Raw genomic sequence first — 144,179 nt, forward strand, 5'->3', positions numbered from 1 at the left:
CCTGTACATTGCATCCATGCAGCAGCAGAGAATGCTGTAAATGTCTGTCCATTGAATCCCTGCAGCAGCAGAGCATGCTGTAAATGTCTGTCCATTGAATCCCTGCAGCAGCAGAGCATGCTGTAAATGTCTGTCCATTTCATCTTTGCAGCACCAGAGCATGCTGTAAATGTCTGTCCATTGAATCCCTGCAGCAGCAGAGCATGCTGTAAATGTTTGTCTATTGCATCCCTGCAGCACCAGAGCATGCTGTAAATGTCTGTCCATTGCATCCCTGCAGCACCAGAGCATGCTGTAAACGTCTGTCCATTGCATCTGTGCAGCAGCAGAGCATGCCGTAAATGTCTATCCATTGAATCCCTGCAGCACCAGAGCATGCTGCAAATGTCTATCAATTGCATCCATGCAGCACCAGAACATGCTCAATGTCTGTCCATTGCATCCATGCAGCACCAGAGCATGCCGTAAATGTCTGTCCATTGAATCCCTGCAGCACCAGAGCATGCTGCAAATGTCTATCAATTGCATCCATGCAGCACCAGAACATGCTCAATGTCTGTCCATTGCATCCATGCAGCACCAGAGCATGCCGTGAATGTCTGTCCATTTCATCCCTGCAGCACCAGAGCATGCTGTAAATGTCTGTCCATTGCATTCATGCAGCACCAGAGCATTCTGTAAATGTCTGTCCATTGAATCGCTGCAGCAGCAGAGCATGCTGTAAATGTTCGTCTATCGCATCCCTGCAGCACCAGAGCATGCTGTAAATGTCTGTCCATTGCATCCCTGCAGCACCAGAGTATGCTTTAAATGTCTGTCCATCGCATCCGTGCAGCAGCAGAGCATGCCGTAAATGTCTGTCCATTGAATCCTTGCAGCACCAGAGCATGCTGTAAATGTCTATCAATTCTATCTGTGCAGCACCAGAACATGCTCAATGCCTGTACATTGCATCCATGCAGCAGCAGAGAATGCTGTAAATGTCTGTCCATTGAATCCCTGCAGCAGCAGAGCATGCTGTAAATGTCTGTCCATTGAATCCCTGCAGCAGCAGAGCATGCTGTAAATGTCTGTCCATTGCATCTTTGCAGCACCAGAGCATGCTGTAAATGCCTGTCCATTGAATCCGTGCAGCAGCAGAGCATGCTGTAAATGTCTGTCCATTGCATCCCTGCAGCACCAGAGCATGCTGTAAATGTCTGTCCATTGCATCCGTGCAGCAGCAGAGCATGCCGTAAATGTCTGTCCATTGAATCCCTGCAGCACCAGAGCATGCTGCAAATGTCTATCAATTGCATCCATGCAGCACCAGAACATGCTCAATGTCTGTCCATTGCATCCATGCAGCACCAGAGCATGCTGTAAAGGTCTGTCCATTGAATCCCTGCAGCAGCAGAGCATGCTGTAAATGTCTGTCCATTGCATCCCTGCAGCACCAGAGCATGCCGTAAAAGTCTGTCCATTGCATCCCTGCAGCACCAGAGGATGCTGTAAATGTCTGCCCATTGCATCCCTGCAGCACCAGAGCATGCTGTAAATGTCTGTCCATTGCATCCATGCAGCAGCAGAGCATGCTGTAAATGTTTGTCGATTGCATCGCTGCAGCACCAGAGCATGCTGTAAATGTCTATCAATTGCATCCATGCAGCACCGGAGCATGCTGTAAATGTCTGTCCATTGAATCCCTGCAGCAGCAGAGCATGCTGTAAATGTTTGTCCATTGCATCCCTGCAGCACCAGAGCATGCTGTAAATGTCTGTCCATTGCATCCCTGCAGCACCAGAGCATGCTGTAAATGTCTGTCCATTGCATCCCTGCAGCACCAGAGTATGCTTTAAATGTCTATCCATTGCATCCGTGCAGCAGCAGAGCATGCCGTAAATGTCTGTCTATTGAATCCCTGCAGCACCAGAGCATGCTGTAAATGTCTATCAATTGCATCCGTGCAGCACCAGAACATGCTCAATGCCTGTACATTGCATCCATGCAGCAGCAGAGAATGCTGTAAATGTCTATCCATTGAATCCCTGCAGCAGCTGAGCATGCTGTAAATGTCTGTCCATTGAATCCCTGCAGCAGCAGAGCATGCTGTAAATGTCTGTCCATTGCATCTTTGCAGCACCAGAGCATGCTGTAAATGTCTGTCCATTGAATCCCTGCAGCAGCAGAGCATGCTGTAAATGTTTGTCTATTGCATCCCTGCAGCACCAGAGCATGCTGTAAATGTCTGTCCATTGCATCCCTGCAGCACCAAAGCATGCTGTAAACGTCTGTCCATTGCATCTGTGCAGCAGCAGAGCATGCCGTAAATGTCTTTCCATTGAATCCCTGCAGCACCAGAGCATGCTGCAAATGTCTATCAATTGCATCCATGCAGCACCAGAACATGCTCAATGTCTGTCCATTGCATCCATTCAGCACCAGAGCATGCTGTAAATGTCTGCCCATTGCATCCCTGCAGCACTAGAGCATGCTGTAAATGTCTGTCCATTGCATCCCTGCAGCACCAGAGCATGCTTTAAATGTCTGTCCATTGCATCCGTGCAGCAGCAGAGCATGCCGTAAATGTCTGTCCATTGAATCCCTGCATCAGCAGAGCATGCTGTAAATGTCTGTCCATTGCATCCCTGCAGCAGCAGAGCATGCTGCAAATGTCTGTCCATTGCATCGTTGCAGCACCAGAGCATGCTGTAAATGTCTGTCCATTGAATCCCTGCAGCAGCAGAGCATGCTGTAAATGTTTGTCTATTGCATCCCTGCAGCACCAGAGCATGCTGTAAATGTCTGTCCATTGCATCCCTGCAGCACCAGAGCATGCTGTAAATGTCTGTCCATTGCATCCCTGCAGCACCAGAGCATGCTGTAAATATCTGTCCATTGCATCCGTGCAGCAGCAGAGCATGCCGTAAATGTCTGTCCATTGAATCCCTGCAGCACCAGAGCATGCTGCAAATGTCTATCAATTGCATCCATGCAGCGCCAGAACATGCTCAATGTCTGTCCATTGCATCCATGCAGCACCAGAGCATGCTGTAAATGTCTGTCCATTGAATCCCTGCAGCAGCAGAGCATGTTGTAAATGTCTGTCCATTGCATCCCTGCAGCACCAGAGCATGCCGTAAAAGTCTGTCCATTGCATCCCTGCAGCACCAGAGGATGCTGTAAATGTCTGCCCATTGCATCCCTACAGCACCAGAGCATGCTGTAAATGTCTGTCCATTGCATCCATGCAGCAGCAGAGCATGCTGTAAATGTTTGTCGATTGCATCCCTGCAGCACCAGAGCATGCTGTAAATGTCTATCAATTGCATCCATGCAGCACCGGAGCATGCTGTAAATGTCTGTCCATTGAATCCCTGCAGCAGCAGAGCATGCTGTAAATGTTTGTCCATTGCATCCCTGCAGCACCAGAACATGCTGTAAATGTCTGTCCATTGCATCCCTGCAGCACCAGAGCATGCTGTAAATGTCTGTCCATTGCATCCATGCAGCACCAGAGCATTCTGTAAATGTCTGCCCATTGAATCGCTGCAGCAGCAGAGCATACTGTAAATGTTTGTCTATTGCATCCCTGCAGCACCAGAGCATGCTGTAAATGTCTGTCCATTGCATCCCTGCAGCACCAGAGCATGCTTTAAATGTCTGTCCATTGCATCCGTGCAGCAGCAGAGCATGCCGTAAATGTCTGTCCATTGAATACCTGCAGCACCAGAGCATGCTGTAAATGTCTATCAATTGCATCCCTGCAGCACCAGAACATGCTCAATGTCTGTCCATTGCATCCATGCAGAAGGGGAGAATGCTGTAAATGTCTGTCCATTGAATCCCTGCAGCAGCAGAGCATGCTGTAAATGTCTGTCCATTGAATACCTGCAGCAGCAGAGCATGCTGTAAATGTCTGTCCATTGCATCCCTGCAACACCAGAGCATGCTGTAAATGTCTGTCCATTGCATCCCTGCAGCACCAGAGCATGCTGTAAATGTCTGTCCATTGAATCCCTGCAGCAGCAGAGCATGCTGTAAATGTGTGTCTATTGCATCCCTGCAGCACCAGAGCATGCTGTAAATGTCTGTCCATTGCATCGCTGCAGCACCAGAGCATGCTGTAAATGTCTATCAATTGCATCCCTGCAGCACCAGAACCTGCTCAATGTCTGTCCATTGCATCCATGCAGCAGCAGAGCATGCTGTAAATGTCTGTCCATTGAATCCCTGCAGCAGCGGAGCATGCTGTAAATGTCTGTCCATTGCATCCCTGCAGCACCAGAGCATGCTGTAAATGTCTGTCCATTGCATCCCTGCAGCACCAGAGCATTCTGTAAATGTCTGTCCATTGAATCCCTGCAGCAGCAGAGCATGCTGTAAATGTTTGTCTATTGCATCCCTGCAGCACCAGAGCATGCTGTAAATGTCTGTCCATAGCATCCCCGCAGCACCAGAGCATGCTGTAAATGTCTGTCCATTGCATCCATGCAGCAGCAGAGCATGCCGTAAATGTCTGTCCATTGAATCCCTGCAGCACCATAGCATGCTGTCAATGTCTATCAATTGCATCCATGCAGCACCAGAACATGCTCAATGTCTGTCCATTGCATCCATGCAGCACCAGAGTATGCTGTCAATGTCTGTCCATTGAATCCCTGCAGCAGCAGAGCATGCTGTAAATGTTTGTCGATTGCATCCCTGCAGCACCAGAGCATGCTGTAAATGACTGTCCATTGCATCCCTGCAGCACCAGAGCATGCTGTAAATGTCTGTCAATTGAATCCCTGCAGCAGCAGAGCATGCTGTAAATGTTTGTCCATTGCATCCCTGCAGCACCAGAGCATGCTGTAAATGTCTGTCCATTGCATCCCTGCAGCACCAGAGCATTCTGTAAATGTCTGTCCATTGAATCCCTGCAGCAGCAGAGCATGCTGTAAATGTTTGTCCATTGCATCCCTGCAGCACCAGAGCATGCTGTAAATGTCTGTGCATTGCATCCCTGCAGCACCAGAGCATGCTGTAAATTTCTGTCCATTGCATCCCTGCAGCACCAGAGCATGCTTTAAATGTCTGTCCATTGCATCCGTGCAGCAGCAGAGCATGCCGTAAATGTCTGTCCATTGAATCCCTGCAGCACCAGAGCATGCTGTAAATGTCTATCAATTGCATCCGTGCAGCACCAGAACATGCTCAATGTCTGTCCATTGCATCCCTGCAGCACCAGAGCATGCTGTAAATGTCTGTCCATTGAATCCCTGCAGCAGCAGAGCATGCTGTAAATGTTTGTCTATTGCATCCCTGCAGCACCAGAGTATGCTGTAAATGTATGTCCATTGCATCCCTGCAGCACCAGAGCATGCTGTAAATGTCTGTCCATTGCATCCCTGCAGCAGCAGAGCATGCCGTAAATGTCTGTCCATTGAATCCCTGCAGCAGCAGAGCATGCTGTAAATGTCTGTCCATTGCATCCCTGCAACACCAGAGCATGCCGTAAATGCCTGTCCAGTGCATCCCTGTAGCACCAGAGCATGCTGTAAATGTCTGTCCATTGAATCCCTGCAGCAGCAGAGCATGCTGTAAATGTCTGTCCATTGCATCCCTGCAGCAGCAGAGCATGCTGTAAATGTTTGTCCATTGCATCCCTGCAGCACCAGAGCATGCTGTAAATGTCTGTCCATTGCATCCCTGCAGCACCAGAGCATTCTGTAAATGTCTGTCCATTGAATTGCTGCAGAGGCAGAGCATGGTGTAAATGTTTGTCTATCGTATCCATGCAGCACCAGAGCATGCTGTAAATGTCTGTCCATTGCATCCCTGCAGCACTATAGCATGCTGTAAATGTCTGTCCATTGCATCCCTGCAGCACCAGAGCATGCTTTAAATGTCTGTCCATTGCATCCGTGCAGCAGCAGAGCATGCCGTAAATGTCTGTCCATTGAATCCCTGCAGCACCAGAGCATGCTGTAAATGTCTATCAATTGCATCCGTGCAGCACCAGAACATGCTCAATGTCTGTCCATTGCATCCATGCAGCAGCGGAGAATGCTGTAAATGTCTGTCCATTGAATCCCTGCAGCAGCAGAGCATGCTGTAAATGTCTGTCCATTGAATCCCTGCAGCAGCAGAGCATGCTGTAAATGTCTGTCCATTGCATCTTTGCAGCACCAGAGCATGCTGTAAATGTCTGTCCATTGAATCCCTGCAGCAGCAGAGCATGCTGTAAATGTTTGTCTATTGCATCCCTGCAGCACCAGAGCATGCTGTAAATGTCTGTCCATTGCATCCATGCAGCACCAGAGCATGCTGTAAATGTCTGTCCATTGAATCCCTGCAGCAGCAGAGCATGTTGTAAATGTCTGTCCATTGCATCCCTGCAGCACCAGAGCATGCCGTAAAAGTCTGTCCATTGCATCCCTGCAGCACCAGAGGATGCTGTAAATGTCTGCCCATTGCATCCCTACAGCACCAGAGCATGCTGTAAATGTCTGTCCATTGCATCCATGCAGCAGCAGAGCATGCTGTAAATGTTTGTCGATTGCATCCCTGCAGCACCAGAGCATGCTGTAAATGTCTATCAATTGCATCCATGCAGCACCGGAGCATGCTGTAAATGTCTGTCCATTGAATCCCTGCAGCAGCAGAGCATGCTTTAAATGTCTGTCCATTGCATCCGTGCAGCAGCAGAGCATGCCGTAAATGTCTGTCCATTGAATCCCTGCAGCACCAGAGCATGCTGTAAATGTCTATCAATTGCATCCCTGCAGCACCAGAGCATGCTGTAAATTTCTGTCCATTGCATCCCTGCAGCACCAGAGCATGCTTTAAATGTCTGTCCATTGCATCCGTGCAGCAGCAGAGCATGCCGTAAATGTCTGTCCATTGAATCCCTGCAGCACCAGAGCATGCTGTAAATGTCTATCAATTGCATCCGTGCAGCACCAGAACATGCTCAATGTCTGTCCATTGCATCCCTGCAGCACCAGAGCATGCTGTAAATGTCTGTCCATTGAATCCCTGCAGCAGCAGAGCATGCTGTAAATGTTTGTCTATTGCATCCCTGCAGCACCAGAGTATGCTGTAAATGTATGTCCATTGCATCCCTGCAGCACCAGAGCATGCTGTAAATGTCTGTCCATTGCATCCCTGCAGCAGCAGAGCATGCCGTAAATGTCTGTCCATTGAATCCCTGCAGCAGCAGAGCATGCTGTAAATGTTTGTCCATTGCATCCCTGCAGCACCAGAGCATGCTGTAAATGTCTGTCCATTGCATCCCTGCAGCACCAGAGCATTCTGTAAATGTCTGTCCATTGAATTGCTGCAGAGGCAGAGCATGGTGTAAATGTTTGTCTATCGCATCCATGCAGCACCAGAGCATGCTGTAAATGTCTGTCCATTGCATCCCTGCAGCACTATAGCATGCTGTAAATGTCTGTCCATTGCATCCCTGCAGCACCAGAGCATGCTTTAAATGTCTGTCCATTGCATCCGTGCAGCAGCAGAGCATGCCGTAAATGTCTGTCCATTGAATCCCTGCAGCACCAGAGCATGCTGTAAATGTCTATCAATTGCATCCGTGCAGCACCAGAACATGCTCAATGTCTGTCCATTGCATCCATGCAGCAGCGGAGAATGCTGTAAATGTCTGTCCATTGAATCCCTGCAGCAGCAGAGCATGCTGTAAATGTCTGTCCATTGAATCCCTGCAGCAGCAGAGCATGCTGTAAATGTCTGTCCATTGCATCTTTGCAGCACCAGAGCATGCTGTAAATGTCTGTCCATTGAATCCCTGCAGCAGCAGAGCATGCTGTAAATGTTTGTCTATTGCATCCCTGCAGCACCAGAGCATGCTGTAAATGTCTGTCCATTGCATCCATGCAGCACCAGAGCATGCTGTAAATGTCTGTCCATTGAATCCCTGCAGCAGCAGAGCATGTTGTAAATGTCTGTCCATTGCATCCCTGCAGCACCAGAGCATGCCGTAAAAGTCTGTCCATTGCATCCCTGCAGCACCAGAGGATGCTGTAAATGTCTGCCCATTGCATCCCTACAGCACCAGAGCATGCTGTAAATGTCTGTCCATTGCATCCATGCAGCAGCAGAGCATGCTGTAAATGTTTGTCGATTGCATCCCTGCAGCACCAGAGCATGCTGTAAATGTCTATCAATTGCATCCATGCAGCACCGGAGCATGCTGTAAATGTCTGTCCATTGAATCCCTGCAGCAGCAGAGCATGCTGTAAATGTTTGTCCATTGCATCCCTGCAGCACCAGAGCATGCTGTAAATGTCTGTCCATTGCATCCCTGCAGCACCAGAGCATGCTGTAAATGTCTGTCTATTGCATCCATGCAGCACCAGAGCATTCTGTAAATGTCTGCCCATTGAATCGCTGCAGCAGCAGAGCATACTGTAAATGTTTGTCTATTGCATCCCTGCAGCACCAGAGCATGCTGTAAATGTCTGTCCATTGCATCCCTGCAGCACCAGAGCATGCTTTAAATGTCTGTCCATTGCATCCGTGCAGCAGCAGAGCATGCCGTAAATGTCTGTCCATTGAATACCTGCAGCACCAGAGCATGCTGTAAATGTCTATCAATTGCATCCCTGCAGCACCAGAACATGCTCAATGTCTGTCCATTGCATCCATGCAGAAGGGGAGAATGGTGTAAATGTCTGTCCATTGAATCCCTGCAGCAGCAGAGCATGCTGTAAATGTCTGTCCATTGAATCCCTGCAGCAGCAGAGCATGCTGTAAATGTCTGTCCATTGCATCCATGCAGCACCAGAGCATGCTGTAAATGTCTGTCCATTGCATCCCTGCAGCACCAGAGCATGCTGTAAATGTCTGTCCATTGAATCCCTGCAGCAGCAGAGCATGCTGTAAATGTGTGTCTATTGCATCCCTGCAGCACCAGAGCATGCTGTAAATGTCTGTCCATTGCATCGCTGCAGCACCAGAGCATGCTGTAAATGTCTATCAATTGCATCCCTGCAGCACCAGAACCTGCTCAATGTCTGTCCATTGCATCCATGCAGCAGCAGAGCATGCTGTAAATGTCTGTCCATTGAATCCATGCAGCAGCGGAGCATGCTGTAAATGTCTGTCCATTGCATCCCTGCAGCACCAGAGCATGCTGTAAATGTCTGTCCATTGAATCCCTGCAGCAGCAGAGCATGCTGTAAATGTTTGTCTATTGCATCCCTGCAGCACCAGAGCATGCTGTAAATGTCTGTCCATTGCATCCCTGCAGCACCAGAGCATGCTGTAAATGTCTGTCCATTGCATCCATGCAGCAGCAGAGCATGCCGTAAATGTCTGTCCATTGAATCCCTGCAGCACCATAGCATGCTGTCAATGTCTATCAATTGCATCCATGCAGCACCAGAACATGCTCAATGTCTGTCCATTGCATCCATGCAGCACCAGAGCATGCTGTCAATGTCTGTCCATTGAATCCCTGCAGCAGCAGAGCATGCTGTAAATGTTTGTCCATTGCATCCCTGCAGCACCAGAGCATGCTGTAAATGTCTGTGCATTGCATCCCTGCAGCACCAGAGCATGCTGTAAATGTCTGTCCATTGCATCCCTGCAGCACCAGAGCAGGCTTTAAATGTCTGTCCATTGCATCCGTGCAGCAGCAGAGCATGCCGTAAATGTCTGTCCATTGAATCCCTGCAGCACCAGAGCATGCTGTAAATGTCTATCAATTGCATCCGTGCAGCACCAGAACATGCTCAATGTCTGTCCATTGCATCCCTGCAGCACCTGAGCATGCTGTAAATGTCTGTCCATTGAATCCCTGCAGCAGCAGAGCATGCTGTAAATGTTTGTCTATTGCATCCCTGCAGCACCAGAGTATGCTGTAAATGTATGTCCATTGCATCCCTGCAGCACCAGAGCATGCTGTAAATGTCTGTCCATTGCATCCCTGCAGCAGCAGAGCATGCCGTAAATGTCTGTCCATTGAATCCCTGCAGCAGCAGAGCATGCTGTAAATGTCTGTCCATTGCATCCCTGCAACACCAGAGCATGCCGTAAATGCCTGTCCAGTGCATCCCTGTAGCACCAGAGCATGCTGTAAATGTCTGTCCATTGAATCCCTGCAGCAGCAGAGCATGCTGTAAATGTCTGTCCATTGCATCCCTGCAGCAGCAGAGCATGCTGTAAATGTTTGTCCATTGCATCCCTGCAGCACCAGAGCATGCTGTAAATGTCTGTCCATTGCATCCCTGCAGCACGAGAGCATTCTGTAAATGTCTGTCCATTGAATTGCTGCAGAGGCAGAGCATGGTGTAAATGTTTGTCTATCGCATCCATGCAGCACCAGAGCATGCTGTAAATGTCTGTCCATTGCATCCCTGCAGCACTATAGCATGCTGTAAATGTCTGTCCATTGCATCCCTGCAGCACCAGAGCATGCTTTAAATGTCTGTCCATTGCATCCGTGCAGCAGCAGAGCATGCCGTAAATGTCTGTCCATTGAATCCCTGCAGCACCAGAGCATGCTGTAAATGTCTATCAATTGCATCCGTGCAGCACCAGAACATGCTCAATGTCTGTCCATTGCATCCATGCAGCAGCGGAGAATGCTGTAAATGTCTGTCCATTGAATCCCTGCAGCAGCAGAGCATGCTGTAAATGTCTGTCCATTGAATCCCTGCAGCAGCAGAGCATGCTGTAAATGTCTGTCCATTGCATCTTTGCAGCACCAGAGCATGCTGTAAATGTCTGTCCATTGAATCCCTGCAGCAGCAGAGCATGCTGTAAATGTTTGTCTATTGCATCCCTGCAGCACCAGAGCATGCTGTAAATGTCTGTCCATTGCATCCATGCAGCACCAGAGCATGCTGTAAATGTCTGTCCATTGAATCCCTGCAGCAGCAGAGCATGTTGTAAATGTCTGTCCATTGCATCCCTGCAGCACCAGAGCATGCCGTAAAAGTCTGTCCATTGCATCCCTGCAGCACCAGAGGATGCTGTAAATGTCTGCCCATTGCATCCCTACAGCACCAGAGCATGCTGTAAATGTCTGTCCATTGCATCCATGCAGCAGCAGAGCATGGTGTAAATGTTTGTCGATTGCATCCCTGCAGCACCAGAGCATGCTGTAAATGTCTATCAATTGCATCCATGCAGCACCGGAGCATGCTGTAAATGTCTGTCCATTGAATCCCTGCAGCAGCAGAGCATGCTGTAAATGTTTGTCCATTGCATCCCTGCAGCACCAGAGCATGCTGTAAATGTCTGTCCATTGCATCCCTGCAGCACCAGAGCATGCTGTAAATGTCTGTCCATTGCATCCATGCAGCACCAGAGCATTCTGTAAATGTCTGCCCATTGAATCGCTGCAGCAGCAGAGCATACTGTAAATGTTTGTCTATTGCATCCCTGCAGCACCAGAGCATGCTGTAAATGTCTGTCCATTGCATCCCTGCAGCACCAGAGCATGCTTTAAATGTCTGTCCATTGCATCCGTGCAGCAGCAGAGCATGCCGTAAATGTCTGTCCATTGAATACCTGCAGCACCAGAGCATGCTGTAAATGTCTATCAATTGCATCCCTGCAGCACCAGAACATGCTCAATGTCTGTCCATTGCATCCATGCAGAAGGGGAGAATGGTGTAAATGTCTGTCCATTGAATCCCTGCAGCAGCAGAGCATGCTGTAAATGTCTGTCCATTGAATCCCTGCAGCAGCAGAGCATGCTGTAAATGTCTGTCCATTGCATCCCTGCAGCACCAGAGCATGCTGTAAATGTCTGTCCATTGCATCCCTGCAGCACCAGAGCATGCTGTAAATGTCTGTCCATTGAATCCCTGCAGCAGCAGAGCATGCTGTAAATGTGTGTCTATTGCATCCCTGCAGCACCAGAGCATGCTGTAAATGTCTGTCCATTGAATCGCTGCAGCACCAGAGCATGCTGTAAATGTCTATCAATTGCATCCCTGCAGCACCAGAACCTGCTCAATGTCTGTCCATTGCATCCATGCAGCAGCAGAGCATGCTGTAAATGTCTGTCCATTGAATCCCTGCAGCAGCGGAGCATGCTGTAAATGTCTGTCCATTGCATCCCTGCAGCACCAGAGCATGCTGTAAATGTCTGTCCATTGCATCCCTGCAGCACCAGAGCATGCTGTAAATGTCTGTCCATTGAATCCCTGCAGCAGCAGAGCATGCTGTAAATGTTTGTCTATTGCATCCCTGCAGCACCAGAGCATGCTGTAAATGTCTGTCCATTGCATCCCTGCAGCACCAGAGCATGCTGTAAATGTCTGTCCATTGCATCCATGCAGCAGCAGAGCATGCCGTAAATGTCTGTCCATTGAATCCCTGCAGCACCATAGCATGCTGTCAATGTCTATCAATTGCATCCATGCAGCACCAGAACATGCTCAATGTCTGTCCATTGCATCCATGCAGCACCAGAGCATGCTGTCAATGTCTGTCCATTGAATCCCTGCAGCAGCAGAGCATGCTGTAAATGTTTGTCGATTGCATCCCTGCAGCACCAGAGCATGCTGTAAATGACTGTCCATTGCATCCCTGCAGCACCAGAGCATGCTGTAAATGTCTGTCAATTGAATCCCTGCAGCAGCAGAGCATGCTGTAAATGTTTGTCCATTGCATCCCTGCAGCACCAGAGCATGCTGTAAATGTCTGTCCATTGCATCCCTGCAGCACCAGAGCATTCTGTAAATGTCTGTCCATTGAATCCCTGCAGCAGCAGAGCATGCTGTAAATGTTTGTCCATTGCATCCCTGCAGCACCAGAGCATGCTGTAAATGTCTGTGCATTGCATCCCTGCAGCACCAGAGCATGCTGTAAATGTCTGTCCATTGCATCCCTGCAGCACCAGAGCATGCTTTAAATGTCTGTCCATTGCATCCGTGCAGCAGCAGAGCATGCCGTAAATGTCTGTCCATTGAATCCCTGCAGCACCAGAGCATGCTGTAAATGTCTATCAATTGCATCCGTGCAGCACCAGAACATGCTCAATGTCTGTCCATTGCATCCCTGCAGCACCAGAGCATGCTGTAAATGTCTGTCCATTGAATCCCTGCAGCAGCAGAGCATGCTGTAAATGTTTGTCTATTGCATCCCTGCAGCACCAGAGTATGCTGTAAATGTATGTCCATTGCATCCCTGCAGCACCAGAGCATGCTGTAAATGTCTGTCCATTGCATCCCTGCAGCAGCAGAGCATGCCGTAAATGTCTGTCCATTGAATCCCTGCAGCAGCAGAGCATGCTGTAAATGTCTTTCCATTGCATCCCTGCAACACCAGAGCATGCCGTAAATGCCTGTCCAGTGCATCCCTGTAGCACCAGAGCATGCTGTAAATGTCTGTCCATTGAATCCCTGCAGCAGCAGAGCATGCTGTAAATGTCTGTCCATTGCATCCCTGCAGCAGCAGAGCATGCTGTAAATGTTTGTCCATTGCATCCCTGCAGCACCAGAGCATGCTGTAAATGTCTGTCCATTGCATCCCTGCAGCACCAGAGCATTCTGTAAATGTCTGTCCATTGAATTGCTGCAGAGGCAGAGCATGGTGTAAATGTTTGTCTATCGCATCCATGCAGCACCAGAGCATGCTGTAAATGTCTGTCCATTGCATCCCTGCAGCACTAGAGCATGCTGTAAATGTCTGTCCATTGCATCCCTGCAGCACCAGAGCATGCTTTAAATGTCTGTCCATTGCATCCGTGCAGCAGCAGAGCATGCCGTAAATGTCTGTCCATTGAATCCCTGCAACACCAGAGCATGCTGTAAATGTCTATCAATTGCATCCGTGCAGCACCAGAACATGCTCAATGTCTGTCCATTGCATCCATGCAGCAGCGGAGAATGCTGTAAATGTCTGTCCATTGAATCCCTGCAGCAGCAGAGCATGCTGTAAATGTCTGTCCATTGAATCCCTGCAGCAGCAGAGCATGCTGTAAATGTCTGTCCATTGCATCTTTGCAGCACCAGAGCATGCTGTAAATGTCTGTCCATTGAATCCCTGCAGCAGCAGAGCATGCTGTAAATGTTTGTCTATTGCATCCCTGCAGCACCAGAGCATGCTGTAAATGTCTGTCCATTGCATCCCTGCAGCAGCAGAGCATGCTGTAAATGTCTGTCCATTGCATCCGTGCAGCAGCAGAGCATGCCGTAAATGTCTGTCCATTGAATCCCTGCAGCACCAGAGCATGCTGCAAATGTCTATCAATTGCATCCATGCAGCACCAGAACATGCTCAATGTCTGTCCATTGCATCCATGCAGCACCAGAGCATGCTGTAAATGTCTGTCCATTGAATCCCTGCAGCAGCAGAGCATGCTGTAAATGTCTGTCCATTGCATCCCTGCAGCACCAGAGCATGCCGTAAAAGTCTGTCCATTGCATCCCTGCAGCACCAGAGGATGTTGTAAATGTCTGCCCATTGCATCCCTGCAGCACCAGAGCATGCTGTAAATGTCTGTCCATTGCATCCATGCAGCAGCAGAGCATGCTGTAAATGTTTGTCGATTGCATCCCTGCAGCACCAGAGCATGCTGTAAATGTCTATCAATTGCATCCATGCAGCACCGGAGCATGCTGTAAATGTCTGTCCATTGAATCCCTGAAGCAGCAGAGCATGCTGTAAATGTTTTTCCATTGCATCCCTGCAGCACCAGAGCATGCTGTAAATGTCTGTCCATTGCATCCCTGCAGCACCAGAGCATGCTGTAAATGTCTGTCCATTGCATCCCTGCAGCACCAGAGCATTCTGTAAATGTCTGCCCATTGAATCGCTGCAGCAGCAGAGCATACTGTAAATGTTTGTCTATTACATCCCTGCAGCACCAGAGCATGCTGTAAATGTCTGTCCATTGCATCCCTGCAGCACCAGAGCATGCTTTAAATGTCTGTCCATTTCATCCGTGCAGCAGCAGAGCATGCCGTAAATGTCTGTCCATTGAATACCTGCAGCACCAGAGCATGCTGTAAATGTCTATCAATTGCATCCGTGCAGCACCAGAACATGCTCAATGTCTTTCCATTGCATCCATTCAGAAGGAGAGAATGCTGTAAATGTCTGTCCATTGAATCCCTGCAGCAGCAGAGCATGCTGTAAATGTCTGTCCATTGAATCCCTGCAGCAGCAGAGCATGCTGTAAATGTCTGTCCATTGCATCCCTGCTGCACCAGAGCATGCTGTAAATGTCTGTCCATTGCATCCCTGCAGCACCAGAGCATGCTGTAAATGTCTGTCCATTGAATCCCTGCAGCAGCAGAGCATGCTGTAAGTGTGTGTCTATTGCATCCCTGCAGCACCAGAGCATGCTGTAAATGTCTGTCCATTGCATCGCTGCAGCACCAGAGCATGCTGTAAATGTCTATCAATTGCATCCCTGCAGCACCAGAACATGCTCAATGTCTGTCCATTGCATCCATGCAGCAGCAGAGCATGCTGTAAATGTCTGTCCATTGTATCCCTGCAGCAGCGGAGCATGCTGTAAATGTCTGTCCATTGCATCCCTGCAGCACCAGAGCATGCTGTAAATGTCTGTCCATTGCATCCATGCAGCACCAGAGCATGCTGTAAATGTCTGTCCATTGAATCCCTGCAGCAGCAGAGCATGCTGTAAATGTTTGTCTATTGCATCCCTGCAGCACCAGAGCATGCTGTAAATGTCTGTCCATTGAATCCCTGCAGCAGCAGAGCATGCTGTAAATGTCTGTCCATTGCATCCCTGCAGCACCAGAGCATGCCGTAAATGCCTGTCCATTGCATCCCTGTAGCACCAGAGCATGCTGTAAATGTCTGTCCATTGCATCCCTGCAGCACCAGAGCATTCTGTAATTATCTGTCCATTGAATCGCTGCAGCAGCAGAGCATGCTGTAAATGTTTGTCTATCGCATCCCTGCAGCACCAGAGCATGCTGTAAATGTCTGTCCATTGCATCCATGCAGCACCAGAACATGCTCAATGTCTGTCCATTGCATCCATTCAGCACCAGAGCATGCTGTAAATGTCTGTCCATTGAATCCCTGCAGCAGCAGAGCATGCTGTAAATGTCTGTCCGTTGCATCCCTGCAGCAGCAGAGCATGCTGTAAATGTTTGTCCATTGCATCCCTGCAGCACCAGAGCATGCTGTAAATGTCTGTCCATTGCATCCCTGCAGCACCAGAGCATTCTGTAAATGTCTGTCCATTGAATTGCTGCAGAGGCAGAGCATGGTGTAAATGTTTGTCTATCGCATCCCTGCAGCACCAGAGCATGCTGTAAATGTCTGTCCATTGCATCCCTGCAGCACTAGAGCATGCTGTAAATGTCTGTCCATTGCATCCCTGCAGCACCAGAGCATGCTTTAAATGTCTGTCCATTGCATCCGTGCAGCAGCAGAGCATGCCGTAAATGTCTGTCCATTGAATCCCTGCAGCACCAGAGCATGCTGTAAATGTCTATCAATTGCATCCGTGCAGCACCAGAACATGCTCAATGTCTGTCCATTGCATCCATGCAGCAGCGGAGAATGCTGTAAATGTCTGTCCATTGAATCCCTGCAGCAGCAGAGCATGCTGTAAATGTCTGTCCATTGAATCCCTGCAGCAGCAGAGCATGCTGTAAATGTCTGTCCATTGCATCTTTGCAGCACCAGAGCATGCTGTAAATGTCTGTCCATTGAATCCCTGCAGCAGCAGAGCATGCTGTAAATGTTTGTCTATTGCATCCCTGCAGCACCAGAGCATGCTGTAAATGTCTGTCCATTGCATCCATGCAGCACCAGAGCATGCTGTAAATGTCTGTCCATTGAATCCCTGCAGCAGCAGAGCATGTTGTAAATGTCTGTCCATTGCATCCCTGCAGCACCAGAGCATGCCGTAAAAGTCTGTCCATTGCATCCCTGCAGCACCAGAGGATGCTGTAAATGTCTGCCCATTGCATCCCTACAGCACCAGAGCATGCTGTAAATGTCTGTCCATTGCATCCATGCAGCAGCAGAGCATGCTGTAAATGTTCGTCGATTGCATCCCTGCAGCACCAGAGCATGCTGTAAATGTCTATCAATTGCATCCATGCAGCACCGGAGCATGCTGTAAATGTCTGTCCATTGAATCCCTGCAGCAGCAGAGCATGCTGTAAATGTTTGTCCATTGCATCCCTGCAGCACCAGAGCATGCTGTAAATGTCTGTCCATTGCATCCCTGCAGCACCAGAGCATGCTGTAAATGTCTGTCTATTGCATCCATGCAGCACCAGAGCATTCTGTAAATGTCTGCCCATTGAATCGCTGCAGCAGCAGAGCATACTGTAAATGTTTGTCTATTGCATCCCTGCAGCACCAGAGCATGCTGTAAATGTCTGTCCATTGCATCCCTGCAGCACCAGAGCATGCTTTAAATGTCTGTCCATTGCATCCGTGCATCAGCAGAGCATGCCGTAAATGTCTGTCCATTGAACACCTGCAGCACCAGAGCATGCTGTAAATGTCTATCAATTGCATCCCTGCAGCACCAGAACATGCTCAATGTCTGTCCATTGCATCCATGCAGAAGGGGAGAATGGTGTAAATGTCTGTCCATTGAATCCCTGCAGCAGCAGAGCATGCTGTAAATGTCTGTCCATTGAATCCCTGCAGCAGCAGAGCATGCTGTAAATGTCTGTCCATTGCATCCCTGCAGCACCAGAGCATGCTGTAAATGTCTGTCCATTGCATCCCTGCAGCACCAGAGCATGCTGTAAATGTCTGTCCATTGAATCCCTGCAGCAGCAGAGCATGCTGTAAATGTGTGTCTATTGCATCCCTGCAGCACCAGAGCATGCTGTAAATGTCTGTCCATTGCATCGCTGCAGCACCAGAGCATGCTGTAAATGTCTATCAATTGCATCCCTGCAGCACCAGAACCTGCTCAATGTCTGTCCATTGCATCCATGCAGCAGCAGAGCATGCTGTAAATGTCTGTCCATTGAATCCCTGCAGCAGCGGAGCATGCTGTAAATGTCTGTCCATTGCATCCCTGCAGCACCAGAGCATGCTGTAAATGTCTGTCCATTGAATCCCTGCAGCAGCAGAGCATGCTGTAAATGTTTGTCTATTGCATCCCTGCAGCACCAGAGCATGCTGTAAATGTCTGTCCATTGCATCCCTGCAGCACCAGAGCATGCTGTAAATGTCTGTCCATTGCATCCATGCAGCAGCAGAGCATGCCGTAAATGTCTGTCCATTGAATCCCTGCAGCACCATAGCATGCTGTCAATGTCTATCAATTGCATCCATGCAGCACCAGAACATGCTCAATGTCTGTCCATTGCATCCATGCAGCACCAGAGCATGCTGTCAATGTCTGTCCATTGAATCCCTGCAGCAGCAGAGCATGCTGTAAATGTTTGTCGATTGCATCCCTGCAGAACCAGAGCATGCTGTAAATGACTGTCCATTGCATCCCTGCAGCACCAGAGCATGCTGTAAATGTCTGTCAATTGAATCCCTGCAGCAGCAGAGCATGCTGTAAATGTTTGTCCATTGCATCCCTGCAGCACCAGAGCATGCTGTAAATGTCTGTCCATTGCATCCCTGCAGCACCAGAGCATTCTGTAAATGTCTGTCCATTGAAACCCTGCAGCAGCAGAGCATGCTGTAAATGTTTGTCCATTGCATCCCTGCAGCACCAGAGCATGCTGTAAATGTCTGTGCATTGCATCCCTGCAGCACCAGAGCATGCTGTAAATGTCTGTCCATTGCATCCCTGCAGCACCAGAGCAGGCTTTAAATGTCTGTCCATTGCATCCGTGCAGCAGCAGAGCATGCCGTAAATGTCTGTCCATTGAATCCCTGCAGCACCAGAGCATGCTGTAAATGTCTATCAATTGCATCCGTGCAGCACCAGAACATGCTCAATGTCTGTCCATTGCATCCCTGCAGCACCTGAGCATGCTGTAAATGTCTGTCCATTGAATCCCTGCAGCAGCAGAGCATGCTGTAAATGTTTGTCTATTGCATCCCTGCAGCACCAGAGTATGCTGTAAATGTATGTCCATTGCATCCCTGCAGCACCAGAGCATGCTGTAAATGTCTGTCCATTGCATCCCTGCAGCAGCAGAGCATGCCATAAATGTCTGTCCATTGAATCCCTGCAGCAGCAGAGCATGCTGTAAATGTCTGTCCATTGCATCCCTGCAACACCAGAGCATGCCGTAAATGCCTGTCCAGTGCATCCCTGTAGCACCAGAGCATGCTGTAAATGTCTGTCCATTGAATCCCTGCAGCAGCAGAGCATGCTGTAAATGTCTGTCCATTGCATCCCTGCAGCAGCAGAGCATGCTGTAAATGTTTGTCCATTGCATCCCTGCAGCACCAGAGCATGCTGTAAATGTCTGTCCATTGCATCCCTGCAGCACCAGAGCATTCTGTAAATGTCTGTCCATTGAATTGCTGCAGAGGCAGAGCATGGTGTAAATGTTTGTCTATCGCATCCATGCAGCACCAGAGCATGCTGTAAATGTCTGTCCATTGCATCCCTGCAGCACTATAGCATGCTGTAAATGTCTGTCCATTGCATCCCTGCAGCACCAGAGCATGCTTTAAATGTCTGTCCATTGCATCCGTGCAGCAGCAGAGCATGCCGTAAATGTCTGTCCATTGAATCCCTGCAGCACCAGAGCATGCTGTAAATGTCTATCAATTGCATCCGTGCAGCACCAGAACATGCTCAATGTCTGTCCATTGCATCCATGCAGCAGCGGAGAATGCTGTAAATGTCTGTCCATTGAATCCCTGCAGCAGCAGAGCATGCTGTAAATGTCTGTCCATTGAATCCCTGCAGCAGCAGAGCATGCTGTAAATGTCTGTCCATTGCATCTTTGCAGCACCAGAGCATGCTGTAAATGTCTGTCCATTGAATCCCTGCAGCAGCAGAGCATGCTGTAAATGTTTGTCTATTGCATCCCTGCAGCACCAGAGCATGCTGTAAATGTCTGTCCATTGCATCCATGCAGCACCAGAGCATGCTGTAAATGTCTGTCCATTGAATCCCTGCAGCAGCAGAGCATGTTGTAAATGTCTGTCCATTGCATCCCTGCAGCACCAGAGCATGCCGTAAAAGTCTGTCCATTGCATCCCTGCAGCACCAGAGGATGCTGTAAATGTCTGCCCATTGCATCCCTACAGCACCAGAGCATGCTGTAAATGTCTGTCCATTGCATCCATGCAGCAGCAGAGCATGCTGTAAATGTTTGTCGATTGCATCCCTGCAGCACCAGAGCATGCTGTAAATGTCTATCAATTGCATCCATGCAGCACCGGAGCATGCTGTAAATGTCTGTCCATTGAATCCCTGCAGCAGCAGAGCATGCTTTAAATGTCTGTCCATTGCATCCGTGCAGCAGCAGAGCATGCCGTAAATGTCTGTCCATTGAATCCCTGCAGCACCAGAGCATGCTGTAAATGTCTATCAATTGCATCCCTGCAGCACCAGAGCATGCTGTAAATTTCTGTCCATTGCATCCCTGCAGCACCAGAGCATGCTTTAAATGTCTGTCCATTGCATCCGTGCAGCAGCAGAGCATGCCGTAAATGTCTGTCCATTGAATCCCTGCAGCACCAGAGCATGCTGTAAATGTCTATCAATTGCATCCGTGCAGCACCAGAACATGCTCAATGTCTGTCCATTGCATCCCTGCAGCACCAGAGCATGCTGTAAATGTCTGTCCATTGAATCCCTGCAGCAGCAGAGCATGCTGTAAATGTTTGTCTATTGCATCCCTGCAGCACCAGAGTATGCTGTAAATGTATGTCCATTGCATCCCTGCAGCACCAGAGCATGCTGTAAATGTCTGTCCATTGCATCCCTGCAGCAGCAGAGCATGCCGTAAATGTCTGTCCATTGAATCCCTGCAGCAGCAGAGCATGCTGTAAATGTTTGTCCATTGCATCCCTGCAGCACCAGAGCATGCTGTAAATGTCTGTCCATTGCATCCCTGCAGCACCAGAGCATTCTGTAAATGTCTGTCCATTGAATTGCTGCAGAGGCAGAGCATGGTGTAAATGTTTGTCTATCGCATCCATGCAGCACCAGAGCATGCTGTAAATGTCTGTCCATTGCATCCCTGCAGCACTATAGCATGCTGTAAATGTCTGTCCATTGCATCCCTGCAGCACCAGAGCATGCTTTAAATGTCTGTCCATTGCATCCGTGCAGCAGCAGAGCATGCCGTAAATATCTGTCCATTGAATCCCTGCAGCACCAGAGCATGCTGTAAATGTCTATCAATTGCATCCGTGCAGCACCAGAACATGCTCAATGTCTGTCCATTGCATCCATGCAGCAGCGGAGAATGCTGTAAATGTCTGTCCATTGAATCCCTGCAGCAGCAGAGCATGCTGTAAATGTCTGTCCATTGAATCCCTGCAGCAGCAGAGCATGCTGTAAATGTCTGTCCATTGCATCTTTGCAGCACCAGAGCATGCTGTAAATGTCTGTCCATTGAATCCCTGCAGCAGCAGAGCATGCTGTAAATGTTTGTCTATTGCATCCCTGCAGCACCAGAGCATGCTGTAAATGTCTGTCCATTGCATCCATGCAGCACCAGAGCATGCTGTAAAAGTCTGTCCATTGCATCCCTGCAGCACCAGAGGATGCTGTAAATGTCTGCCCATTGCATCCCTACAGCACCAGAGCATGCTGTAAATGTCTGTCCATTGCATCCATGCAGCAGCAGAGCATGCTGTAAATGTTTGTCGATTGCATCCCTGCAGCACCAGAGCATGCTGTAAATGTCTATCAATTGCATCCATGCAGCACCGGAGCATGCTGTAAATGTCTGTCCATTGAATCCCTGCAGCAGCAGAGCATGCTGTAAATGTTTGTCCATTGCATCCCTGCAGCACCAGAGCATGCTGTAAATGTCTGTCCATTGCATCCCTGCAGCACCAGAGCATGCTGTAAATGTCTGTCTATTGCATCCATGCAGCACCAGAGCATTCTGTAAATGTCTGCCCATTGAATCGCTGCAGCAGCAGAGCATACTGTAAATGTTTGTCTATTGCATCCCTGCAGCACCAGAGCATGCTGTAAATGTCTGTCCATTGCATCCCTGCAGCACCAGAGCATGCTTTAAATGTCTGTCCATTGCATCCGTGCAGCAGCAGAGCATGCCGTAAATGTCTGTCCATTGAATACCTGCAGCACCAGAGCATGCTGTAAATGTCTATCAATTGCATCCCTGCAGCACCAGAACATGCTCAATGTCTGTCCATTGCATCCATGCAGAAGGGGAGAATGGTGTAAATGTCTGTCCATTGAATCCCTGCAGCAGCAGAGCATGCTGTAAATGTCTGTCCATTGAATCCCTGCAGCAGCAGAGCATGCTGTAAATGTCTGTCCATTGCATCCATGCAGCACCAGAGCATGCTGTAAATGTCTGTCCATTGCATCCCTGCAGCACCAGAGCATGCTGTAAATGTCTGTCCATTGAATCCCTGCAGCAGCAGAGCATGCTGTAAATGTGTGTCTATTGCATCCCTGCAGCACCAGAGCATGCTGTAAATGTCTGTCCATTGCATCGCTGCAGCACCAGAGCATGCTGTAAATGTCTATCAATTGCATCCCTGCAGCACCAGAACCTGCTCAATGTCTGTCCATTGCATCCATGCAGCAGCAGAGCATGCTGTAAATGTCTGTCCATTGAATCCATGCAGCAGCGGAGCATGCTGTAAATGTCTGTCCATTGCATCCCTGCAGCACCAGAGCATGCTGTAAATGTCTGTCCATTGAATCCCTGCAGCAGCAGAGCATGCTGTAAATGTTTGTCTATTGCATCCCTGCAGCACCAGAGCATGCTGTAAATGTCTGTCCATTGCATCCCTGCAGCACCAGAGCATGCTGTAAATGTCTGTCCATTGCATCCATGCAGCAGCAGAGCATGCCGTAAATGTCTGTCCATTGAATCCCTGCAGCACCATAGCATGCTGTCAATGTCTATCAATTGCATCCATGCAGCACCAGAACATGCTCAATGTCTGTCCATTGCATCCATGCAGCACCAGAGCATGCTGTCAATGTCTGTCCATTGAATCCCTGCAGCAGCAGAGCATGCTGTAAATGTTTGTCCATTGCATCCCTGCAGCACCAGAGCATGCTGTAAATGTCTGTGCATTGCATCCCTGCAGCACCAGAGCATGCTGTAAATGTCTGTCCATTGCATCCCTGCAGCACCAGAGCAGGCTTTAAATGTCTGTCCATTGCATCCGTGCAGCAGCAGAGCATGCCGTAAATGTCTGTCCATTGAATCCCTGCAGCACCAGAGCATGCTGTAAATGTCTATCAATTGCATCCGTGCAGCACCAGAACATGCTCAATGTCTGTCCATTGCATCCCTGCAGCACCTGAGCATGCTGTAAATGTCTGTCCATTGAATCCCTGCAGCAGCAGAGCATGCTGTAAATGTTTGTCTATTGCATCCCTGCAGCACCAGAGTATGCTGTAAATGTATGTCCATTGCATCCCTGCAGCACCAGAGCATGCTGTAAATGTCTGTCCATTGCATCCCTGCAGCAGCAGAGCATGCCGTAAATGTCTGTCCATTGAATCCCTGCAGCAGCAGAGCATGCTGTAAATGTCTGTCCATTGCATCCCTGCAACACCAGAGCATGCCGTAAATGCCTGTCCAGTGCATCCCTGTAGCACCAGAGCATGCTGTAAATGTCTGTCCATTGAATCCCTGCAGCAGCAGAGCATGCTGTAAATGTCTGTCCATTGCATCCCTGCAGCAGCAGAGCATGCTGTAAATGTTTGTCCATTGCATCCCTGCAGCACCAGAGCATGCTGTAAATGTCTGTCCATTGCATCCCTGCAGCACGAGAGCATTCTGTAAATGTCTGTCCATTGAATTGCTGCAGAGGCAGAGCATGGTGTAAATGTTTGTCTATCGCATCCATGCAGCACCAGAGCATGCTGTAAATGTCTGTCCATTGCATCCCTGCAGCACTATAGCATGCTGTAAATGTCTGTCCATTGCATCCCTGCAGCACCAGAGCATGCTTTAAATGTCTGTCCATTGCATCCGTGCAGCAGCAGAGCATGCCGTAAATGTCTGTCCATTGAATCCCTGCAGCACCAGAGCATGCTGTAAATGTCTATCAATTGCATCCGTGCAGCACCAGAACATGCTCAATGTCTGTCCATTGCATCCATGCAGCAGCGGAGAATGCTGTAAATGTCTGTCCATTGAATCCCTGCAGCAGCAGAGCATGCTGTAAATGTCTGTCCATTGAATCCCTGCAGCAGCAGAGCATGCTGTAAATGTCTGTCCATTGCATCTTTGCAGCACCAGAGCATGCTGTAAATGTCTGTCCATTGAATCCCTGCAGCAGCAGAGCATGCTGTAAATGTTTGTCTATTGCATCCCTGCAGCACCAGAGCATGCTGTAAATGTCTGTCCATTGCATCCATGCAGCACCAGAGCATGCTGTAAATGTCTGTCCATTGAATCCCTGCAGCAGCAGAGCATGTTGTAAATGTCTGTCCATTGCATCCCTGCAGCACCAGAGCATGCCGTAAAAGTCTGTCCATTGCATCCCTGCAGCACCAGAGGATGCTGTAAATGTCTGCCCATTGCATCCCTACAGCACCAGAGCATGCTGTAAATGTCTGTCCATTGCATCCATGCAGCAGCAGAGCATGGTGTAAATGTTTGTCGATTGCATCCCTGCAGCACCAGAGCATGCTGTAAATGTCTATCAATTGCATCCATGCAGCACCGGAGCATGCTGTAAATGTCTGTCCATTGAATCCCTGCAGCAGCAGAGCATGCTGTAAATGTTTGTCCATTGCATCCCTGCAGCACCAGAGCATGCTGTAAATGTCTGTCCATTGCATCCCTGCAGCACCAGAGCATGCTGTAAATGTCTGTCCATTGCATCCATGCAGCACCAGAGCATTCTGTAAATGTCTGCCCATTGAATCGCTGCAGCAGCAGAGCATACTGTAAATGTTTGTCTATTGCATCCCTGCAGCACCAGAGCATGCTGTAAATGTCTGTCCATTGCATCCCTGCAGCACCAGAGCATGCTTTAAATGTCTGTCCATTGCATCCGTGCAGCAGCAGAGCATGCCGTAAATGTCTGTCCATTGAATACCTGCAGCACCAGAGCATGCTGTAAATGTCTATCAATTGCATCCCTGCAGCACCAGAACATGCTCAATGTCTGTCCATTGCATCCATGCAGAAAGGGAGAATGGTGTAAATGTCTGTCCATTGAATCCCTGCAGCAGCAGAGCATGCTGTAAATGTCTGTCCATTGAATCCCTGCAGCAGCAGAGCATGCTGTAAATGTCTGTCCATTGCATCCCTGCAGCACCAGAGCATGCTGTAAATGTCTGTCCATTGCATCCCTGCAGCACCAGAGCATGCTGTAAATGTCTGTCCATTGAATCCCTGCAGCAGCAGAGCATGCTGTAAATGTGTGTCTATTGCATCCCTGCAGCACCAGAGCATGCTGTAAATGTCTGTCCATTGAATCGCTGCAGCACCAGAGCATGCTGTAAATGTCTATCAATTGCATCCCTGCAGCACCAGAACCTGCTCAATGTCTGTCCATTGCATCCATGCAGCAGCAGAGCATGCTGTAAATGTCTGTCCATTGAATCCCTGCAGCAGCGGAGCATGCTGTAAATGTCTGTCCATTGCATCCCTGCAGCACCAGAGCATGCTGTAAATGTCTGTCCATTGCATCCCTGCAGCACCAGAGCATGCTGTAAATGTCTGTCCATTGAATCCCTGCAGCAGCAGAGCATGCTGTAAATGTTTGTCTATTGCATCCCTGCAGCACCAGAGCATGCTGTAAATGTCTGTCCATTGCATCCCTGCAGCACCAGAGCATGCTGTAAATGTCTGTCCATTGCATCCATGCAGCAGCAGAGCATGCCGTAAATGTCTGTCCATTGAATCCCTGCAGCACCATAGCATGCTGTCAATGTCTATCAATTGCATCCATGCAGCACCAGAACATGCTCAATGTCTGTCCATTGCATCCATGCAGCACCAGAGCATGCTGTCAATGTCTGTCCATTGAATCCCTGCAGCAGCAGAGCATGCTGTAAATGTTTGTCGATTGCATCCCTGCAGCACCAGAGCATGCTGTAAATGACTGTCCATTGCATCCCTGCAGCACCAGAGCATGCTGTAAATGTCTGTCAATTGAATCCCTGCAGCAGCAGAGCATGCTGTAAATGTTTGTCCATTGCATCCCTGCAGCACCAGAGCATGCTGTAAATGTCTGTCCATTGCATCCCTGCAGCACCAGAGCATTCTGTAAATGTCTGTCCATTGAATCCCTGCAGCAGCAGAGCATGCTGTAAATGTTTGTCCATTGCATCCCTGCAGCACCAGAGCATGCTGTAAATGTCTGTGCATTGCATCCCTGCAGCACCAGAGCATGCTGTAAATGTCTGTCCATTGCATCCCTGCAGCACCAGAGCATGCTTTAAATGTCTGTCCATTGCATCCGTGCAGCAGCAGAGCATGCCGTAAATGTCTGTCCATTGAATCCCTGCAGCACCAGAGCATGCTGTAAATGTCTATCAATTGCATCCGTGCAGCACCAGAACATGCTCAATGTCTGTCCATTGCATCCCTGCAGCACCAGAGCATGCTGTAAATGTCTGTCCATTGAATCCCTGCAGCAGCAGAGCATGCTGTAAATGTTTGTCTATTGCATCCCTGCAGCACCAGAGTATGCTGTAAATGTATGTCCATTGCATCCCTGCAGCACCAGAGCATGCTGTAAATGTCTGTCCATTGCATCCCTGCAGCAGCAGAGCATGCCGTAAATGTCTGTCCATTGAATCCCTGCAGCAGCAGAGCATGCTGTAAATGTCTTTCCATTGCATCCCTGCAACACCAGAGCATGCCGTAAATGCCTGTCCAGTGCATCCCTGTAGCACCAGAGCATGCTGTAAATGTCTGTCCATTGAATCCCTGCAGCAGCAGAGCATGCTGTAAATGTCTGTCCATTGCATCCCTGCAGCAGCAGAGCATGCTGTAAATGTTTGTCCATTGCATCCCTGCAGCACCAGAGCATGCTGTAAATGTCTGTCCATTGCATCCCTGCAGCACCAGAGCATTCTGTAAATGTCTGTCCATTGAATTGCTGCAGAGGCAGAGCATGGTGTAAATGTTTGTCTATCGCATCCATGCAGCACCAGAGCATGCTGTAAATGTCTGTCCATTGCATCCCTGCAGCACTAGAGCATGCTGTAAATGTCTGTCCATTGCATCCCTGCAGCACCAGAGCATGCTTTAAATGTCTGTCCATTGCATCCGTGCAGCAGCAGAGCATGCCGTAAATGTCTGTCCATTGAATCCCTGCAACACCAGAGCATGCTGTAAATGTCTATCAATTGCATCCGTGCAGCACCAGAACATGCTCAATGTCTGTCCATTGCATCCATGCAGCAGCGGAGAATGCTGTAAATGTCTGTCCATTGAATCCCTGCAGCAGCAGAGCATGCTGTAAATGTCTGTCCATTGAATCCCTGCAGCAGCAGAGCATGCTGTAAATGTCTGTCCATTGCATCTTTGCAGCACCAGAGCATGCTGTAAATGTCTGTCCATTGAATCCCTGCAGCAGCAGAGCATGCTGTAAATGTTTGTCTATTGCATCCCTGCAGCACCAGAGCATGCTGTAAATGTCTGTCCATTGCATCCCTGCAGCAGCAGAGCATGCTGTAAATGTCTGTCCATTGCATCCGTGCAGCAGCAGAGCATGCCGTAAATGTCTGTCCATTGAATCCCTGCAGCACCAGAGCATGCTGCAAATGTCTATCAATTGCATCCATGCAGCACCAGAACATGCTCAATGTCTGTCCATTGCATCCATGCAGCACCAGAGCATGCTGTAAATGTCTGTCCATTGAATCCCTGCAGCAGCAGAGCATGCTGTAAATGTCTGTCCATTGCATCCCTGCAGCACCAGAGCATGCCGTAAAAGTCTGTCCATTGCATCCCTGCAGCACCAGAGGATGTTGTAAATGTCTGCCCATTGCATCCCTGCAGCACCAGAGCATGCTGTAAATGTCTGTCCATTGCATCCATGCAGCAGCAGAGCATGCTGTAAATGTTTGTCGATTGCATCCCTGCAGCACCAGAGCATGCTGTAAATGTCTATCAATTGCATCCATGCAGCACCGGAGCATGCTGTAAATGTCTGTCCATTGAATCCCTGAAGCAGCAGAGCATGCTGTAAATGTTTTTCCATTGCATCCCTGCAGCACCAGAGCATGCTGTAAATGTCTGTCCATTGCATCCCTGCAGCACCAGAGCATGCTGTAAATGTCTGTCCATTGCATCCCTGCAGCACCAGAGCATTCTGTAAATGTCTGCCCATTGAATCGCTGCAGCAGCAGAGCATACTGTAAATGTTTGTCTATTACATCCCTGCAGCACCAGAGCATGCTGTAAATGTCTGTCCATTGCATCCCTGCAGCACCAGAGCATGCTTTAAATGTCTGTCCATTTCATCCGTGCAGCAGCAGAGCATGCCGTAAATGTCTGTCCATTGAATACCTGCAGCACCAGAGCATGCTGTAAATGTCTATCAATTGCATCCGTGCAGCACCAGAACATGCTCAATGTCTTTCCATTGCATCCATTCAGAAGGAGAGAATGCTGTAAATGTCTGTCCATTGAATCCCTGCAGCAGCAGAGCATGCTGTAAATGTCTGTCCATTGAATCCCTGCAGCAGCAGAGCATGCTGTAAATGTCTGTCCATTGCATCCCTGCTGCACCAGAGCATGCTGTAAATGTCTGTCCATTGCATCCCTGCAGCACCAGAGCATGCTGTAAATGTCTGTCCATTGAATCCCTGCAGCAGCAGAGCATGCTGTAAGTGTGTGTCTATTGCATCCCTGCAGCACCAGAGCATGCTGTAAATGTCTGTCCATTGCATCGCTGCAGCACCAGAGCATGCTGTAAATGTCTATCAATTGCATCCCTGCAGCACCAGAACATGCTCAATGTCTGTCCATTGCATCCATGCAGCAGCAGAGCATGCTGTAAATGTCTGTCCATTGTATCCCTGCAGCAGCGGAGCATGCTGTAAATGTCTGTCCATTGCATCCCTGCAGCACCAGAGCATGCTGTAAATGTCTGTCCATTGCATCCATGCAGCACCAGAGCATGCTGTAAATGTCTGTCCATTGAATCCCTGCAGCAGCAGAGCATGCTGTAAATGTTTGTCTATTGCATCCCTGCAGCACCAGAGCATGCTGTAAATGTCTGTCCATTGAATCCCTGCAGCAGCAGAGCATGCTGTAAATGTCTGTCCATTGCATCCCTGCAGCACCAGAGCATGCCGTAAATGCCTGTCCATTGCATCCCTGTAGCACCAGAGCATGCTGTAAATGTCTGTCCATTGCATCCCTGCAGCACCAGAGCATTCTGTAATTATCTGTCCATTGAATCGCTGCAGCAGCAGAGCATGCTGTAAATGTTTGTCTATCGCATCCCTGCAGCACCAGAGCATGCTGTAAATGTCTGTCCATTGCATCCATGCAGCACCAGAACATGCTCAATGTCTGTCCATTGCATCCATTCAGCACCAGAGCATGCTGTAAATGTCTGTCCATTGAATCCCTGCAGCAGCAGAGCATGCTGTAAATGTCTGTCCGTTGCATCCCTGCAGCAGCAGAGCATGCTGTAAATGTTTGTCCATTGCATCCCTGCAGCACCAGAGCATGCTGTAAATGTCTGTCCATTGCATCCCTGCAGCACCAGAGCATTCTGTAAATGTCTGTCCATTGAATTGCTGCAGAGGCAGAGCATGGTGTAAATGTTTGTCTATCGCATCCCTGCAGCACCAGAGCATGCTGTAAATGTCTGTCCATTGCATCCCTGCAGCACTAGAGCATGCTGTAAATGTCTGTCCATTGCATCCCTGCAGCACCAGAGCATGCTTTAAATGTCTGTCCATTGCATCCGTGCAGCAGCAGAGCATGCCGTAAATGTCTGTCCATTGAATCCCTGCAGCACCAGAGCATGCTGTAAATGTCTATCAATTGCATCCGTGCAGCACCAGAACATGCTCAATGTCTGTCCATTGCATCCATGCAGCAGCGGAGAATGCTGTAAATGTCTGTCCATTGAATCCCTGCAGCAGCAGAGCATGCTGTAAATGTCTGTCCATTGAATCCCTGCAGCAGCAGAGCATGCTGTAAATGTCTGTCCATTGCATCTTTGCAGCACCAGAGCATGCTGTAAATGTCTGTCCATTGAATCCCTGCAGCAGCAGAGCATGCTGTAAATGTTTGTCTATTGCATCCCTGCAGCACCAGAGCATGCTGTAAATGTCTGTCCATTGCATCCATGCAGCACCAGAGCATGCTGTAAATGTCTGTCCATTGAATCCCTGCAGCAGCAGAGCATGTTGTAAATGTCTGTCCATTGCATCCCTGCAGCACCAGAGCATGCCGTAAAAGTCTGTCCATTGCATCCCTGCAGCACCAGAGGATGCTGTAAATGTCTGCCCATTGCATCCCTACAGCACCAGAGCATGCTGTAAATGTCTGTCCATTGCATCCATGCAGCAGCAGAGCATGCTGTAAATGTTCGTCGATTGCATCCCTGCAGCACCAGAGCATGCTGTAAATGTCTATCAATTGCATCCATGCAGCACCGGAGCATGCTGTAAATGTCTGTCCATTGAATCCCTGCAGCAGCAGAGCATGCTGTAAATGTTTGTCCATTGCATCCCTGCAGCACCAGAGCATGCTGTAAATGTCTGTCCATTGCATCCCTGCAGCACCAGAGCATGCTGTAAATGTCTGTCTATTGCATCCATGCAGCACCAGAGCATTCTGTAAATGTCTGCCCATTGAATCGCTGCAGCAGCAGAGCATACTGTAAATGTTTGTCTATTGCATCCCTGCAGCACCAGAGCATGCTGTAAATGTCTGTCCATTGCATCCCTGCAGCACCAGAGCATGCTTTAAATGTCTGTCCATTGCATCCGTGCATCAGCAGAGCATGCCGTAAATGTCTGTCCATTGAACACCTGCAGCACCAGAGCATGCTGTAAATGTCTATCAATTGCATCCCTGCAGCACCAGAACATGCTCAATGTCTGTCCATTGCATCCATGCAGAAGGGGAGAATGGTGTAAATGTCTGTCCATTGAATCCCTGCAGCAGCAGAGCATGCTGTAAATGTCTGTCCATTGAATCCCTGCAGCAGCAGAGCATGCTGTAAATGTCTGTCCATTGCATCCCTGCAGCACCAGAGCATGCTGTAAATGTCTGTCCATTGCATCCCTGCAGCACCAGAGCATGCTGTAAATGTCTGTCCATTGAATCCCTGCAGCAGCAGAGCATGCTGTAAATGTGTGTCTATTGCATCCCTGCAGCACCAGAGCATGCTGTAAATGTCTGTCCATTGCATCGCTGCAGCACCAGAGCATGCTGTAAATGTCTATCAATTGCATCCCTGCAGCACCAGAACCTGCTCAATGTCTGTCCATTGCATCCATGCAGCAGCAGAGCATGCTGTAAATGTCTGTCCATTGAATCCCTGCAGCAGCGGAGCATGCTGTAAATGTCTGTCCATTGCATCCCTGCAGCACCAGAGCATGCTGTAAATGTCTGTCCATTGAATCCCTGCAGCAGCAGAGCATGCTGTAAATGTTTGTCTATTGCATCCCTGCAGCACCAGAGCATGCTGTAAATGTCTGTCCATTGCATCCCTGCAGCACCAGAGCATGCTGTAAATGTCTGTCCATTGCATCCATGCAGCAGCAGAGCATGCCGTAAATGTCTGTCCATTGAATCCCTGCAGCACCATAGCATGCTGTCAATGTCTATCAATTGCATCCATGCAGCACCAGAACATGCTCAATGTCTGTCCATTGCATCCATGCAGCACCAGAGCATGCTGTCAATGTCTGTCCATTGAATCCCTGCAGCAGCAGAGCATGCTGTAAATGTTTGTCGATTGCATCCCTGCAGCACCAGAGCATGCTGTAAATGACTGTCCATTGCATCCCTGCAGCACCAGAGCATGCTGTAAATGTCTGTCAATTGAATCCCTGCAGCAGCAGAGCATGCTGTAAATGTTTGTCCATTGCATCCCTGCAGCACCAGAGCATGCTGTAAATGTCTGTCCATTGCATCCCTGCAGCACCAGAGCATTCTGTAAATGTCTGTCCATTGAAACCCTGCAGCAGCAGAGCATGCTGTAAATGTTTGTCCATTGCATCCCTGCAGCACCAGAGCATGCTGTAAATGTCTGTGCATTGCATCCCTGCAGCACCAGAGCATGCTGTAAATGTCTGTCCATTGCATCCCTGCAGCACCAGAGCAGGCTTTAAATGTCTGTCCATTGCATCCGTGCAGCAGCAGAGCATGCCGTAAATGTCTGTCCATTGAATCCCTGCAGCACCAGAGCATGCTGTAAATGTCTATCAATTGCATCCGTGCAGCACCAGAACATGCTCAATGTCTGTCCATTGCATCCCTGCAGCACCTGAGCATGCTGTAAATGTCTGTCCATTGAATCCCTGCAGCAGCAGAGCATGCTGTAAATGTTTGTCTATTGCATCCCTGCAGCACCAGAGTATGCTGTAAATGTATGTCCATTGCATCCCTGCAGCACCAGAGCATGCTGTAAATGTCTGTCCATTGCATCCCTGCAGCAGCAGAGCATGCCGTAAATGTCTGTCCATTGAATCCCTGCAGCAGCAGAGCATGCTGTAAATGTCTGTCCATTGCATCCCTGCAACACCAGAGCATGCCGTAAATGCCTGTCCAGTGCATCCCTGTAGCACCAGAGCATGCTGTAAATGTCTGTCCATTGAATCCCTGCAGCAGCAGAGCATGCTGTAAATGTCTGTCCATTGCATCCCTGCAGCAGCAGAGCATGCTGTAAATGTTTGTCCATTGCATCCCTGCAGCACCAGAGCATGCTGTAAATGTCTGTCCATTGCATCCCTGCAGCACCAGAGCATTCTGTAAATGTCTGTCCATTGAATTGCTGCAGAGGCAGAGCATGGTGTAAATGTTTGTCTATCGCATCCATGCAGCACCAGAGCATGCTGTAAATGTCTGTCCATTGCATCCCTGCAGCACTATAGCATGCTGTAAATGTCTGTCCATTGCATCCCTGCAGCACCAGAGCATGCTTTAAATGTCTGTCCATTGCATCCGTGCAGCAGCAGAGCATGCCGTAAATGTCTGTCCATTGAATCCCTGCAGCACCAGAGCATGCTGTAAATGTCTATCAATTGCATCCGTGCAGCACCAGAACATGCTCAATGTCTGTCCATTGCATCCATGCAGCAGCGGAGAATGCTGTAAATGTCTGTCCATTGAATCCCTGCAGCAGCAGAGCATGCTGTAAATGTCTGTCCATTGAATCCCTGCAGCAGCAGAGCATGCTGTAAATGTCTGTCCATTGCATCTTTGCAGCACCAGAGCATGCTGTAAATGTCTGTCCATTGAATCCCTGCAGCAGCAGAGCATGCTGTAAATGTTTGTCTATTGCATCCCTGCAGCACCAGAGCATGCTGTAAATGTCTGTCCATTGCATCCATGCAGCACCAGAGCATGCTGTAAATGTCTGTCCATTGAATCCCTGCAGCAGCAGAGCATGTTGTAAATGTCTGTCCATTGCATCCCTGCAGCACCAGAGCATGCCGTAAAAGTCTGTCCATTGCATCCCTGCAGCACCAGAGGATGCTGTAAATGTCTGCCCATTGCATCCCTACAGCACCAGAGCATGCTGTAAATGTCTGTCCATTGCATCCATGCAGCAGCAGAGCATGCTGTAAATGTTTGTCGATTGCATCCCTGCAGCACCAGAGCATGCTGTAAATGTCTATCAATTGCATCCATGCAGCACCGGAGCATGCTGTAAATGTCTGTCCATTGAATCCCTGCAGCAGCAGAGCATGCTTTAAATGTCTGTCCATTGCATCCGTGCAGCAGCAGAGCATGCCGTAAATGTCTGTCCATTGAATCCCTGCAGCACCAGAGCATGCTGTAAATGTCTATCAATTGCATCCCTGCAGCACCAGAGCATGCTGTAAATTTCTGTCCATTGCATCCCTGCAGCACCAGAGCATGCTTTAAATGTCTGTCCATTGCATCCGTGCAGCAGCAGAGCATGCCGTAAATGTCTGTCCATTGAATCCCTGCAGCACCAGAGCATGCTGTAAATGTCTATCAATTGCATCCGTGCAGCACCAGAACATGCTCAATGTCTGTCCATTGCATCCCTGCAGCACCAGAGCATGCTGTAAATGTCTGTCCATTGAATCCCTGCAGCAGCAGAGCATGCTGTAAATGTTTGTCTATTGCATCCCTGCAGCACCAGAGTATGCTGTAAATGTATGTCCATTGCATCCCTGCAGCACCAGAGCATGCTGTAAATGTCTGTCCATTGCATCCCTGCAGCAGCAGAGCATGCCGTAAATGTCTGTCCATTGAATCCCTGCAGCAGCAGAGCATGCTGTAAATGTTTGTCCATTGCATCCCTGCAGCACCAGAGCATGCTGTAAATGTCTGTCCATTGCATCCCTGCAGCACCAGAGCATTCTGTAAATGTCTGTCCATTGAATTGCTGCAGAGGCAGAGCATGGTGTAAATGTTTGTCTATCGCATCCATGCAGCACCAGAGCATGCTGTAAATGTCTGTCCATTGCATCCCTGCAGCACTATAGCATGCTGTAAATGTCTGTCCATTGCATCCCTGCAGCACCAGAGCATGCTTTAAATGTCTGTCCATTGCATCCGTGCAGCAGCAGAGCATGCCGTAAATATCTGTCCATTGAATCCCTGCAGCACCAGAGCATGCTGTAAATGTCTATCAATTGCATCCGTGCAGCACCAGAACATGCTCAATGTCTGTCCATTGCATCCATGCAGCAGCGGAGAATGCTGTAAATGTCTGTCCATTGAATCCCTGCAGCAGCAGAGCATGCTGTAAATGTCTGTCCATTGAATCCCTGCAGCAGCAGAGCATGCTGTAAATGTCTGTCCATTGCATCTTTGCAGCACCAGAGCATGCTGTAAATGTCTGTCCATTGAATCCCTGCAGCAGCAGAGCATGCTGTAAATGTTTGTCTATTGCATCCCTGCAGCACCAGAGCATGCTGTAAATGTCTGTCCATTGCATCCATGCAGCACCAGAGCATGCTGTAAATGTCTGTCCATTGAATCCCTGCAGCAGCAGAGCATGTTGTAAATGTCTGTCCATTGCATCCCTGCAGCACCAGAGCATGCCGTAAAAGTCTGTCCATTGCATCCCTGCAGCACCAGAGGATGCTGTAAATGTCTGCCCATTGCATCCCTACAGCACCAGAGCATGCTGTAAATGTCTGTCCATTGCATCCATGCAGCAGCAGAGCATGCTGTAAATGTTTGTCGATTGCATCCCTGCAGCACCAGAGCATGCTGTAAATGTCTATCAATTGCATCCATGCAGCACCGGAGCATGCTGTAAATGTCTGTCCATTGAATCCCTGCAGCAGCAGAGCATGCTGTAAATGTTTGTCCATTGCATCCCTGCAGCACCAGAGCATGCTGTAAATGTCTGTCCATTGCATCCCTGCAGCACCAGAGCATGCTGTAAATGTCTGTCTATTGCATCCATGCAGCACCAGAGCATTCTGTAAATGTCTGCCCATTGAATCGCTGCAGCAGCAGAGCATACTGTAAATGTTTGTCTATTGCATCCCTGCAGCACCAGAGCATGCTGTAAATGTCTGTCCATTGCATCCCTGCAGCACCAGAGCATGCTTTAAATGTCTGTCCATTGCATCCGTGCAGCAGCAGAGCATGCCGTAAATGTCTGTCCATTGAATACCTGCAGCACCAGAGCATGCTGTAAATGTCTATCAATTGCATCCCTGCAGCACCAGAACATGCTCAATGTCTGTCCATTGCATCCATGCAGAAGGGGAGAATGGTGTAAATGTCTGTCCATTGAATCCCTGCAGCAGCAGAGCATGCTGTAAATGTCTGTCCATTGAATCCCTGCAGCAGCAGAGCATGCTGTAAATGTCTGTCCATTGCATCCCTGCAGCACCAGAGCATGCTGTAAATGTCTGTCCATTGCATCCCTGCAGCACCAGAGCATGCTGTAAATGTCTGTCCATTGCATCGCTGCAGCACCAGAGCATGCTGTAAATGTCTATCAATTGCATCCCTGCAGCACCAGAACCTGCTCAATGTCTGTCCATTGCATCCATGCAGCAGCAGAGCATGCTGTAAATGTCTGTCCATTGAATCCATGCAGCAGCGGAGCATGCTGTAAATGTCTGTCCATTGCATCCCTGCAGCACCAGAGCATGCTGTAAATGTCTGTCCATTGAATCCCTGCAGCAGCAGAGCATGCTGTAAATGTTTGTCTATTGCATCCCTGCAGCACCAGAGCATGCTGTAAATGTCTGTCCATTGCATCCCTGCAGCACCAGAGCATGCTGTAAATGTCTGTCCATTGCATCCATGCAGCAGCAGAGCATGCCGTAAATGTCTGTCCATTGAATCCCTGCAGCACCATAGCATGCTGTCAATGTCTATCAATTGCATCCATGCAGCACCAGAACATGCTCAATGTCTGTCCATTGCATCCATGCAGCACCAGAGCATGCTGTCAATGTCTGTCCATTGAATCCCTGCAGCAGCAGAGCATGCTGTAAATGTTTGTCCATTGCATCCCTGCAGCACCAGAGCATGCTGTAAATGTCTGTGCATTGCATCCCTGCAGCACCAGAGCATGCTGTAAATGTCTGTCCATTGCATCCCTGCAGCACCAGAGCAGGCTTTAAATGTCTGTCCATTGCATCCGTGCAGCAGCAGAGCATGCCGTAAATGTCTGTCCATTGAATCCCTGCAGCACCAGAGCATGCTGTAAATGTCTATCAATTGCATCCGTGCAGCACCAGAACATGCTCAATGTCTGTCCATTGCATCCCTGCAGCACCTGAGCATGCTGTAAATGTCTGTCCATTGAATCCCTGCAGCAGCAGAGCATGCTGTAAATGTTTGTCTATTGCATCCCTGCAGCACCAGAGTATGCTGTAAATGTATGTCCATTGCATCCCTGCAGCACCAGAGCATGCTGTAAATGTCTGTCCATTGCATCCCTGCAGCAGCAGAGCATGCCGTAAATGTCTGTCCATTGAATCCCTGCAGCAGCAGAGCATGCTGTAAATGTCTGTCCATTGCATCCCTGCAACACCAGAGCATGCCGTAAATGCCTGTCCAGTGCATCCCTGTAGCACCAGAGCATGCTGTAAATGTCTGTCCATTGAATCCCTGCAGCAGCAGAGCATGCTGTAAATGTCTGTCCATTGCATCCCTGCAGCAGCAGAGCATGCTGTAAATGTTTGTCCATTGCATCCCTGCAGCACCAGAGCATGCTGTAAATGTCTGTCCATTGCATCCCTGCAGCACCAGAGCATTCTGTAAATGTCTGTCCATTGAATTGCTGCAGAGGCAGAGCATGGTGTAAATGTTTGTCTATCGCATCCATGCAGCACCAGAGCATGCTGTAAATGTCTGTCCATTGCATCCCTGCAGCACTATAGCATGCTGTAAATGTCTGTCCATTGCATCCCTGCAGCACCAGAGCATGCTTTAAATGTCTGTCCATTGCATCCGTGCAGCAGCAGAGCATGCCGTAAATGTCTGTCCATTGAATCCCTGCAGCACCAGAGCATGCTGTAAATGTCTATCAATTGCATCCGTGCAGCACCAGAACATGCTCAATGTCTGTCCATTGCATCCATGCAGCAGCGGAGCATGCCGTAAATGTCTGTCCATTGAATCCCTGCAGCACCAGAGCATGCTGTAAATGTCTATCAATTGCATCCGTGCAGCACCAGAACATGCTCAATGTCTGTCCATTGCATCCATGCAGCAGCGGAGAATGCTGTAAATGTCTGTCCATTGAATCCCTGCAGCAGCAGAGCATGCTGTAAATGTTTGTCTATTGCATCCCTGCAGCACCAGAGCATGCTGTAAATGTCTGTCCATTGCATCCATGCAGCACCAGAGCATGCTGTAAATGTCTGTCCATTGAATCCCTGCAGCAGCAGAGCATGTTGTAAATGTCTGTCCATTGCATCCCTGCAGCACCAGAGCATGCCGTAAAAGTCTGTCCATTGCATCCCTGCAGCACCAGAGGATGCTGTAAATGTCTGCCCATTGCATCCCTACAGCACCAGAGCATGCTGTAAATGTCTGTCCATTGCATCCATGCAGCAGCAGAGCATGGTGTAAATGTTTGTCGATTGCATCCCTGCAGCACCAGAGCATGCTGTAAATGTCTATCAATTGCATCCATGCAGCACCGGAGCATGCTGTAAATGTCTGTCCATTGAATCCCTGCAGCAGCAGAGCATGCTGTAAATGTTTGTCCATTGCATCCCTGCAGCACCAGAGCATGCTGTAAATGTCTGTCCATTGCATCCCTGCAGCACCAGAGCATGCTGTAAATGTCTGTCCATTGCATCCATGCAGCACCAGAGCATTCTGTAAATGTCTGCCCATTGAATCGCTGCAGCAGCAGAGCATACTGTAAATGTTTGTCTATTGCATCCCTGCAGCACCAGAGCATGCTGTAAATGTCTGTCCATTGCATCCCTGCAGCACCAGAGCATGCTTTAAATGTCTGTCCATTGCATCCGTGCAGCAGCAGAGCATGCCGTAAATGTCTGTCCATTGAATACCTGCAGCACCAGAGCATGCTGTAAATGTCTATCAATTGCATCCCTGCAGCACCAGAACATGCTCAATGTCTGTCCATTGCATCCATGCAGAAGGGGAGAATGGTGTAAATGTCTGTCCATTGAATCCCTGCAGCAGCAGAGCATGCTGTAAATGTCTGTCCATTGAATCCCTGCAGCAGCAGAGCATGCTGTAAATGTCTGTCCATTGCATCCCTGCAGCACCAGAGCATGCTGTAAATGTCTGTCCATTGCATCCCTGCAGCACCAGAGCATGCTGTAAATGTCTGTCCATTGAATCCCTGCAGCAGCAGAGCATGCTGTAAATGTGTGTCTATTGCATCCCTGCAGCACCAGAGCATGCTGTAAATGTCTGTCCATTGAATCGCTGCAGCACCAGAGCATGCTGTAAATGTCTATCAATTGCATCCCTGCAGCACCAGAACCTGCTCAATGTCTGTCCATTGCATCCATGCAGCAGCAGAGCATGCTGTAAATGTCTGTCCATTGAATCCCTGCAGCAGCGGAGCATGCTGTAAATGTCTGTCCATTGCATCCCTGCAGCACCAGAGCATGCTGTAAATGTCTGTCCATTGCATCCCTGCAGCACCAGAGCATGCTGTAAATGTCTGTCCATTGAATCCCTGCAGCAGCAGAGCATGCTGTAAATGTTTGTCTATTGCATCCCTGCAGCACCAGAGCATGCTGTAAATGTCTGTCCATTGCATCCCTGCAGCACCAGAGCATGCTGTAAATGTCTGTCCATTGCATCCATGCAGCAGCAGAGCATGCCGTAAATGTCTGTCCATTGAATCCCTGCAGCACCATAGCATGCTGTCAATGTCTATCAATTGCATCCATGCAGCACCAGAACATGCTCAATGTCTGTCCATTGCATCCATGCAGCACCAGAGCATGCTGTCAATGTCTGTCCATTGAATCCCTGCAGCAGCAGAGCATGCTGTAAATGTTTGTCGATTGCATCCCTGCAGCACCAGAGCATGCTGTAAATGACTGTCCATTGCATCCCTGCAGCACCAGAGCATGCTGTAAATGTCTGTCAATTGAATCCCTGCAGCAGCAGAGCATGCTGTAAATGTTTGTCCATTGCATCCCTGCAGCACCAGAGCATGCTGTAAATGTCTGTCCATTGCATCCCTGCAGCACCAGAGCATTCTGTAAATGTCTGTCCATTGAATCCCTGCAGCAGCAGAGCATGCTGTAAATGTTTGTCCATTGCATCCCTGCAGCACCAGAGCATGCTGTAAATGTCTGTGCATTGCATCCCTGCAGCACCAGAGCATGCTGTAAATGTCTGTCCATTGCATCCCTGCAGCACCAGAGCATGCTTTAAATGTCTGTCCATTGCATCCGTGCAGCAGCAGAGCATGCCGTAAATGTCTGTCCATTGAATCCCTGCAGCACCAGAGCATGCTGTAAATGTCTATCAATTGCATCCGTGCAGCACCAGAACATGCTCAATGTCTGTCCATTGCATCCCTGCAGCACCAGAGCATGCTGTAAATGTCTGTCCATTGAATCCCTGCAGCAGCAGAGCATGCTGTAAATGTTTGTCTATTGCATCCCTGCAGCACCAGAGTATGCTGTAAATGTATGTCCATTGCATCCCTGCAGCACCAGAGCATGCTGTAAATGTCTGTCCATTGCATCCCTGCAGCAGCAGAGCATGCCGTAAATGTCTGTCCATTGAATCCCTGCAGCAGCAGAGCATGCTGTAAATGTCTTTCCATTGCATCCCTGCAACACCAGAGCATGCCGTAAATGCCTGTCCAGTGCATCCCTGTAGCACCAGAGCATGCTGTAAATGTCTGTCCATTGAATCCCTGCAGCAGCAGAGCATGCTGTAAATGTCTGTCCATTGCATCCCTGCAGCAGCAGAGCATGCTGTAAATGTTTGTCCATTGCATCCCTGCAGCACCAGAGCATGCTGTAAATGTCTGTCCATTGCATCCCTGCAGCACCAGAGCATTCTGTAAATGTCTGTCCATTGAATTGCTGCAGAGGCAGAGCATGGTGTAAATGTTTGTCTATCGCATCCATGCAGCACCAGAGCATGCTGTAAATGTCTGTCCATTGCATCCCTGCAGCACTAGAGCATGCTGTAAATGTCTGTCCATTGCATCCCTGCAGCACCAGAGCATGCTTTAAATGTCTGTCCATTGCATCCGTGCAGCAGCAGAGCATGCCGTAAATGTCTGTCCATTGAATCCCTGCAACACCAGAGCATGCTGTAAATGTCTATCAATTGCATCCGTGCAGCACCAGAACATGCTCAATGTCTGTCCATTGCATCCATGCAGCAGCGGAGAATGCTGTAAATGTCTGTCCATTGAATCCCTGCAGCAGCAGAGCATGCTGTAAATGTCTGTCCATTGAATCCCTGCAGCAGCAGAGCATGCTGTAAATGTCTGTCCATTGCATCTTTGCAGCACCAGAGCATGCTGTAAATGTCTGTCCATTGAATCCCTGCAGCAGCAGAGCATGCTGTAAATGTTTGTCTATTGCATCCCTGCAGCACCAGAGCATGCTGTAAATGTCTGTCCATTGCATCCCTGCAGCAGCAGAGCATGCTGTAAATGTCTGTCCATTGCATCCGTGCAGCAGCAGAGCATGCCGTAAATGTCTGTCCATTGAATCCCTGCAGCACCAGAGCATGCTGCAAATGTCTATCAATTGCATCCATGCAGCACCAGAACATGCTCAATGTCTGTCCATTGCATCCATGCAGCACCAGAGCATGCTGTAAATGTCTGTCCATTGAATCCCTGCAGCAGCAGAGCATGCTGTAAATGTCCGTCCATTGCATCCCTGCAGCACCAGAGCATGCCGTAAAAGTCTGTCCATTGCATCCCTGCAGCACCAGAGGATGTTGTAAATGTCTGCCCATTGCATCCCTGCAGCACCAGAGCATGCTGTAAATGTCTGTCCATTGCATCCATGCAGCAGCAGAGCATGCTGTAAATGTTTGTCGATTGCATCCCTGCAGCACCAGAGCATGCTGTAAATGTCTATCAATTGCATCCATGCAGCACCGGAGCATGCTGTAAATGTCTGTCCATTGAATCCCTGAAGCAGCAGAGCATGCTGTAAATGTTTTTCCATTGCATCCCTGCAGCACCAGAGCATGCTGTAAATGTCTGTCCATTGCATCCCTGCAGCACCAGAGCATGCTGTAAATGTCTGTCCATTGCATCCCTGCAGCACCAGAGCATTCTGTAAATGTCTGCCCATTGAATCGCTGCAGCAGCAGAGCATACTGTAAATGTTTGTCTATTACATCCCTGCAGCACCAGAGCATGCTGTAAATGTCTGTCCATTGCATCCCTGCAGCACCAGAGCATGCTTTAAATGTCTGTCCATTTCATCCGTGCAGCAGCAGAGCATGCCGTAAATGTCTGTCCATTGAATACCTGCAGCACCAGAGCATGCTGTAAATGTCTATCAATTGCATCCGTGCAGCACCAGAACATGCTCAATGTCTTTCCATTGCATCCATTCAGAAGGAGAGAATGCTGTAAATGTCTGTCCATTGAATCCCTGCAGCAGCAGAGCATGCTGTAAATGTCTGTCCATTGAATCCCTGCAGCAGCAGAGCATGCTGTAAATGTCTGTCCATTGCATCCCTGCTGCACCAGAGCATGCTGTAAATGTCTGTCCATTGCATCCCTGCAGCACCAGAGCATGCTGTAAATGTCTGTCCATTGAATCCCTGCAGCAGCAGAGCATGCTGTAAGTGTGTGTCTATTGCATCCCTGCAGCACCAGAGCATGCTGTAAATGTCTGTCCATTGCATCGCTGCAGCACCAGAGCATGCTGTAAATGTCTATCAATTGCATCCCTGCAGCACCAGAACATGCTCAATGTCTGTCCATTGCATCCATGCAGCAGCAGAGCATGCTGTAAATGTCTGTCCATTGTATCCCTGCAGCAGCGGAGCATGCTGTAAATGTCTGTCCATTGCATCCCTGCAGCACCAGAGCATGCTGTAAATGTCTGTCCATTGCATCCATGCAGCACCAGAGCATGCTGTAAATGTCTGTCCATTGAATCCCTGCAGCAGCAGAGCATGCTGTAAATGTTTGTCTATTGCATCCCTGCAGCACCAGAGCATGCTGTAAATGTCTGTCCATTGAATCCCTGCAGCAGCAGAGCATGCTGTAAATGTCTGTCCATTGCATCCCTGCAGCACCAGAGCATGCCGTAAATGCCTGTCCATTGCATCCCTGTAGCACCAGAGCATGCTGTAAATGTCTGTCCATTGCATCCCTGCAGCACCAGAGCATTCTGTAATTATCTGTCCATTGAATCGCTGCAGCAGCAGAGCATGCTGTAAATGTTTGTCTATCGCATCCCTGCAGCACCAGAGCATGCTGTAAATGTCTGTCCATTGCATCCATGCAGCACCAGAACATGCTCAATGTCTGTCCATTGCATCCATTCAGCACCAGAGCATGCTGTAAATGTCTGTCCATTGAATCCCTGCAGCAGCAGAGCATGCTGTAAATGTCTGTCCGTTGCATCCCTGCAGCAGCAGAGCATGCTGTAAATGTTTGTCCATTGCATCCCTGCAGCACCAGAGCATGCTGTAAATGTCTGTCCATTGCATCCCTGCAGCACCAGAGCATTCTGTAAATGTCTGTCCATTGAATTGCTGCAGAGGCAGAGCATGGTGTAAATGTTTGTCTATCGCATCCCTGCAGCACCAGAGCATGCTGTAAATGTCTGTCCATTGCATCCCTGCAGCACTAGAGCATGCTGTAAATGTCTGTCCATTGAATCCCTGCAGCAGCAGAGCATGCTGTAAATGTCTGTCCGTTGCATCCCTGCAGCAGCAGAGCATGCTGTAAATGTTTGTCCATTGCATCCCTGCAGCACCAGAGCATGCTGTAAATGTCTGTCCATTGCATCCCTGCAGCACCAGAGCATTCTGTAAATGTCTGTCCATTGAATTGCTGCAGAGGCAGAGCATGGTGTAAATGTTTGTCTATCGCATCCCTGCAGCACCAGAGCATGCTGTAAATGTCTGTCCATTGCATCCCTGCAGCACTAGAGCATGCTGTAAATGTCTGTCCATTGCATCCCTGCAGCACCAGAGCATGCTTTAAATGTCTGTCCATTGCATCCGTGCAGCAGCAGAGCATGCCGTAAATGTCTGTCCATTGAATCCCTGCAGCACCAGAGCATGCTGTAAATGTCTATCAATTGCATCCGTGCAGCACCAGAACATGCTCAATGTCTGTCCATTGCATCCATGCAGCAGCGGAGAATGCTGTAAATGTCTGTCCATTGAATCCCTGCAGCAGCAGAGCATGCTGTAAATGTCTGTCCATTGAATCCCTGCAGCAGCAGAGCATGCTGTAAATGTCTGTCCATTGCATCTTTGCAGCACCAGAGCATGCTGTAAATGTCTGTCCATTGAATCCCTGCAGCAGCAGAGCATGCTGTAAATGTTTGTCTATTGCATCCCTGCAGCACCAGAGCATGCTGTAAATGTCTGTCCATTGCATCCATGCAGCACCAGAGCATGCTGTAAATGTCTGTCCATTGAATCCCTGCAGCAGCAGAGCATGTTGTAAATGTCTGTCCATTGCATCCCTGCAGCACCAGAGCATGCCGTAAAAGTCTGTCCATTGCATCCCTGCAGCACCAGAGCATGCTGTAAATGTCTGTCCATTGAATCCCTGCAGCAGCAGAGCATGCTGTAAATGTTTGTCTATTGCATCCCTGCAGCACCAGAGTATGCTGTAAATGTATGTCCATTGCATCCCTGCAGCACCAGAGCATGCTGTAAATGTCTGTCCATTGCATCCCTGCAGCAGCAGAGCATGCCGTAAATGTCTGTCCATTGAATCCCTGCAGCAGCAGAGCATGCTGTAAATGTCTTTCCATTGCATCCCTGCAACACCAGAGCATGCCGTAAATGCCTGTCCAGTGCATCCCTGTAGCACCAGAGCATGCTGTAAATGTCTGTCCATTGAATCCCTGCAGCAGCAGAGCATGCTGTAAATGTCTGTCCATTGCATCCCTGCAGCAGCAGAGCATGCTGTAAATGTTTGTCCATTGCATCCCTGCAGCACCAGAGCATGCTGTAAATGTCTGTCCATTGCATCCCTGCAGCACCAGAGCATTCTGTAAATGTCTGTCCATTGAATTGCTGCAGAGGCAGAGCATGGTGTAAATGTTTGTCTATCGCATCCATGCAGCACCAGAGCATGCTGTAAATGTCTGTCCATTGCATCCCTGCAGCACTAGAGCATGCTGTAAATGTCTGTCCATTGCATCCCTGCAGCACCAGAGCATGCTTTAAATGTCTGTCCATTGCATCCGTGCAGCAGCAGAGCATGCCGTAAATGTCTGTCCATTGAATCCCTGCAACACCAGAGCATGCTGTAAATGTCTATCAATTGCATCCGTGCAGCACCAGAACATGCTCAATGTCTGTCCATTGCATCCATGCAGCAGCGGAGAATGCTGTAAATGTCTGTCCATTGAATCCCTGCAGCAGCAGAGCATGCTGTAAATGTCTGTCCATTGAATCCCTGCAGCAGCAGAGCATGCTGTAAATGTCTGTCCATTGCATCTTTGCAGCACCAGAGCATGCTGTAAATGTCTGTCCATTGAATCCCTGCAGCAGCAGAGCATGCTGTAAATGTTTGTCTATTGCATCCCTGCAGCACCAGAGCATGCTGTAAATGTCTGTCCATTGCATCCCTGCAGCAGCAGAGCATGCTGTAAATGTCTGTCCATTGCATCCGTGCAGCAGCAGAGCATGCCGTAAATGTCTGTCCATTGAATCCCTGCAGCACCAGAGCATGCTGCAAATGTCTATCAATTGCATCCATGCAGCACCAGAACATGCTCAATGTCTGTCCATTGCATCCATGCAGCACCAGAGCATGCTGTAAATGTCTGTCCATTGAATCCCTGCAGCAGCAGAGCATGCTGTAAATGTCTGCCCATTGCATCCCTGCAGCACCAGAGCATGCTGTAAATGTCTGTCCATTGCATCCATGCAGCAGCAGAGCATGCTGTAAATGTCTGTCCATTGAATCCCTGAAGCAGCAGAGCATGCTGTAAATGTTTTTCCATTGCATCCCTGCAGCACCAGAGCATGCTGTAAATGTCTGTCCATTGCATCCCTGCAGCACCAGAGCATGCTGTAAATGTCTGTCCATTGCATCCCTGCAGCACCAGAGCATTCTGTAAATGTCTGCCCATTGAATCGCTGCAGCAGCAGAGCATACTGTAAATGTTTGTCTATTACATCCCTGCAGCACCAGAGCATGCTGTAAATGTCTGTCCATTGCATCCCTGCAGCACCAGAGCATGCTTTAAATGTCTGTCCATTTCATCCGTGCAGCAGCAGAGCATGCCGTAAATGTCTGTCCATTGAATACCTGCAGCACCAGAGCATGCTGTAAATGTCTATCAATTGCATCCGTGCAGCACCAGAACATGCTCAATGTCTTTCCATTGCATCCATTCAGAAGGAGAGAATGCTGTAAATGTCTGTCCATTGAATCCCTGCAGCAGCAGAGCATGCTGTAAATGTCTGTCCATTGAATCCCTGCAGCAGCAGAGCATGCTGTAAATGTCTGTCCATTGCATCCCTGCTGCACCAGAGCATGCTGTAAATGTCTGTCCATTGCATCCCTGCAGCACCAGAGCATGCTGTAAATGTCTGTCCATTGAATCCCTGCAGCAGCAGAGCATGCTGTAAGTGTGTGTCTATTGCATCCCTGCAGCACCAGAGCATGCTGTAAATGTCTGTCCATTGCATCGCTGCAGCACCAGAGCATGCTGTAAATGTCTATCAATTGCATCCCTGCAGCACCAGAACATGCTCAATGTCTGTCCATTGCATCCATGCAGCAGCAGAGCATGCTGTAAATGTCTGTCCATTGTATCCCTGCAGCAGCGGAGCATGCTGTAAATGTCTGTCCATTGCATCCCTGCAGCACCAGAGCATGCTGTAAATGTCTGTCCATTGCATCCATGCAGCACCAGAGCATGCTGTAAATGTCTGTCCATTGAATCCCTGCAGCAGCAGAGCATGCTGTAAATGTTTGTCTATTGCATCCCTGCAGCACCAGAGCATGCTGTAAATGTCTGTCCATTGAATCCCTGCAGCAGCAGAGCATGCTGTAAATGTCTGTCCATTGCATCCCTGCAGCACCAGAGCATGCCGTAAATGCCTGTCCATTGCATCCCTGTAGCACCAGAGCATGCTGTAAATGTCTGTCCATTGCATCCCTGCAGCACCAGAGCATTCTGTAATTATCTGTCCATTGAATCGCTGCAGCAGCAGAGCATGCTGTAAATGTTTGTCTATCGCATCCCTGCAGCACCAGAGCATGCTGTAAATGTCTGTCCATTGCATCCATGCAGCACCAGAACATGCTCAATGTCTGTCCATTGCATCCATTCAGCACCAGAGCATGCTGTAAATGTCTGTCCATTGAATCCCTGCAGCAGCAGAGCATGCTGTAAATGTCTGTCCGTTGCATCCCTGCAGCAGCAGAGCATGCTGTAAATGTTTGTCCATTGCATCCCTGCAGCACCAGAGCATGCTGTAAATGTCTGTCCATTGCATCCCTGCAGCACCAGAGCATTCTGTAAATGTCTGTCCATTGAATTGCTGCAGAGGCAGAGCATGGTGTAAATGTTTGTCTATCGCATCCCTGCAGCACCAGAGCATGCTGTAAATGTCTGTCCATTGCATCCCTGCAGCACTAGAGCATGCTGTAAATGTCTGTCCATTGAATCCCTGCAGCAGCAGAGCATGCTGTAAATGTCTGTCCGTTGCATCCCTGCAGCAGCAGAGCATGCTGTAAATGTTTGTCCATTGCATCCCTGCAGCACCAGAGCATGCTGTAAATGTCTGTCCATTGCATCCCTGCAGCACCAGAGCATTCTGTAAATGTCTGTCCATTGAATTGCTGCAGAGGCAGAGCATGGTGTAAATGTTTGTCTATCGCATCCCTGCAGCACCAGAGCATGCTGTAAATGTCTGTCCATTGCATCCCTGCAGCACTAGAGCATGCTGTAAATGTCTGTCCATTGCATCCCTGCAGCACCAGAGCATGCTTTAAATGTCTGTCCATTGCATCCGTGCAGCAGCAGAGCATGCCGTAAATGTCTGTCCATTGAATCCCTGCAGCACCAGAGCATGCTGTAAATGTCTATCAATTGCATCCGTGCAGCACCAGAACATGCTCAATGTCTGTCCATTGCATCCATGCAGCAGCGGAGAATGCTGTAAATGTCTGTCCATTGAATCCCTGCAGCAGCAGAGCATGCTGTAAATGTCTGTCCATTGAATCCCTGCAGCAGCAGAGCATGCTGTAAATGTCTGTCCATTGCATCTTTGCAGCACCAGAGCATGCTGTAAATGTCTGTCCATTGAATCCCTGCAGCAGCAGAGCATGCTGTAAATGTTTGTCTATTGCATCCCTGCAGCACCAGAGCATGCTGTAAATGTCTGTCCATTGCATCCATGCAGCACCAGAGCATGCTGTAAATGTCTGTCCATTGAATCCCTGCAGCAGCAGAGCATGTTGTAAATGTCTGTCCATTGCATCCCTGCAGCACCAGAGCATGCCGTAAAAGTCTGTCCATTGCATCCCTGCAGCACCAGAGGATGCTGTAAATGTCTGCCCATTGCATCCCTACAGCACCAGAGCATGCTGTAAATGTCTGTCCATTGCATCCATGCAGCAGCAGAGCATGCTGTAAATGTTCGTCGATTGCATCCCTGCAGCACCAGAGCATGCTGTAAATGTCTATCAATTGCATCCATGCAGCACCGGAGCATGCTGTAAATGTCTGTCCATTGAATCCCTGCAGCAGCAGAGCATGCTGTAAATGTTTGTCCATTGCATCCCTGCAGCACCAGAGCATGCTGTAAATGTCTGTCCATTGCATCCCTGCAGCACCAGAGCATGCTGTAAATGTCTGTCTATTGCATCCATGCAGCACCAGAGCATTCTGTAAATGTCTGCCCATTGAATCGCTGCAGCAGCAGAGCATACTGTAAATGTTTGTCTATTGCATCCCTGCAGCACCAGAGCATGCTGTAAATGTCTGTCCATTGCATCCCTGCAGCACCAGAGCATGCTTTAAATGTCTGTCCATTGCATCCGTGCAGCAGCAGAGCATGCCGTAAATGTCTGTCCATTGAATACCTGCAGCACCAGAGCATGCTGTAAATGTCTATCAATTGCATCCCTGCAGCACCAGAACATGCTCAATGTCTGTCCATTGCATCCATGCAGAAGGGGAGAATGGTGTAAATGTCTGTCCATTGAATCCCTGCAGCAGCAGAGCATGCTGTAAATGTCTGTCCATTGAATCCCTGCAGCAGCAGAGCATGCTGTAAATGTCTGTCCATTGCATCCCTGCAGCACCAGAGCATGCTGTAAATGTCTGTCCATTGCATCCCTGCAGCACCAGAGCATGCTGTAAATGTCTGTCCATTGAATCCCTGCAGCAGCAGAGCATGCTGTAAATGTGTGTCTATTGCATCCCTGCAGCACCAGAGCATGCTGTAAATGTCTGTCCATTGCATCGCTGCAGCACCAGAGCATGCTGTAAATGTCTATCAATTGCATCCCTGCAGCACCAGAACCTGCTCAATGTCTGTCCATTGCATCCATGCAGCAGCAGAGCATGCTGTAAATGTCTGTCCATTGAATCCCTGCAGCAGCGGAGCATGCTGTAAATGTCTGTCCATTGCATCCCTGCAGCACCAGAGCATGCTGTAAATGTCTGTCCATTGAATCCCTGCAGCAGCAGAGCATGCTGTAAATGTTTGTCTATTGCATCCCTGCAGCACCAGAGCATGCTGTAAATGTCTGTCCATTGCATCCCTGCAGCACCAGAGCATGCTGTAAATGTCTGTCCATTGCATCCATGCAGCAGCAGAGCATGCCGTACATGTCTGTCCATTGAATCCCTGCAGCACCATAGCATGCTGTCAATGTCTATCAATTGCATCCATGCAGCACCAGAACATGCTCAATGTCTGTCCATTGCATCCATGCAGCACCAGAGCATGCTGTCAATGTCTGTCCATTGAATCCCTGCAGCAGCAGAGCATGCTGTAAATGTTTGTCGATTGCATCCCTGCAGCACCAGAGCATGCTGTAAATGACTGTCCATTGCATCCCTGCAGCACCAGAGCATGCTGTAAATGTCTGTCAATTGAATCCCTGCAGCAGCAGAGCATGCTGTAAATGTTTGTCCATTGCATCCCTGCAGCACCAGAGCATGCTGTAAATGTCTGTCCATTGCATCCCTGCAGCACCAGAGCATTCTGTAAATGTCTGTCCATTGAAACCCTGCAGCAGCAGAGCATGCTGTAAATGTTTGTCCATTGCATCCCTGCAGCACCAGAGCATGCTGTAAATGTCTGTGCATTGCATCCCTGCAGCACCAGAGCATGCTGTAAATGTCTGTCCATTGCATCCCTGCAGCACCAGAGCAGGCTTTAAATGTCTGTCCATTGCATCCGTGCAGCAGCAGAGCATGCCGTAAATGTCTGTCCATTGAATCCCTGCAGCACCAGAGCATGCTGTAAATGTCTATCAATTGCATCCGTGCAGCACCAGAACATGCTCAATGTCTGTCCATTGCATCCCTGCAGCACCTGAGCATGCTGTAAATGTCTGTCCATTGAATCCCTGCAGCAGCAGAGCATGCTGTAAATGTTTGTCTATTGCATCCCTGCAGCACCAGAGTATGCTGTAAATGTATGTCCATTGCATCCCTGCAGCACCAGAGCATGCTGTAAATGTCTGTCCATTGCATCCCTGCAGCAGCAGAGCATGCCGTAAATGTCTGTCCATTGAATCCCTGCAGCAGCAGAGCATGCTGTAAATGTCTGTCCATTGCATCCCTGCAACACCAGAGCATGCCGTAAATGCCTGTCCAGTGCATCCCTGTAGCACCAGAGCATGCTGTAAATGTCTGTCCATTGAATCCCTGCAGCAGCAGAGCATGCTGTAAATGTCTGTCCATTGCATCCCTGCAGCAGCAGAGCATGCTGTAAATGTTTGTCCATTGCATCCCTGCAGCACCAGAGCATGCTGTAAATGTCTGTCCATTGCATCCCTGCAGCACCAGAGCATTCTGTAAATGTCTGTCCATTGAATTGCTGCAGAGGCAGAGCATGGTGTAAATGTTTGTCTATCGCATCCATGCAGCACCAGAGCATGCTGTAAATGTCTGTCCATTGCATCCCTGCAGCACTATAGCATGCTGTAAATGTCTGTCCATTGCATCCCTGCAGCACCAGAGCATGCTTTAAATGTCTGTCCATTGCATCCGTGCAGCAGCAGAGCATGCCGTAAATGTCTGTCCATTGAATCCCTGCAGCACCAGAGCATGCTGTAAATGTCTATCAATTGCATCCGTGCAGCACCAGAACATGCTCAATGTCTGTCCATTGCATCCATGCAGCAGCGGAGAATGCTGTAAATGTCTGTCCATTGAATCCCTGCAGCAGCAGAGCATGCTGTAAATGTCTGTCCATTGAATCCCTGCAGCAGCAGAGCATGCTGTAAATGTCTGTCCATTGCATCTTTGCAGCACCAGAGCATGCTGTAAATGTCTGTCCATTGAATCCCTGCAGCAGCAGAGCATGCTGTAAATGTTTGTCTATTGCATCCCTGCAGCACCAGAGCATGCTGTAAATGTCTGTCCATTGCATCCATGCAGCACCAGAGCATGCTGTAAATGTCTGTCCATTGAATCCCTGCAGCAGCAGAGCATGTTGTAAATGTCTGTCCATTGCATCCCTGCAGCACCAGAGCATGCCGTAAAAGTCTGTCCATTGCATCCCTGCAGCACCAGAGGATGCTGTAAATGTCTGCCCATTGCATCCCTACAGCACCAGAGCATGCTGTAAATGTCTGTCCATTGCATCCATGCAGCAGCAGAGCATGGTGTAAATGTTTGTCTATTGCATCCCTGCAGCACCAGAGCATGCTGTAAATGTCTATCAATTGCATCCATGCAGCACCGGAGCATGCTGTAAATGTCTGTCCATTGAATCCCTGCAGCAGCAGAGCATGCTGTAAATGTTTGTCCATTGCATCCCTGCAGCACCAGAGCATGCTGTAAATGTCTGTCCATTGCATCCCTGCAGCACCAGAGCATGCTGTAAATGTCTGTCCATTGCATCCATGCAGCACCAGAGCATTCTGTAAATGTCTGCCCATTGAATCGCTGCAGCAGCAGAGCATACTGTAAATGTTTGTCTATTGCATCCCTGCAGCACCAGAGCATGCTGTAAATGTCTGTCCATTGCATCCCTGCAGCACCAGAGCATGCTTTAAATGTCTGTCCATTGCATCCGTGCAGCAGCAGAGCATGCCGTAAATGTCTGTCCATTGAATACCTGCAGCACCAGAGCATGCTGTAAATGTCTATCAATTGCATCCCTGCAGCACCAGAACATGCTCAATGTCTGTCCATTGCATCCATGCAGAAGGGGAGAATGGTGTAAATGTCTGTCCATTGAATCCCTGCAGCAGCAGAGCATGCTGTAAATGTCTGTCCATTGAATCCCTGCAGCAGCAGAGCATGCTGTAAATGTCTGTCCATTGCATCCCTGCAGCACCAGAGCATGCTGTAAATGTCTGTCCATTGCATCCCTGCAGCACCAGAGCATGCTGTAAATGTCTGTCCATTGAATCCCTGCAGCAGCAGAGCATGCTGTAAATGTGTGTCTATTGCATCCCTGCAGCACCAGAGCATGCTGTAAATGTCTGTCCATTGAATCGCTGCAGCACCAGAGCATGCTGTAAATGTCTATCAATTGCATCCCTGCAGCACCAGAACCTGCTCAATGTCTGTCCATTGCATCCATGCAGCAGCAGAGCATGCTGTAAATGTCTGTCCATTGAATCCCTGCAGCAGCGGAGCATGCTGTAAATGTCTGTCCATTGCATCCCTGCAGCACCAGAGCATGCTGTAAATGTCTGTCCATTGCATCCCTGCAGCACCAGAGCATGCTGTAAATGTCTGTCCATTGAATCCCTGCAGCAGCAGAGCATGCTGTAAATGTTTGTCTATTGCATCCCTGCAGCACCAGAGCATGCTGTAAATGTCTGTCCATTGCATCCCTGCAGCACCAGAGCATGCTGTAAATGTCTGTCCATTGCATCCATGCAGCAGCAGAGCATGCCGTAAATGTCTGTCAATTGAATCCCTGCAGCACCATAGCATGCTGTCAATGTCTATCAATTGCATCCATGCAGCACCAGAACATGCTCAATGTCTGTCCATTGCATCCATGCAGCACCAGAGCATGCTGTCAATGTCTGTCCATTGAATCCCTGCAGCAGCAGAGCATGCTGTAAATGTTTGTCGATTGCATCCCTGCAGCACCAGAGCATGCTGTAAATGACTGTCCATTGCATCCCTGCAGCACCAGAGCATGCTGTAAATGTCTGTCAATTGAATCCCTGCAGCAGCAGAGCATGCTGTAAATGTTTGTCCATTGCATCCCTGCAGCACCAGAGCATGCTGTAAATGTCTGTCCATTGCATCCCTGCAGCACCAGAGCATTCTGTAAATGTCTGTCCATTGAATCCCTGCAGCAGCAGAGCATGCTGTAAATGTTTGTCCATTGCATCCCTGCAGCACCAGAGCATGCTGTAAATGTCTGTGCATTGCATCCCTGCAGCACCAGAGCATGCTGTAAATGTCTGTCCATTGCATCCCTGCAGCACCAGAGCATGCTTTAAATGTCTGTCCATTGCATCCGTGCAGCAGCAGAGCATGCCGTAAATGTCTGTCCATTGAATACCTGCAGCACCAGAGCATGCTGTAAATGTCTATCAATTGCATCCCTGCAGCACCAGAACATGCTCAATGTCTGTCCATTGCATCCATGCAGAAGGGGAGAATGGTGTAAATGTCTGTCCATTGAATCCCTGCAGCAGCAGAGCATGCTGTAAATGTCTGTCCATTGAATCCCTGCAGCAGCAGAGCATGCTGTAAATGTCTGTCCATTGCATCCCTGCAGCACCAGAGCATGCTGTAAATGTCTGTCCATTGCATCCCTGCAGCACCAGAGCATGCTGTAAATGTCTGTCCATTGAATCCCTGCAGCAGCAGAGCATGCTGTAAATGTGTGTCTATTGCATCCCTGCAGCACCAGAGCATGCTGTAAATGTCTGTCCATTGCATCGCTGCAGCACCAGAGCATGCTGTAAATGTCTATCAATTGCATCCCTGCAGCACCAGAACCTGCTCAATGTCTGTCCATTGCATCCATGCAGCAGCAGAGCATGCTGTAAATGTCTGTCCATTGAATCCCTGCAGCAGCGGAGCATGCTGTAAATGTCTGTCCATTGCATCCCTGCAGCACCAGAGCATGCTGTAAATGTCTGTCCATTGAATCCCTGCAGCAGCAGAGCATGCTGTAAATGTTTGTCTATTGCATCCCTGCAGCACCAGAGCATGCTGTAAATGTCTGTCCATTGCATCCCTGCAGCACCAGAGCATGCTGTAAATGTCTGTCCATTGCATCCATGCAGCAGCAGAGCATGCCGTAAATGTCTGTCCATTGAATCCCTGCAGCACCATAGCATGCTGTCAATGTCTATCAATTGCATCCATGCAGCACCAGAACATGCTCAATGTCTGTCCATTGCATCCATGCAGCACCAGAGCATGCTGTCAATGTCTGTCCATTGAATCCCTGCAGCAGCAGAGCATGCTGTAAATGTTTGTCCATTGCATCCCTGCAGCACCAGAGCATGCTGTAAATGTCTGTGCATTGCATCCCTGCAGCACCAGAGCATGCTGTAAATGTCTGTCCATTGCATCCCTGCAGCACCAGAGCAGGCTTTAAATGTCTGTCCATTGCATCCGTGCAGCAGCAGAGCATGCCGTAAATGTCTGTCCATTGAATCCCTGCAGCACCAGAGCATGCTGTAAATGTCTATCAATTGCATCCGTGCAGCACCAGAACATGCTCAATGTCTGTCCATTGCATCCCTGCAGCACCTGAGCATGCTGTAAATGTCTGTCCATTGAATCCCTGCAGCAGCAGAGCATGCTGTAAATGTTTGTCTATTGCATCCCTGCAGCACCAGAGTATGCTGTAAATGTATGTCCATTGCATCCCTGCAGCACCAGAGCATGCTGTAAATGTCTGTCCATTGCATCCCTGCAGCAGCAGAGCATGCCGTAAATGTCTGTCCATTGAATCCCTGCAGCAGCAGAGCATGCTGTAAATGTCTGTCCATTGCATCCCTGCAACACCAGAGCATGCCGTAAATGCCTGTCCAGTGCATCCCTGTAGCACCAGAGCATGCTGTAAATGTCTGTCCATTGAATCCCTGCAGCAGCAGAGCATGCTGTAAATGTCTGTCCATTGCATCCCTGCAGCAGCAGAGCATGCTGTAAATGTTTGTCCATTGCATCCCTGCAGCACCAGAGCATGCTGTAAATGTCTGTCCATTGCATCCCTGCAGCACCAGAGCATTCTGTAAATGTCTGTCCATTGAATTGCTGCAGAGGCAGAGCATGGTGTAAATGTTTGTCTATCGCATCCATGCAGCACCAGAGCATGCTGTAAATGTCTGTCCATTGCATCCCTGCAGCACTATAGCATGCTGTAAATGTCTGTCCATTGCATCCCTGCAGCACCAGAGCATGCTTTAAATGTCTGTCCATTGCATCCGTGCAGCAGCAGAGCATGCCGTAAATGTCTGTCCATTGAATCCCTGCAGCACCAGAGCATGCTGTAAATGTCTATCAATTGCATCCGTGCAGCACCAGAACATGCTCAATGTCTGTCCATTGCATCCATGCAGCAGCGGAGAATGCTGTAAATGTCTGTCCATTGAATCCCTGCAGCAGCAGAGCATGCTGTAAATGTCTGTCCATTGAATCCCTGCAGCAGCAGAGCATGCTGTAAATGTCTGTCCATTGCATCTTTGCAGCACCAGAGCATGCTGTAAATGTCTGTCCATTGAATCCCTGCAGCAGCAGAGCATGCTGTAAATGTTTGTCTATTGCATCCCTGCAGCACCAGAGCATGCTGTAAATGTCTGTCCATTGCATCCATGCAGCACCAGAGCATGCTGTAAATGTCTGTCCATTGAATCCCTGCAGCAGCAGAGCATGTTGTAAATGTCTGTCCATTGCATCCCTGCAGCACCAGAGCATGCCGTAAAAGTCTGTCCATTGCATCCCTGCAGCACCAGAGGATGCTGTAAATGTCTGCCCATTGCATCCCTACAGCACCAGAGCATGCTGTAAATGTCTGTCCATTGCATCCATGCAGCAGCAGAGCATGGTGTAAATGTTTGTCGATTGCATCCCTGCAGCACCAGAGCATGCTGTAAATGTCTATCAATTGCATCCATGCAGCACCGGAGCATGCTGTAAATGTCTGTCCATTGAATCCCTGCAGCAGCAGAGCATGCTGTAAATGTTTGTCCATTGCATCCCTGCAGCACCAGAGCATGCTGTAAATGTCTGTCCATTGCATCCCTGCAGCACCAGAGCATGCTGTAAATGTCTGTCCATTGCATCCATGCAGCACCAGAGCATTCTGTAAATGTCTGCCCATTGAATCGCTGCAGCAGCAGAGCATACTGTAAATGTTTGTCTATTGCATCCCTGCAGCACCAGAGCATGCTGTAAATGTCTGTCCATTGCATCCCTGCAGCACCAGAGCATGCTTTAAATGTCTGTCCATTGCATCCGTGCAGCAGCAGAGCATGCCGTAAATGTCTGTCCATTGAATACCTGCAGCACCAGAGCATGCTGTAAATGTCTATCAATTGCATCCCTGCAGCACCAGAACATGCTCAATGTCTGTCCATTGCATCCATGCAGAAGGGGAGAATGGTGTAAATGTCTGTCCATTGAATCCCTGCAGCAGCAGAGCATGCTGTAAATGTCTGTCCATTGAATCCCTGCAGCAGCAGAGCATGCTGTAAATGTCTGTCCATTGCATCCCTGCAGCACCAGAGCATGCTGTAAATGTCTGTCCATTGCATCCCTGCAGCACCAGAGCATGCTGTAAATGTCTGTCCATTGAATCCCTGCAGCAGCAGAGCATGCTGTAAATGTGTGTCTATTGCATCCCTGCAGCACCAGAGCATGCTGTAAATGTCTGTCCATTGAATCGCTGCAGCACCAGAGCATGCTGTAAATGTCTATCAATTGCATCCCTGCAGCACCAGAACCTGCTCAATGTCTGTCCATTGCATCCATGCAGCAGCAGAGCATGCTGTAAATGTCTGTCCATTGAATCCCTGCAGCAGCGGAGCATGCTGTAAATGTCTGTCCATTGCATCCCTGCAGCACCAGAGCATGCTGTAAATGTCTGTCCATTGCATCCCTGCAGCACCAGAGCATGCTGTAAATGTCTGTCCATTGAATCCCTGCAGCAGCAGAGCATGCTGTAAATGTTTGTCTATTGCATCCCTGCAGCACCAGAGCATGCTGTAAATGTCTGTCCATTGCATCCCTGCAGCACCAGAGCATGCTGTAAATGTCTGTCCATTGCATCCATGCAGCAGCAGAGCATGCCGTAAATGTCTGTCCATTGAATCCCTGCAGCACCATAGCATGCTGTCAATGTCTATCAATTGCATCCATGCAGCACCAGAACATGCTCAATGTCTGTCCATTGCATCCATGCAGCACCAGAGCATGCTGTCAATGTCTGTCCATTGAATCCCTGCAGCAGCAGAGCATGCTGTAAATGTTTGTCGATTGCATCCCTGCAGCACCAGAGCATGCTGTAAATGACTGTCCATTGCATCCCTGCAGCACCAGAGCATGCTGTAAATGTCTGTCAATTGAATCCCTGCAGCAGCAGAGCATGCTGTAAATGTTTGTCCATTGCATCCCTGCAGCACCAGAGCATGCTGTAAATGTCTGTCCATTGCATCCCTGCAGCACCAGAGCATTCTGTAAATGTCTGTCCATTGAATCCCTGCAGCAGCAGAGCATGCTGTAAATGTTTGTCCATTGCATCCCTGCAGCACCAGAGCATGCTGTAAATGTCTGTGCATTGCATCCCTGCAGCACCAGAGCATGCTGTAAATGTCTGTCCATTGCATCCCTGCAGCACCAGAGCATGCTTTAAATGTCTGTCCATTGCATCCGTGCAGCAGCAGAGCATGCCGTAAATGTCTGTCCATTGAATCCCTGCAGCACCAGAGCATGCTGTAAATGTCTATCAATTGCATCCGTGCAGCACCAGAACATGCTCAATGTCTGTCCATTGCATCCCTGCAGCACCAGAGCATGCTGTAAATGTCTGTCCATTGAATCCCTGCAGCAGCAGAGCATGCTGTAAATGTTTGTCTATTGCATCCCTGCAGCACCAGAGTATGCTGTAAATGTATGTCCATTGCATCCCTGCAGCACCAGAGCATGCTGTAAATGTCTGTCCATTGCATCCCTGCAGCAGCAGAGCATGCCGTAAATGTCTGTCCATTGAATCCCTGCAGCAGCAGAGCATGCTGTAAATGTCTTTCCATTGCATCCCTGCAACACCAGAGCATGCCGTAAATGCCTGTCCAGTGCATCCCTGTAGCACCAGAGCATGCTGTAAATGTCTGTCCATTGAATCCCTGCAGCAGCAGAGCATGCTGTAAATGTCTGTCCATTGCATCCCTGCAGCAGCAGAGCATGCTGTAAATGTTTGTCCATTGCATCCCTGCAGCACCAGAGCATGCTGTAAATGTCTGTCCATTGCATCCCTGCAGCACCAGAGCATTCTGTAAATGTCTGTCCATTGAATTGCTGCAGAGGCAGAGCATGGTGTAAATGTTTGTCTATCGCATCCATGCAGCACCAGAGCATGCTGTAAATGTCTGTCCATTGCATCCCTGCAGCACTAGAGCATGCTGTAAATGTCTGTCCATTGCATCCCTGCAGCACCAGAGCATGCTTTAAATGTCTGTCCATTGCATCCGTGCAGCAGCAGAGCATGCCGTAAATGTCTGTCCATTGAATCCCTGCAACACCAGAGCATGCTGTAAATGTCTATCAATTGCATCCGTGCAGCACCAGAACATGCTCAATGTCTGTCCATTGCATCCATGCAGCAGCGGAGAATGCTGTAAATGTCTGTCCATTGAATCCCTGCAGCAGCAGAGCATGCTGTAAATGTCTGTCCATTGAATCCCTGCAGCAGCAGAGCATGCTGTAAATGTCTGTCCATTGCATCTTTGCAGCACCAGAGCATGCTGTAAATGTCTGTCCATTGAATCCCTGCAGCAGCAGAGCATGCTGTAAATGTTTGTCTATTGCATCCCTGCAGCACCAGAGCATGCTGTAAATGTCTGTCCATTGCATCCCTGCAGCAGCAGAGCATGCTGTAAATGTCTGTCCATTGCATCCGTGCAGCAGCAGAGCATGCCGTAAATGTCTGTCCATTGAATCCCTGCAGCACCAGAGCATGCTGCAAATGTCTATCAATTGCATCCATGCAGCACCAGAACATGCTCAATGTCTGTCCATTGCATCCATGCAGCACCAGAGCATGCTGTAAATGTCTGTCCATTGAATCCCTGCAGCAGCAGAGCATGCTGTAAATGTCTGTCCATTGCATCCCTGCAGCACCAGAGCATGCCGTAAAAGTCTGTCCATTGCATCCCTGCAGCACCAGAGGATGTTGTAAATGTCTGCCCATTGCATCCCTGCAGCACCAGAGCATGCTGTAAATGTCTGTCCATTGCATCCATGCAGCAGCAGAGCATGCTGTAAATGTTTGTCGATTGCATCCCTGCAGCACCAGAGCATGCTGTAAATGTCTATCAATTGCATCCATGCAGCACCGGAGCATGCTGTAAATGTCTGTCCATTGAATCCCTGAAGCAGCAGAGCATGCTGTAAATGTTTTTCCATTGCATCCCTGCAGCACCAGAGCATGCTGTAAATGTCTGTCCATTGCATCCCTGCAGCACCAGAGCATGCTGTAAATGTCTGTCCATTGCATCCCTGCAGCACCAGAGCATTCTGTAAATGTCTGCCCATTGAATCGCTGCAGCAGCAGAGCATACTGTAAATGTTTGTCTATTACATCCCTGCAGCACCAGAGCATGCTGTAAATGTCTGTCCATTGCATCCCTGCAGCACCAGAGCATGCTTTAAATGTCTGTCCATTTCATCCGTGCAGCAGCAGAGCATGCCGTAAATGTCTGTCCATTGAATACCTGCAGCACCAGAGCATGCTGTAAATGTCTATCAATTGCATCCGTGCAGCACCAGAACATGCTCAATGTCTTTCCATTGCATCCATTCAGAAGGAGAGAATGCTGTAAATGTCTGTCCATTGAATCCCTGCAGCAGCAGAGCATGCTGTAAATGTCTGTCCATTGAATCCCTGCAGCAGCAGAGCATGCTGTAAATGTCTGTCCATTGCATCCCTGCTGCACCAGAGCATGCTGTAAATGTCTGTCCATTGCATCCCTGCAGCACCAGAGCATGCTGTAAATGTCTGTCCATTGAATCCCTGCAGCAGCAGAGCATGCTGTAAGTGTGTGTCTATTGCATCCCTGCAGCACCAGAGCATGCTGTAAATGTCTGTCCATTGCATCGCTGCAGCACCAGAGCATGCTGTAAATGTCTATCAATTGCATCCCTGCAGCACCAGAACATGCTCAATGTCTGTCCATTGCATCCATGCAGCAGCAGAGCATGCTGTAAATGTCTGTCCATTGTATCCCTGCAGCAGCGGAGCATGCTGTAAATGTCTGTCCATTGCATCCCTGCAGCACCAGAGCATGCTGTAAATGTCTGTCCATTGCATCCATGCAGCACCAGAGCATGCTGTAAATGTCTGTCCATTGAATCCCTGCAGCAGCAGAGCATGCTGTAAATGTTTGTCTATTGCATCCCTGCAGCACCAGAGCATGCTGTAAATGTCTGTCCATTGAATCCCTGCAGCAGCAGAGCATGCTGTAAATGTCTGTCCATTGCATCCCTGCAGCACCAGAGCATGCCGTAAATGCCTGTCCATTGCATCCCTGTAGCACCAGAGCATGCTGTAAATGTCTGTCCATTGCATCCCTGCAGCACCAGAGCATTCTGTAATTATCTGTCCATTGAATCGCTGCAGCAGCAGAGCATGCTGTAAATGTTTGTCTATCGCATCCCTGCAGCACCAGAGCATGCTGTAAATGTCTGTCCATTGCATCCATGCAGCACCAGAACATGCTCAATGTCTGTCCATTGCATCCATTCAGCACCAGAGCATGCTGTAAATGTCTGTCCATTGAATCCCTGCAGCAGCAGAGCATGCTGTAAATGTCTGTCCGTTGCATCCCTGCAGCAGCAGAGCATGCTGTAAATGTTTGTCCATTGCATCCCTGCAGCACCAGAGCATGCTGTAAATGTCTGTCCATTGCATCCCTGCAGCACCAGAGCATTCTGTAAATGTCTGTCCATTGAATTGCTGCAGAGGCAGAGCATGGTGTAAATGTTTGTCTATCGCATCCCTGCAGCACCAGAGCATGCTGTAAATGTCTGTCCATTGCATCCCTGCAGCACTAGAGCATGCTGTAAATGTCTGTCCATTGAATCCCTGCAGCAGCAGAGCATGCTGTAAATGTCTGTCCGTTGCATCCCTGCAGCAGCAGAGCATGCTGTAAATGTTTGTCCATTGCATCCCTGCAGCACCAGAGCATGCTGTAAATGTCTGTCCATTGCATCCCTGCAGCACCAGAGCATTCTGTAAATGTCTGTCCATTGAATTGCTGCAGAGGCAGAGCATGGTGTAAATGTTTGTCTATCGCATCCCTGCAGCACCAGAGCATGCTGTAAATGTCTGTCCATTGCATCCCTGCAGCACTAGAGCATGCTGTAAATGTCTGTCCATTGCATCCCTGCAGCACCAGAGCATGCTTTAAATGTCTGTCCATTGCATCCGTGCAGCAGCAGAGCATGCCGTAAATGTCTGTCCATTGAATCCCTGCAGCACCAGAGCATGCTGTAAATGTCTATCAATTGCATCCGTGCAGCACCAGAACATGCTCAATGTCTGTCCATTGCATCCATGCAGCAGCGGAGAATGCTGTAAATGTCTGTCCATTGAATCCCTGCAGCAGCAGAGCATGCTGTAAATGTCTGTCCATTGAATCCCTGCAGCAGCAGAGCATGCTGTAAATGTCTGTCCATTGCATCTTTGCAGCACCAGAGCATGCTGTAAATGTCTGTCCATTGAATCCCTGCAGCAGCAGAGCATGCTGTAAATGTTTGTCTATTGCATCCCTGCAGCACCAGAGCATGCTGTAAATGTCTGTCCATTGCATCCATGCAGCACCAGAGCATGCTGTAAATGTCTGTCCATTGAATCCCTGCAGCAGCAGAGCATGTTGTAAATGTTTGTCTATTGCATCCCTGCAGCACCAGAGCATGCTGTAAATGTCTGTCCATTGCATCCCTGCAGCACCAGAGCATGCTGTAAATGTCTGTCTATTGCATCCATGCAGCACCAGAGCATTCTGTAAATGTCTGCCCATTGAATCGCTGCAGCAGCAGAGCATACTGTAAATGTTTGTCTATTGCATCCCTGCAGCACCAGAGCATGCTGTAAATGTCTGTCCATTGCATCCCTGCAGCACCAGAGCATGCTTTAAATGTCTGTCCATTGCATCCGTGCAGCAGCAGAGCATGCCGTAAATGTCTGTCCATTGAATACCTGCAGCACCAGAGCATGCTGTAAATGTCTATCAATTGCATCCCTGCAGCACCAGAACATGCTCAATGTCTGTCCATTGCATCCATGCAGAAGGGGAGAATGGTGTAAATGTCTGTCCATTGAATCCCTGCAGCAGCAGAGCATGCTGTAAATGTCTGTCCATTGAATCCCTGCAGCAGCAGAGCATGCTGTAAATGTGTGTCTATTGCATCCCTGCAGCACCAGAGCATGCTGTAAATGTCTGTCCATTGCATCGCTGCAGCACCAGAGCATGCTGTAAATGTCTATCAATTGCATCCCTGCAGCACCAGAACCTGCTCAATGTCTGTCCATTGCATCCATGCAGCAGCAGAGCATGCTGTAAATGTCTGTCCATTGAATCCCTGCAGCAGCGGAGCATGCTGTAAATGTCTGTCCATTGCATCCCTGCAGCACCAGAGCATGCTGTAAATGTCTGTCCATTGAATCCCTGCAGCAGCAGAGCATGCTGTAAATGTTTGTCTATTGCATCCCTGCAGCACCAGAGCATGCTGTAAATGTCTGTCCATTGCATCCCTGCAGCACCAGAGCATGCTGTAAATGTCTGTCCATTGCATCCATGCAGCAGCAGAGCATGCCGTAAATGTCTGTCCATTGAATCCCTGCAGCACCATAGCATGCTGTCAATGTCTATCAATTGCATCCATGCAGCACCAGAACATGCTCAATGTCTGTCCATTGCATCCATGCAGCACCAGAGCATGCTGTCAATGTCTGTCCATTGAATCCCTGCAGCAGCAGAGCATGCTGTAAATGTTTGTCGATTGCATCCCTGCAGCACCAGAGCATGCTGTAAATGACTGTCCATTGCATCCCTGCAGCACCAGAGCATGCTGTAAATGTCTGTCCATTGAATCCCTGCAGCAGCAGAGCATGCTGTAAATGTTTGTCCATTGCATCCCTGCAGCACCAGAGCATGCTGTAAATGTCTGTCCATTGCATCCCTGCAGCACCAGAGCATTCTGTAAATGTCTGTCCATTGAAACCCTGCAGCAGCAGAGCATGCTGTAAATGTTTGTCCATTGCATCCCTGCAGCACCAGAGCATGCTGTAAATGTCTGTGCATTGCATCCCTGCAGCACCAGAGCATGCTGTAAATGTCTGTCCATTGCATCCCTGCAGCACCAGAGCAGGCTTTAAATGTCTGTCCATTGCATCCGTGCAGCAGCAGAGCATGCCGTAAATGTCTGTCCATTGAATCCCTGCAGCACCAGAGCATGCTGTAAATGTCTATCAATTGCATCCGTGCAGCACCAGAACATGCTCAATGTCTGTCCATTGCATCCCTGCAGCACCTGAGCATGCTGTAAATGTCTGTCCATTGAATCCCTGCAGCAGCAGAGCATGCTGTAAATGTTTGTCTATTGCATCCCTGCAGCACCAGAGTATGCTGTAAATGTATGTCCATTGCATCCCTGCAGCACCAGAGCATGCTGTAAATGTCTGTCCATTGCATCCCTGCAGCAGCAGAGCATGCCGTAAATGTCTGTCCATTGAATCCCTGCAGCAGCAGAGCATGCTGTAAATGTCTGTCCATTGCATCCCTGCAACACCAGAGCATGCCGTAAATGCCTGTCCAGTGCATCCCTGTAGCACCAGAGCATGCTGTAAATGTCTGTCCATTGAATCCCTGCAGCAGCAGAGCATGCTGTAAATGTCTGTCCATTGCATCCCTGCAGCAGCAGAGCATGCTGTAAATGTTTGTCCATTGCATCCCTGCAGCACCAGAGCATGCTGTAAATGTCTGTCCATTGCATCCCTGCAGCACCAGAGCATTCTGTAAATGTCTGTCCATTGAATTGCTGCAGAGGCAGAGCATGGTGTAAATGTTTGTCTATCGCATCCATGCAGCACCAGAGCATGCTGTAAATGTCTGTCCATTGCATCCCTGCAGCACTATAGCATGCTGTAAATGTCTGTCCATTGCATCCCTGCAGCACCAGAGCATGCTTTAAATGTCTGTCCATTGCATCCGTGCAGCAGCAGAGCATGCCGTAAATGTCTGTCCATTGAATCCCTGCAGCACCAGAGCATGCTGTAAATGTCTATCAATTGCATCCGTGCAGCACCAGAACATGCTCAATGTCTGTCCATTGCATCCATGCAGCAGCGGAGAATGCTGTAAATGTCTGTCCATTGAATCCCTGCAGCAGCAGAGCATGCTGTAAATGTCTGTCCATTGAATCCCTGCAGCAGCAGAGCATGCTGTAAATGTCTGTCCATTGCATCTTTGCAGCACCAGAGCATGCTGTAAATGTCTGTCCATTGAATCCCTGCAGCAGCAGAGCATGCTGTAAATGTTTGTCTATTGCATCCCTGCAGCACCAGAGCATGCTGTAAATGTCTGTCCATTGCATCCATGCAGCACCAGAGCATGCTGTAAATGTCTGTCCATTGAATCCCTGCAGCAGCAGAGCATGTTGTAAATGTCTGTCCATTGCATCCCTGCAGCACCAGAGCATGCCGTAAAAGTCTGTCCATTGCATCCCTGCAGCACCAGAGGATGCTGTAAATGTCTGCCCATTGCATCCCTACAGCACCAGAGCATGCTGTAAATGTCTGTCCATTGCATCCATGCAGCAGCAGAGCATGCTGTAAATGTTTGTCGATTGCATCCCTGCAGCACCAGAGCATGCTGTAAATGTCTATCAATTGCATCCATGCAGCACCGGAGCATGCTGTAAATGTCTGTCCATTGAATCCCTGCAGCAGCAGAGCATGCTGTAAATGTTTGTCCATTGCATCACTGCAGCACCAGAGCATGCTGTAAATGTCTGTCCATTGCATCCCTGCAGCACCAGAGCATGCTGTAAATGTCTGTCCATTGCATCCATGCAGCACCAGAGCATTCTGTAAATGTCTGCCCATTGAATCGCTGCAGCAGCAGAGCATACTGTAAATGTTTGTCTATTGCATCCCTGCAGCACCAGAGCATGCTGTAAATGTCTGTCCATTGCATCCCTGCAGCACCAGAGCATGCTTTAAATGTCTGTCCATTGCATCCGTGCAGCAGCAGAGCATGCCGTAAATGTCTGTCCATTGAATACCTGCAGCACCAGAGCATGCTGTAAATGTCTATCAATTGCATCCCTGCAGCACCAGAACATGCTCAATGTCTGTCCATTGCATCCATGCAGAAGGGGAGAATGGTGTAAATGTCTGTCCATTGAATCCCTGCAGCAGCAGAGCATGCTGTAAATGTCTGTCCATTGAATCCCTGCAGCAGCAGAGCATGCTGTAAATGTCTGTCCATTGCATCCCTGCAGCACCAGAGCATGCTGTAAATGTCTGTCCATTGCATCCCTGCAGCACCAGAGCATGCTGTAAATGTCTGTCCATTGAATCCCTGCAGCAGCAGAGCATGCTGTAAATGTGTGTCTATTGCATCCCTGCAGCACCAGAGCATGCTGTAAATGTCTGTCCATTGAATCGCTGCAGCACCAGAGCATGCTGTAAATGTCTATCAATTGCATCCCTGCAGCACCAGAACCTGCTCAATGTCTGTCCATTGCATCCATGCAGCAGCAGAGCATGCTGTAAATGTCTGTCCATTGAATCCCTGCAGCAGCGGAGCATGCTGTAAATGTCTGTCCATTGCATCCCTGCAGCACCAGAGCATGCTGTAAATGTCTGTCCATTGCATCCCTGCAGCACCAGAGCATGCTGTAAATGTCTGTCCATTGAATCCCTGCAGCAGCAGAGCATGCTGTAAATGTTTGTCTATTGCATCCCTGCAGCACCAGAGCATGCTGTAAATGTCTGTCCATTGCATCCCTGCAGCACCAGAGCATGCTGTAAATGTCTGTCCATTGCATCCATGCAGCAGCAGAGCATGCCGTAAATGTCTGTCCATTGAATCCCTGCAGCACCATAGCATGCTGTCAATGTCTATCAATTGCATCCATGCAGCACCAGAACATGCTCAATGTCTGTCCATTGCATCCATGCAGCACCAGAGCATGCTGTCAATGTCTGTCCATTGAATCCCTGCAGCAGCAGAGCATGCTGTAAATGTTTGTCGATTGCATCCCTGCAGCACCAGAGCATGCTGTAAATGACTGTCCATTGCATCCCTGCAGCACCAGAGCATGCTGTAAATGTCTGTCAATTGAATCCCTGCAGCAGCAGAGCATGCTGTAAATGTTTGTCCATTGCATCCCTGCAGCACCAGAGCATGCTGTAAATGTCTGTCCATTGCATCCCTGCAGCACCAGAGCATTCTGTAAATGTCTGTCCATTGAATCCCTGCAGCAGCAGAGCATGCTGTAAATGTTTGTCCATTGCATCCCTGCAGCACCAGAGCATGCTGTAAATGTCTGTGCATTGCATCCCTGCAGCACCAGAGCATGCTGTAAATGTCTGTCCATTGCATCCCTGCAGCACCAGAGCATGCTTTAAATGTCTGTCCATTGCATCCGTGCAGCAGCAGAGCATGCCGTAAATGTCTGTCCATTGAATCCCTGCAGCACCAGAGCATGCTGTAAATGTCTATCAATTGCATCCGTGCAGCACCAGAACATGCTCAATGTCTGTCCATTGCATCCCTGCAGCACCAGAGCATGCTGTAAATGTCTGTCCATTGAATCCCTGCAGCAGCAGAGCATGCTGTAAATGTTTGTCTATTGCATCCCTGCAGCACCAGAGTATGCTGTAAATGTATGTCCATTGCATCCCTGCAGCACCAGAGCATGCTGTAAATGTCTGTCCATTGCATCCCTGCAGCAGCAGAGCATGCCGTAAATGTCTGTCCATTGAATCCCTGCAGCAGCAGAGCATGCTGTAAATGTCTTTCCATTGCATCCCTGCAACACCAGAGCATGCCGTAAATGCCTGTCCAGTGCATCCCTGTAGCACCAGAGCATGCTGTAAATGTCTGTCCATTGAATCCCTGCAGCAGCAGAGCATGCTGTAAATGTCTGTCCATTGCATCCCTGCAGCAGCAGAGCATGCTGTAAATGTTTGTCCATTGCATCCCTGCAGCACCAGAGCATGCTGTAAATGTCTGTCCATTGCATCCCTGCAGCACCAGAGCATTCTGTAAATGTCTGTCCATTGAATTGCTGCAGAGGCAGAGCATGGTGTAAATGTTTGTCTATCGCATCCATGCAGCACCAGAGCATGCTGTAAATGTCTGTCCATTGCATCCCTGCAGCACTAGAGCATGCTGTAAATGTCTGTCCATTGCATCCCTGCAGCACCAGAGCATGCTTTAAATGTCTGTCCATTGCATCCGTGCAGCAGCAGAGCATGCCGTAAATGTCTGTCCATTGAATCCCTGCAGCACCAGAGCATGCTGTAAATGTCTATCAATTGCATCCGTGCAGCACCAGAACATGCTCAATGTCTGTCCATTGCATCCATGCAGCAGCGGAGAATGCTGTAAATGTCTGTCCATTGAATCCCTGCAGCAGCAGAGCATGCTGTAAATGTCTGTCCATTGAATCCCTGCAGCAGCAGAGCATGCTGTAAATGTCTGTCCATTGCATCTTTGCAGCACCAGAGCATGCTGTAAATGTCTGTCCATTGAATCCCTGCAGCAGCAGAGCATGCTGTAAATGTTTGTCTATTGCATCCCTGCAGCACCAGAGCATGCTGTAAATGTCTGTCCATTGCATCCCTGCAGCAGCAGAGCATGCTGTAAATGTCTGTCCATTGCATCCGTGCAGCAGCAGAGCATGCCGTAAATGTCTGTCCATTGAATCCCTGCAGCACCAGAGCATGCTGCAAATGTCTATCAATTGCATCCATGCAGCACCAGAACATGCTCAATGTCTGTCCATTGCATCCATGCAGCACCAGAGCATGCTGTAAATGTCTGTCCATTGAATCCCTGCAGCAGCAGAGCATGCTGTAAATGTCTGTCCATTGCATCCCTGCAGCACCAGAGCATGCCGTAAAAGTCTGTCCATTGCATCCCTGCAGCACCAGAGGATGTTGTAAATGTCTGCCCATTGCATCCCTGCAGCACCAGAGCATGCTGTAAATGTCTGTCCATTGCATCCATGCAGCAGCAGAGCATGCTGTAAATGTTTGTCGATTGCATCCCTGCAGCACCAGAGCATGCTGTAAATGTCTATCAATTGCATCCATGCAGCACCGGAGCATGCTGTAAATGTCTGTCCATTGAATCCCTGAAGCAGCAGAGCATGCTGTAAATGTTTTTCCATTGCATCCCTGCAGCACCAGAGCATGCTGTAAATGTCTGTCCATTGCATCCCTGCAGCACCAGAGCATGCTGTAAATGTCTGTCCATTGCATCCCTGCAGCACCAGAGCATTCTGTAAATGTCTGCCCATTGAATCGCTGCAGCAGCAGAGCATACTGTAAATGTTTGTCTATTACATCCCTGCAGCACCAGAGCATGCTGTAAATGTCTGTCCATTGCATCCCTGCAGCACCAGAGCATGCTTTAAATGTCTGTCCATTGCATCCGTGCAGCAGCAGAGCATGCCGTAAATGTCTGTCCATTGAATACCTGCAGCACCAGAGCATGCTGTAAATGTCTATCAATTGCATCCGTGCAGCACCAGAACATGCTCAATGTCTTTCCATTGCATCCATTCAGAAGGAGAGAATGCTGTAAATGTCTGTCCATTGAATCCCTGCAGCAGCAGAGCATGCTGTAAATGTCTGTCCATTGAATCCCTGCAGCAGCAGAGCATGCTGTAAATGTCTGTCCATTGCATCCCTGCTGCACCAGAGCATGCTGTAAATGTCTGTCCATTGCATCCCTGCAGCACCAGAGCATGCTGTAAATGTCTGTCCATTGAATCCCTGCAGCAGCAGAGCATGCTGTAAGTGTGTGTCTATTGCATCCCTGCAGCACCAGAGCATGCTGTAAATGTCTGTCCATTGCATCGCTGCAGCACCAGAGCATGCTGTAAATGTCTATCAATTGCATCCCTGCAGCACCAGAACATGCTCAATGTCTGTCCATTGCATCCATGCAGCAGCAGAGCATGCTGTAAATGTCTGTCCATTGTATCCCTGCAGCAGCGGAGCATGCTGTAAATGTCTGTCCATTGCATCCCTGCAGCACCAGAGCATGCTGTAAATGTCTGTCCATTGCATCCATGCAGCACCAGAGCATGCTGTAAATGTCTGTCCATTGAATCCCTGCAGCAGCAGAGCATGCTGTAAATGTTTGTCTATTGCATCCCTGCAGCACCAGAGCATGCTGTAAATGTCTGTCCATTGAATCCCTGCAGCAGCAGAGCATGCTGTAAATGTCTGTCCATTGCATCCCTGCAGCACCAGAGCATGCCGTAAATGCCTGTCCATTGCATCCCTGTAGCACCAGAGCATGCTGTAAATGTCTGTCCATTGCATCCCTGCAGCACCAGAGCATTCTGTAATTATCTGTCCATTGAATCGCTGCAGCAGCAGAGCATGCTGTAAATGTTTGTCTATCGCATCCCTGCAGCACCAGAGCATGCTGTAAATGTCTGTCCATTGCATCCATGCAGCACCAGAACATGCTCAATGTCTGTCCATTGCATCCATTCAGCACCAGAGCATGCTGTAAATGTCTGTCCATTGAATCCCTGCAGCAGCAGAGCATGCTGTAAATGTCTGTCCGTTGCATCCCTGCAGCAGCAGAGCATGCTGTAAATGTTTGTCCATTGCATCCCTGCAGCACCAGAGCATGCTGTAAATGTCTGTCCATTGCATCCCTGCAGCACCAGAGCATTCTGTAAATGTCTGTCCATTGAATTGCTGCAGAGGCAGAGCATGGTGTAAATGTTTGTCTATCGCATCCCTGCAGCACCAGAGCATGCTGTAAATGTCTGTCCATTGCATCCCTGCAGCACTAGAGCATGCAGCTAGAGGCGCACCTGCCAAGTACATTCTAAGTACTGTTGGCTGTGGACGCGGACCGCCCTGCGCTGCCTCTGGACATTCCCCGCAGCACCGCCTTTGTCTTGTGCTGGACCGCCTTTGGACGCCGTGCATACTCGGACCTTCCCGGACACCTGGAGGACGTCCATCTGTGTTACACACAGTTTGCCTGGCCCTCGTTCCGGGAAAGGAGGCCCCACCCCCTTGTGGCGAGCGACGCCCAGGAAGCCTTACTAATACCAGCCTCCTCGCGCACCCGCGCCGCGCACCTGCCAAGTACATTCTAAGTACTGTTGGCTGTGGACGCGGACCGCCCTGCGCTGCCTCTGGACATTCCCCGCAGCACCGCCTTTGTCTTGTGCTGGACCGCCTTTGGACGCCGTGCATACTCGGACCTTCCCGGACACCTGGAGGACGTCCATCTGTGTTACACACAGTTTGCCTGGCCCTCGTTCCGGGAAAGGAGGTGACTGCATTTTATGCTCCAACTTGCTCCTGCCCATCGAACTGCCCACAGGGTTACCCATCGAACTGCCCATTGAGTTGCCCCTTGAACTGTCCCTGTCCCCACACTGTTGCAATTGTATGCCCCGCCTTGTAATATTCTGGAAGGTGTGGTTAATGCTGCTTATTTTTTTTTCCTTTTCTCTTTCTCCTTTCTTCTTTGTGTTTCTTTTTCTTTAGGCCCCACCCCCTTGTGGCGAGCGACGCCCAGGAAGCCTTACTAATACCAGCCTCCTCGCGCACCCGCGCCGCGCACCTGCCAAGTACATTCTAAGTACTGTTGGCTGTGGACGCGGACCGCCCTGCGCTGCCTCTGGACATTCCCCGCAGCACTGCCTTTGTCTTGTGCTGGACCGCCTTTGGACGCCGTGCATACTCGGACCTTCCCGGACACCTGGAGGACGTCCATCTGTGTTACACACAGTTTGCCTGGCCCTCGTTCCGGGAAAGGAGGTGACTGCATTTTATGCTCCAACTTGCTCCTGCCCATCGAACTGCCCACAGGGTTACCCATCGAACTGCCCATTGAGTTGCCCCTTGAACTGTCCCTGTCCCCACACTGTTGCAATTGTATGCCCCGCCTTGTAATATTCTGGAAGGTGTGGTTAATGCTGCTTATTTTTTTTTCCTTTTCTCTTTCTCCTTTCTTCTTTGTGTTTCTTTTTCTTTAGGCCCCACCCCCTTGTGGCGAGCGACGCCCAGGAAGCCTTACTAATACCAGCCTCCTCGCGCACCCGCGCCGCGCACCTGCCAAGTACATTCTAAGTACTGTTGGCTGTTCGCGGTTTGCGGGAGCGCGGACGAGGTCTGCAGGCCCCTGGTAGCGTCAACTTTCGAGATAGAAGCACTCGCGGTTTGTAACTTATGGTTCTTAGCCTATTCTAATTTATTTTGAAACCTTTGTTATACTTTCGGAGATTGTTGCCCATTCCTTCGGGAGTCGGGGAGTCCCTGTCTGGGTGGGGTTCCCTGTGTGGTGCTCCGTGGGGGGTGCCTTCAACATTGTGTTTACATTTCACCCAAAGGTGCCACACTATTGTTACCTTCCTAAGTTGCTATAACTCATGTGTTTAGAGGCCTGGTTCACTTATATGTAATTTGCCCTTTAATCTTATAGAGGACTCGCCCTGAACTGCGGTTTTTGGGCCCCTATACTACTTGGTTCTCTGTTAGCTGGCTGCATCCCTCGACTTGGCTAACAAGGGGTGTCCCGGACGCTTTGGTTTTGGGGTATAGATCGATCCCGAACATGAGTCCGACTTTAAGAAGTGGTTGCAAAATCGGCTCCCCCTCACAGGACCTCTCCCCAGAGGCTTCCCCCATTATCCCAGCCCCTGCCCCTCTTCAGCATTCGGTAGTTACTGTCCCTGTTCCACCCATGTCTAGCCCCTTCATCGAGAGTGGGGTGGGTCGGGTCCAGGTGGGACACAGGGAACCTGTCAACCCAGCCACAACATATTTTGCCAACTCCCCTCCACTGCATGGTCCTTCGTTAGCATCAGCCATGGCAACTTTTTCCGTCCAAGACGCCAATGATTATGTTGGCGATGAGGGCGAGGTGTTCAATCATGTGCTTGATGTCGATTGCCCCTCTCCACAAGGCCTTAGAGGCCTTTCCTGTTTTACAGACACGTCTATCTTGGCTCCCACCATTGTTAGCGAACTAAGCAAAAGAGTGCGGCTCTCCTTGGGCCCCTCGTCCCCTGCATCATCCGCCTTTCCACTTCGCGAACAAGTACACTTTTACATCCCCCCAGTATTTAACAGCGAAATAAATGGTGACCATGGGACGGCGCCATTGACCTCTCAATATAGGGGCTTGGATGGGGGTGTTGTTACCCTACATGATAATACATCTTTTGGTACAGTGACGGCAGTAGAGTCTTCGTTCGTAGGAGGTGCGGTTCCACCCGCCCTGGCGACTGAAGAGGCTGACGCCACTGTTCCAAAGGGCGAGGCTAGATCGGCCTCCACCCCAGAGGACTATAGTGCACACTCGCAGTTAAGTGAACCCTTTAATTTTCCAGTTATTTCACGCATTCTCAACTTATTGGATAAGGGCCATGAGTTGACCCATTGCACCCTAAGGGAGATGCAAGTCTCACTTTCCCTCATGAAAGACAAGATGGCCAGACTCGAAGGATTCATTTTGGCTGAGGAGCACTCTAGATCCTTCTACCTGGCCCACTTTGAAAAACTTATGGAGAAGGTTCCACAGAGAGCCCCCCAGCTCCACACCCCTTCTATGACTCACACTCAGGGCTCTCAGACTGAGCCGGCAATGGGCTCCCTAGTTGCCCCACAGATGTCTTACTCTCAGGCAGTGTCTGGGGCTAATCCCCTGACGACGACTCATGCCATCTCGGAGGCCACTGACTTGGTGGACGTTCTAAAACTTCAGCATGAACGTCTGCTACAGGTGGAACAGCTCCTTCATAAGTTAGCTGACACCAAACAGCCTCTTGACCCAGCGGTTCCCTCAAGAGAGGGTTCCAACGCCACTCAAGGTCTTGCTACTTCCTTGGATAGTCCCTCCGCCCTGACAGACATCATTGAGGCCCAGCCCAATCCCGCATCGTTGGTAGTTGACTTGGGCTCGGACTTGGAGGAAGGACCTGTGGTGCATGAAGGAAGACACTTCGTCTCGCGCAAAGCGAGAAAGTCCTTCCTAAGAGCTCAAAAACGCTTAAAGCAAACCAAGGCTGGTCTAAAGAAAGCTAACCTTCTCATACAACCTCCGATTTGTGCCATGACGAGCCCTGAACCCACAATATCCTTGGGCATGGGGGCCAGTCACGATGACATTAGCTCAACCCTCTGTGACCTTGATGAAGAAAGTAGAAAACATCTTCAGGTTGCAGCTACGAAACCTGGGAATACACAAATCGCCGCTTGTGGCCCCCATGGCCCTCCTACGGCCATGATCCAATTACAGTTACCTTCCTTTTTTCCTTCCTTTCAACCCAGAAAGGTGAGCACGTCAATGCCAGCTGAGGCTGCTACTATACTTGCCCCGAATCCAAACAATGCGCCCCCCCAGCTGAATCTTGTTTCGATAGGGACGGATGTTGTCATCATGCCCCCACCTCCCCAAGATGTGGTTAAAGCAGATCGTGGTTGTTCTCCGTCTCCTTTGGAAGTACCTGGGGTATCAGTGTCTCCTCTCGTGGAGGATAAGCCTTTCCCGCCCCTAGTGGCCGGATCTTCGCTACCACCCGTCTTATCCTTCTCGAATACTCCAAAGGACATGAAATTAATCATTGGCTGGATGAGCAACCCTGACATAAACGGCCCTGCTCGCATAAATAGGTCCTTTTTGATGAACTCATTCTTCCAAATTCCAGCCCTTAGGAACCTTTCATCTAAAGACCTAGATTGGGTCAAGCTGGCAACCCACAACAATCATAGAGCCCTGTGCAGAGTCCAATCGCAGATTATTACTAAAATGCTGTTGGACTTTGCGGAGGACTTCCATTCTATTGGTCTGACTCCATGCCTATTTTCGGACATGGAGAGTGCATGGGCTTATCTTGACTGGGTAGCTCCTCCCTTGCCAGTATGTCCTGTCGGGCAGCCTATCGACTCACCCGACTCTCAGGTTACGCAACTAGCCCTCCATCTAGCATCGCTAACCCAAGCATTGAGTGGGCTAGCGTGGTTAGAACCCTTGATAAAAACAGCTGCAGCCCCCAAAGGGCCCTCTCTAGGCTCATAACAGTCGAGCCTGACTATTGCATCCTGGAATTGTTGTGGCCTCTCCAATTTGGTCGCATGGCACAAGCGAGTTGCCTCTCCCCAGCTACCTGATATCTTATTCTTGCAGGAAACCATGTGCCTATCCGAGTTTTTTCTTGATGGGTACGCCACTTTTGCGGTTCCAGCCAGTCGTATTGCTACAGGCCGTCCTTCTGGCGGTATTGCCATCCTTATCAAAAATGGTCTAAAAGCAGTGGCCTCTATTCTTGACTCTTCGAAATCTTGTGTCTTAGTGGAGCTGTCATTTGATTCTCCCGAGGCCGTCCCTTTGCTCTTAATCTCGCTGTACTGGAATCCCAAGGCGGTCTCTTTTTCCCTGCTCGTGGATGACCTTGAAAGGATGTTGGGGCATGCTTCAGTCTCGTGTCCCTGCCATGAAATTGTGATTGGAGGTGACTTAAATTCATACCTTCAGTACTTTCAGCCAGCAGGCTCCTTTGCCTCCCTCTCCTCCTATGCCCAACATGCTGTTTATAGAGGGTCCCTCTTGTTAGGATTCTTTGAAAAATGGGGTATCTACCCAATCCAATTTGCACCTAACTCCCGCCATATCTCATGGTCACGAGGCAACCTTTCATCCCTGATTGACTACATCCTTGCATCCAAAGTGTGCTCGGGAATGCTCGAACCTGTCTCAATTGTACACTTAGGTCTGAGCGACCACCACATGTTGTGTTCCACATTTCACATGAGGCACGAGGTCTTCAGTCCTTCTCCTTCGGCTTCTTTGGTGGTTCCTGACCGAAATTCCTTCTCTGTCAACTGGAATCCGGCCGTGTGTAGGAAATTGGTGTTTCTGGTGAACAGAGATCTGATACCTAACCATGATAACCTCATGTCGCAGGGACACATTGAAAAAATCAACGATAGAAACATCAACATGATCCAGTCTCACTTACTTGCTTTAGCGAAGGACGCTTTGGCTAAAGGCAGCCCATCCGCTACCAACACACTTTCGTATCAGATAGCATCACTGAGAAAGCAAAAAAATCGGGACTTGGCGACTTTAAGAAAAAAGACCCTTTGCCCTCTTTTCTATCATCGTGAAAAAAATCATATCATTGGGTGCTTTAAGCACCACATCAAGTCTCTTTCTCAGGCCGCCTATACACTCGCAAATCAACACATGATTAGCCTGCTCTGCAAAAAAAAAACCCGAGAGATATGGGCAACACTAAGAAACCCCTATGGTAAGGTGGAGACTCGATCTGTGGCGATCATCTCGGGCTCAGAATGGGAGAAGTATTTTTCTCAAAAATATGCTCTCCCCTTAACCCATGACACTCTTGAGAGCTCAGATATGTGTTTGCCTATACCGCGAGTCTGTCCTTGGGTCGCCAAAGACATCATATGGGCAATCTCCCAATTGAAGTCCTCTAAAGCTGCCGGTCCCGACGGGCTTCCGCCTTGCGTCATAAAAGACGACCCCCATTTCTGGGCTCGATATCTTCTTCCATGTTACCAGTCGATTTATTTAACTGGTAAGATCCCGGAATCATGGTTGACTGCCATAATTATTCCTATACACAAAAAGGGTATGCTAAACAACCCCTCAAATTTCAGGCCTATTGCCCTTATAGATACTGCCGCGAAAATTTTTGCACGTTTGCTTTTAGTGGAACTGGAACGCTGTATACATGAGCTAAAAATTCTTTCCAAAGCACAGGTCGGTTTCCGCAGAGCAATGGGCACCCAACTAAATGCTACGATCTTAGCCCATTTGCTTCGGAATGCTCATATCGAAACAAAAGGAACTATATACATGGCTGCCTTGGATCTCTCGGCTGCTTTTGATAATGTACTACGTACACGGCTCTGGCAGAAGATGTTGGCTTATGGCGTTCCTCCTCCACTTGTAGCACTAATCGCGGCATTACATCAGAGGACTTCTTATCGAGTCCGCATCAATGCGGAAGGGCTCCTGTCTGATAACATACCGACGTTCATTGGTGTTAAGCAGGGCTGCAATTTGGCAGCAGTCCTGTTTAATCTTTACCTCGCCGACGTCGAGGCGATCTGGCAGGGTTCTAACTCTTTTCCGGTTACACTGGGATCTATGCGGCTGCATTGGCTAGCTTTTGCCGATGACATCATATTATTTGACAGAGTGCCGTTTGGACTCCAAAACAAATTAAATCTGTTCGGAGACTATTGTAAGCTTAACAATATGACTATTAATCCAATCAAATCGCATATACTGGTCTTCTCTGCCAAAAAAAAGCTTCCGAGATTCAATTTTACCATAAATGCTCAGGTGATCTTGAGAAAAGATGAGATTAAGTATTTGGGCTACCATATATCGAATGGAATATCAGCTAACAAGTGGCGTTCCGTATTGATGGCAAAGTTTAATCCTCTTTTGGCCCAAATGAGAATCATCTTCACCAAATATTGTCGCTACTCTCTTTTGCCTCTGATACAATATTACACCATGAAGATAGAGCCCATCCTTCTCTATGCATTAGACACCTGCTTGCTGAATTTGGGGCCCCTTTTAAATATCTTACAGGGTAAACTTTGGAAGAACATCTTGGGGCTGCCCGGTTACTTACCGAATGCTTTAATCATTCATGAATTGGGTTTATATCCACTAGAAGACAGACTAACTTGGCGGATGGTATCTGCCTTCTCTAAAATGATTTCCCCTCCCCCTAACTCACTCTATGAGGACTTCCAGGAAATGATAGCCGGAAAGTGTCCCAGTTCGATCACTAGCGTGAAAGATAAGATACAAGCGGTTCTAATCTCCTTGAATATGACGCAGAATGACCTGGTAAATAACCCTGCCAAAGTCAAAAGGCGTTTTTTTAAAAATTCTTGGGCCCAAAATTGCGATCGTATTGGACGCTACTCGTCCTTTACTACATATGCCTCTTTTAGACATGCAGTCGCTCCTCGGCTGCCATACATTCTAGCTTTTCCAGACAAAGGAGCAAGAAGGCATTACATGCGGTTCCGTATGGATCTTATCCAGACGGGTGCTCGCATCAGAAATTGGAATGGCTATAGGACACTGGCAAAATGGGAGGGTTGCAGATTTTGTCAAATTACATCTGAGCCTGAAACCCTGCCTCATCTTTTCATGTACTGTAACTTTTTTTCCAAGCAGAGACAACGCTGTTTGGCTGAGTACCTTTCTTCGTTTTCCCTGTTTGAACGTCACCTAGTATGGCTGCGATGTATGCAGGGAAATTCCAACTCTATTATATTAGCAACCGTTCGACTCGTTGCAATAATTGAAGAACATCTGACGCCACTCAATAGGACCTTCTGGAGTGGGTAAACTTTTATATCTGTGAGATTTTGCATACTCGATGAATAGTGGTTTTTTGCCACTATATTGGTGGAGGCTTGCGATGCCCTAGTACCACCACCATGTTGGGTAGGTTAGGATGGGTTAGGTTTACTATCTAGTACCACTGATCTTTTCTGCGATTTTGTGCTTCTGTGTCATCTTGAATCTGCGTGGTGGTGACTCGGCGATGCAGCGATGTTATTGTGACTTTGCGACTCTATGAGTTGGCGACTTTGAGGACTCTTGTTGATGCATTAGGTAATGTTTTAATGAGATATTGACTTTAGTATTGCTTGGTTGTATAAACACCCGTGTTTTAACGTTTGTATCATGAGATTTTATATGTGTGATATGTGTTATGTATAATTTGTAAAGGTGCAAATTTATTTTTGCTACCAAAACAAATAAACAAACAAATAAAAAAAAAAGAGCATGCTGTAAATGTCTGTCCATTGCATCCCTGCAGCACCAGAGCATGCTTTAAATGTCTGTCCATTGCATCCGTGCAGCAGCAGAGCATGCCGTAAATGTCTGTCCATTGAATCCCTGCAGCACCAGAGCATGCTGTAAATGTCTATCAATTGCATCCGTGCTGCACCAGAACATGCTCAATGTCTGTCCATTGCATCCATGCAGCAGCGGAGAATGCTGTAAATGTCTGTCCATTGAATCCCTGCAGCAGCAGAGCATGCTGTAAATGTCTGTCCATTGAATCCCTGCAGCAGCAGAGCATGCTGTAAATGTCTGTCCATTGCATCTTTGCAGCACCAGGGCATGCTGTAAATGTCTGTCCATTGAATCCCTGCAGCAGCATAGCATGCTGTAAATGTTTGTCTATTGCATCCCTGCAGCACCAGAGCATGCTGTAAATGTCTGTCCATTGCATCCCTGCAGCACCAGAGCATGCTGTAAATGTCTGTCCATTGCATCCGTGCAGCAGCAGAGTATGCCGTAAATGTCTGTCCATTGAATCCCTGCAGCACCAGAGCATGCTGCAAATGTCTATCAATTGCATCCATGCAGCACCAGAACATGCTCAATGTCTGTCCATTGCATCCATGCAGCACCAGAGCATGCTGTAAATGTCTGTCCATTGAATCCCTGCAGCAGCAGAGCATGCTGTAAATGTCTGTCCATTGCATCCCTGCAGCACCAGAGCATGCCGTAAAAGTCTGTCCATTGCATCCCTGCAGCACCAGAGGATGCTGTAAATGTCTGCCCATTGCATCCCTGCAGCACCAGAGCATGCTGTAAATGTCTGTCCATTGCATCCATGCAGCAGCAGAGCATGCTGTAAATGTTTGTCGATTGCATCCCTTCAGCACCAGAGCATGCTGTAAATGTCTATCAATTGCATCCATGCAGCACCGGAGCATGCTGTAAATGTCTGTCCATTGAATCCCTGAAGCAGCAGAGCATGCTGTAAATGTTTGTCCATTGCATCCCTGCAGCACCAGAGGATGCTGTAAATGTCTGCCCATTGCATCGCTGCAGCACCAGAGCATGCTGTAAATGTCTGTCCATTGCATCCATGCAGCAGCAGAGCATGCTGTAAATGTTTGTCGATTGCATCGCTGCAGCACCAGAGCATGCTGTAAATGTCTGTCCATTGCATCCCTGCAGCACCAGAGTATGCTTTAAATGTCTGTCCATTGCATCCGCGCAGCAGCAGAGCATGCCGTAAATGTCTGTCTATTGAATCCCTGCAGCACCAGAGCATGCTGTAAATGTCTATCAATTGCATCCGTGCAGCACCAGAACATGCTCAATGCCTGTACATTGCATCCATGCAGCAGCAGAGAATGCTGTAAATGTCTATCCATTGAATCCCTGCAGCAGCAGAGCATGCTGTAAATGTCTGTCCATTGCATCTTTGCAGCACCAGAGCATGCTGTAAATGTCTGTCCATTGAATCCCTGCAGCAGCAGAGCATGCTGTAAATGTTTGTCTATTGCATCCCTGCAGCACCAGAGCATGCTGTAAATGTCTGTCCATTGCATCCCTGCAGCACCAAAGCATGCTGTAAACGTCTGTCCATTGCATCTGTGCAGCAGCAGAGCATGCCGTAAATGTCTGTCCATTGAATCCCTGCAGCACCAGAGCATGCTGCAAATGTCTATCAATTGCATCCATGCAGCACCAGAACATGCTCAATGTCTGTCCATTGCATCCATTCAGCACCAGAGCATGCTGTAAATGTCTGTCCATTGAATCCCTGCAGCAGCAGAGCATGCTGTAAATGTCTGTCCATTGCATCCCTGCAGCCACAGAGCATGCCGTGAATGTCTGTTCCTTGCATCCCTGCAGCACCAGAGGATGCTGTAAATGTCTGTCCATTGCATCCCTGCAGCAGCAGAGCATGCTGTAAATGTTTGTCCATTGCATCCCTGCAGCACCAGAGCATGCTGTAAATGTCTGTCCATTGCATCCCTGCAGCACCAGAGCATGCTGTAAATGTCTGTCCATTGCATCCCTGCAGCACCAGAGCATTCTGTAAATGTCTGTCCATTGAATTGCTGCAGAGGCAGAGCATGGTGTAAATGTTTGTCTATCGCATCCCTGCAGCACCAGAGCATGCTGTAAATGTCTGTCCATTGCATCCCTGCAGCACTAGAGCATGCTGTAAATGTCTGTCCATTGCATCCCTGCAGCACCAGAGCATGCTTTAAATGTCTGTCCATTGCATCCGTGCAGCAGCAGAGCATGCCGTAAATGTCTGTCCATTGAATCCCTTCAGCACCAGAGCATGCTGTAAATGTCTATCAATTGCATCCGTGCAGCACCAGAACATGCTCAATGTCTGTCCATTGCATCCATGCAGCAGCGGAGAATGCTGTAAATGTCTGTCCATTGCATCCCTGCAGCAGCAGAGCATGCTGCAAATGTCTGTCCATTGCATCGTTGCAGCACCAGAGCATGCTGTAAATGTCTGTCCATTGAATCCCTGCAGCAGCAGAGCATGCTGTAAATGTTTGTCTATTGCATCCCTGCAGCACCAGAGCATGCTGTAAATGTCTGTCCATTGCATCCCTGCAGCACCAGAGCATGCTGTAAATATCTGTCCATTGCATCCGTGCAGCAGCAGAGCATGCCGTAAATGTCTGTCCATTGAATCCCTGCAGCACCAGAGCATGCTGCAAATGTCTATCAATTGCATCCATGCAGCACCAGAACATGCTCAATGTCTGTCCATTGCATCCATGCAGCACCAGAGCATGCTGTAAATGTCTGTCCATTGAATCCCTGCAGCAGCAGAGCATGTTGTAAATGTCTGTCCATTGCATCCCTGCAGCACCAGAGCATGCCGTAAAAGTCTGTCCATTGCATCCCTGCAGCACCAGAGGATGCTGTAAATGTCTGCCCATTGCATCCCTACAGCACCAGAGCATGCTGTAAATGTCTGTCCATTGCATCCATGCAGCAGCAGAGCATGCTGTAAATGTTTGTCGATTGCATCCCTGCAGCACCAGAGCATGCTGTAAATGTCTATCAATTGCATCCATGCAGCACCGGAGCATGCTGTAAATGTCTGTCCATTGAATCCCTGCAGCAGCAGAGCATGCTGTAAATGTTTGTCCATTGCATCCCTGCAGCACCAGAGCATGCTGTAAATGTCTGTCCATTGCATCCCTGCAGCACCAGAGCATGCTGTAAATGTCTGTCCATTGCATCCATGCAGCACCAGAGCATTCTGTAAATGTCTGCCCATTGAATCGCTGCAGCAGCAGAGCATACTGTAAATGTTTGTCTATTGCATCCCTGCAGCACCAGAGCATGCTGTAAATGTCTGTCCATTGCATCCCTGCAGCACCAGAGCATGCTGTAAATGTCTGTCCATTGCATCCATGCAGCACCAGAGCATTCTGTAAATGTCTGTCCATTGCATCCGTGCAGCAGCAGAGCATACCGTAAATGTCTGTCCATTGAATACCTGCAGCACCAGAGCATGCTGTAAATGTCTATCAATTGCATCCCTGCAGCACCAGAACATGCTCAATGTCTGTCCATTGCATCCATGAAGAAGGGGAGAATGCTGTAAATGTCTGTCCATTGAATCCCTGCAGCAGCAGAGCATGCTGTAAATGTCTGTCCATTGAATCCCTGCAGCAGCAGAGCATGCTGTAAATGTCTGTCCATTGCATCCCTGCAGCACCAGAGCATGCTGTAAATGTCTGTCCATTGCATCCCTGCAGCACCAGAGCATGCTGTAAATGTCTGTCCATTAAATCCCTGCAGCAGCAGAGCATGCTGTAAATGTGTGTCTATTGCATCCCTGCAGCACCAGAGCATGCTGTAAATGTCTGTCCATTGCATCGCTGCAGCACCAGAGCATGCTGTAAATGTCTATCAATTGCATCCCTGCAGCACCAGAACCTGCTCAATGTCCGTCCATTGCATCCATGCAGCAGCAGAGCATGCTGTAAATGTCTGTCCATTGAATCCCTGCAGCAGCGGAGCATGCTGTAAATGTCTGTCCATTGCATCCCTGCAGCACCAGAGCATGCTGTAAATGTCTGTCCATTGCATCCCTGCAGCACCAGAGCATGCTGTAAATATCTGTCCATTGAATCCCTGCAGCAGCAGAGCATGCTGTAAATGTTTGTTTATTGCATCCCTGCAGCACCAGAGCATGCTGTAAATGTCTGTCCATTGCATCCCTGCAGCACCAGAGCATGCTGTAAATGTCTGTCCATTGCATCCATGCAGCAGCAGAGCATGCCGTAAATGTCTGTCCATTGAATCCCTGCAGCAGCGGAGCATGCTGTAAATGTCTGTCCATTGCATCCCTGCAGCACCAGAGCATGCTGTAAATGACTGTCCATTACATCCCTGCAGCACCAGAGCATGCTGTAAATGTCTGTCAATTGAATCCCTGCAGCAGCAGAGCATGCTGTAAATGTTTGTCCATTGCATCCCTGCAGCACCAGAGCATGCTGTAAATGTCTGTCCATTGCATCCCTGCAGCACCAGAGCATTCTGTAAATGTCTGTCCATTGAATCCCTGCAGCAGCAGAGCATGCTGTAAATGTTTGTCCATTGCATCCCTGCAGCACCAGAGCATGCTGTAAATGTCTGTGCATTGCATCCCTGCAGCACCAGAGCATGCTGTAAATGTCTGTCCATTGCATCCCTGCAGCACCAGAGCATGCTTTAAATGTCTGTCCATTGCATCCGTGCAGCAGCAGAGCATGCCGTAAATGTCTGTCCATTGAATCCCTGCAGCACCAGAGCATGCTGTAAATGTCTATCAATTGCATCCGTGCAGCACCAGAACATGCTCAATGTCTGTCCATTGCATCCCTGCAGCACCAGAGCATGCTGTAAATGTCTGTCCATTGAATCCCTGCAGCAGCAGAGCATGCTGTAAATGTTTGTCTATTGCATCCCTGCAGCACCAGAGTATGCTGTAAATGTATGTCCATTGCATCCCTGCAGCACCAGAGCATGCTGTAAATGTCTGTCCATTGCATCCCTGCAGCAGCAGAGCATGCCGTAAATGTCTGTCCATTGAATCCCTGCAGCAGCAGAGCATGCTGTAAATGTCTGTCCATTGCATCCCTGCAGCACCAGAGCATGCCGTAAATGCCTGTCCAGTGCATCCCTGTAGCACCAGAGCATGCCGTAAATGTCTGTCCATTGAATCCCTGCAGCAGCAGAGCATGCTGTAAATGTCTGTCCATTGCATCCCTGCAGCAGCAGAGCATGCTGTAAATGTTTGTCCATTGCATCCCTGCAGCACCAGAGCATGCTGTAAATGTCTGTCCATTGCATCCCTGCAGCACCAGAGCATTCTGTAAATGTCTGTCCATTGAATTGCTGCAGAGGCAGAGCATGGTGTAAATGTTTGTCTATCGCATCCCTGCAGCACCAGAGCATGCTGTAAATGTCTGTCCATTGCATCCCTGCAGCACTAGAGCATGCTGTAAATGTCTGTCCATTGCATCCCTGCAGCACCAGAGCATGCTTTAAATGTCTGTCCATTGCATCCGTGCAGCAGCAGAGCATGCCGTAAATGTCTGTCCATTGAATCCCTGCAGCACCAGAGCATGCTGTAAATGTCTATCAATTGCATCCGTGCAGCACCAGAACATGCTCAATGTCTGTCCATTGCATCCATGCAGCAGCGGAGAATGCTGTAAATGTCTGTCCATTGAATCCCTGCAGCAGCAGAGCATGCTGTAAATGTCTGTCCATTGAATCCCTGCAGCAGCAGAGCATGCTGTAAATGTCTGTCCATTGCATCTTTGCAGCACCAGAGCATGCTGTAAATGTCTGTCCATTGAATCCCTGCAGCAGCAGAGCATGCTGTAAATGTTTGTCTATTGCATCCCTGCAGCAGCAGAGCATGCCGTAAATGTCTGTCCATTGAATCCCTGCAGCACCAGAGCATGCTGTAAATGTCTATCAATTGCATCCGTGCAGCACCAGAACATGCTCAATGTCTGTCCATTGCATCCATGCAGCAGCGGAGAATGCTGTAAATGTCTGTCCATTGAATCCCTGCAGCAGCAGAGCATGCTGTAAATGTCTGTCCATTGAATCCCTGCAGCAGCAGAGCATGCTGTAAATGTCTGTCCATTGCATCTTTGCAGCACCAGAGCATGCTGTAAATGTCTGTCCATTGAATCCCTGCAGCACCAGAGCATGCTGCAAATGTCTATCAATTGCATCCATGCAGCACCAGAACATGCTCAATGTCTGTCCATTGCATCCATGGAGCACCAGAGCATGCTGTAAATGTCTGTCCATTGAATCCCTGCAGCAGCAGAGCATGCTGTAAATGTCTGTCCATTGCACCCCTGCAGCACCAGAGCATGCCGTAAAAGTCTGTCCATTGCATCCCTGCAGCACCAGAGGATGCTGTAAATGTCTGCCCATTGCATCCCTGCAGCACCAGAGCATGCTGTAAATGTCTGTCCATTGCATCCATGCAGCAGCAGAGCATGCTGTAAATGTTTGTCGATTGCATCCCTGCAGCACCAGAGCATGCTGTAAATGTCTATCAATTGCATCCATGCAGCACCGGAGCATGCTGTAAATGTCTGTCCATTGAATCCCTGAAGCAGCAGAGCATGCTGTAAATGTTTGTCCATTGCATCCCTGCAGCACCAGAGCATGCTGTAAATGTCTGTCCATTGCATCCCTGCAGCACCAGAGCATGCTGTAAATGTCTGTCCATTGCATCCCTGCAGCACCAGAGCATTCTGTAAATGTCTGCCCATTGAATCGCTGCAGCAGCAGAGCATACTGTAAATGTTTGTCTATTGCATCCCTGCAGCACCAGAGCATGCTGTAAATGTCTGTCCATTGCATCCCTGCAGCACCAGAGCATGCTTTAAATGTCTGTCCATTGCATCCGTGCAGCAGCAGAGCATGCCGTAAATGTCTGTCCATTGAATACCTGCAGCACCAGAGCATGCTGTAAATGTCTATCAATTGCATCCGTGCAGAACCAGAACATGCTCAATGTCTTTCCATTGCATCCATTCAGAAGGAGAGAATGCTGTAAATGCCTGTCCATTGAATCCCTGCAGCAGCAGAGCATGCTGTAAATGTCTGTCCATTGAATCCCTGCAGCAGCAGAGCATGCTGTAAATGTCTGTCCATTGCATCCATGCAGCAGCAGAGCATGCTGTAAATGTCTGTCCATTGTATCCCTGCAGCAGCGGAGCATGCTGTAAATGTCTGTCCATTGCATCCCTGCAGCACCAGAGCATGCTGTAAATGTCTGTCCATTGCATCCCTGCAGCACCAGAGCATGCTGTAAATGTCTGTCCATTGAATCCCTGCAGCAGCAGAGCATGCTGTAAATGTTTGTCTATTGCATCCCTGCAGCACCAGAGCATGCTGTAAATGTCTGTCCATTGCACCCCTGCAGCACCAGAGCATGCTGTAAATGTCTGTCCATTGCATCCCTGCAGCACCAGAGCATGCCGTAAATGTCTGTCCATTGAATCCCTGCAGCAGCAGAGCATGCTGTAAATGTCTGTCCATTGCATCCCTGCAGCACCAGAGCATGCCGTAAATGCCTGTCCATTGCATCCCTGTAGCACCAGAGCATGCTGTAAATGTCTGTCCATTGCATCCCTGCAGCACCAGAGCATTCTGTAATTATCTGTCCATTGAATCGCTGCAGCAGCAGAGCATGCTGTAAATGTTTGTCTATCGCATCCCTGCAGCACCAGAGCATGCGGTAAATGTCTGTCCATTGCATCCCTGCAGCACCAGAGCATGCCGTAAATGCCTGTCCGTTGCATCCCTGTAGCACCAGAGCATGCTGTAAATGTCTGTCCATTGCATCCCTGCAGCACCAGAGCATTCTGTAATTATCTGTCCATTGAATTGCTGCAGCAGCAGAGCATGCTGTAAATGTTTGTCTATCGCATCCCTGCAGCACCAGAGCATGCTGTAAATGTCTGTCCATTGCATCCATGCAGCACCAGAACATGCTCAATGTCTGTCCATTGCATCCATTCAGCACCAGAGCATGCTGTAAATGTCTGTCCATTGAATCCCTGCAGCAGCAGAGCATGCTGTAAATGTCTGTCCATTGCATCCCTGCAGCAGCAGAGCATGCTGTAAATGTTTGTACATTGCATCCCTGCAGCACCAGAGCATGCTGTAAATGTCTGTCCATTGCATCCCTGCAGCACCAGAGCATTCTGTAAATGTGTGTCCATTGAATTGCTGCAGAGGCAGAGCATGGTGTAAATGTTTGTCTATCGCATCCCTGCAGCACCAGAGCATGCTGTAAATGTCTGTCCATTGCATCCCTGCAGCACTAGAGCATGCTGTAAATGTCTGTCCATTGCATCCCTGCAGCACCAGAGCATGCTTTAAATGTCTGTCCATTGCATCCGTGCAGCAGCAGAGCATGCCGTAAATGTCTGTCCATTGAATCCCTGCAGCACCAGAGCATGCTGTAAATGTCTATCAATTGCATCCGTGCAGCACCAGAACATGCTCAATGTCTGTCCATTGCATCCATGCAGCAGCGGAGAATGCTGTAAATGTCTGTCCATTGAATCCCTGCAGCAGCAGAGCATGCTGTAAATGTCTGTCCATTGAATCCCTGCAGCAGCAGAGCATGCTGTAAATGTCTGTCCATTGCATCTTTGCAGCACCAGAGCATGCTGTAAATGTCTGTCCATTGAATCCCTGCAGCAGCAGAGCATGCTGTAAATGTTTGTCTATTGCATCCCTGCAACACCAGAGCATGCTGTAAATGTCTGTCCATTGAATCCCTGCAGCACCAGAGCATGCTGTAAATGTCTGTCCATTGCACCCCTGCAGCACCAGAGCATGCCGTAAAAGTCTGTCCATTGCATCCCTGCAGCACCAGAGGATGCTGTAAATGTCTGCCCATTGCATCCCTGCAGCACCAGAGCATGCTGTAAATGTCTGTCCATTGCATCCATGCAGCAGCAGAGCATGTTGTAAATGTTTGTCGATTGCATCCCTGCAGCACCAGAGCATGCTGTAAATGTCTATCAATTGCATCCATGCAGCACCGGAGCATGCTGTAAATGTCTGTCCATTGAATCCCTGAAGCAGCAGAGCATGCTGTAAATGTTTGTCCATTGCATCCCTGCAGCACCAGAGCATGCTGTAAATGTCTGTCCATTGCATCCCTGCAGCACCAGAGCATGCTGTAAATGTCTGTCCATTGCATCCCTGCAGCACCAGAGCATTCTGTAAATGTCTGCCCATTGAATCGCTGCAGCAGCAGAGCATACTGTAAATGTTTGTCTATTGCATCCCTGCAGCACCAGAGCATGCTGTAAATGTCTGTCCATTGCATCCCTGCAGCACCAGAGCATGCTTTAAATGTCTGTCCATTGCATCCGTGCAGCAGCAGAGCATGCCGTAAATGTCTGTCCATTGAATACCTGCAGCACCAGAGCATGCTGTAAATGTCTATCAATTGCATCCGTGCAGCACCAGAACATGCTCAATGTCTTTCCATTGCATCCATTCAGAAGGAGAGAATGCTGTAAATGCCTGTCCATTGAATCCCTGCAGCAGCAGAGCATACTGTAAATGTCTGTCCATTGAATCCCTGCAGCAGCAGAGCATGCTGTAAATGTCTGTCCATTGCATCCATGCAGCAGCAGAGCATGCTGTAAATGTCTGTCCATTGTATCCCTGCAGCAGCGGAGCATGCTGTAAATGTCTGTCCATTGCATCCCTGCAGCACCAGAGCATGCTGTAAATGTCTGTCCATTGCATCCCTGCAGCACCAGAGCATGCTGTAAATGTCTGTCCATTGAATCCCTGCAGCAGCAGAGCATGCTGTAAATGTTTGTCTATTGCATCCCTGCAGCACCAGAGCATGCTGTAAATGTCTGTCCATTGCACCCCTGCAGCACCAGAGCATGCTGTAAATGTCTGTCCATTGCATCCCTGCAGCACCAGAGCATGCCGTAAATGTCTGTCCATTGAATCCCTGCAGCAGCAGAGCATGCTGTAAATGTCTGTCCATTGCATCCCTGCAGCACCAGAGCATGCCGTAAATGCCTGTCCATTGCATCCCTGTAGCACCAGAGCATGCTGTAAATGTCTGTCCATTGCATCCCTGCAGCACCAGACCATTCTGTAATTATCTGTCCATTGAATCGCTGCAGCAGCAGAGCATGCTGTAAATGTTTGTCTATCGCATCCCTGCAGCACCAGAGCATGCGGTAAATGTCTGTCCATTGCATCCCTGGAGCACCAGAGCATGCCGTAAATGCCTGTCCATTGCATCCCTGTAGCACCAGAGCATGCTGTAAATGTCTGTCCATTGCATCCCTGCAGCACCAGACCATTCTGTAATTATCTGTCCATTGAATCGCTGCAGCAGCAGAGCATGCTGTAAATGTTTGTCTATCGCATCCCTGCAGCACCAGAGCATGCGGTAAATGTCTGTCCATTGCATCCCTGGAGCACCAGAGCATGCCGTAAATGCCTGTCCATTGCATCCCTGTAGCACCAGAGCATGCTGTAAATGTCTGTCCATTGCATCCCTGCAGCACCAGAGCATTCTGTAATTATCTGTCCATTGAATCGCTGCAGCAGCAGAGCATGCTGTAAATGTTTGTCTATCGCATCCCTGCAGCACCAGAGCATGCTGTAAATGTCTGTCCATTGCATCCATGCAGCACCAGAACATGCTCAATGTCTGTCCATTGCATCCATTCAGCACCAGAGCATGCTGTAAATGTCTGTCCATTGAATCCCTGCAGCAGCAGAGCATGCTGTAAATGTCTGTCCATTGCATCCCTGCAGCAGCAGAGCATGCTGTAAATGTTTGTACATTGCATCCCTGCAGCACCAGAGCATGCTGTAAATGTCTGTCCATTGCATCCCTGCAGCACCAGAGCATTCTGTAAATGTGTGTCCATTGAATTGCTGCAGAGGCAGAGCATGGTGTAAATGTTTGTCTATCGCATCCCTGCAGCACCAGAGCATGCTGTAAATGTCTGTCCATTGCATCCCTGCAGCACTAGAGCATGCTGTAAATGTCTGTCCATTGCATCCCTGCAGCACCAGAGCATGCTTGAAATGTCTGTCCATTGCATCCGTGCAGCAGCAGAGCATGCCGTAAATGTCTGTCCATTGAATACCTGCAGCACCAGAGCATGCTGTAAATGTCTATCAATTGCATCCGTGCAGCACCAGAACATGCTCAATGTCTATCCATTGCATCCATTCAGAAGGAGAGAATGCTGTAAATGTCTGTCCATTGAATCCCTGCAGCAGCAGAGCATGCTGTAAATGTGTGTCTATTGCATCCCTGCAGCACCAGAGCATGCTGTAAATGTCTGTCCATTGCATCGCTGCAGCACCAGAGCATGCTGTAAATGTCTATCAATTGCATCCCTGCAGCACCAGAACATGCTCAATGTCTGTCCATTGCATCCATGCAGCAGCAGAGCATGCTGTAAATGTCTGTCCATTGAATCCCTGCAGCAGCGGAGCATGCTGTAAATGTCTGTCCATTGCATCCCTGCAGCACCAGAGCATGCTGTAAATGTCTGTCCATTGCATCCCTGCAGCACCAGAGCATGCTGTAAATGTCTGTCCATTGAATCCCTGCAGCAGCAGAGCATGCTGTAAATGTTTGTCTATTGCATCCCTGCAGCACCAGAGCATGCTGTAAATGTCTGTCCATTGCACCCCTGCAGCACCAGAGCATGCTGTAAATGTCTGTCCATTGCATCCATGCAGCAGCAGAGCATGCCGTAAATGTCTGTCCATTGAATCCCTGCAGCACCATAGCATGCTGTCAATGTCTATCAATTGCATCCATGCAGCACCAGAACATGCTCAATGTCTGTCCATTGCATCCATGCAGCACCAGAGCATGCTGTCAATGTCTGTCCATTGAATCCCTGCAGCAGCAGAGCATGCTGTAAATGTTTGTCGATTGCATCCCTGCAGCACCAGAGCATGCTGTAAATGACTGTCCATTGCATCCCTGCAGCACCAGAGCATGCTGTAAATGTCTGTCCATTGCATCCCTGCAGCACCAGAGCATGCTTTAAATGTCTGTCCATTGCATCCGTGCAGCAGCAGAGCATGCCGTAAATGTCTGTCCATTGAATCCCTGCAGCACCAGAGCATGCTGTAAATGTCTATCAATTGCATCCGTGCAGCACCAGAACATGCTCAATGTCTGTCCATTGCATCCCTGCAGCACCAGAGCATGCTGTAAATGTCTGTCCATTGAATCCCTGCAGCAGCAGAGCATGCTGTAAATGTTTGTCTATTGCATCCCTGCAGCACCAGAGTATGCTGTAAATGTATGTCCATTGCATCCCTGCAGCACCAGAGCATGCTGTAAATGTCTGTCCATTGCATCCCTGCAGCAGCAGAGCATGCCGTAAATGTCTGTCCATTGAATCCCTGCAGCAGCAGAGCATGCTGTAAATGTCTGTCCATTGCATCCCTACAGCACCAGAGCATGCCGTAAATGCCTGTCCATTGCATCCCTGTAGCACCAGAGCATGCTGTAAATGTCTGTCCATTGCATCCCTCCAGCACCAGAGCATTCTGGAAATGTCTGTCCATAGAATCGCTGCAGCAGCAGAGCATGCTGTAAATGTTTGTCTATCGCATCCCTGCAGCACCAGAGCATGCTGTAAATGTCTGTCCATTGCATCCATGCAGCACCAGAGCATGCTGTAAATGTCTGTCCATTGAATCCCTGCAGCAGCAGAGCATGCTGTAAATGTTTGTCCATTGCATCCCTGCAGCACCAGAGCATGCTGTAAAATGTCTGTCCATTGTATCCCTGCAGCACCAGAGCATGCTGTAGATATCTGTCCATTGCATCCCTGTAGCACCAGAGCATTCTGTAAATGTCTGTTCATTGAATTGCTGCAGCAGCAGAGCATGCTGTAAATGTTTGTCTATTGCATCCCTGCAGCACCAGAGCATGCTGTAAATGTCTGTCCATTGCACCCCTGCAGCACCAGAGCATGCTTTAAATGTCTGTCCATTGCATCCGTGCAGCAGCAGAGCATGCCGTAAATGTCTGTCCATTGAATCCCTGCAGCACCAGAGCATGCTGTAAATGTCTATCAATTGCTTCTGTGCAGCACCAGAATATGCTCAATGTCTGTCCATTGCATCCATGCAGCAGCAGAGAATGGTGTAAATGTCTGTCCATTTAATCCCTGCAGCAGCAGAGCATGCTGTAAATGTCTGTCCATTGAATCCCTGCAGCAGCAGAGCATGCTGTAAATGTCTGTCGATTGCATCCCTGCAGCACCAGAGCATGCTGTAAATGTCTGTCCATTGCATCCCTGCAGCACCAGAGCATGCTGTAAATGTCTGTCCATTGAATCCCTGCAGCAGCAGAGCATGCTGTAAATGTGTGTCTATTGCATCCCTGCAGCACCAAAGCATGCTGTAAATGTCTGTCCATTGCATCTCTGCAGCACCAGAGCATGCTGTAAATGTCTGTCCATTGAATCCCTGCAGCAGCAGAGCATGCTGTAAATGTCTGTCCATTGCATCCCTGCAGTACCAAAGCATGCTGTAAATGTCTGTCCATTGCATCCCTGCAGCACCAGAGGATGCTTTAAATGTCTGTCCATTGCATCCGTGCAGCAGCAGAGCATGCCGTAAATGTCTGTCCATTGAATCCCTGCAGCACCAGAGCATGCTGTAAATGTCTATCAATTGCATCCGTGCAGCACCAGAACATGCTCAATGTCTGTCCATTGCATCCATGCAGCAGCGGAGAATGCTGTAAATGTCTGTCCATTGAATCCCTGCAGCAGCAGAGCATGCTGTAAATGTCTGTCCATTGAATCCCTGCAGCAGCAGAGCATGCTGTAAATGTCTGTCCATTGCATCTTTGCAGCACCAGAGCATGCTGTAAATGTCTGTCCATTGAATCCCTGCAGCAGCAGAGCATGCTGTAAATGTTTGTCTATTGCATCCCTGCAGCACCAGAGCATGCTGTAAATGTCTGTCCATTGCATCCCTGCAGCACCAGAGCATGCTGTAAATGTCTGTCCATTGCATCCGTGCAGCAGCAGAGGATGCCGTAAATGTCTGTCCATTGAATCACTGCAGCACCAGAGCATGCTGCAAATGTCTATCAATTGCATCCATGCAGCACCAGAACATGCTCAATGTCTGTCCATTGCATCCATGCAGCACCAGAGCATGCTGTAAATGTCTGTCCATTGAATCCCTGCAGCAGCAGAGCATGCTGTAAATGTCTGTCCATTGCATCCCTGCAGCACCAGAGCATGCCGTAAAAGTCTGTCCATTGCATCCCTGCTGCACCAGAGGATGCTGTAAATGTCTGCCCATTGCATCCCTGCAGCACCAGAGCATGCTGTAAATGTCTGTCCATTGCATCCATGCAGCAGCAGAGCATGCTGTAAATGTTTGTCGATTGCATCCCTGCAGCACCAGAGCATGCTGTAAATGTCTATCAATTGCATCCATGCAGCACCGGAGCATGCTGTAAATGTCTGTCCATTGAATCCCTGAAGCAGCAGAGCATGCTGTAAATGTTTGTCCATTGCATCCCTGCAGCACCAGAGCATGCTGTAAATGTCTGTCCATTGCATCCCTGCAGCACCAGAGCATGCTGTAAATGTCTGTCCATTGCATCCCTGCAGCACCAGAGCATTCTGTAAATGTCTGCCCATTGAATCGCTGCAGCAGCAGAGCATCCTGTAAATGTTTGTCTATTGCATCCCTGCAGCACCAGAGCATGCTGTAAATGTCTGTCCATTGCATCCCTGCAGCACCAGAGCATGCTTTAAATGTCTGTCCATTGCATCCGTGCAGCAGCAGAGCATGCCGTAAATGTCTGTCCATTGAATACCTGCAGCACCAGAGCATGCTGTAAATGTCTATCAATTGCATCCGTGCAGCACCAGAACATGCTCAATGTCTATCCATTGCATCCATTCAGAAGGAGAGAATGCTGTAAATGTCTGTCCATTGAATCCCTGCAGCAGCAGAGCATGCTGTAAATGTGTGTCTATTGCATCCCTGCAGCACCAGAGCATGCTGTAAATGTCTGTCCATTGCATCGCTGCAGCACCAGAGCATGCTGTAAATGTCTATCAATTGCATCCCTGCAGCACCAGAACATGCTCAATGTCTGTCCATTGCATCCATGCAGCAGCAGAGCATGCTGTAAATGTATGTCCATTGAATCCCTGCAGCAGCGGAGCATGCTGTAAATGTCTGTCCATTGCATCCCTGCAGCACCAGAGCATGCTGTAAATGTCTGTCCATTGCATCCCTGCAGCACCAGAGCATGCTGTAAATGTCTGTCCATTGAATCCCTGCAGCAGCAGAGCATGCTGTAAATGTTTGTCTATTGCATCCCTGCAGCACCAGAGCATGCTGTAAATGTCTGTCCATTGCACCCCTGCAGCACCAGAGCATGCTGTAAATGTCTGTCCATTGCATCCATGCAGCAGCAGAGCATGCCGTAAATGTCTGTCCATTGAATCCCTGCAGCACCATAGCATGCTGTCAATGTCTATCAATTGCATCCATGCAGCACCAGAACATGCTCAATGTCTGTCCATTGCATCCATGCAGCACCAGAGCATGCTGTCAATGTCTGTCCATTGAATCCCTGCAGCAGCAGAGCATGCTGTAAATGTTTGTCGATTGCATCCCTGCAGCACCAGAGCATGCTGTAAATGACTGTCCATTGCATCCCTGCAGCACCAGAGCATGCTGTAAATGTCTGTCCATTGCATCCCTGCAGCACCAGAGCATGCTTTAAATGTCTGTCCATTGCATCCGTGCAGCAGCAGAGCATGCCGTAAATGTCTGTCCATTGAATCCCTGCAGCACCAGAGCATGCTGTAAATGTCTATCAATTGCATCCGTGCAGCACCAGAACATGCTCAATGTCTGTCCATTGCATCCCTGCAGCACCAGAGCATGCTGTAAATGTCTGTCCATTGAATCCCTGCAGCAGCAGAGCATGCTGTAAATGTTTGTCTATTGCATCCCTGCAGCACCAGAGTATGCTGTAAATGTATGTCCATTGCATCCCTGCAGCACCAGAGCATGCTGTAAATGTCTGTCCATTGCATCCCTGCAGCAGCAGAGCATGCCGTAAATGTCTGTCCATTGAATCCCTGCAGCAGCAGAGCATGCTGTAAATGTCTGTCCATTGCATCCCTACAGCACCAGAGCATGCCGTAAATGCCTGTCCATTGCATCCCTGTAGCACCAGAGCATGCAGTAAATGTCTGTCCATTGCATCCCTCCAGCACCAGAGCATTCTGGAAATGTCTGTCCATAGAATCGCTGCAGCAGCAGAGCATGCTGTAAATGTTTGTCTATCGCATCCCTGCAGCACCAGAGCATGCTGTAAATGTCTGTCCATTGCATCCATGCAGCACCAGAGCATGCTGTAAATGTCTGTCCATTGAATCCCTGCAGCAGCAGAGCATGCTGTAAATGTTTGTCCATTGCATCCCTGCAGCACCAGAGCATGCTGTAAAATGTCTGTCCATTGTATCCCTGCAGCACCAGAGCATGCTGTAGATATCTGTCCATTGCATCCCTGTAGCACCAGAGCATTCTGTAAATGTCTGTTCATTGAATTGCTGCAGCAGCAGAGCATGCTGTAAATGTTTGTCTATTGCATCCCTGCAGCACCAGAGCATGCTTTAAATGTCTGTCCATTGCATCCGTGCAGCAGCAGAGCATGCCGTAAATGTCTGTCCATTGAATCCCTGCAGCACCAGAGCATGCTGTAAATGTCTATCAATTGCTTCTGTGCAGCACCAGAATATGCTCAATGTCTGTCCATTGCATCCATGCAGCAGCAGAGAATGCTGTAAATGTCTGTCCATTTAATCCCTGCAGCAGCAGAGCATGCTGTAAATGTCTGTCCATTGAATCCCTGCAGCAGCAGAGCATGCTGTAAATGTCTGTCGATTGCATCCCTGCAGCACCAGAGCATGCTGTAAATGTCTGTCCATTGCATCCCTGCAGCACCAGAGCATGCTGTAAATGTCTGTCCATTGAATCCCTGCAGCAGCAGAGCATGCTGTAAATGTGTGTCTATTGCATCCCTGCAGCACCAAAGCATGCTGTAAATGTCTGTCCATTGCATCCCTGCAGCACCAGAGCATGCTGTAAATGTCTGTCCATTGAATCCCTGCAGCAGCAGAGCATGCTGTAAATGTCTGTCCATTGCATCCCTGCAGTACCAAAGCATGCTGTAAATGTCTGTCCATTGCATCCCTGCAGCACCAGAGGATGCTTTAAATGTCTGTCCATTGCATCCGTGCAGCAGCAGAGCATGCCGTAAATGTCTGTCCATTGAATCCCTGCAGCACCAGAGCATGCTGTAAATGTCTATCAATTGCATCCGTGCAGCACCAGAACATGCTCAATGTCTGTCCATTGCATACATGCAGCAGCAGAGAATGCCTTAAATGTCTGTCCATTGAATCCCTGCAGCAGCAGAGCATGCTGTAAATGTCTGTCCATTGCATCCCTGCAGCGCCAGCGCATGCTGTAAATGTCTGTCCATTGCATCCCTGCAGCACCAGAACATGCTAAATGTCTGTCCATTGCATCCATGCAGCACCAGAGCATGCTGTAAATGTCTGTCCATTGAATCCCTGCAGCAGCAGACATGCTGTAAATGTTTGTCCATTGCATCCCTGCAGCAGCAGAGCATGCTGTAAATGTCTGTCCATTGCATCCCTGCAGCACCAGAGCATGCTTTAAATGTCTGTCCATTGCATCCGTGCAGCAGCAGAGCATGCCGTAAATGTCTGTCCATTGAATCCCTGCAGCACCAGAGCATGCTGTAAATGTCTATCAATTGCATCCGTGCAGCACCAGAACATGCTCAATGTCTGTCCATTGCATCCATGCAGCAGCAGAGCATGCTGTAAATGTTTGTCCATTGCATCCCTTCAGCAGCAGAGAATGCTGTAAATGTCTGTCCATTGAATCCCTGCAGCAGCAGAGCATGCTGTAAATGTCTGTCCATTGCATCCCTGCAGCACCAGAGCATGCTGTAAATGTCTGTCCATTGCATCCCTGCAGCACCAAAACATGCTAAATGTCTGTCCATTGCATCCATGCAGCACCAGAGCATGCTGTAAATGTCTGTCCATTGAATCCCTGCAGCAGCAGAGCATGCTGTATATGTTTGTCCATTGCATCCCTGCAGCACCAGAGCATGCTGTAAATGTCTGTCCATTGCATCCCTGCAGCACCAGAGCATGCTGTAAATGTCTGTCCATTGAATCCCTGCAGCATCAGAGCGTGCTGTAAATTTCTGTCCATTGCATCCCTGCAGAACCAGAGCATGCTGTAAATGTCTGTCGATTGAATCCCTGCAGCAGCAGAGCATGCTGTAAATGTTTGTCTATTGCATCCCTGCAGCACCAGAGCATGTTGTAAATGTCTGTCCATTGCATCCCTGCAGCACCAGAACATGCTCAATGTCTGTCCATTGCATCCCTGCAGCACCAGAGCATGCCGTAAATGTCTGTCCATTGCATCCCTGCAGCACCAGAGCATGCTGTAAATGTCTATCAGTTGCATCCATGCAGCACCAGAACATGCTCAATGTCTGTCCATTGCATCCCTGCAGCACCAGAGCATGCCGTAAATGTCTGTCCATTGCATCCCTGCAGCACCAGAGCATGCTGTAAATGTCTGTCCATTGCATCCCTGCAGCACCATAACATGCTAAATGTCTGTCCATTGTATCCATGCAGCACCAGAGCATGCTGTAAATGTCTGTCCATTACATCCCTGCAGCAGCAGAGCATGCTGTAAATTTTTGTCCATTGCATCCATGCACCACCAGAGCATGCTGTAAACGTCTCTCCATTGCTTCCCTGCAGCACCAGAGAATGCTGTAAATGTCTTTACAGTGCATCCCTGCAGCACCAGAGAATGCTGTAAATGTCTGTCCATTGCATCCCTGCAGCACCAGAGCATGCTGTAAATGTCTGTCCATTGAATCCCTGCAGCAGCAGAGCATGCTGTAAATGTTTGTCCATTGCATTCCTGCAGCACCAGAGCATGCTGTAAATTTCTGTCCATTGCGTCCCTGCAGCACCAGAGCATGCTGTAAATGTCTGTCCATTGCATCCGTGCAGCACCAGAGCATGCCGTAAATGTCTGTCCATTGAATCCCTGCAGCACCAGAGCATGCTGTAAATGTCTATCAATTGCATCCGTGCAGCACCAGAACATGCTAAATGTCTGTCCATTGCATCCATGCAGCACCAGAGCATGCTCTAAATGTCTGTCCGTTGAATCCCTGCAGCAGCAGATCATGCTGTAAATGTCTGTCCATTGCATCCCTGCAGCACCAGAGCATGCTGTAAATGTCTATCCATTGCATCCCTGCAGCACCAGAGCATGCTGTAAATGTCTGTCCATTGAATCCCTGCAGCAGCAGAGCATGCTGTAAATGTTTGTACATTGCATTCGTGCAGCACCACAGCATGCTGTAAATGTCTGTCAATTGCATCTGTGCAGCACTAGAGCATGCTGTAAATGTCTGTCCATTGCATCCATGCAGCACCAGAGCATGCCGTAAATGTCTGTCCATTGAATCCCTGCAGCACCAGAGCATGCTGTAAATGTCTGTCCAGTAAATTCCAGAACAGGCTACGTCGCTTGGATTTGAAAGTGCAGGAATGCGGGTGTATGTGGATTAGGGGGTTTCATTGATGAGTCCCGGCCAGAAGGCAATCCCTCACTCTGCATTCTGCCCAGATGAAGCCCTGAATGCCAACCTGAACGTTTGAGAAGTGCTAGACTATAAAGCTAAAAGCAGGACTACTCGCAAGGTCTACTTGCACACTATCTATGGGGTGAAATGTCTTGATAAGCAACTGTGGGGCAGGGACTTCATTTTTTAAAACCTGCAATGGGGGGCCCCGACAACACCAGGTCTGTGGGTGCCCTGCCAAAGTCTTCACCCCATCAGGGTGAAGGCTGGGCCGGGTCTTGCAAGGCGAGAAGGAAGAGCTCAGTAGGGGTTTGAGCTGACTGTGAAATGTCACATGCCACATTCATCTCCAACCCCTTTGCCTCCAGCTTCCTCTCGGCTCATACACAGGAACCCGGAAGCTCTCCCAGCTTCCTGGTTCCTGTTTGTGAGCAGCATGGAAGATTGAGGGTGGCCTGGAGTGACAGACCGAAGCTGGAAAAACAGGTAATAAGGTTTTTCTTTTTAAATTTGATGTGTATTTTGCATGTGTGAAGTGCATGTCAGATGTATGTATGTGCTATGCGCCAGTGAGTGGTGGGTGAATGAGATGAAATGTGATATGGCGTGTGTTTGAATGTTCTAGGTGGGCGGGTGGGTGTGTGCCTGTGTAGAGAATGCAGTGAGAGTGGCTGTAAGAGAAGGTGTATGAATGCATGACTGGTGGGTGAATGAGTAGGAATGTGATAGTGTGTTTCATCTTTCTGGGTGGGTATGTGTCTGTGTTGTGAATGCAGTGTGGGTGGACATGAGAGAATGTGTGTGGGTCAGTGAGTGTTGATTGAATGAGTAGGAATGTGATAGTGTGTTTCATCTTTCTGGGTGGGTATGTGTCTGTGTTGTGAATGCAGTGTGGGTGGACATGAGAGAATGTGTGTGGGTCAGTGAGTGTTGATTGAATGAGTAGGAATGTGATAGTGTGTTTCATCTTTCTGGGTGGGTATGTGTCTGTGTTGTGAATGCAGTGTGGGTGGACATGAGAGAATGTGTGTGGGTCAGTGAGTGTTGATTGAATGAGTAGGAATGTGATAGTGTGTTTCATCTTTCTGGGTGGGTATGTGTCTGTGTTGTGAATGCAGTGTGGGTGGACATGAGAGAATGTGTGTGGGTCAGTGAGTGTTGATTGAATGAGTAGGAATGTGATAGTGTGTTTCATCTTTCTGGGTGGGTATGTGTCTGTGTTGTGAATGCAGTGTGGGTGGACATGAGAGAATGTGTGTGGGTCAGTGAGTGTTGATTGAATGAGTAGGAATGTGATAGTGTGTTTCATCTTTCTGGGTGGGTATGTGTCTGTGTTGTGAATGCAGTGTGGGTGGACATGAGAGAATGTGTGTGGGTCAGTGAGTGTTGATTGAATGAGTAGGAATGTGATAGTGTGTTTCATCTTTCTGGGTGGGTATGTGTCTGTGTTGTGAATGCAGTGTGGGTGGACATGAGAGAATGTGTGTGGGTCAGTGAGTGTTGATTGAATGAGTAGGAATGTGATAGTGTGTTTCATCTTTCTGGGTGGGTATGTGTCTGTGTTGTGAATGCAGTGTGGGTGGACATGAGAGAACGTGTGTGGGTCAGTGAGTGTTGATTGAATGAGTAGGAATGTGATAGTGTGTTTCATCTTTCTGGGTGGGTATGTGTCTGTGTTGTGAATGCAGTGTGAGTGGACATGAGAGAACGTGTGTGGGTCAGTGAGTGTTGATTGAATGAGTAGGAATGTGATAGTGTGTTTCATCTTTCTGGGTGGGTATGTGTCTGTGTTGTGAATGCAGTGTGGGTGGACATGAGAGAACGTGTGTGGGTCAGTGAGTGTTGATTGAATGAGTAGGAATGTGATAGTGTGTTTCATCTTTCTGGGTGGGTATGTGTCTGTGTTGTGAATGCAGTGTGGGTGGACATGAGAGAACGTGTGTGGGTCAGTGAGTGTTGATTGAATGAGTAGGAATGTGATAGTGTGTTTCATCTTTCTGGGTGGGTATGTGTCTGTGTTGTGAATGCAGTGTGGGTGGACATGAGAGAATGTGTGTGGGTCAGTGAGTGTTGATTGAATGAGTAGGAATGTGATAGTGTGTTTCATCTTTCTGGGTGGGTATGTGTCTGTGTTGTGAATGCAGTGTGGGTGGACATGAGAGAATGTGTGTGGGTCAGTGAGTGTTGATTGAATGAGTAGGAATGTGATAGTGTGTTTCATCTTTCTGGGTGGGTATGTGTCTGTGTTGTGAATGCAGTGTGGGTGGACATGAGAGAATGTGTGTGGGTCAGTGAGTGTTGATTGAATGAGTAGGAATGTGATAGTGTGTTTCATCTTTCTGGGTGGGTATGTGTCTGTGTTGTGAATGCAGTGTGGGTGGACATGAGATAATGTGTGTGGGTCAGTGAGTGTTGATTGAATGAGTAGGAATGTGATAATGTGTTTCATCTTTCTGGGTGGGTATGTGTCTGTGTTGTGAATGCAGTGTGGGTGGACATGAGAGAATGTGTGTGGGTCAGTGAGTGTTGATTGAATGAGTAGGAATGTGATAGTGTGTTTCATCTTTCTGGGTGGGTATGTGTCTGTGTTGTGAATGCAGTGTGAGTGGACATGAGAGAATGTGTGTGGGTCAGTGAGTGTTGATTGAATGAGTAGGAATGTGATAGTGTGTTTCATCTTTCTGGGTGGGTATGTGTCTGTGTTGTGAATGCAGTGTGGGTGGACATGAGAGAATGTGTGTGGGTCAGTGAGTGTTGATTGAATGAGTAGGAATGTGATAGTGTGTTTCATCTTTCTGGGTGGGTATGTGTCTGTGTTGTGAATGCAGTGTGAGTGGACATGAGAGAATGTGTGTGGGTCAGTGAGTGTTGATTGAATGAGTAGGAATGTGATAGTGTGTTTCATCTTTCTGGGTGGGTATGTGTCTGTGTTGTGAATGCAGTGTGGGTGGACATGAGAGAATGTGTGTGGGTCAGTGAGTGTTGATTGAATGAGTAGGAATGTGATAGTGTGTTTCATCTTTCTGGGTGGGTATGTGTCTGTGTTGTGAATGCAGTGTGGGTGGACATGAGAGAATGTGTGTGGGTCAGTGAGTGTTGATTGAAAGAGTAGGAATGTGGTAGTGTGTTTCATCTTTCTGGGTGGGTATGTGTCTGTGTTGTGAATGCAGTGTGAGTGGACATGAGAGAATGTGTGTGGGTCAGTGAGTGTTGATTGAATGAGTAGGAATGTGATAGTGTGTTTCATCTTTCTGGGTGGGTATGTGTCTGTGTTGTGAATGCAGTGTGGGTGGACATGAGAGAATGTGTGTGGGTCAGTGAGTGTTGATTGAATGAGTAGGAATGTGATAGTGTGTTTCATCTTTCTGGGTGGGTATGTGTCTGTGTTGTGAATGCAGTGTGGGTGGACATGAGAGAATGTGTGTGGGTCAGTGAGTGTTGATTGAATGAGTAGGAATGTGATAGTGTGTTTCATCTTTCTGGGTGGGTATGTGTCTGTGTTGTGAATGCAGTGTGAGTGGACATGAGAGAATGTGTGTGGGTCAGTGAGTGTTGATTGAATGAGTAGGAATGTGATAGTGTGTTTCATCTTTCTGGGTGGGTATGTGTCTGTGTTGTGAATGCAGTGTGGGTGGACATGAGAGAATGTGTGTGGGTCAGTGAGTGTTGATTGAATGAGTAGGAATGTGATAGTGTGTTTCATCTTTCTGGGTGGGTATGTGTCTGTGTTGTGAATGCAGTGTGGGTGGACATGAGAGAATGTGTGTGGGTCAGTGAGTGTTGATTGAATGAGTAGGAATGTGATAGTGTGTTTCATCTTTCTGGGTGGGTATGTGTCTGTGTTGTGAATGCAGTGTGAGTGGACATGAGAGAATGTGTGTGGGTCAGTGAGTGTTGATTGAATGAGTAGGAATGTGATAGTGTGTGTTTGAATGTTCTGGGTGGGTGGGGGCGTTCCTGTGTGGAGAATGCAGTGCAGGTGTATGTGAGAGGTTTATGGATGAGTGAATGGTGGGTGAGTGAGTAGGAATGCGAGAGTGTGTGTGTGTGTGTGTGTGTGTGTGTGGTATTTTCAGGCAAATCCAAGCTCATGTGTGTCATTAGCTGGCTAAACTGGCATTTTGGTACAGCCAGTCTATCCATTGCTTAAGGTGGCATGAGATGTATTACTCGTCATCTTTGATAAAGCAAGCATGATAAGTAGTATTACCTAGCTAGACTGGCGTGTTGGTGTAGCAGCCTGTATATTTCTTACTTTAGCGTGATGTTTTATTAAATGATAATCTATGATGAAGCAAAGAAGATATGTGTTCTTATGGGTCTAGACTGGCTTACACTGGAACCAGTTTGGACAGGTGTTCTTATTGTGACATGTCAATTTTAATGGCCAGACCAACTGGAGTATGTTTTTACCTGGGGGTACTGGCATATATTGGCAGAGACAGATTGTGCCCAGTGCTAGTAATGATACTATAAAAAATCATCTCAAAGCGAATATGATTATGCTCTTCGATGGGAATTCTATCATATGTTGGTGGAGCCAGCATGGAAATGTGTGGGCACATTGAGCATGAAATATGCTTTTTACACTGGCATATGTTGCAGGGACCTGCATGACAATGCATTGGGAAATGTGTTTGTGAGCTTTTGGTGACTTGCATCTATTGTACTTTTTTATGGAGATAGCATACACCCTACAAAACCGACTGCAAACTGCTTGGCTTTCTACCCAAATGTTCACAGCAAGTGTGCTGTGTAATGCAACATTTTAAACCATTATTCAAAACATTTTTTCATGGGAGGGGGAAGAATCCCCCTGACCCTCCCAAACCCGTTTTTGTTATTACGGGCCCCCTCACTATGCTTGGTCGCAATCACATATTTGTGGCAAATATTTACACCCTCCAATAAAACAACTCGCCAGCCACCACAGATGGGTAGTATATTTTGGCATCAGGCACCGCCCCTTCTTTGTACGCTAGGTGAAACATTTAAACTTTGATTAAAAAATATGTGTACTTCTTTCACTTGGAGTAGTGCATGCGCCTGCAGCGGCATAATCATCATGAACATTTTGCACATGTGATGGTCCGGGCCGGTCCAGGGTGTGGCGTGCCCCGTGCTTTGTTAAGGATCTTGGGGAGGAGAGCCCTCAGTATGGGTCCCAGGGAGGCCCCCAAATGTTGTGCCACACCACTGGTTGAGCTCTGCTCACCTTGAAAGCATTCAAGTGTGATGTGAATGGTTAAGAGGGCCCCGCAGACTCAACCAGGACCCTGCTCTGGTGCAACACTGTTTAAGAAAATAAGCGTTGTGCGCAGAGTCTCATAAGTGAGAGAGCCGTTGAGTGACCCACCCCTCCCCACTCAAACTCCTTTGTGGAAAGGGCCGGTGCTGGGGGCCATTGAATAACCACCTCACACATAGAGCTCTGAAAATCATAGATGCATTGAGCCCCACTCCTGAGGGAAGAGCAGCCCCTCTGCCCACACCTCACCCCATTAAAAAAAATTGAAGATGAGTTATGTATCATGGCCTAGGACATTAAAGTGTTATATTCGACTCTGGGTTGTGGGGCACAACATGCGGTTGCTTCTCACATCACTTTAAGATAAATGCACACATAAACAGAAGGCCTTAGCTTGCACCCGCACAATACATTTCTTCTATCGTGGTGGCAGCTGACTCATAGATACATGTATAACTGGGGAATTTTGTTAATACTAAATCCTGGTCAATGATTTAATTGTAAGGCCTTTTGCATGCAGCATTTTTCTCCTGTGTAACAGACACGCATGCCTCACCCCGTGCGTGCTTTTCTGGCTTGTTTAACACAGCGATGCCACGGATAATGAGTACTTCTGGGGCCACTGATCTATGGATGTTTCATACACTAGCTGTAGCCTGTGTTGCAGATTTCAGTTACCCCGTTAGAAATGCTGCATTATGTATGTTTTACATATAGACCTCACGTCAAATCTGGAAAATGACATTACCCAAATGTGTAATCGTGGACAAGTCATGCCTACCTCTGTGCCTCGGTTCTTCTATCTGGCTGAAATGCATCTGAAGGTCGTGTGCTATCACGTCCAATGATGGCACTTGGGGGCGGGTCAAATTACATCACTTCCTGTGATGTCATCAGATGTCAAGGGATGTGTGATGTCACTTCCGCTACCCCAGGCATTTTCGGTGAAATGTCCCTGCGGTGAGGGCATAGATCGCCCAGGGGTCTCACCTGTCTTACCTCAGACATTGATCAGTTTCTGTTTCCAGTATTAGGGGAGGCTTGGCCAGGTGCCCTGTGGGTGCCTTGCAGTTCATGACTCAATTGATGAAAGTCCGTTCTGCACACTTGAGCTCTTCTCATTCCACTGCTCCACAGCGATAAGTGGCTTCTGGAGGCATTGATGGCTCTGCCCCAGGTTTCAAACATGGCCAGTAAGAGAAGAAAGCTCTCAAGATGATACTTGAGTCCACTCAGAGTTCCACCAAAGGTCAAATCAGGACAGAAAATAGAACTGAGGTTTTCTCTTAATATTAAGAGCACAAACTCTAAACAAGCACCAGTCAACATAAGCATCACAAAAACTTTGCACGTGTTGGCACCAGGCAAGACGTTACATTTAACTAGACCTGAATGCACAGGTCAGGCACCCTTTGCAGGTGACCTTTTCCAGGTGTCTATGCTTGCTTGCCATGCAGAAGAGTGTTGGTGAATAAGCTGGCCAGTGGCCAAGTTGACACAGGAAGCCGCTCATCGCAAGACATATATGCAAAGCCACCTCTTATTGGAACTGATTTGCGCTGTGAATCTGTCAGCACAGCCTCTCTCAGGATGTGGACCTTTTCCATGCAGAGAGTGTACCGCCAGTCTGGTCTCTGTCCATCTTCCTGGCAGTCAAATGTCTGCAGCCCATTGTGGGAGACTGGTGGGTGCATAGAAGCTGTCAAGGAACATTGGAAGTGGTGTAACAGAAGTCTGGGGTGCCGATGACTCTTAAGGGGCACCAACTGTGTGAGGGTCTAGGCCAAGCAGGCTTCTTACTATCAAGCGTCTCCTTGAAATTATCACAGAGGCAAAATGGCTGAATCCCAAGATGGGTGGGACAGCTGCTGCACAAAAATCACCACCTGGGATGCCAAGGGAGGAGGTGAACTGGGGGGCTGGGGACCTCGGTGCACAACCAGTGATGCAATGAAGGACCAATGCTGTGTAACTGGTGCAAATGGAAGACATGTGCAAGGAAGTGGGGTAATGGGATATTTAGGGTGCACCCAAGAATGACTGACATCAGGGGTGCCCATCAGATATAGTTTTAGTACATAAATGATGTGGCACAATAAAATTCAAGGTAAAAGTAAATGATGACATCATCCTACTCTGGCAGGGGACTGTCTATAGGTAGAAGCCCTCAAACTGTTAATGCATTTACAGTGTCTTTTAGATCCATACATGGAACATCCACACAGTATTTAAGGGCGAATAATGGGCAGATCAAGGACTGAGGTGCTTGAGGCATGTTTGGCCTGGGGTTTGTGGAGGTGGTCCTCACTGCAGCGTGGAGAAGGAAGTTACCAAGCAATCAGCAGACCCTTTCTGTGTCCTCTGACCTGATCTTGCGCCTCTACAGCAGGCAAACTTTGGTAAAAGGCTGCGGTTGTGGTAGCGTGGTGGATGTTCTCCCTTGCACCACTCTGGGTCTCTGGCTGCGAGGTAGCAGCTCTCTCACAGTGCAAAGTCTGCAGGCTCTCTATCTCCACTGTCCTCTCGCTCACTGTGGCCACTATCTACAGGCTGCCTGGCCAGGTTGCCCACTTCCTCTCTGAGTGGACTAACCTCTCCTCCTCTGAGACTTGCCTCTACAACTCAACGTCTCCTCCTCTGAGACTTGAACATTCACCTGGATGCTACCAGCCCTTCTTCTGAACTCTTTTGCAACCTCTGCAATTCTCTACCTCTCTCTGTTCTTCCCTCTGGCCTAACTCACTCTGCAGAGGACACCCTGGATGTTCTGATCTCCTCAGACCTCCCCTTCTCCAACACTCTCACCACTCCTCTCTCTTGGAGTGATCACTTTCTCGTTTCTTCCCACCTGTCTCTTTCTCCTCCCCGCAGATCAAGCCGACTCCAGCACTGTCACCTACCTTCTCAATCATCCGGCCCATGAAGCGTGTGTCAGTTGAGGCTTTCACCGCTACTTACGCTCCTCCCTCTGCACCTTTGGCTGACACACAGCCTGACACAGCCCTCTCTAAACTTCATCTCTTTATCTCTAACACTCTGGATGTCCTTGCCCCTGTCATGAGGATCCGCTTGAAGCCCAAATCCAAGTCCATCTTTTGGTACAATGCCAACCTTGCCGCTCCTTAAACGCAAGTGTAGGGTGGCAGAGAGGAAGGGCAGTACATTGGGCACACCCCTTGATAAACTGGCCTGCTGCCTGCTCCAAAGGCAGTACAGACTCTCTGTCCTCTCTAAGAAGAGAGCCTACATCCAAGCGCACATCTCTGAAGCATCTTACAACTCAGCCAAACTTTTCAAAATCTGTAAGGAGCTGGCCAATCCTGCTGCAGTCTCTACCTATCCTGTTACCTCCCAGGCCTTCTGCACAGCCTTAGCCTCTCATTTCACCACTAGACCTCAGGTCATCCTGTCAATCCCCTCTTCCTCTACTTCCTCTTCTTCCTCCTCCTCTGCCAAGCCTGACCCTTCCGAGGCTGTCTCTCCTCCTCCTTTCTCCTCCTTTCCCCTGTTGACCCCTGATAATGTTTCTATACAAGTCCGATCTATGAAAATCTTGCCCAAACAGGTGCTCCCCTGCACATCCAGAACCATCAAGGACCACATTGACACCGTTGCTCCAGCCTTGGTCGATTTCTGCAATCACTCCTTTGCCACTGGAACTTTCCCCTCTGCCTTAAGCACTCTCTTCTGCACCCTGTTCTAAAGAAGCCCTAGGTCGATGTTTCCTCACCGGCTAACTATCACTCGATCTGCATCACTCCTTTCCTAGGCAAACTCTTGGAAAAGCTGGCCATCTCCCAGCTTAATCTATATACTGAATCTGTTGGTTGCCTCCATGACCATCAGTCTAGCTTCAGAGCTGCCAGAAGCAGGGAAACTGCTTTCCTGAACACCTGTTGTCAAACGGGAAATTATATCATGCCTCTGATTGCAATGAATATATGTATATTGGCCTACGCCAAGCTGCTTGAAAGTCACTTGCGAAAAATCTGTGTTGCAAGGTCCTGACCTTAGAATCAATGTAAGCCACCATTTTAGGTCAATCCGCCATTTTAGGTTCTCTCTGTAAAGTCACCCTGTGAGTTAAAATGGTGGACGATGTCATTCTGAAATACAACATGGCTGTCTTGACCTCTGAGTACAACTAATATGTAACTTGCCTGAGGCCACTTGTTGGGGTTGTGAACTGAGACCTTGTCCTTCGCTGACCTTTGTGTAAAGAATTACTCGTGCCAATGAAACTAATCTGCGAGCATATGTTAAGAACAATGTATCCAAATACTGAACTGAGAACACTTGTTTAACTACATTGTATTAATGTTTGGGAAGACTCTATGAGAAATCCTAAAATACATTGTTACTGTGTAGACTTGTTGGCGAATGCATTAAAAGCAAACACTAAGCATATAGATGTGTGAACTCGGTATGAACCCTAGATCAGTAATGCATTAGAGGAATATTAACCTGCAGTAGGGTTGGACATCATGTTCGCAAATGGTATAAAAGTGCGACTAATTCTAATGTACAGTCCCACTCACTGAGCACACCGAACCATGCTGAAGTTCGCTGTGTTGTACTGAGGGCCGATAGCTATCTGATGGTTTTTGTCCTTTGCAACTGTTCAGTATAAATTAAAGATCTTTTGTATGTTCCTTTGTAACCTATGTTCGGTGTATTTCCTTTTGGGGTACTCAGCCTCAATATTTTAACTTTGTTTTCACAGTTGGCACCCGAATAGAGACCCTCAAGATTGATGCCGGATTGTCGAAGGTTGACACATGCTATCGGACCGAGATCGGACGGTGAAGGAGGCCCCTTCTGAATGAGACGCGACACCTCAGAGGCGCTTCACGACCCAATCCCTGGACAATGAGCGTGTGGTCCGAGACGGCATCTTCACGAGGGTCCACTTATCGAGACGGGAAGATTTGCCGAAATCACCAAACACGAGGTAAGATTAGTTAGGTAAGATTCTTTGTAATCCGATCGGACCTCCTTAGGATTGATCAGGTGAGTCGTGACCTGATTCTTAAGTATCCTGATAATTTGATTTTGGCATATTGTATCTGCAGACACAATTATTGACCAGGTAACACCAATATTTTGATATGCCTGGGAAATTGTCTACCTGTTTCAGGGCGTTATTCCACAGCGATAGACAATATTTGGAATTTAGCCGTCCGGCATCACAGGAGGGGTCGCTGGCTTGTACTATGTACTGTAAGCAGGGCATTGGAAGTATAGTGTTTAATATTTGGCACAGACAAACCAGACATGCCTCCGAACTTCAGTGGCCAATCAATGGTAGTTTTGAAATCCCTCATATTGAGTATTTAGAGTCAATTATATTAAAGAAAAAGGCTAGACCTGCAGCATTTGATGTTTTGCAGAATTGGAAAAAAGAAGCGCTACAGCAACTCAAGACTAGGGAAAAACATGCAGCCGTCATAAAACTAACGCCGAAAAGGCATTGTTGTATGACCAAGATAAACAGTTTGAGTCAGCTAGGAATATAGATAGGGCTTTCTCACTTGGCATTCAGAAAATCTATCCTTCTAAAGATTTCCATGTTTCTGATGAATTGATTGACAAATTGTTAAATGAGCGAAGGCCTGATGCCACTGCGCCACCTCCGTATGTTCCTCTTCCTGCTGTTGTGCCTCTTCCAGCTGTTATTACGGCTATTCCTGCTCTGCCTGTTGTTCCTGCTCCTCCTAATGTTCCTTTTCCTCCAGTTGTTCTTCCACCTGTTCCTCCACCTCGTTATATTGCACCAGTAACAGTACCTCCATTGAATTTGCCTGCTCCCCCTCTTCCAAGTGGTCCTGTGCCGCTTGTAGTCTATCAGGGTGCGGGGTCAAGGTTTGTCACTCGTAATACTGTACCTCCAGAAAAGAAACATGAATTGATTGCATGGGCTAAGCATTGCATAGAGAAGGATGATCAAGCTAATATTCTTGCCACACTTTCTAATATGGATAATTTTCCTGAGGAAAATGTTTTCATTGAAGGTTTAGGGGTTCATTTATGTGTAATGTGGGGAAAATTAAATAATACAGATCTCCCACAAGGGTTAAGGGATCTAAATTTAGCGTTTTCAAGAGACACTGTGGAGAAAGTAAATGAGCATGTCGAGAGGATATTTGAGTATAGAAAGAAGTTGGAAAGGTTACAGAATGAGGATGACGAGGGGGAAAGTATGTATGTACAGAAACGGTTCCTTCCTTGTCGAAAATCGATATCTGAGGAAGCACGAATTTGTACGAAAGATGCGCTTAAATGGATCTCAGATATGTTGATAACTCCAGTTGCAGTATATGACACATACAGTCAGTATACGCCGGAAATGCAGAGGAAAGTGATACAGGTAATGATAGAGTACCTACAGGATGAATTTGTAAAGAGAAAGATTAGTTGTCCCACAGAGTTATTGAGTATTTATAAGAGAGCTTTTTCACTTGACACTTCTTCGACTGCTTTAGCGCTCGACTTAGCTCTGTTGCTTAGTAAGCGTTCGGAGTTGCCTACTTCTCAGTTGCCTATGAGAGAGGTTCCTCTGACATTTGTCCCGAAGGTTGAGATTGGGGCCGATGCTGCAGTGGGTATAGTTGCTGTGAACATTCCTGCACATTAATTATCACAGTTTGTTCATGTCCTGTTCTCAAGACAGGAAGTGAACACTATTAGACAATCTATTCCTGACATTAGGAAAAATCTGACAGGATTCTATAAAGAAATAGAGTCTATCTTGCAGTCCTCAGTATTCACCTTGGGTGACATTGATTTGCTATTTCCTGTACTCCTGCCTGTAGATATGTGGAAACAAGTTAGGACTATAGACAACGTACCAGGGTTGGGAGATACATGGGCTAATATAACTAGACTCGATGGAGAAAGGCCAGCTGGTGAGAGACCGCCCCAGGTGATACTAATTTTGCCTGATAGAATCGTTGCAAAATTGAAAACCATAATTCCCGAAAAGAGAATTATTTGGGACAAGCTTATGGCCTGTGTCCAAGGGAAGTCTGAGGGTGCTACCGAGTTCTTTAATCGGTTCGAACAGGTATTGTCGGATTTCAGTGGACAAGACTTAGGCACAGAGTCTGGGAAAAGATTATTTGTGGACAAATTTGTGCGTGGATTGCTGCCTGACATCCAGACACAAATGATGTCTTCTGAGAGCGCTTGGCAGATGAAGTCCCAATCAGAAGTACTGCACATGGCTCAGTACTATGAGAATCATGTCAATAATGAAAAAGATAGAGTCGAGAAGAGAAAAGGTGATTTGAAGACGAAAGTATTATTACAGCAAATTGTTAGAGGCCCCAGAGGGGGTAGTTCGCAGATTTGAGGTCTGTATGTTTCACAAGGGAATGTGCCCTTGGATCCTGTGAACATTAACCAGTGTGCCTATTGTCGACAAGAGGGTTATTGGCATGCACAATGCCCCGTCCTTCGACAGAGGTCAAATAACACATTCGGAAATATGGGTAGATGATCCAGAGGTCGCCTGGGTGTAGGGGGCCCTGGTAGAGGTCAGTTTGCACAGGATCCTCCGCAACCTTTTTCGCAGGATAATCAGACTCCGAGCGTGGATACTGGAAACATATTTCATCATCCTTCTGCTGTATATCTATCTGAAGAGCTTTCTTTTGATGATATTTTGTTTCGTTAGGATTGCCCGAAGCCGGGTTTGCATCCTAAACCTATTACCGTTAATCAGAAAGGTCCCTACGTTGAAATGGTAGTGGGAAATAGGAAACATCTCTTTTTGATAGACACTGGAGCACAGAAGTGTTCCATTGATAATTCTCGGGTTCCAAACATTCCACTGTAAGGGCAAACCAATGTTTCTGTAGGGTTTTCTGGCACACCAGTTGTCTATCCAGTTTCTTTGCCGGTACCTATCTCTTTGGGTCCCTTTACAGACCACTATCCATTTCTGTTGACTTCGAATTGTGGAGAGAATTTGCTGGGGTTGAATCTGTTGAAGGAATTAAATGCGGTAATTCATTGTTTTTCTGACGGAGTGCGTTTGACGATTTTAGCACAACAACTTTCTGTCTCTCAATTCTACACTAAACCTTTGCCGCCATAATTCAGTGATGTAACAGAGAGTTTATGGGCAATTGACGACAATGATGTCTGTGTTTTACAGATCAAGCCTGTTAAAATAGTCTTGAAACATGGAATAAAGCTGCGACGCATTCCGCAATATAAGATTTCAGTTGAGGGCGAGCAAGCTTTGAAATGCATTGTTTCCGATTTTGTGCATCGCGGGGTGATTGAGGAAATTTCAGGAAGTTTGTGCAATAGTTCGATTTTACCAGTGTACAAAAAAGGCTATAATGCAATTCCATTCTGTTTCATGATTGATTTACGTGCCATTAATAAAGTCGTCGCTCTGCAATTTCCAATTGTGCCAGACGTGACATCAATATTAACCATGATTCCAGCTGCAGCTACTTACTTTAGTGTTGTGGATCTGAAGAATGCTTTATTTAGTATTCCTATACACAAGGATAGTAGATACTTGTTAGCGTTCACCTTAGGGGGACGCTCGTTTACATTTACTCGTGCACCTCAAGGTTACACAGAGAATCCTAGCATCTACAGTAGGGCTTTGAAAGAACAGCTTGATACCCTTGAATTGCCCTCTACTTGTACATAGCTTCAGTATGTTGATGATTTGCTTTTAGCTGCTGACTCTGAGAGCGCCTGTAAGGAGGGAACTGTGTTGTTGCTTATTCATCTAGCTAAACATGGTCACAAAACTTCACTTAAAAGGTTTCAATATTGTTGCCAGGAGGTCATCTATTTAGGCTATCTCCTGCCAAAGGAGGGAAGAAGATTGACACCTGAAAGAATAAAACACATTTCTGGCATGTCTGTCCCAAATACACAGAAGGAAGTTAGAGCCTTGATAGATAAGGCTTCTTACTGTAGGTTGTGGATCCCAAACGTCTCACTAGTGATTAAACCGATGTTCGCTTTGACAAAGAAGGGCATTTCTTCGCTATTGCCATGGAACGCGGAACACCAGCAATCATTTGATCTGCTCAAGACTGAATTATGCTCGGCACCAGTTTTGGGCACACCAAACTACGAAAAGGCCTTTGTGTTGTTTGTGCATGAATGTGATGGATGTGCTTTGGCTGTATTAACGCAGGAACATGGAGGGAAGAATAGGCTGTGAGGTTACTTTTCTTCCGCCCTTGATCCTGTAGCATGCGCTTTGCCAAGATGTTTGCGAGCTGTCGCTGCTGCTGCTGCTGCATCTGTAAAACAGAGTGAGGGAATGGTCCTAGGCCATGATCTAACCCTGATGGTGCCTCACTCTGTAGATGTTCTACTGAACCCAACCCAAACGCAACACCTCACTTTCGCACGGTTGACAAGATATGAATTAATCTTGTTTGCTCCTCGCATCCAAATTAAGAGGTGTTGTGTTCTTAATCCGGCTGAACTCTTACCTTTCCCGCAAGGTACTGCTTGCGGAGGCGAAGAGTCACATGACTGTATGTTTACTACCGAACAAGAGACAAAGGGTAGAATTGATCTAAAAGACACTCCTTTGAACAAACCACAAGGAGAGCTGTTTTGTGATGGCTCCTGCTTCAAACTTCCGGATGGTACATCCGCAGCTGCTTATGCAATCACCACATTGAGCACGGTCATGGAAACCAAGAGAATCACGCATGACTCTGCGCAGGCCGCAGAGATTATAGCATTGACCCGAGCTTGTGAACTTTCCGAAGGGCTTACAGTAAACATATATACCGATAGTCAGTATGCCTTTGGGGTGGTTCACAACTTTGGGAGACTTTGGTCAGAGAGAGGGTTCTTAACTTCGCATGGCACAAAGATCCAACATGGCTCCCTAATAGTACAGCGGCTCTCAGCGCTTGCGCTCCCTACTCAGTTAGCTGTCGTGAAATGTGCAGCACATCGAAAGATTATAGATGATATAGGAAAAGGGAATGCTTTCGCTGATCAGATAGCTAGACAAACTGCCACCTATCTCTTTACTGAGATGTATGTTTCAAGGGAGACTGTAAATGCCTATGCAATGGACGAAGGTGTTGGGTCTGTACGGGATATCCAAGCCGATGCCACGTTAGAAGAATCCAAGAGGTGGACTGAGGCTTGGGGAAACTCGATGATGATGGGTGTTGGGTAGACATAGATGAAGGGAAATGGCTGCTCCCTGATGCTTATGTGATGATGATGGTCATTATGGCCCATGGCCCTACGCATATATGTGCCCAGAAGGTGATGAAAATGTTAGAGAAAGTTTGGGCAAATGACAACATTTTGAAAATAGCCCAGCGCTATGTTCAGGACTGCATGATTTGCCTACAACACAATGTGGGAAAGGGGACATCAACTCAAAGGGGAAGTTTTGGGCCACCTTCTGTCCCCTTTGAAGTCATTCACTTCGATTTTATTGAAATGGAACGGTGCAACAATATGAAGTATGTATTAGTTGTTATCTGTGCTTTTAGTAAATGGGTCGAGGCTTTCCCTGTCAGAGATGCTACAGCCATGACAACTGCGAAAACCATGTTAAAGGAATATTTTCCTCGGTTCGGGCTACCAAGAGTCATCTGGTCGGAAAATGGTCCACATTTTGTCGCTGCTGTAATTCTGCAAATATGTGCGGCATTACAGATCGACAAACGGTTCCATTCGGCCAGACACGCTCAGAGCGCCGGACTAGTAGAAAGACACAATGGTATCATCAAGAACAAGCTCGCTAAAACGTGTGCCGGCACCAAATTAAAATGGTCGGACACCTTACCGATCGTGTTATTAGCCATGCGTACAACCCCTCAAACTAAGACTGGGCTCTCTCCATTTGAGGTGGTAATGGGCAGACCTGCCAATATCTGGAATCTTCCTAAATGTAGATCCTTGAAAAATGTTGAAAATGTATTACTTTCAGATTAGTGCAGCCAGTTGACTAAAAACCTGTATTTGATTTATCACCAGGTGCGAGAGGCTTTACCTGTGCGATACGACAGCCCGGCCCATAGTATTCGGCCTGGAGACTGGGTGCTTATCAAGGCATTTGAGCGTTCTTCCTGCCTTGCACCTCGTTGGCAGGGCCGATTCCAGGTCCTGTTGGTCACAGAAACGCCAGTGCGTGTTGCAGGCAGAAAGAACTGGATCCACACGACGCATGTCAAGAGACTTCCTCATCCAGTGCCACACGATACAGAAGAAACAGAACCCCTCGCTAACGCTGCAACCAATGATCCCGAAGCAGTAAATAGCGTTGAGAGTGCATCAGAGAATCTCTCTGAGCCCGTGAGGCTTGTGAAACCCGTCATTCTGTCTCCACCCTCTCCAAAGGTTTTGCTTCTGGAAACTGTTGTTTCGAATTCTGCATCTTCACTTGCTCTTGATACGTTGCTTCCAACGGGAAGTGATGACACTTTGTTTCCGGATCAATCAGTACCGGGAAAAGCCAGGTACTATCTGCATCCAAGGAGATAGACTTATGGCATGGTTCGGCTGTGCATTCGTAGAAGAAAATGTATCACCAAGGGCTTGCTTTTTGGCCAAATAATTGTATGAGAAAAAGGGGATTCTGTTGGCTAGGGTTGTGGAAGGACTAAGAAGTCGCGCGGCCGGGAGGTCGCCAGCAACGAACATTGGGGATTTCCGTTTGAAGACTACAATGCCTGCCACCGCTACCACTCGTATGGGACTTGTAAATGATCGTGTGACCAGCCAGGATAATGGACAAAGTACTTGAGCCCCAAAAACATATTGCTGTGTTTTCATAATAATATTTGGTTTTATAATAGTCACTGTTTTAGGCCTATGGTACCTCGAGGAAACTCATCCTTTAGAATGCTTGCTACCGACTAAAAATGTACCCACTGTTCCTACTCCCTTCATACATTTGCATACTCTGTCCCCTAGAGACTCCCAGCATAGACAAAGGTATCACAACAATACTCTGTTACTTATCATGAATGCTATGCATGCCATTTTTCATAGGTCCAATTGTTGGGTCTGTTCGCATTTACCGCAACACGGGTATAAGGGGCTAGGTTGGTATATTCATCCTTTACCTTTGACAACTGCTTCTTATGCTCCTCTTAGAGCACTGTTCTTTGGCCGTTGGAACGATAGCTTCTCGGGAAATTTTGATGGCACTAATTTAAATAGTTTTGAGTAACGTGTTCTGACTCCCCTGGGATGCTCGCTTTTTGCAAATAGGAGTAAGCTCAACGTTGCTTCTATTAGGCCTTCTGATAGACTGTCTCGTTCCTTTCAATCTTTGATTTCCTTCAAGATGGCTCCGATAGGCAATAAGGATGCCATGCCTCCTTCTTATACTGTTAACCATAGTCCTGATTCAGTTTCTTTCTGCATACAGAGGAATGGTACTCAGTCAATGGGAGATTTTAAAGGTTGTGCCAACGTTGCAAATTTGACTGGGGAAGACAGCCCTTTGCATGTAGGCGAACCTGTCTACTTTGTTTGCGGCAATGTTGCATTTCCATGGTTACCCAGGGATTGGCAGGGAACCTGTTATTTAGGGATCCTGTTACCTGGGGTGTTCATAGCTAGTACAGTAGAAGTTTCAAAGGCTCGTCCACAGCAGGACGAGAATGGTGACACTCCAGCACAGGTTTTGGGGGATGTAGCAAAATCCTTCGTGCCATTTTGGGGGCAGATAGCGAATTCCGAAGATATCAGAAGACTAGCAAGAGTACTGGAGAGAACCATCAACCGGACCACAGACATACTCTATAATATGACATTAGAACAGAAAGCGATAAGACTAGTTGCGCTCCAGAACCAGATGGCATTAGATGTCATTCTGGCTGAATGTGGTGGAGTGTGTAAATTAGTGGGGTCCACTTGCTGTGTTTTCGTGCCAGATTCCTCCCCAACTATCTTCAAAGCAATACAGAATCTGCATGTCCTTAGTTCAGAAGTGCATGTTCCCTAGGGAAACTGGTATTTTAGTGCTTGGTTTTGGGACTTCTTGCGATCTTGGGGATGGAAGGTACTTTCGGTTTTACTGATCATTTCAGGAATTCTGTTGTTCCTTTGTTGTTTTATCCGGTGTTTACCTAATATATGTTTGACGCTAGGGGGATGTTGCGCACAAGCGATAGGTACAATAGGACATAAAGTGTATTCCCCAGATAAGACGTCCAAGGAATATGTGTTAATAGAAATCTTAGCGAATGATCTGATGGCAATTGATATTTCTGACAGCGATTCAGGGTTCATGGATGATGATGCATGGAGTTGTTTGCAAGGAGATAAGAAGTAGTTTAGCACTTGGCATAGACCAAAAGGAGGGTTGTCAAACGGGAAATTATAACGTGCCTCTGATTGCAATGAATATATGTATATTGGCCTACGCGAAGCTGCTTGAAAGCCACTTGCGAAGAAATCCGTGTTGCAAGGTCCTGACCTTAGATTCAATGTAAGCCACCATTTTAGGTCAATCCGCCATTTTAGGTTCCCTCTGTAAAGTCACTCTGTGAGTTAAAATGGTGGACGATGTCATTCTGAAATACAACATGGCCGTCTTGACCTCTGCGTACAACTAATATGTAACTTGCCTGCAGGCCACTTGTTGGGGTTGTGAACTGAGACCTTGTCCTTCGCTGACATGTGTGTAAAGAATTACTCATGCCAATGAAACTAATCCGCGAGCACATGTTAAGAACAATGTATCCAAATACTGAACTGAGAACACTTGTTTAACTACATTGTATTAATGTTTGAAGAAGACTCTATGAGAAATCCTAAAATACACTGTTACCATGTAGACTTGTTAGCAAATGTATTAAAGGCAATCCCTATGCATATAGTTGTGTGAACTCGGCATGAACCCTAGATCAGTAATGTATTAGAGGAATATTAACCCGTGGTAGGGTTGGACATCATGTTCGCAAATGGTATAAAAGAGCAACCAATTCTAATGTACAGTCCCACTCACTGAGCACACTGAACCCCGCTGCGGTTCTTTGTGTTGTACTGAGGGCCGATAGCTATCCGTTACCTTTGTACTTTGAAACTGTTCAGTATAAAATAAAAGATCTTTGTATGTTCCTTCGTAACCCGTGTTCGGTGTATTTCCTTTTGGGGTACTCAGCCTCGATATTGTAACTTTGTTTTCACACCCCCACAGCTTCCCCCAGCCTAGAGGCCTGCATCTGGAGGGCACATCCGGGTGCCGGCTCCCTCTACAGGTTCCCCCCAGCCTAGAGGCCTGCGTCTGGAGGGCACATCTGGGTGCCCGCTCCCTCTACAGGCTCCCCCCAGCCTAGAGGCCTGCATCTGGAGGGCACATCCGGGTGCCTGCTCTCTCTACAGGTTCCCCCTTCAGCCTAGAAGCCTGCATCTGGAGCAACATCTGGTTGCCTGCTCCCTCTACAGGCTCCCCTCAGCCTAGAGGCCTGCGTCTGGAGGGCTCATCCAGGTGCCAGCTCCCTCTACAGGGTCCCCCCACAGGTTCCCCCCAGCCTAGAGGCCTGCGTCTGGAGGACACATCTGGGTGCCCGCTCCCTCTACAGGTTCCCACCAGCCTAAAGGCATGCATCTGGAGCAACATCTGGTTGCCTGCTCCCTCTACAGGTTCCCTCCAGCCTAGAGGCCTGTGTCTGGAGGGCACATCTTGGTGCCCGCTCCCTCTACAGGATCCCCCCAGCCTAGAGCCCTGCATCTGGGGGACACATCTGTGTGCCCGCTTTCTCTACAGGTTCCCCCCAGCCTAGAGGCTTGCGTCTGGAGGGCACATCTGGGTGCCTGCTCCTTCTATAGGTTCCCCCCACAGGTTCCCCCCTAGAGCCTAGAGGCCTACATCTGGAGGGCACATCTGGGTGCCCTCTCCCTCTACGGGCTCCTCCCAGCCTAGATGCCTGCGTCTGGAGGTCACATCTGGGTGCCCGCTCCCTCTACAGGGTCCCCCCAGCCTAGAGGCCTGCGTCTGGAGGGCACATCCGAGGGCCAGCTCCCTCTACAGGTTCCCCCCACAGTTTTCCCAAAGCCTAGAGGCCTGCGTTTAGAGGGCACATCTGGGTGCCCACTCTCTTTACAGGTTCCTCCCAGCCTAGAAGCCTGCATCCGGAGGGCTCATCTGGGTGCCCGCTCCCTCAACAGGTTCCCCCCAGCTTAGAGGCCTGCATCTGGAAGGCACATCTGGGTGCCCACTCCCTCTACAGGTTCTCCCCAGCCTAGAGGCCTGCGTCTGAAGGGCACATCTGGGTGCCTGCTCCCTCTACAGCATCCCCCCAGCCTAGAAGCCTGCGTCTGGAGGGCTCATCTGGGTGCACGCTCCCTCTACAGGTTCCCCCCAGCTTAGAGACCTGCGTCTGGAGGGCACATCCGGGTGCCCGCTCCCTCTACAGGTTCCCCCCACAGGTTCCCCCTAGCCTAGAGGCCTATGTCTGGAGGGCACATCTGGGTGCCCTCTCCCTCTACAGGTTCCCCCCAGCCTAGAGGCCTGCGTCTGGAGGGCACATCTGGGTGCCCTCTCCCTCTACAGGTTCCCCCCAGCCTAGAGGCCTGTGTCTGGAGGGCACATCTGGGTGCCCGCTCCCTCTACAGGTCCCACCCAGCCTAGAGGCCTGCGTCTGAAGGGCACATCTGGGTGCCTGCTCCCTCTACAGCATCCCCCCAGCCTAGAAGCCTGCGTCTGGAGGGCTCATCTGGGTGCACGCTCCCTCTACAGGTTCCCCCCAGCTTAGAGACCTGCGTCTGGAGGGCACATCCGGGTGCCCGCTCCCTCTACAGGTTCCCCCCACAGGTTCCCCCTAGCCTAGAGGCCTATGTCTGGAGGGCACATCTGGGTGCCCTCTCCCTCTACAGGTTCCCCCCAGCCTAGAGGCCTGCGTCTGGAGGGCACATCCGGGTGCCAACTCCCTCTACAGGTTCCCCCCACAGGTTCCCCCTAGCCTAGAGGCCTATGTCTGGAGGGCACATCTGGGTGCCCTCTCCCTCTACAGGTTCCCCCCAGCCTAGAGGCCTGCGTCTGGAGGGCACATCTGGGTGCCCGCTCCCTCTACAGGTCCCACCCAGCCTAGAGGCCTGCGTCTGAAGGGCACATCTGGGTGCCTGCTCCCTCTACAGCATCCCCCCAGCCTAGAAGCCTGCGTCTGGAGGGCTCATCTGGGTGCACGCTCCCTCTACAGGTTCCCCCCAGCTTAGAGACCTGCGTCTGGAGGGCACATCCGGGTGCCCGCTCCCTCTACAGGTTCCCCCCACAGGTTCCCCCTAGCCTAGAGGCCTATGTCTGGAGGGCACATCTGGGTGCCCTCTCCCTCTACAGGTCCCACCCAGCCTAGAGGCCTGCGCCTGGAGGGCACATTCGGGTACCTGCTCTCTCTACAGCCTTTCACACAACAGAAACATTAATGTATACAGTACATCTAAAATCCCAGGAGGATAGCTCAGTGGCAACGTGCGCGCCTTGGAAGCCGCGCTTAGAAACCTCTGGGTGTTTAAGTGCGTTATAAATAACGCAACTATGCCAAAAAGAAACAATTAAAAAACAAACAATTCCTGTAACAGCGCCTCGATGCCCGTGGGCTGTGTGAGCGCTTTAAAAATGCTTAAAATAAATAAAAATAAAATGTCACACTTCATATAAACTTTCTGTAAGAAAGATAAGAATGAGTTATTTAAAACATCCACACAGGCCAGGTGCACCTTAAGGGGAGACTGCAGGTGTGGTCTAGGTGCAGAGGAGAACACGTGGCCGGAGCATTAGGGATAAACACAGGGCGAGGTGGGAGGGGGGAGGAGACTTGCCTGCTCAGGGGGGTTTCAGAGTTTTGAGCTGAGGGCAGTTCCAGCTTTGCGGAGCCATTGTTCATATAGTTCAGCGCACATGGACACTATGGGCCGGTTTCATGGAATTTTTTGCACAGTGCAAAGTGACCATTCACTGGTGCAAATTGACTTTGCACTGCCAACAAATACCCTGATTCATAGAACTGTGCAAAGTGTCTTTTTGCAGTGCAAAGTGACTTTACACAGCAAAAAGATACTTTGGGCCCGATTCATGGAATTTTTTGCACGGTGCAACATCACTTTGCACTGGTTCATACACCACTGCTTGCTTGCGCAGCTTGCTAAAGCGCTGATGGAAAGTTTAATTAAAGCCATAGCACACCTGAACAAAATATATTATTTTAATGCACGCTTGCGCCAGGCCAATGTTTGCCCTAGTCCTGCTGCCATCCCTTCTGCTAGTGCTGGTGACATCCCTGCTGCTAGTCCTGGTGCCATCCCTGCTGCTAGGGCTGGTGCCATCCCTGCTGCAAATCCTGGTGCCATCCCTGCTGCTAGTCATGGTGACATCCCTGCTGCTAGTCCTGGTGCCATCCCTGCTGCTAGGGCTGGTGCCATCCTTGGTGCTAGTCCTGCTGCCATCCCTGCTACCATCCCTGGTGCTAGTCCTGCTGTCATCCCTGCTGCCATCTCTGCTGCTAGTCCTGCTACCATCCCTGCTCCTAGTCCTGGTGCCATCCCTGCTGCTAGTCCTGGTGCCATCCCTGCTCCTAGTCCTGGTGCCATCCCTGCTGCTAGTTCTGGTGCCATCCCTGGTGCTAGTCCTGCTGCCATCCCTGCACCTAGTCCTGGTGCCATCCCTGCTGCTAGTCCTGGTACCATCCCTGCTGCTAGTGCTGGTGCCATCCCTGCTGCTAGTCCTGGTGCCAGCCCTGCTGCTAGTCCTGGTGCCATCCCTGCTGCCATCCCTGCTGCTAGGCCTGGTGCCATCCCTGGTGCTAGTTCTGCTGCCATCCCTGCTACCATCTCTGCTGCTAGTCCTGCTGCCATCCCTGGTGCTAGTCCTGGTGCCATCCCTGGTGCTAGTCCTGCTGCCTTCCCTGCTGCTAGTGCTGGTGCCATCCCTGGTGCTAGTCCTGGTGCCATCACTGGTGCTAGTCCTGGTGCCATCCCTGCTGCTAGTGCTGGTGCCATCCCTGGTGCTAGTGCTGGTGCCAGCCCTGCCGCTAGTCTTGGTGCCATCCCTGCTGCTAGTCCTGGTGCCATCGCTGCTGCCATCCCTGGTGCTAGTCCTGCTGCCATCCCTGCTCCTAGTCCTGGTGCCATCCCTGCTCCTAGTCCTGGTGCCATCCCTGCTGCTAGTCCTGGTGCCATCCTTTTTGCTAATCCTGGTGCCATCCCTGCTGCTAGTCCTGCTGCCATCCCTGATGATAGTCCTGGTGCCATCCCTGGTGCTAGTGCTGGTGCCAGCCTTGCCGCTAGTCCTGGTGCCATCCCTGCTGCCATCCCTGCTGCTAGGGCTGGTGCCAACCTTGGTGCTAGTCCTGCTGCCATCGCTGCTGCCATCCCTGCTGCTAGTGCTGCTGCCATCCCTGCTGCTAGTCCTGGTGCCATCCCTGCTGCTAGTCCTGGTGCCATCCCTGCTGCTATTCCTGGTGCCATATGCAAGGGGGCAGAGTTTCTGTAATTGGTTTTTAGGACGTGCCTGATTATAAGAGACTGCAGGGCTGACATTGTGCAAAGCCGTGTGGACTATTATGAGACGTCCCCGGTGGTATTCCCAGGAGAAAGCCGTCTCGTGGAGCCAGTCGTTCTCCCCCGAGTCCTTGCTGGGTCCGGGCCCCTCCCTGATTGCGCTGCTCGCGCAGGGGGCGCGCAGTGGCTGCGCACTCGCGGAACCCTGAGCAATGGCAGAGGCGCTGGACACGGCGGGTGGGCAGCGGGCACGGGGGGCTGTGGGGGCTCACTTCTCACTGCGAGGACGGGGCCTGGGGCTCAGCCCCATCGCCAGCTGCTCCCTCCGCCCGGGACGGGGTCTTCGGGGCAGGGGCTGTTAATTCGGAGGCTTAGCAGGGCTTAGTTCACTGGGACAGGCCCCAACCCAGGCTTCTGACCTCATCAGTAAGAGGGGGCGGTGGTGCAGCCCACCCCCCCCCCCCCAGGGCTCTCTCGGGACAGGCCAGTGTTCTCCTGACAGTGGAGGACTGGGGAGAGGGGACCCGGCCATGCCCCCGGTGTCCCTGAGCTGAAGGGGGCGCAGCGTCCTCAGCAAACCCACACTCCACGCGTGAAAGCGAGGAGGGGGGCTGGGGGGGGGGGCGGTTGGGGGGGCGGGGTGGCGCTGTGTGATAAGGGGCTGCTTCCGAGCGCTTCGGCACATCTTCCAGGGTCCCCTTTCATTCCAGTCCGCGTGGTGCAAGGGGGGGGGGGGCAAGAGCATTCATGCGGGGCGCGTGCTCGTCTTCTTGCTGATAGATGTCTGTCCATCAGCGGTGATTGTTGGATACCGAGGCTGGAGCCTCGTGGGTTTGTACTCTTCTTGGGCTTTGCAGGCATTGCCCCCCCCCCTCCCCCTTTAAGTAGTGTAAGACTGTCTGCCTGCACCGCTTGCAGTGGCCACCATGTGGCGCCAAATGCCAGCGTGAGTTGCGACCTTGCAGTGCGCGCGGCGCAGCCCCCAGCCCCCCCCCTCCGCGCCCCCTAAAATGATGCTCCGCCCCGGGGAACCCTCGCAGGAGTGGGCCCGCAAATACCCGCGCGTCAATAAAGACCCTGCAGTAGAATCGGGGTTCTTTCTGCGCCCCCGAAAGGCCCGCGCGGAAGATGGGCGTCTTTAAAGCATTAGCAGGTGGAGCGGCTGCCTCCTGAGGCACTAGCCCCGAGGCTAGCAAGAAACTTTAACCTGGGCGGCGGAACTCTGGCACCCAGTACAGCCGCAAACATGCCATTATGGTAATTAACTGCCCGGGCCAAAATTCAGGGCGGAATGGAATATTTTTTTTTAATGGCAGAGAGCGCTGGAGGGATGGAGGGAGGGCGGTGCGAGCGGCAGAGAGCGTTGCAGGGACGGCGGTGCGAGCGGCAGAGAGCGCTGGTGGGAGGGAGGGCGGTGCGAGGGGCAGAGAGCGCTGGTGGGAGGAAGGGAGGGCGGTGTGAGCGGCACTGGTGGGAGGGAAGGCGGTGCGAGCGCTGGTGGGAGGGAGACCGGTCCGAGCGGCAGAGAGTGCTGAGGGGAGGAAGGGAGGGTGGTGGGAGCGTCAGAGAGCGCTGGTGGGAGGGAGGGAGGGTGGTGCGAGCAGCAGAGGGCGCTGGAGGGTGGGAGGGAGGGCGGTGCGAGCGGCAGAGAGCGCTGCAGGGAGGGCGGTGCGAGCGGCAGAGAGCGTTGCAGGGAGGGCGGTGCGAGCGGCAGAGAGCGTTGCAGGGACGGCGGTGCGAGCGGCAGAGAGCGCTGGTGGGAGGGTGGGCGGTGCGAGGGGCAGAGAGCGCTGGTGGGAGGGAGGGAGGGCGGTGTGAGCGGCACTGGTGGGAGGGAGGGCTGTGCGAGCACTAGGGAAAGGGAGACCAGTGCAAGCGGCAGAGAGTGTTGGGGGAGGGAAGGAGGGTGGTGCGAGGGGCAGAGAGTGCTGGTGGGAAGGAGGGAGGGCGGTGCGAGCGCTGGTGGGAGGGAGACCAGTGCGAGCGGCAGAGAGTGCTGGGGGAGGGAGGGAGGGTGGTGCGAGGGGCAGAGAGCGCTGGTGGGAGGGAGGGCGGTGTGAGCGGCACTGGTGGGAGGGAGGGCGGTGCGAGCGCTGGTGGGAAGGAGACCGGTGCGAGCGGCAGAGAGTGCTGGGGGGAGGAAGGGAGGGTGGTGGGAGCGGCAGAGAGCGCTGGTGGGAGGAAGGGAGGGTGGTGCGAGCAGCAGAGGGCGCTGGAGGGTGGGAGGGAGGGCGGTGCGAGCGGCAGAGAGCGCTGCAGGGAGGGCGGTGCGAGCGGCAGAGAGCGCTGGTGGGAGGGAGGGTGGTGCGAGGGGCAGAGAGCGCTGGTGGGAGGGAGGGCGGTTCGAGTGGCACTGGGAGGGAAGGAGGGCGGTGCGAGCACTGGTGGGAGGGAGACCGGTGCGAGCGGCAGAGAGTGCTGGGGGGAGGGAGGGCGGTGCGAGTGGCAGAGAGCGCTGGTGGGAGGGAGGGCGGTGCGAACAGCAGAGGGCGCTGGAGGGAAGGCAGTGCGAGCAGCAGAGATCGCTGGAGGGAGGGAAGGAGGGCGGTGCAAGCACCCTGTTGTAAATGATGGCTGCAACTATGGGAGGGTTAACTGCTCCGAGGTTCATTTGGCAATCATGGCTTCACTGTCCCTGGAGATAACAGCAGCCTCTCAGTCTCAGTGGACAGCATAAGTCGCGCTCAGTTCTTCCAGTGAAAAGCACCAGCTCTGCTCGCCGCTCATCTGCGTGCATTCTCCTCGCTGCACGCACTTCTCGTTCTGAGTCTTGTGATGCCCCACTCAACGCATGGCTCTCGCGAGACTCTCACCACATACAGGAGCTGCTTTTTCAGCTGAGGGAGCGCTCCTGGGCTGGCTGAACTGTCAAAGGGAAACATTGTTTCTCTTTGACAGTTCAATTTCACAGCCGCACATGTGCAATAAGCCATGCAAGGCTGCAGGCATTTTGCTTCGCCAGCCTTGCATAGCTCATTCGATTCCTGTTCACAATGCAGGAGTGTGAGCACTGGCAAGGACACTTCAGGACCCGGGCAGAAGGTAAGTTCATGTTCATTTATTTTGTATTTAAATATGTGCATGGATGCGTGTATTCTTATCTTATGAGTGAGTGTATGGTGATGGGTGCTCAGGTGAATGATAGAGCGCTTGCTGTGTGAATGTGTTTGTGTTGATCCGTGGAGTTGATTTGTGTGTGGGGGGGGATTGAAAAACAAAGGCATTTTAAAAATGCCTTTGTTGCATAATCCATCTACCCACTTGCCAATATCAGCTCTCCATCTGAGGTGCTGTGGAGTAGATGGGACTGGGATGGTATTTTTTTACTGGACATCTATCCTAGTTGTCCGGTAAAAAATACCATGCCTGCTTTCTGTGCCTTCCTGCACCTCGCATAATCACATAATCACACTGATTGTGTGAGTTTGTTAGGCGCTGTGAGGACCAGGGGACAGGGATGGTATCTTTTTCCCAGACATCTATGATAGATTTCCAACAAAAAAGACCATGCCCGTCCCCTGGGCCACCCAGCACCAAATTGCAAACTGCTTAGCTTTTTACCCCATTTTTTTAAAGTATGCTCTAAAGTGCAAACTTTTAACCCATTATTTTAAAAAATGTCCCAGGGGAGAACCCTCCCCCGAATCCCTCTGCAACGGTTCGGGCTCCCTCGTTACGCACATTTGCGGTGGCGTATCTGGGGGAAATATTTAGGCCCCTCCACTTAAAAAATTCACCAGCCGCCACTGGCCCTGGGGCTGTGCTGGGAGTGGGGTGGGGGAGCCAGGACTGGGCAAGGCGTGGGGTGAGGGGGCCCGGAGACTGTAAATGGAGACTGGCAGAAAGGTACAGTGACAGCGCACAATTGTTCATAGCCATTTGGACTTACTGTCCATTTGGCATTTTAGTGGGGTCCCGGACTGCCCACCAAAAAGGTCTGAAGCCCGCCGTCCTAGAAGGACCTCATTGCCTGCTTGCTGGTCGGTGCCGGAAACTTCACTATGGCCTTGGGATGAATTCCCACTCTGGATATGGTGTACCCTATCCACCCCCTTGGTCCTGATTACGCACTTTTCATACTGCAACCGTACCCCAGCATCTTGTAATTTGTGGAACACTTTCCTGAACACGGTGTCTAGTGCTTTTATGTCTTCTACGTATATCACAATGTCATCTTGAAAATAAGGTAAGTTGCGAATGTTCTTTAATAAAGAGTTCATTATTCGCTGGAAAGCTGACGCTCGGAGGACAACCCAACGGCATTCAGGTGTACTGAAATGTGCCAAATGGGGTGATAAACACGGTCTTGACTCTTTATGTAAGGTAATCTGATGGTACGTATCCGGCATGCCCAATTTAGAGAAAACGTTTGCTTCTTTCTTCATCAAGATGAGCTCATTGATGCTGGGAAGTGGGGAACTGGGGAACTGTTGGTGATGACTTCCAGGTTCAAACTCCATAAATCTATACACTCTAATATTATTTCAGCCAAGACCACCGGGCTCGCCATTCCCAAGACACCACGGTCTCTATGGTGCCCTCTTGGACCATTTACTCCAACTACCCTCTAGTGCTTGCTGCGCTGTGGCTGGCACTGGTCTTACTCTGTGTTTGACTGGGATGGCATTCTGCCATAGCCTGATTTTGTGCACAAAGTTTTTAATTCTGCCCAGTCCATTGGAGAGCAATCATGGAAAGTCGTCTCTCGATACTGGCACTCCTCCACTTGTCACTGAGAGAACTTGATCTTCTGTGCTCGGGTCAAGTTTTATGTCCAATTTTGCCTGGTCACCCCACCCTAGCACTGCGGGACATTCTTCAGTGAAGTACACCTTTGTGTATGTCTTCCTCCCTTAGAATTCTACTGTACTGTTGATATACCCTAACAGACGAACAGATGCACCACTGCACACAGTGGGTCTGTGTTTCGTTTTCAGAACTTCAGCTTTGTTTGGGCCCACCGTTTCTTTGCATGTGCTAATTAGAATGGTAAATCCGACCCTGATCAGCCATGACTCTGGTTTCATTTCCGTCGACTCTGATCATGCAGTGCGGCTTTTCTCTCCTTGCGGTGGAACTGTTGACCATGAAGATTCGTCACTTCTTGCGTCACTGCTTACTTCCACCAATGTGATTTTTTGCCTCTCTGCTTGCAAGTAACCACTATGTGCCCAAACCTCCTATAGTTCGAACATTCCTTGCTTCTGGCTGAGCACTCTCTATCATGAGCTAGATGGCGGGTACTGGCATGTCTGTGGCACTTCTATGGTTCTCTTCTGCTGGTCCTCTCATCCTTGCTAACCCACTTTAGTTTCTTGGTGTGTGCTCGGTACTGCTTGACATGCACTTCTGGGCCTGGTGTACTTCCCACCATTTCCTTGTGCCTGTTGGAGGTTTCTTCAACGACTCTGGGGATCTCGATTGCTTCTCCACAATAAACTTATTCTGCACCTTCCTCGAGTTGGCGTGGGCCACCAGCTTGTCACAGGTCATGCTCTCTGTGTTGTTGCCAAAGTCACAGAAAGCTGCTAGCTCTCTCACCTGCGCAACGTAATCGTCTACCAATTCTGAAGCGTCTTGCTTCCTACTATAAAATTTGATCCGGTGCGATACAGTGTTTTCTTGGTTGAAAAATCGCTCTACAATACGTGTTGATCGCCTCCTTCAAGCACATCATCATCGTCTTCAACCATCTCAGGATTAAGGCCTGCAGAACCTCTCTGTCCTTCCTCTCCCATGGCATTCATCAGCATGGTCCTGTGCTGGTAGGGGAGTAGTCGGTGCCCCCTAAGGCATCCATGTACCTGGTGAATAGAGGCTCCCATTGAGGCCAGCCCTACCTGGCGACTGAAGAAAAGCTGGGCGCAGCATTGCACCCTGCATCTTGAACAAGTGGAAATCACTCCTTGGACCTTGTCCCCAAATGTGTTGTAAATGAGACTGCGACAATGGGAGGGTTGACTGCACTGAGGTTTATTTGGTCAGAATAAAGTATCTACATGGAACAGGGGGGGCTTCGCTGTTCCTCCAGTTAACAGCAGTCTCTCAGGCGGAGTCCTTAAGTGGGCCGGCATAAGTCCCGCTCAGTCCCACTCAGTCCTCTCAGTGAGGAGCGCTGGGCAGCGCTTCCTGTTCCGGCTCTGCTCCCCGCTCTTCTGGACACGATCTCCTTGCTCTAAGTCTCGCGAGACTCTCTCGCCACACCTGCCTTCCGTGTCATTGGCCGTGGAAAGCGGAGAGGATGTATGCGTGCAAGCCCTACCAGGGAAGCCAGCAAGAGCAGGAGGGTAGCACCACAAGGTAGGCAGAAAGGGGGGTGGGCAGGGGAGAGGGGCAGCTAGAAACCAGACATGTACTGTTAGATCATATGCCCCTAATCTGGGCATTCATTAGGCAATAGTGGCTCTCCTGATGGGCCGTCCTGGTCGTTAACAGCCCAGTGCCCACGTTAATTTGTATTCGTATTTGTATTTTATTTATTTGTATAGCGCACCAGGCCCAGGGGCAACCGGGCGCATCACTTTGTTACAACATAGGAAAAACAGGCAGAACCATAATTACAAAGTTTACAAGTATAATACAGAATTTACAGGTATAATAATAGCAATGAGAGGACAAGCAGATTATATATACATGTACAAATTAAGCAGAGAAACCAGAGCTAAATGTCCTGGGCGGCCAGCCAGGTTTTTGTAAGGTGTTTGAATCTCGGGAATGAGGGTTCTGCTCTAAGCTCATTAGGAAGCGTGTTCCAGAGTTTAGCTGCCAAGATAGGGAAGCTAATTCCACCTGATCTTTGGAGATTGAAACGTGGAACCTCACAGCAGTTTAAATGAGCCATTCTGCAGGGTCTAATGGAGTTGTGGAGGGCAAATCGGTTGGCCAGGTAGCAGGGAGCTAGGCTATGAAGGCATTTGTGGGTAAGAGCCAGGGTTTTCAGGGAGATACGGTGTGGGACAGAGAGCCAGCGAATATTGCGTCTGGTGTCGGATATGAGTTGGCACCTGGGAATGTTGAGGGCAGCTCTAATCGCATTGTTTTGGACAATTTGCAACTTGTTTAGGTTGCAGCAATTGGTGCCTAGGTACAGTGCATTGCAGTAATCAATCTTGGATAATACAAGAGTTCTGGCCAGGGTGACACAATTGGTTGCGGAGAGGAAAGGGCAACAGGCTGTAATAAGCTTGCAGGTATATGCCGCTGCGGAAGAGACTGAATTAGTTTGTCTGGTCAGGGGGATAGGGTCGAGGCAATGTAGATCCCTAGGGTTTTTGTGTCCTTGGCGGTTGGGATAATATTCCCATCAATGATGAAGGACTTGAATGCAGGGCTGAGTTTGGTAAGTTTTTGTGGCGAACCAAGAATGAGGAGCTCAGTCTTTTCATCATTAAGACAGAGTCCGTGTTGAGCCATCCACGCCTGGAAGACCTGGTAGATGACATTGATAGCGAGGGAGTCAGCCGTGTAGTCACCTAAAATAGGGATTAGTATCTGGATGTCGTCGGCGTAGTTGGTGTAAGTGACACCCAGATAGTCCAAGATATCGAAGAGAGGTTTGGTGAACACGTTGTACAACATGGGTGAAACACAAGATCCTTGTGGCACGCCACATGAGACGGGTGCAGGTGGGGCGGCTGCTAGTGGAGCGAACACGCGCATAGATCTATTGTCTAAAAAGGAGCTATTCCAGGTTATAGCTTTATCGGAGAAGTGTGCAGCTGATTTAAGGGGGTGGCAGAGGATTTCATGATTGACGAGATTAAAGGCCGCCGAGAGGTCCAAGAGGAGTAAGAGAGCAAGTTTGCTTTTGTCTTTTAGATCTTCAATCTGTGTTTTTAAATCTATGAGGGCAGTTTCAGTGCCATGACGTGGCTGGAATCCAGATTGCCTAAGTCCCAAGAGTTTGTTAGATTCAAGGTAATCTTGAATTTGTAGATGTGCTGCACGGTCGAGGATTTTTAGTAAAAACGGGACCGTGGTGATTGGCCTGTAGTTTGTGGGTATACTAGCGTCCAGGGTAGGTTATTTCAATAGGGGGATGACCCACGCATCCTTTAGATTGTCAGGTACGATCCCAGAGCTAAAGGAAGAGTTGATGAGCGTAGTAATGAATGACGCTAGGTCATGAGCTGCTTCCTTGATTATAGGTGCTGGGCAGAGGTCGCCTTGGCAATTGGTCGGTTTAAGGCTGGTGATGATCTTTTCCACTTCGGAAATGGAGAGTGGAGAGAAGCTAAAAGGAGTCAGAGAGTCTGGGATGGGGTGGTTTAGGGTGGGCATAGGGTTGGGTTGTGGGTTGGATTGTAGGCTTGATTGTTTGTTATTGATTTTAATTTGGAGGGTGGCAATCTTGCCGAGGAGCGCCTCTTGGATTTTGGTGCACCAAGTGCTATCTTTGATGCAAGTGTCGGGTGCAGTGACAGGGGTTTCAAGTTCTTTTAGGATTCTAAACAATTCTTTGGTGTTGGATTTGGCTTGTTCGATACGTTTATTGTAAGTGTCTATTTTAGCCTGTAATATGGCTTCCTTGTAGTTAAGGGTGGCCAGGAGGAGGCACCATTTGTTGGCTGCGGACTGGTTGCTTTTCCAATGTGATTCCGCAATTCTTTTTTCTTTGCGCAGGGTTCTGAGCTGGGGTGTGAACCAAGAGTTCAGGTGGGCTCGAGGTTTGGGTTTTCTCAGTTTAGATGGGGCGATGATATCTAAGGCTTTTTGCAGAGCAAGGTTAAAGGTGTCAACCATAGTAATGGTGTTGTGAAGATTGTGGTAGTGGAGGGAGGCGGTGGTGTAATTGGGTACTGTCCCACCGGTGTGCCATGTGAGGTAGAGTAGGGTGGGCAGTATTCTTGCAAACAGAGTAGTGAGGGTGGAAGTCATGTTGGCCTAATACAGTCTAAAAGCAGATGCCTACCAGATCTACAAAAAGGGTGGTTGAGGTAGAGGTGCTGTCGTAGGCAATTGCACACAATGTTAAACAATAATAACAATGACCACCGTAGATGCAGTGGCGTGCACAGAAAGTAAGGCAGCAGTAACCGCGGTAGCAGTGTATTAGGGTACAGATACCTAGATACCTAGATACCTAGATTCGATTTTAGCAGAGGAGCCAAAAAGGCATTAGTAACGAACACATAAATGTGATTTGTCTATGAGGAGAGGGGATAGTAGAGATGTCTACCAGAATGTAGAGTACATAGATCTGACTAAAGGTGGCGCACTGTTGCGAATGTTTTAAGCAACCTTAACGTCCAATGCAGTGACTGGACACATAGCGGATGCCGGTAAGGTAATAAAGGGAGCAGATTGAGTGGACAAGGTAAGGGGCACAGGTGGAGTAGGTAAGACAAATATGGATTACTCACAACCTCATAAGAAACAAGCAGGGTGTATGGCCCTGGGCACTGGTCAGCTCAGGACAGTCTCTGGACAGTTGTTGGCCTTGCCCTCAGTGCCTTTCCCAGAAGGGCCGGCTTGCGCCTCCCGGTGACTGATGGGTGGAGAAGTAGGGTGGGAGAGCCAATCATCAGTCTTCTCAGGTCAGGTGCAGGAAGCACAGAGGAGGGGAGGCTTCAGAAGGCACGGGCGGCCATCTTGCAATGGATTCAGCCTCGTGTGCTGTAATGGTGGTCGAGTGGTTGGGGCTCAGTCAGAAGGACAGCCACAACTTTACAAAATTTGCAATGTGCAGCAAACGCAAACGTTTGAATTGTAGTGCAAAAACAAACCAAGAATCGATTTTAAATGGTTACCGTGCCTAACGCGCCAAGAATAACCCAGGGAGTCACAATTGCTAGGGCTAGGTGACATACCTTGGTGCAGTCCAAGACAAGGTGCAGCAGCAATGGGTCACTGCTCCAGCAGTGGCTAGGAGCTCCTACTCCAGCACAGACGATTTTCGAGTTAAGGGCCCGTGCTGGGGAGGGCGCGTTACCGACTGTCCCAATGACAGAGCACCCCTCTGTACCATTTCATGATGTCTCTGGCACATCTTTCACTTGGACACATTTTGGAAATGAGACCCCACGTGGAGAGACCCTTCTCAGCAGGACTATTTGCCGCATCGTGTGTGCATGTGTGTGACTTGCCAGCAGGCTACAAGAGCCTGTATGTAGAAGAGGTTATCATGTGTGTGCATGTGTGTGACTTGCCAGCAGGCTACACGAGCCTGTATGTAGAAGAGGTTATCATGTGTGTGCATGTGTGTGACTTGCCAGCAGGCTACAAGAGTCTGTATGTAGAAGAGGTTATCATGTGTGTGACTTGCCAGCAGGCTACAAGAGTTTGTATGTAGGAGAGGTTATCATGTGTGTGCATGTGTGTGACTTGCCAGCAGGCTACATGAGTCTGTATGTAGGAGAGGTTACCATGTGTGTGCATGTGTGTGACTTGCCAGCAGGCTACAAGAGCCTGTATGTAGGAGAGGTTATCATGTGTGTGCATGTGTGTGACTTGCCATCAGGCTACAAGAGTCTGTAGGTAGAAGAGGTTATCATGTGTGTGCATGTGTGTGACTTGCCAGCAGGCTACAAGAGCCTGTATGTAGGAGAGGTTATCATGTGTGTGTATGTGTGTGACTTGGCAGCAGGCTACAAGAGTCTGTATGTGGGAGAGGTTATCATGTGTGTGCATGTGTGTGACTTGCCAGCAGGCTACACGAGTCTGTATGTAGGAGAGGTTATCATGTGTGTGACTTGCCAGCAGGCTACATGAGTCTGCATGTACAGCAGGCTACATGAGTCTGCATGTAGAAGAGGTTATCATGTGTGTGCATGTGTGTGACTTGCCAGCAGGCTACACGAGTCTGTATGTAGAAGAGGTTATCATGTGTGTGCATGTGTGTGACTTGCCAGCAGGCTACAAGAGTCTGTATGTAGAAGAGGTTATCATGTGTGTGCATGTGTGTGACTTGCCAGCAGGCTACAAGAGCCTGTAAGCAGGAGAGGTTATCATGAGTGTGCATGTGTGTGACTTGCCAGCAGGCTACAAGAGCCTGTATGTAGAAGAGGTTATCATGTGTGTGCATGTGTGTGACTTGCCAGCAGGCTACACAAGTCTGTATGTAGAAGAGGATATCATCTGTCTGCATGTGTGTGACTTGCAAGCAGGCTACAAGAGCCTGTATGTAGGAGAGTTTATCATGTGTGTGCATGTGTGTGACTTGCCAGCAGGCTACAAGCGCCTGTATGTAGGAGAGGTTATCATGTGTGTGCATGTGTGTGACTTGCCAGCAGGCTACAAGAGCCTGTGTGTAGGAGAGGTTATCATGTGTTTGCATGTGTGTGACTTGCATGCAGGCTACAAGAGTTTGTATGTAGAAGGGGTTATCATGTGTGTGCATGTGTGTGACTTACCAGCAGGCTACAAGAGTATGTATGTAGAAGAGGTTATCATGTGTGTGCATGTGTGTGACTTGCCAGCAGGCTACAAGAGCCTGTATGTAGGCGAGGTTATCATGTGTGTGCATGTGTGTGACTTGCCAGAAGGCTGCATCAGCCTTGTAGAAGAGGTTATCATGTGTGTGCATGTGTGTGACTTACCAGCAGGCTACACAGGCCTGTGTGTAGGAGTGCTTATCATGTGTGTGCATGTGTGTGACTTGCCAGCAGGCTACAAGAGTCTGTATGTAGAAGAGGTTATCATGTGTGTGCATGTGTGTGACTTGCCAGCAGGCTACAAGAGCCTGTATGTAGGAGAGGCTATCATGTGTGTGAATGTGTGTGACTTGCCAGCAGGCTACAAGAGTCTGTATGTGGGAGAGGTTATCATGTGTGTGCATGTGTGTGACTTGCCAGCAGGCTACACAAGCCTGTATGTAGGTGAGGTTATCATGTGTGTGCATGTGTGTGACTTGCCAGCAGGCTACACGAGTCTGTATGTAGGAGAGGTTATCATGTGTGTGACTTGCCAGCAGGCTACACAAGTCTGCATGTAGAAGAGGTTATCATGTGTGTGCATGTGTGTGACTTGCCAGCAGGCTACACGAGCCTGTATGTAGAAGAGGTTATCATGTGTGTGCATGTGTGTGACTTGCCAGCAGGCTACAAGAGCCTGTATGCAGGAGAGGTTATCATGTGTGTGCATGTGTGTGACTTGCCATCAGGCTACACAAGTCTGCATGTAGAAGAGGTTATCATGTGTGTGCATGTGTGTGACTTGCCAGCAGGCTATAAGAGTCTTATGTAGAAGAGGTTATCATGTTTGTGCATGTGTGTGACTTGTCAGCAGGCTACAAGAGCCTGTATGTAGGAGAGGTTATCATGTGTGTGCATGTGTGTGACTTGCCAGCAAGCTATAAGCGCCTGTATGTAGGAGAGGTTATTATGTGTGTGCATGTGTGTGACTTGCCAGCAGGCCACACAAGCCTGTATTTAGGAGAGGTAATCGTGTGTGCATGTGTGTGACTTGCCAGCAGGCCACATGAGCCTGTATGTAGGAGAGGTTATCATGTTTGTGCATGTGTGTGACTTGCCAGCAGACCACCCAAGCCTGTATGTAGGAGAGGTTATCATGTGTGTGCATGTGTGTGACTTGCCAGCAGGCTACAAGAGCCTGTATGTAGAAGAGGTTATCATATGTGTGCATGTGTGTGACTTTCCAGCAGGCTACAAGAGCCTGTATGTAGGAGAGGTTATCATGTGTGTGCATGTGTGTGACTTGCCAGCAGGCTACAAGAGCTTGTATGTAGAAGAGGTTATCATGTGTGTGCATGTGTGTGACTTGCCAGCAGGCTACAAGAGCCTGTATGTAGAAGAGGTTATCATGTGTTTGCATGTGTGTGACTTGCCAGCAGGCTACAAAAGCCTGTGTTTAGGAGAGGTTATCATGTGTGTGCATGTGTGTGACTTGCCAGCAGGCTACAAGAGTCTGTATGTAGAAAAGGTTATCATGTGTGTGCATGTGTGTGACCTACCAGCAGGCTACAAGAGTCTGTATGTAGAAGAGGTTATCATGTGTGTGCATGTGTGTGACTTGCCAGTAGGCTACGAGAGCCTGTATGTAGGAGAGGTTATCATGTGTGTGCATGTGTGTGACTTGCCAGCAGGCTGCAAGAGCCTTGTAGAAGAGGTTATCATGTGTGTGCATGTGTGTGATTTACCAGCAGGCTACACGAGCCTGTATGTAGGAGAGGTTATCATGTGTGTGCATGTGTGTGACTTGACAGCAGGCTACATGAGCCTGTATGTAGAAGAGGTTATCATGTGTGTGCATGTGTGTGACTTACCAGCAGGCTACAAGAGCCTGTATGTAGGAGAGGTTATCATGTGTGTGCATGTGTGACTTGCCAGCAGGCTACAAGAGCCTGTATGTAGGGGAGGTTATCATGTGTGTGCGTGTGTGTGACTTGCCAGCAGGCTACAAGAGACTGTATGTAGAAGAGTTTATCATGTGTGTGCATGTGTGTGACTTGCGAGCAGGCTGCAAGAGTCTGTAGGTAGAAGAGGTTATCATGTGTGTGCATGTGTGTGACTTGCCAGCAGGCTACAAGAGCCTGTATGTAGGAGAGGTTATCATGTGTGTGTATGTGTGTGACTTGCCAGCAGGCTACAAGAGTCTGTATGTGGGAGAGGTTATCATGCGTGTGCATGTGTGTGACTTGCCAGCAGGCTACACGAGTCTGTATGTAGGAGAGGTTATCATATGTGTGACTTGCCAGCAGGCTACATGAGTCTGCATGTACAGCAGGCTACATGAGTATGCATGTAGAAGAGGTTATCATGTGTGTGCATGTGTGTGACTTGCCAGCAGGCTACACAAGTCTGTATGTAGAAGAGGTTATCATGTGTGTGTATGTGTGTGACTTGCCAGCAGGCTACAAGAGTCTGTATGTAGAAGAGGTTATCATGTGTGTGCATGTGTGTGACTTGCCAGCAGGCTACAAGAGCCTGTAAGCAGGAGAGGTTATCATGAGTGTGCATGTGTGTGACTTGCCAGCAGGCTACAAGAGCCTGTATGTAGAAGAGGTTATCATGTGTGTGCATGTGTGTGACTTGCCAGCAGGCTACAAGAGTCTGTATGTAGAAGAGGATATCATGTGTCTGCATGTGTGTGACTTGCAAGCAGGCTACAAGAGCCTGTATGTAGGAGAGTTTATCATGTGTGTGCATGTGTGTGACTTGCCAGCAGGCTACAAGCACCTGTATGTAGGAGAGGTTATCATGTGTGTGCATGTGTGTGACTTGCCAGCAGGCTACAAGAGCCTGTGTGTAGGAGAGGTTATCATGTGTTTGCATGTGTGTGACTTGCATGCAGGCTACAAGAGTTTGTATGTAGAAGGGGTTATCATGTGTGTGCATGTGTGTGACTTACCAGCAGGCGACAAGAGTATGTATGTAGAAGAGGTTATCATGTGTGTGCATGTGTGTGACTTGCCAGCAGGCTACAAGAGCCTGTATGTAGGCGAGGTTATCATGTGTGTGCATGTGTGTGACTTGCCAGAAGGCTGCAAGAGCCTTGTAGAAGAGGTTATCATGTGTGTGCATGTGTGTGACTTACCAGCAGGCTACACGAGCCTGTATGTAGGAGTGGTTATCATGTGTGTGCATGTGTGTGACTTGCCAGCAGGCTACAAGAGTCTGTGTGTAGAAGAGGTTATCATGTGTGTGCATGTGTGTGACTTGCCAGCAGGCTACAAGAGCCTGTATGTAGGAGAGGTTATCATGTGTGTGAATGTGTGTGACTTGCCAGCAGGATACAAGAGTCTGTATGTGGGAGAGGTTATCATGTGTGTGCATGTGTGTGACTTGCCAGCAGGCTACACAAGCCTGTATGTAGGTGAGGTTATCATGTGTGTGCATGTGTGTGACTTGCCAGCAGGCTACACAAGTCTGTATGTAGGAGAGGTTATCATGTGTGTGACTTGCCAGCAGGCTACACAAGTCTGCATGTAGAAGAGGTTATCATGTGTGTGCATGTGTGTGACTTGCCAGCAGGCTACACGAGCCTGTATGTAGAAGAGGTTATCATGTGTGTGCATGTGTGTGACTTGCCAGCAGGCTACAAGAGTCTGTATGTAGAAGAGGTTATCATGTGTGTGCATGTGTGTGACTTGCCATCAGGCTACAAGAGCCTGTATGCAGGAGAGGTTATCATGTGTGTGCATGTGTGTGACTTGCCAGCAGGCTACACAAGTCTGCATGTAGAAGAGGTTATCATGTGTGTGCATGTGTGTGACTTGCCAGCAGGCTATAAGAGTCTTATGTAGAAGAGGTTATCATGTGTGTGCATGTGTGTGATTTGTCAGCAGGCTACAAGAGCCTGTATGTAGGAGAGGTTATCATGTGTGTGCATGTGTGTGACTTGCCAGCAGGCTATAAGCGCCTGTATGTAGGAGAGGTTATCATGTGTGTGCATGTGTGTGACTTGCCAGCAGGCCACACGAGCCTGTATGTAGGAGAGGTTATCATGTGTCTGCATGTGTGTGACTTGCCAGCAGGCTACAAGAGCCTGTATGTAGGAGAGTTTATCATGTGTGTGCATGTGTGTGACTTGCCAGCAGGCTACAAGCACCTGTATGTAGGAGAGGTTATCATGTGTGTGCATGTGTGTGACTTGCCAGGAGGCTACAAGAGCCTGTGTGTAGGAGAGGTTATCATGTGTTTGCATGTGTGTGACTTGCATGCAGGCTACAAGAGTTTGTATGTAGAAGGGGTTATCATGTGTGTGCATGTGTGTGACTTACCAGCAGGCGACAAGAGTATGTATGTAGAAGAGGTTATCATGTGTGTGCATGTGTGTGACTTGCCAGCAGGCTACAAGAGCCTGTATGTAGGCGAGGTTATCATGTGTGTGCATGTGTGTGACTTGCCAGCAGGCTACAAGAGCCTGTGTTTAGGAGAGGTTATCATGTGTGTGCATGTGTGTGACTTGCCAGCAGGCTACAAGAGTCTGTATGTAGAAGAGGTTATCATGTGTGTGCATGTGTGTGACTTACCAGCAGGCTACAAGAGTCTGTATGTAGAAGAGGTTATCATGTGTGTGCATGTGTGTGACTTGCCAGTAGGCTACAAGAGCCTGTATGTAGGAGAGGTTATCATGTGTGTGCATGTGTGTGACTTGCCAGCAGGCTGCAAGAGCCTTGTAGAAGAGGTTATCATGTGTGTGCATGTGTGTGACTTACCAGCAGGCTACACGAGCCTGTATGTAGGAGAGGTTATCATGTGTGTGCATGTGTGTGACTTGCCAGCAGGCTACATGAGCCTGTATGTAGGAGAGGTTATCATGTGTGTGCGTGTGTGTGACTTACCAGCAGGCTACAAGAGCCTGTATGTAGGAGAGGTTATCATGTGTGTGCATGTGTGACTTGCCAGCAGGCTACAAGAGCCTGTATGTAGGGGAGGTTATCATGTGTGTGTGTGTGTGTGTGACTTGCCAGCAGGCTACAAGAGACTGTATGTAGAAGAGGTTATCATGTGTGTGCATGTGTGTACTTGCCAGCAGGCTGCAAGAGCCTATATGTAGGAGAGGTTATCATGTGTGTGCATGTGTGTGACTTGCCAGCAGGCTACAAGAGCCTGTATGTAGGAGAGGTTATCATGTGTGTGCATGTGTGTGACTTGCCAGCAGGCTACAAGAGGCTGTATGTAGAAGAGGTTATCATGTGTGTGCATGTGTGTGACTTGCCAGCAGGCTACAAGAGCCTGTATGTAGGAGAGGTTATCATGTGGGCGCATGTGTGTGACTTGCCAGCAGGCTACAAGAGTCTGTATGTAGAAGAGGTTATCATGTGTGTGCATGTGTGTGACTTACCAGCAGGCTCCAAGAGTCTGTATGTAGAAGAGGTTATCATGTGTGTGCATGTGTGTGACTTGCCAGCAGGCTACAAGAGCCTGTATGTAGGAGAGGTTATCATGTGTGTGCATGTGTGTGACTTGCCAGCAGGCTACAAGAGCCTTGTAGAAGAGGTTATCATGTGTGTGCATGTGTGTGACTTACCGGCAGGCTACACGAGCCTATATGTAGGAGAGGTTATCATGTGTGTGCATGTGTGTGACTTACCAGCAGGCTACAAGAGCCTGTATGTAGGAGAGGTTATTATGTGTGTGCATGTGTGTGACTTGCCAGCAGGCTACAAGAGCCTGTATGTAGGGGATGTTATCATGATTGTGCATGTGTGTGACTTGCCAGCAGGCTACACGAGCCTGTATGTAGAAGAGGTTATCATGTTTGAGCATGTGTGTGACTTGCCAGCAGGCTACAAGAGCCTGTATGTAGGAGAGGTTATCATGTGTGTGCATGTGTGTGACTTGCCAGCAGGCTACAAGAGCCTGTATGTAGGAGAGGTTAACATGTGTGTGCATGTGTGTGACTTGCCAGCAGGCTACACGAGCCTGTATGTAGGAGAGGTTTGCATGTGTGTGACTTGCCAGCAGGCTACAAGAGCATGTATGTAGGAGTGGTTATCATGTGTGTGCATGTGTGTGACTTGCCAGCAGGTTACAAGAGTCTATATGTAGGAGAGGTTATCATGTGTGTGCATGTGTGTGACTTGCCAGCAGGCTACAAGAGTCTGTATGTAGGAGAGGTTATCGTGTGTGTGCATGTGTGTGACTTGCCAGGAGGCTACAAGAGTTTGTATGTAGAAGAGGTTATCATGTGTGTGCATGTGTGTGACTTGCCAGCAGGCTACAAGAGCCTGTATGTAGGAGAGGTTATCATGTGTGTGCATGTGTGTGACTTGCCAACAGGCTACAAGAGCCTTGTAGAAGAGGTTATCATGTGTGTGCATGTGTGTGACTTGCCAGCAGGCTACACAAGCCTGTATGTAGGAGAGGTTTTCATGTGTGTGCATGTGTGTGACTTGTCAGCAGGCTACAAGAGCCTGTATGTAGGAGAGGTTATCATGTGTGTGCATGTGTGTGACTTGCCAGCAGTCTATAAGCGCCTATATGTAGGAGAGGTTATCATGTGTGTGCATGTGTGTGACTTGCCAGCAGGCCACACGAGCCTGTATGTAGGAGAGGTTATCATGTGTGTGCATGTGTGTGACTTGCCAGCAGTCCACACGAGCCTGTATGTAGGAGAGGTTATCATGTGTGTGCATGTGTGTGACTTGCCAGCAGACCACCCAAGCCTGTATGTAGGAGAGGTTATCATGTGTGTGCATGTGTGTGACTTGCCAGCAGGCTACAAGAGCCTGTATGTAGAAGAGGTTATCATGTGTGTGCATGTGTGTGACTTGCCAGCAGGCTACACGAGCCTGTATGTAGGAGTGGTTATCATGTGTGTGCATGTGTGTGACTTGCCAGCAGGCTACAAGAGTCTGTGTGTAGAAGAGGTTATCATGTGTGTGCATGTGTGTGACTTGCCAGCAGGCTACAAGAGCCTGTATGTAGGAGAGGTTATCATGTGTGTGAATGTGTGTGACTTGCCAGCAGGCTACAAGAGTCTGTATGTGGGAGAGGTTATCATGTGTGTACATGTGTGTGACTTGTCAGCAGGCTACAAGAGCCTGTATGTAGGAGAGGTTATCATGTGTGTGCATGTGTGTGACTTGCCAGCAGTCTATAAGCGCCTATATGTAGGAGAGGTTATCATGTGTGTGCATGTGTGTGACTTGCCAGCAGGCCACACGAGCCTGTATGTAGGAGAGGTTATCATGTGTGTGCATGTGTGTGACTTGCCAGCAGTCCACACGAGCCTGTATGTAGGAGAGGTTATCATGTGTGTGCATGTGTGTGACTTGCCAGCAGACCACCCAAGCCTGTATGTAGGAGAGGTTATCATGTGTGTGCATGTGTGTGACTTGCCAGCAGGCTACAAGAGCCTGTATGTAGAAGAGGTTATCATGTGTGTGCATGTGTGTGACTTGCCAGCAGGCTACACAAGCCTGTATGTAGGAGTGGTTATCATGTGTGTGCATGTGTGTGACTTGCCAGCAGGCTACAAGAGTCTGTGTGTAGAAGAGGTTATCATGTGTGTGCATGTGTGTGACTTGCCAGCAGACCACCCAAGCCTGTATGTAGGAGAGGTTATCATGTGTGTGAATGTGTGTGACTTGCCAGCAGGCTACAAGAGTCTGTATGTGGGAGAGGTTATCATGTGTGTGCATGTGTGTGACTTGCCAGCAGGCTACACAAGCCTGTATGTAGGTGAGGTTATCATGTGTGTGCATGTGTGTGACTTGCCAGCAGGCTACACGAGTCTGTATGTAGGAGAGGTTATCATGTGTGTGACTTGCCAGCAGGCTACACAAGTCTGAATGTAGAAGAGGTTATCATGTGTGTGCATGTGTGTGACTTGCCAGCAGGCTACACAAGTCTGTATGTAGAAGAGGATATCATGTGTCTGCATGTGTGTGACTTGCAAGCAGGCTACAAGAGCCTGTATGTAGGAGAGTTTATCATGTGTGTGGATGTGTGTGACTTTCCAGCAGGCTACAAGTGCCTGTATGTAGGAGAGGTTATCATGTGTGTGCATGTGTGTGACTTGCCAGCAGGCTACAAGAGCCTGTGTGTAGGAGAGGTTTGCATGTGTGTGACTTGCCAGCAGGCTACAAGAGCCTGTATGTAGGAGAGGTTATCATGTGTGTGCATGTGTGTGACTTGCCAGCAGGTTACAAGAGTCTGTATGTAGGAGAGGTTATCATGTGTGTGCATGTGTGTGACTTGCCAGCAGGCTAAAAGAGTCTGTATGTAGGAGAGGTTATCGTGTGTGTGCATGTGTGTGACTTGCCAGCAGGCTACAAGAGATTGTATGTAGAAGAGGTTATCATGTGTGTGCATGTGTGTGACTTACCAGCAGGCTACAAGAGTCTGTATGTAGAAGAGGTTATCATGTGTGTGCATGTGTGTGACTTGCCAACAGGCTACAAGAGCCTGTATGTAGGAGAGGTTATCATGTGTGTGCATGTGTGTGACTTGCCAACAGGCTACAAGAGCCTTGTAGAAGAGGTTATCATGTGTGTGCATGTGTGTGACTTGCCAGCAGGCTACACAAGCCTGTATGTAGGAGAGGGTTTCATGTGTGTGCATGTGTGTGACTTGTCAGCAGGCTACAAGAGCCTGTATGTAGGAGAGGTTATCATGTGTGTGCATGTGTGTGACTTGCCAGCAGGCTATAAGCGCCTATATGTAGGAGAGGTTATCATGTGTGTGCATGTGTGTGACTTGCCAGCAGGCCACACGAGCCTGTATGTAGGAGAGGTTATCATGTGTGTGCATGTGTGTGACTTGCCAGCAGTCCACACGAGCCTGTATGTAGGAGAGTTTATCATGTGTGTGCATGTGTGTGACTTGCCAGCAGACCACCCAAGCCTGTATGTAGGAGAGGTTATCATGTGTGTGCATGTGTGTGACTTGCCAGCAGGCTACAAGAGCCTGTATGTAGAAGAGGTTATCATGTGTGTGCATGTGTGTGACTTGCCAGCAGGCTACACGAGCCTGTATGTAGGAGTGGTTATCATGTGTGTGCATGTGTGTGACTTGCCAGCAGGCTACAAGAGTCTGTGTGTAGAAGAGGTTATCATGTGTGTGCATGTGTGTGACTTGCCAGCAGGCTACAAGAGCCTGTATGTAGGAGAGGTTATCATGTGTGTGAATATGTGTGACTTGCCAGCAGGCTACAAGAGACTGTATGTGGGAGAGGTTATCATGTGTGTGCATGTGTGTGACTTGCCAGCAGGCTACACAAGCCTGTATGTAGGTGAGGTTATCATGTGTGTGAATGTGTGTGACTTGCCAGCAGGCTACACGAGTCTGTTTGTAGGAGAGGTTATCATGTGTGTGACTTGCCAGCAGGCTACACAAGTCTGCATGTAGAAGAGGTTATCATGTGTGTGCATGTGTGTGACTTGCCAGCAGACTACACGAGTCTGTATGTAGAAGAGGATATCATGTGTCTGCATGTGTGTGACTTGCAAGCAGGCTACAAGAGCCTGTATGTAGGAGAGTTTATCATGTGTGTGCATGTGTGTGACTTGCCAGCAGGCTACAAGCGCCTGTATGTAGGAGAGGTTATCATGTGTGTGCATGTGTGTGACTTGCCAGCAGGCTACAAGAGCCTGTGTGTAGGAGAGGTTATCATGTGTTTGCATGTGTGTGACTTGCATGCAGGCTACAAGAGTTTGTATGTAGAAGGGGTTATCATGTGTGTGCATGTGTGTGACTTACCAGCAGGCGACAAGAGTATGTATGTAGAAGAGGTTATCATGTGTGTGCATGTGTGTGACTTGCCAGCAGGCTACAAGAGCCTGTATGTAGGCGAGGTTATCATGTGTGTGCATGTGTGTGACTTGCCAGAAGGCTGCAAGAGCCTTGTAGAAGAGGTTATCATGTGTGTGCATGTGTGTGACTTGCCAGAAGGCTACAAGAGTCTGTGTGTAGAAGAGGTTATCTTGTGTGTGCATGTGTGTGACTTGCCAGCAGGCTACACGAGCCTGTATGTAGGTGAGGTTATCATGTGTGTGCATGTGTGTGACTTGCCAGCAGGCTACACGAGTCTGTATGTAGGAGAGGTTATCATGTGTGTGACTTGCCAGCAGGCTACACAAGTCTGCATGTAGAAGAGGTTATCATGTGTGTGCATGTGTGTGACTTTCCAGCAGGCTACACGAGCCTGTATGTAGAAGAGGTTATCATGTGTGTGCATGTGTGTGACTTGCCAGCAGGCTACAAGAGTCTGTATGTAGAAGAGGTTATCATGTGTGTGCATGTGTGTGACTTGCCAGCAGGCTACAAGAGCCTGTATGCAGGAGAGGTTATCACGTGTGTGCATGTGTGTGACTTGCCAGCAGACCACCCAAGCCTGTATGTAGGAGAGGTTATCATGTGTGTGCATGTGTGTGACTTGCCAGCAGGCTACAAGAGCCTGTATGTAGACGAGGTTATCATGTGTGTGCATGTGTGTGACTTGCCAGCAGGCTACACGAGCCTGTATGTAGGAGTGGTTATCATGTGTGTGCATGTGTGTGACTTGCCAGCAGGCTACAAGAGTCTGTGTGTAGAAGAGGTTATCATGTGTGTGCATGTGTGTGACTTGCCAGCAGGCTACAAGAGCCTGTATGTAGGAGAGGTTATCATGTGTGTGAATATGTGTGACTTGCCAGCAGGCTACAAGAGTCTGTATGTGGGAGAGGTTATCATGTGTGTGCATGTATGTGACTTGCCAGCAGGCTACACAAGCCTGTATGTAGGTGAGGTTATCATGTGTGTGCATGTGTGTGACTTGCCAGCAGGCTACACGAGTCTGTATGTAGGAGAGGTTATCATGTGTGTGACTTGCCAGCAGGCTACACAAGTCTGCATGTAGAAGAGGTTATCATGTGTGTGCATGTGTGTGACTTGCCAGCAGGCTACACGAGTCTGTATGTAGAAGAGGATATCATGTGTCTGCATGTGTGTGACTTGCAAGCAGGCTACAAGAGCCTGTATGTAGGAGAGTTTATCATGTGTGTGCATGTGTGTGACTTGCCAGCAGGCTACAAGCGCCTGTATGTAGGAGAGGTTATCATGTGTGTGCATGTGT

This window comes from Ambystoma mexicanum, chromosome 10 (assembly GCF_040938575.1).
Source record: "Ambystoma mexicanum isolate Mex_15411 chromosome 10, UKY_AmexF1_1, whole genome shotgun sequence".
Lineage (NCBI taxonomy): Eukaryota > Metazoa > Chordata > Amphibia > Caudata > Ambystomatidae > Ambystoma > Ambystoma mexicanum.